The 144,179-nt window shown below is 38.5% G+C and overlaps 2 protein-coding genes and 1 long non-coding RNA gene across 3 annotated transcripts; all 3 read right to left on the bottom strand.

Annotated features, from left to right (window-relative positions):
- Positions 1-13,123: 13,123 nt before the first annotated feature.
- On the bottom strand, positions 13,124-115,841 carry LOC124381581. Its single transcript, XR_006924879.1, has 3 exons — positions 115,744-115,841; positions 99,029-99,080; positions 13,124-13,443 (listed from the first exon to the last, which is right to left on the bottom strand). It is a non-coding gene; the product is annotated as an uncharacterized LOC124381581 (long non-coding RNA).
- A 7,791-nt stretch (positions 115,842-123,632) lies between these two features.
- LOC124381248 (doublesex- and mab-3-related transcription factor A1-like) lies at positions 123,633-124,595 on the bottom strand. The gene has a single exon (XM_046842691.1). It carries the CDS (start codon positions 124,584-124,586, stop codon positions 123,813-123,815), a length of 774 nt encoding a protein of 257 aa, XP_046698647.1. The 5' UTR covers positions 124,587-124,595; the 3' UTR covers positions 123,633-123,812.
- Positions 124,481-127,120, bottom strand: LOC124381249 (doublesex- and mab-3-related transcription factor A2-like). The gene is made up of 2 exons (XM_046842692.1): positions 126,702-127,120; positions 124,481-124,619 (listed from the first exon to the last, which is right to left on the bottom strand). Exons 1-2 carry the CDS (start codon positions 127,063-127,065, stop codon positions 124,594-124,596), a joined length of 390 nt encoding a protein of 129 aa, XP_046698648.1. The 5' UTR covers positions 127,066-127,120; the 3' UTR covers positions 124,481-124,593.
- Positions 127,121-144,179: the final 17,059 nt, after the last annotated feature.

Consider the following 144,179-nt stretch of genomic DNA (forward strand, 5'->3'; position numbering starts at 1 on the left):
TAGAGCACAGAATTCATGGTTCCATCAATAATGGCAAGTCTTCCAGGTCCTGAAGCAGCCTCAGACCATCATGCTACCACCACTGTGTTTGACTGTTCATATGATTGATATGTTACTACACTATTATTGTACCTAATTGTAGGCAGCATTTTAGGGGGAAAAACACAATTCGCACCTTCAGAGAAGTTCCTGTGCTTTCTGACTGCTTTCTCTGACCACACCTGGAAGAGAGCCAACTGACTAAATCAACTTTCTGTGTTTCCAAGGAAAAGGCAGAAGGAATGATAGTATGTAGTTGAGTTTAAAATGACATCTAAAATTAGCAAATGTGATAACATTACCAACATTATCAAGTACATGGGACAAATTGCTATTGGTATTTTTCCCCCCTACATGTTATGAAGGAGAGATTGTGAATTATTTCTCATTTGTTTCGTTTCTCTATAACAAAAATTCCTGTCTTTTCTCGTAGCGATTTCTGCCAGATCAGTAGCTTCAGTATTGATGTTCAGAAATAAGGCCAACTACAAGCAGTGTGACATTTGAACTTAATACTGAGTTATTAGAGCAACAGCTCTGGTAGACAGAGAGAGAGATGAAGAAAGGGGGAACAAATGAGGTTTTGAAAGAAACAATTGTGCGCTCGTTCGCATGTAACCTAGTTAAAACCCTGCCTCGCATGCAGAAGCTTTTCCCTAGAGTGTGTGTTTACTGTATGTTTTCTAGCACAGAAATGTTTCGTCTGACATTTAAGTTGAGAAAGCCACAAAGCTAGCTAGCTCTTCCTACCGGCTCTTTTTTTCATAACCATCCATTAAAAACAACAACAACAAAAAAGATGTACATGGAGCACAAAGTGGAACATAATGAACAGTGTGGTTACATACTCTGGTACATCTACACTGTAATATCAGGAAAACAGAGCATAAAGATGTGGTGTAATATTACCCTGAAAGATTTGCCCCCTTGACCACATCCTTCACATCCTTTTGGGTGGTGTTTTATACTTACACTGAAATGGTATCTTGTGTCAGAGTCCTGTTTTACACACTAGACACGCTTTAATAAGTCGATGGTCAATATTTATGGTCAATATCCCAGGAGAAACTGAGACGGTCCATGAGATGTAGCCATAGCAACAACTGAAAAGGAGCTAAATGAGACGACACTTGATTTGGTGTTTGTTTAGTACAACAATGTCTAATGCAAAACTTACTAATAGCACTTACAAATTGTTTCTTCAGTGCAAAACAGAAGAACCAAAGGTTGGATAATGAATGTCCTGGAAAAAAATGTTTAACAAAGGGGCCTGGGATGTTTTATTATTCTCCAAACTGTTACTTGATATCAAGGCTTAGCTATATTTAACCTTAATGGAAAAATGAAACACAGGCTGTTGGATGCCTTCTGCACTCGTCCCAAAACCAGAGAATATTCCAGCATGCTGCACGGCAGATTCAGTGTTCATAAAGTGTGCACGTGAGCGCATGTGCGCTCGTGTCAGATTGGTCATTAAGAGGGTGGCAGGTGCTTGAAAAATGATACTCCTTTGAATGCAGAGCAGATGGCAACCCATCAGCAAATAGTGTGTGTGTGTGTGATAGAGAGAGATACTACAAAAGAGAAGCTGAATGAATCACACTCCTCTGCTGAGACCCGAGACCCTCCCCAAGCAAACGCACTCTATTTTCTGCCCTTGATACTTTCATCATAACACTTGCATGTGTGTGCGTGTGCGCACATACACATATCTGCAGAGACGTCACACGCGTTTGACCTTGACCCCACACAAATGAAACCCCAAGCTGTTTAAAAATAATAAAAACAGCAGGTTTATAGGAGACAAGATAGCAGAAGAATGTGGCAGGGGTATATGTGTGTGAGAGTGAGAGAGAGAGAGAGAGAGAGAAAAAAACGTTGGGAGTACTTGTGTGCGTGTGCTTGTCCTTGCATGTGTGAGGAACATGAAAGTGTGTGTGTGTGTGTGTGTGTTCTATACCGCATAGCAAAAGAAGGCACCGTTTAAAAAGGTCGAAAGAACGAGAAGATCCACTTGGTACTTTGCCCTTGGGGAAAACAGAAACGGTTGAAGATAAAAGACAGGAAGAGAATAAGAGCTGGAAATAAATAGAATGAAGGATTGAAGACATGGTTAAATCAGAACAATTGAAATATAAAAGTGATTTGTGTGTGTAATTGAGATAAAATGAAAAGCAACACAATGCAAAAACTAAATCAGTTGCTTTGGTTAAAAAATAATTTCTGCGACTCAGACAAGGTCAATGTAACAAAAGGTCAGTCATTTGTTGGTTGGTTAAGGGTGGGCATGACACTATGGACATTACCTGGTGTGCTTCAGAGTAAGAATGCACATTATAAAACACTATCTATTTACACACACATATAAATATATATATATATATATATATATATATATATATATATATATATATATATATATATATATATATATGATTACATTTGGTCCAAAGAATGAACAGTGGACAGGAAACCCAGGGCAGCCAAAAGATCAGGTGCTATTTCCTGTTGTATTCTTATAATCTTCAACCATCTAGTTTAAGTGAACCAGTGGTCACTGAAGACTCAGATTTCTTATTTCTCATTTTAGCTGTAAGAAGTGATTTTTCTGCTGTTGTCCATCTTTCACCAAGGTTCAACACACTGTGCATTCTAAAGTGAGTTTCCGCTCATCATGGTTGTCAACAGTTGTATGAGTTCCTACAGCCTTTAAATCAGACCCTCTGCCCACTCTCATGAAACAAGAGTTTATAAAATGTATTTACATCTGCAGGTTTTCTGATGAATACTTATTCCTGTGTCTGCTGAGCCTCAAACACAAGAATGTCTATCTTCTTGCCATGTTTCCACAAAGCCCAGATTTGGTTTGGATGTCCTATGAATTCAGCCTCTGGGTTGCTTCTCTGTCTCTTACTGTTCCTAGCCTGGAGAACTTGTGTTGTATTAGTGCTGGGTTAGAAACTAAAATCCAACTTCTGAAGCCAGGATTCTTTAATTACTCCTGTTTGGACAGAGGCCCATACAGTGGCCTTTTGTGCGTAATTAACTGCTTGACTGACTCATTAAACTGCAGGCATTAATTCAGAGCTGGTCTTCCCTGCCACATCCATCATCATTGGGAAAAGCAGGGAGTGTGACTGTGTTTATTCTGCGTGAATATGAATGTGAGGCAACCCAAGGTGATAAACCACCAGACTTACTATTAAAATGTACTATATCAAAAACATTGATACATATTTATACAATAAAATATCAAATACATATCTTATAAAGCAGCAGAATGTAGTAGTATGTGCTGCTAAACAGGTTGATCCAATCGTCAGTTCTATTCAGGGCACTAATCCATCGAAAACGCAGATATTTCGCCTCTCTGCCTGCAATTCAATAAAAATAAATAAATAAAACAAATGCAGCAAAATGATTCATTCTTAACTGAAATCCTTCCTGACCCATTGAGATCATTATTTATTTGGCTAATTGATTCTGCAATTAATTAATCTATTTCTCCACAGTGGCCTGAGTAAATAAAGAACAGATGCTAGGACGTAAATTTGTCCAAGACATAACTCATTCTAATGTTCTCCATAATTAAGGTCACAGCTTTTATGCAATGGCTGCTTATACACAAGCTAAAGGATAAAAGGGAAAGGTTTCGGGATCATTGTGGTATACATGAAATCACACAATTCTAAATCACTATGTTTTGAAGACATTTAAGATTACAGTACATCATTTTCCACAATTCTAATTTTGTTGGTTGTATAAGTATTAACATAGCGGTAACATGCTACTCTATGACCACCATGTTCCACTCATGTCAGGCAGAAATCAAACGCTATTTAAATGCTATTTAAGTTCATACATACAATAATACGCTGTGCGATTAACCAATTTCAAATCTGAAATGTGTCTCTAATACATTCACACACAACACCCTTTTACTATAGAGTTTAACAATAAAAAGCGATATGGTAGGCAATTTGGTCATTGTGTTCCAGTGTTGTGTAACCACCATTAGTGAGGTTAATGATCCATGAAGCCTCAGTAGGAACTGTGTGTGTGTGTGTGTGTGTGTGTGTGTGTGTGTTTGTTTGTTTGTTTGTTTGTTTGTGTGTGTGTGTGTTTTCATTAAGAAAGCATCAGCTCTTTAAACTACATCAACCCTAGAGCTATCAGCTAGAAGGAACCTCTATAAAATATCCAGTTTATCTATGTAAACTTCTGTTTACATCAAGCAGAGGTGTAAACGGTACCTGGAACTCATACCTAAGTAAAAGTACAGATATCTTACTGCAAAACTTACTCGATTTCAAGTTAAAAAATGTCAACAATTTCAATAAAGCTTAAGTAAAAGTCTTAAGAGTATATGATTTCAACAGTTCTTGAGTATTTTACTCATACTGAAAGTAGGCTTACATTTGCTGCTTAAAGATGCTCTAGTCCACAAAGACCAAAACACATGTTAATAAAAACTTTCTTTCGGCTTCTCCCGTTAGGGGTCGCCACAGCGGATCCTCCGCACGTTTGATTTGGCACATGTTTTTACGCTGGATGCCCTTCCTAACGCAACCCTCCCCAATTTATCCGGGCTTGGGAACGGCACTAAAAGTGGCTGGGGATGGTTCCCTGACCGGGGATCGAACCCAGGTCGCCGCGGTGAGAGCGCTGCATCTTAACCACTAGACCACCAGGGGACCACCAAAACACATGTTAATAAAAAGGCAAAAACAGTTAATTTGTGAGGTAATAAAAAATCTATTTGAACACCTGAACACTGCACTGAACAAGATCAATACAACAGCCTTTTCAACAATCTCGCTACTTTTGCAGAATAAATAAGCTACCTCAGGTAAAGCTGCAATGCTTATTGCAATTTATTATTATCATTATTGCTTATTGTAATTGGTAATGGTCACTGTCAATTTAAATATAGTGGAGTAAAAAGTACAAATATTGAAACATAAATGTAGTTGAGTAGATAGTAAAAGTTACTTATATCTTAGTAAAACTAGAAAGTAAGTAGCTGAATAATTTGTTATATACATTAAAAAAGTACATTTACTCAAATATTTTTCACCGCTGACATCAGGGTCAAATTTTACAGAGGGAAACTTTCTATTGTTCCAGTCTTTAATGTTCACAAAGTTGCTATTTGTTGCATTTATGCATGTTAGTAAACCAAAGACATAAACTTGTCATGTTAAACAACAGCGAATCTTTTTCTTGGGCAGTTTATTATGAGCTCAAATAGATATAATCATTCCTATTTTTTAGACCCTTGTATATAAATTACAAAAATAGTACATAATTTAAAGATAAATTATTAAGTGTTTGAGAGGCAAAATTGCTGACAGTACATAAATGTCAAAATATTAAAAGAAATAAGTGACTACAGAGAATTAAATAAGTTACAAAGAATGCGAGCAGTGAAATTAGTTTAATAGACGAATGTGCTGCCTGAAGGCACAATTTGTAGGTAAATTAATGGCTGTTTTAAGTTCTTGAGAAAAAACTTTGCTGTGTATCAATTGAAGTGCAGTTTTGTTGCTACATTTTTTTTTTTTTTTTTTTTTTTTTTTTTTTTTATGAATCTTTTCAGAAAGCCAGTGGCTTGCACCCAGCAGCTATGCTAGTTTGTTTAAAAGGCTTGCTAGCTGTGTGACTTTGCTATCTCATTACTGTATACCCTCTAAACTGTGTGTGTGCAGGTGCTTGCGTGTGATGGGGAATGGAGCTATTTAAAGTCCTGTATATGCAAACTAGCCTGAATGAAAAAGATAAAAAAGCACCTGGTTGCAAAAGGAAAAAAGAGAGATTTGGTGTGGATTTTGAATAAGCCTGTTAGTGTGTGAAATAATGATGATTAGAATCCTGAACCTGGATAAAAACTACCTTCAAAAATGGCTGCTGAGGAATTGTTTAAATCAGAGCCTAGGTGGATTAAGCCTGCCTATTTGCTTCAATTTGGTCAAATTTGAGACGCATGCTAACAAGAGAAATTATGGAATCACTGGGTTTCAATGCACAAACAATTTCTTCAGTTATGTGACTTACTTGCAGTATATTGTCACAAAATCACTGGCTCAGCCTAAAATCTTTGGGGTATGTAATGATCCCAAAAGTAACATGATATAATGGTGATTTGATACTTTGATTTGAATTATTTGAAACAGCAAAACTTAATGTAAAATTTTCCACCTTCTTTGTTCTGAATGTTAAAATTGACTAGTTTTAGGAAGCAGGGCTTCTAATGTTTACATGTTTATTCTGCATGTTAATAATTAAAAACGTTATTCATCGTTTTTTTTTTTTTTTTTTACGTTTTTATATTCTCAATAAACAAAAGTAATGTCACACATGCCTTTGGTCATGTGCTGCCTTCATCTGGTGAGGGCCACATAGATTTAAATAACCTGAAAGCTGTTTTTTTTTTTTTTTTTTGTTAAACGAAACTAAACATTAAATTGCTTTATGTGACAGATGTCTATACAAATTAAATAAATTACTAGGAAAAGGGACAAAAGGGATGAGCGTGCATTTACATTTCAGGTCAATGTTTTTCGACCAATAAATGAATAACCGTAAACTTTACCATCACCATTCAGCCAATATTAAGTTTCATGTACCTGATGATGGAAACTGGCGACTCTATATCACCAGTATCTATAGAATGCAACATTTCTTGTGTCTATGAATAATTCATCATGGATTATTAGTTTCATATTATAAATGCCAGTTATTCTTTTTTTAATAGTCATGTAAATTATATTACTGGTTTCAATAATGGCTGATTTAAATATATATATTTAAATGTGTGTCTCTTAAACATGTAAAAATTCTTACACTTATCTGTCAAGCGAAGGTCGTGGAGCTGTGGATGAAGAAGAGGAAGATGAAACAGCATCAATGCATTTCTTGGTGGAAGAAAGAAGATTTAAGAAGACTTATGATGATTCTCAGAGAAAAAAGGCTGGAAAGAGATGGAAGGGAAATATGTCCTAATCATATATTTAGAGAACAATTCTCCATTATTCTGTCATATACAGCCAATATTTTTTGAGTTGCAGGTATTTAATGATGGAAAATAACGACTCTATGTACCAGCTACATTTCACAAAAGAAAGAGTGCCTGGTTTATCTACAAAAGGTCACTTGTGGACACATCTGTATTTGACACTGAACCAACTTTTCCTGTGTCTATTCATCATGGATTATTAGTCTCATAGATTTTAAAATGCACTATATTGCCAAATGTTTGCAGGCACCTCGTTATAAGTATAGTATGAGCTTTTTGAGCATCGCATTCCACATTTAGTCCCAATTTGCTCTTATAAAAACCTCCACTCTTCTGGGAAGATGTTCCACTAGAGTTTGGAGTGTGCTTGTGGACATTTATGTTCATCAGCCACAAGGGTGTTACTAAAGTCAGGTACTGATGTAGGTGAGGTGAGGAGAGCTGGAGTGTAGTCAGCATTCCAGTTCATCACAAAGGTGTTCAGTAGGGCTGAGATCAGAGCTCTATAGCAGGCCACTCAAGATCTTTTTCTCCAAAACATGTACATAATCTTTTCATGGATCTCGCTTTCAGCACAGGTGCACTGCAATGCTGGAACATGTTTGGGTTTTCAAGTTCAGGTAAATGCAAAATTATATTATAACGCATCTAAGACATACTGTAAAATTATATGCCTCCAGCTCTGTGGTAACAGTTTGGTGAAAAAACTCCATCCATCCATCCATCCATCCATCCATCCATCCATCCATCCATCCATCTATCTAATCTGATGTTTATTTAATCTGTTACTTGCCAGGTGCATCTCTTAAACGTGTAAAATTTCACACACTTGTCTAAGCAAAGGTCAAGGAGCTAAAACAAGAAAAGGACAAAAAAGAGAGGTAGTGCTGATGTGAAGAACAGATGAAGAAGAAGATGAACGGCATTGACAAAGCATTCCTTGGTCAGAGGAAGAAGATTTAAGAAGACTTATGAAAATTTTTGAAAGAAAAAGAGAGAGTGTAAGGCTGGATATGAGGATAAAAAGAGATGGAGCGAGTGATGTTCTAATCATACGTTTAGAGCAAAATTCTTGAAAAGCAAACCCCCCATCTTTTTCCAAACACAAACAAGAAAACACCATACACTGAATCCCATTGCATGAAACACCACAGTGCACAACATGAAAACAATGGAAATTAAATGTCAATGTCAATTAAACAAATGTGTAGACTTATTTGAAGGCATACTAGACACTTTATTTAGCATTAACAGAGTACCGCGGTATCAAAAATGCATGTGAAAATGCCACAGTGATGAAGGTCAGATTTTTAACTCGTTTCCCTGAAAGAAAAACAGGTAGCACATTGTCTTAAATTGTGAATATTTGACAAGTTCTATGGTATTTGTTTGAATTCTGTAAATAAAGCACAGGTATTCAATTCCTTTCTTGTTCGCAAAGGTCCACATAAACAAATAACATTATTTAATGTTAAATTATTAGCTTATAGGTACAAATAATTTAGTCACTATGAGACACTTTTAAGAAATCATGGACTCTGAAGTGATTTACAAAATAAAGAAACCACTTTCCCATCATCAATAAACAATTGAAACAAACTTTGGCATTGTGTGCATTTGATTGGAAAAATACATAGAATGTGGCTCTGCTACATGTTTAAGAACACAAAAAATATGTCATTGAACTACAGGATTTTATTTCCATTGGTCTGAAAGACTACTTGAACATAGTGTATACCAATTCATAATCAATGAACATTACTTTCAGATATTGGGACTACAGCACAGTTCTATTTGTCTTCGCACAGTGTTGGGTATAAATAAAAAAAGGGTTACAATTAACCTCACTCTGGTAATTACATACTTTTCTTATTAGATTCACTGTAGCTACTGAAAAATATAAACAACTGAACAATAAGCCCAGAGCTTTTCATTGTTCCGAAAGACAGCACAAAAGATTCTATACACTTTCTTTCCTATGCTTCACCACACAATAAATAAGAAAAAAAAGGAAAGAAAAACCTTCAGAAGAACCTCAGTGAGATTTTTATCCAAAACTACTTTTTGGTTCATTACAAAAATCGCACTCAAGCACCAGAATTTGTTTCCAGTGTCTACAGAGAACTTTCTAAATATACATGAGGTGAAAGCAGAAAAAAAATTATATAATAAGGGATAGGTCAGGGTCTTTAATAAAGAATAAACAGCCAGATGGTCTGAGCAAGACACATGAGTAATGTTCTGCGAAAGCCTGTAACAAATTTTACAGGGAAGGTAATGGAAAAATGTCCATTCCTGGAAACAATGTTCCTTTGCAAAATAACAAATATTAGACATTTATTTTTCACATATGCATCATGGATTTTGATGCATGGCATCCCTGGTTCAAACATGACCTTTACCTTCACTTTAGTAGTTACAGATATAAAAAGTGAAAGGCTCTTAAAATCGAAACGTTTAGCCAGATATCTTGTTGCACAATTGTATAAGGTTTGTCTTTCGATTGAGAGATTGCTGGGTTATATCTTGTGTATGTTTTCCTGATCTCAGTCAATTTGATTTGGTTGAAGGTCAAACAATTAAAAGCCTTATATGTGAGCAATTTCTAAAGCCCATAGGCACAAAAAGCAGTAGGTTTGTAATGTAGCAGTGGTGAAATGATTAGTCAGATGGTTTGGGCTGTTGGACATCCTAGGTTTAAATCTTACCTTTATTTGTTTATTTATAAGGTTGTTAAGCTATTTGTTGTTAAGCAGCTCTGCAGTGGGCTTGTATTTAGCATTATGGGTTCTTATGTAGGGGATCCCTGGTTCAAACTTCATGCTGGTCTGGCAGTGGTTAGAGTGCTGGGTGTTATGTAGACTATCCCTGGTTCAATTCATATATAAAGTTGTACATTTGTAAAGACAGATCCCAATAAGCAATCAGTGGTCTAGTAGGTAGCATAATAGGTTCTAATGTGTATGGTTCCTGGTTCACAGCTTGCCTTTATTTTTGCATAGTTCCTTATACTTGAGCCATTCTTAAGACAAAAGCCCAGTAGGCAAGGGTTGTGCTAGTTATGCAGTGGTCTAGTGGTTAGCATTATGAATTATCATGTAGGAGATTCCTAGTTCAAATCTTGCCTTTAGTTTTCCCTAAGTCCAGTAACCATGGGAATCGCCATCGTTGTAGTGGTGCAATGGTTAGCTTTATGGATTGTGTGTAGGAGATCCATGGTTAAACTCTTTAATTGTATAGGTTTGATAAGTAATTTGTTAAGGCCCATAAGCATGTGGTATGTGGTAGGCAAGGCCTGTATGTGGACTAGTGGTTAGTATTGTGAATTATTTTGTATGTGATCCCAAGATTGAATTGTGCGGTTAATATTCCTTAATATGAGATATGTTTCAAGTCCATGTTCTGGACTTCAATTACAAACCCTTTTCTGCTGTGGAATAGTGGTGAGTGTCGTGTAGGCTGTCCCTGGTTTAAATCTTACCTTGGTTGTAATTTTGTTAAGCCATTTGTTAAGACAGAAGACCAGTAAACAAGGGCAAAGCCAATCCTTCAGTGGTCTAGTGGTTTGATAATGAGTTTTTAGTTGGGTTTCCCTGGTTCAGACCTTGCTTCTAGATTTTGCGCTTCATGAGCCTTTTAATTATGACTAAAGCACAATAAGCAACTTCTACTCTAGTTCTGCATTAGTGTAGTGGTTAGCAGCTTGGTTTTGTATGTTGGGGATCACTGGTTAAAATCTACCCTTTGCTTGAAGTGTATTAATCCATTTTGTGAGCTATTGTTTATGACAAAGGTCCAATAACCAACTGACGTCTGTAGTGGTCTAGTGGGTAACATCATAGGTTCAAATATAAGTAATCCCTGGTTTAAATCTTACCTCTAGTTTTCTTTATGTATTGTAACGGCTAATGTTATGGGTTCTGGTCTAGGTTTTTCCTGGTTTTAACAGATCAGTTCTTTTAAAATATTTGTTAAGACAGAAACGCTGTAAGCAAGAGCAAAGATAATCCTGCAGGTGTTTAGTGGATTGCATAATGGGTCATTTTTTAAGACAAAAGCCACGAAGCAAGAGCTTAGCAAATCCCTGCAGTGGTCTAGTGGTTAGCTTTACAGATTTTTATGTAGAGGATCTGTGAATGAATACTCACCTTTAGTTATAAATTTGTTGTCATTTGTTAAGACAGAAGCCCAATAAGCAGGCGCTAGTTTAGGTCTGCAGAGGCCTAGTGGTTAACATCATGACCTGTTAATGTAGGCGATTCCTGGATCAAAGCTTACCTTTATTTTCCCTTATACCTGTATGTGAGCCATTTTTCAAGACAAAAGCAAGTGCAAATCATGCAGTAGTGTAGTGGTTAGTCTAATAGGATCTGCTGTAGAAAATGTATGGTTTAAATCTTCCTTTTAGTCCATTTTTAAGACAAGAGCCCAAAAAGCAAGCCCCTACATGGTTCTGCATTGGTTTAGTGATTAGTATCATGGGGTAGTATTATTTATTAGTGTATTAGTATAGTGTATAGTATTATTATGTGGTTCATATCTAACTTTTAGTTTTCCTTAATACGTGAGCCATTTTTAAAAACATAAGTCCAATAAGCAAGCAGTTTACTGGCTCTCCAGTGGTGTAGTGGTAAGCATCATGGTTTCCTGATGTAGGAGAGCCCTGTTTCAAAACTTACCTTATATTGAAGTTCTTTTAAGCCATTTCTTAAAACAGAAGCCCAATAAGCATTGGGCTAAAGGTTTGGTTTCTGATGTAGGGTATCCCTGCTGTAAATCCTAACTTAGATTTCTTTAATACTTGAGAAGCCAAATAATCAAGCAGTTGGTTGGTTCTGCAGTGGTCTAGTGTTTAGCATCATAGTCTCTTATGTGGAAGTTTTCTTGTTCAAACCTTACCTCTAGCTTTTCTTGTATGTGAGAATTTTTTTTTAAGACTAAATTACAATAAGCAAAGAATGTAGTTCTGCAGTGGTTCAAGTCCCCACCTGGTTCTGCGTTGGTCTAGTGGTTAGCATTATAGGTTCTTATGTTGGGGTTCCCTGTTTCAAACCTTGCTTTTAGTTTTCTTTCTATGTGAGCCTTTTTTTTAGACCAAAGTCCAATAAGCAGGGGTTGTCTGAGTTCTGCAGTGATTCAGTGGTTAGCATCATGGATTCTGATGTAGACTATCGCTGTTTGAAAATTTACCTCTAGTTTTCCTACATTTGTGAGCCATTTTTCAAGACAAAAGCCTAATAATCAAGAACTTGTCTGGTTCTGCAGTGGTCTAGTGGTTAGCATCATGGGTTTTAATGCAGGTGGGCCATGGTTCAACTCTTGCCTTTAGTTCTCCTTAATATGTGAGCCTTTTTGTAAAAGACAGAAGCCCAATAAGCAAGCCCTTTGCTGGTAGGCTAGAAGTTCGTCCCATGGTTTCTGATGTAAAATATCCCTGATTGGACTCTTACCTCTTGCTTTTGTTGTTCTGCAGTGGTATAATGGTTAGCATCCGGGTTTCTTATGTAAGGGATTTGTGGTTCAAATCTACCCTTTAGTTGTAAAAGATTAATCCATTTTGTTATGACAAAAGTCCAATAAGCAAGGACTTAGCCAGTTCTCTAGTTGCATAGTGGTTAGTTTAATGGTTTCTAATGTAGGGGATCCCTGTTTCAAACCATTCCTTTAGTTGCATTTTTGTTAACAGATTTGTTAAGACAAAAGCCCAAAAAGCAATGGCTGTACAAGACCTGCAGTGGTCTAGTGGTTAGCATCCTGGGTTCTTATGTGTGGGATCCCAGGTTCAAATCATACTTTCAGTTGCATTTTTTGCACTGCAGGCATGCAGTTGTCTAGTGGTTAGCATCATGGCTTTAAAGTAAGGTAATCCCTGGTTGGAATCGAACCACTAGTTCTTATTCCTTATGCATGAGACATTTTTTCAGTCGAAAGGTATCTCATACCTGGTCAAAATCTTGCCTTTACTTTTTTGTTTGTTAAGCCATTTGAGACAAAGATACCAGTATACAAGACCAAAACTCGTTCTAGTGTGGTGTAGTGGTTAGCTTCATGGCCCTTGCTGACTGACATCTCAGGTTCAAATCTAACCGCAACCTTTCTTTTAATTCCTTTGTAATTACAGAAAGAAAAGATAGAAAGCTCTTTAAAACAACATACAGATTGAACAAGAGATCCTGTGGCTCAATTGGATGAGCTTTGCCTCTGGATTGAGAGGTTACTGGTTCAAACCCCAGGCAGGTCTCCAATATATGACTGAAGGTTCTGGATATAGTTGCGTGAAAGGTTCAGGATTCCCAATCAGAGCATGGTGGCTGGTATTGAAGGATGGTGTCGGAGGGTGTAAACCAGACTGGGGGGAGGCAATATCCGGGCGTCTGCCCCCCAAAAATCTGTGGAAACATGTACAGGGGGTTATGCATCAAAAACAAAAAGGTTCCACCGCACTCACTTTTCTTAACACCTCCACCGAACATGGGGACAAGCCAGCTTTGAACCAGCAACCTCAGAGTTTAGAGGCAAGGCTTTTAGCACAAAGCCACCAAGTCCCACACTTTGCAACAAGTCTCGTAGGACTTTTGTCTTTTAAAATGATGCGAACAAAACCAAAATAAAAATTTTAAAAGCACCCCCTAGTGAACTAACACATGAACCAGCTTTTTCATTGTATAACTATTGTCAATTAAAGTCCACAGCAACAGGTGTGCTAAGCTGACTGCTGTGATGGATCACAACCTTTAACTTCTTCCACACAGCACTGAATATCAACACACTTCTACAAAGACTATGCATGCGTGCACACATGTACACACACAAGTTAAATCGTGGTGTCAAGCTCTTACCACAAAGCCACCAATGTTCCACACCAACACATCAGTGTCATAAGACAGCATATATTGTTCACACTGGATTTTCAAAATTTTTTAACTTAACCCTTTCTACACAGGCTGCAATGAGTTTTATCAGTACAGAAACAATTGGACTCAAAACATGCTTAATATCAGCACCAACAAGACTGACCCAGTTTGAGATCTGATAATTGTACAAACAAAGTTTGCATCAGCCCAAAGTGTTGTAACATATTTAACAATAATACAAATAGATTTGAAGGCATGAATAAAGAAATAGAAACCATGCAAAAACTATATAACTATATAAGCCTCTGTCTCAAGAGTTCTCTTTGATTTGAATAAAAAACAGTCCTGTCAAATATGAAGCTGCACTCTACTGTTAATGTCCAGAACATGTTAGGCATGTTTCTTTGCAAAGAAATTGGAAAAAAAAAAAAACATTAATTCATCAACAGAACAGCTAATTTCATTTTTTCTACAGTGGCCAGCAAAGCACTGAACAGAATTAACAAGTTTGAATTGGCAAGCTTGACAAGTTTGATAAAGAATGTCATATTCTAAGACAAGACCTTAGAATACTATAAAAAAAAGTCCTTACAATTACAAGTTCTTATTACAAAGAAAAAGAGCTGAACACTTGACAGAAAATATAAATACAGTTCAAGGAAGCAGTCGATCAGAGTTCATTTTGTAAATGATTGGAAATGAGAATATGTAATCAACTACAGTCCAATCCATTGGTGTATGAAAGTTAATGTCACTGTGCAGTTTGGACTCCGGCAAGACTCGCTATGGCAGCATAACTAAAAGGGAGAACCAGAAGGTAACACAGACATGAGGGATCTCTGGGATAAAAGACGACCCACCACAACACCGTCAACAAACCCGAGTGAACGTGTGAATGTGAGGGGACGACAGCATACAAATATACCACTTCACCAAACACTCTATATCCATGCTCCCTCCAGATCTGAGCCTTTACCTAAGAAAAACCTACTGATAAAAGGCTTGACTAAATAAATAAGTTTTCAACCTCGACTTGAACACTGAGACTGTGTCCGAGTCCCGAACACTGGTTGGAAGGCTGTTCCATAACTGTGTTGCTTTATAAGAGAAAGATCTGCCCCTTGCTGTAGTCTTCATTATTTGAGGAACCAACAGATAGCCAGCACCTTTTGATCTAAGTAGGCGTGGAGGATCATACTGGTACAGAAGTTTACTCAGATACTGCGGTGCGAGACCATTAAGTGCTTTATACGTCAATAGTAATATTTTATAATCAATGCGAGATTTGATTGGGAGCCAGTGTAGACTGATTAAAACATGGGTGATGTGGTCATATTTCCTAGATCTAGTGAAGACTCTTGCTGCTGCATTCTGAACTAACTGAAGCTTATTTATGCACTTACCTGAACACCCAGACAGTAAAGCGTTACAGTAGTCTAATCTAGAAGTAACAAAAGCATGAACTAGTTTTTCTGCATCCTGTAACGACATCATATTTCTAATTTTAGCAATATTTCTAAGGTGAAAGAAGGCGATCCTGGTAATATTATTCACGGACTCACCTCAGTCCTATAAACTTTCCCTTTCACTCTCACAGATACTCTTCTATCACACATTACTCCTGCTATCACTCTTCTCCACCCACTCCACCCTGCCTGCACTCTTTTCTTCACTTCTCTAACACACTATTACTTTGCACTGTTGACCTCACGTACCTAAACTCCTCCACCTTCTCCACCTCTTCTCCCTGCAACTGCACCACTCCACTGCTCTCTCTCTCATTCACACACATGTACTCTGTCTTAGTCCTACTGACTTTCATTCCCCTTTTCTACAGCGTGTACCTCCACCCCTCCAGGCTCTTCTCAAACTGCTTCCTACTTTTGCCACGAATCACAATATCATCTGCAAACATTATAGTCCACTGAGACTCCTGTCTGACCTCGTCCGTCAACCTGTCCATCACCACTGCAAACATGAAAGGGAGTGGACTCGATTCAAAGCTGATCGTTTATGCAGTCCAACCTCCACCTTGAACTTCACTGCTGTCACACTGTCCTCATACATGTCCTGCACCACCCTCACATACTTCTCTGACACACCTGACTTCCTCATACAGTACCACAACTCCTCTCTCAGCAACCTGTCGTACGCTTTCTCTAAATCCACCAACACACAATGCAACTCCTTCTGACCCTCTCTATTGTTCTCCATTAACATTCTCAAAGCAAATATGCCTCTGTGGTGCTCTTCCTTGGCATGAAACCATACTGTTGCTCACAGATGGTCACCTCTTCTCTCAGCCTGGCTTCCACTACTCTTTCCCATAACTTCATGATGTGACTGATCAACTCTATTCCCTTGGAGTTACTGCAGGTCAAGTCAAGTCAAGTTTATTTCTATAGCACTTTTCACAACAGACATTGTCTCAAAGCAGCTTTACAGAAATCAACAGTCAAGGTGAATGGTGTGCATTTATCCCTGATGAGCAAGCCATGGCGACTGTGGCAAGGAAAAACTTCCTTAGATGTAATGAGGAAGAAACCTTGAGAGGAACCAGACTCAAAAGGGGAACCCATCCGCAGGTCTGCACATCTCCCTTATTCTTAAAGATCGGTACAGTGAAACCCCGTTGTACCTATTGTACGAGCAAAAGGAGATACGAGCAAACTCGCTCGCAAAATTTTACCCTGTTTCACGAGCAAATTTAGAAGGCTCAAGCAAACCCACGCTGCCGGTTCCCCCTTTTCGGCGGAGGGTCGCATCAGTCGCTTAGTTAATGACGCTTAGTTCAAGTGATCGGAGGGTGCATTTAAGGAGGAGAGCGTGTGTGTGTGTGCGAGAGACGTGCTGCATGGGGCACTAAGTAGATCGACACAAAAAAACAACAAATAAAAGTGACTCCCATATTCATACGCTCTCCCACAGTAACTTTTTGTAGTTTTATATTTTTATTTCACTAGAAATCTTGAAAAATGTCTCCCAAGAAAACCAGTGATGGTGCTGTGAAAACAATAGTAAATAGAATGACCATGGAAACCGAGGAGGTTACGAGCGTGGTGTGCGTCTTACACTCGCAATCAACCACTACCACATGAGTAAGTGTTAAATTATGTTTATATTATGGTAATTTGCGGTGTATTTGTTTTTAAAAATAGGCTACAAATACTTTTTAAGTGCAGAAATAATCGATCGAATGACATCTCGGAACGGATTAAATCACTTTTACATTCATTCCTATGGGGAAAATTAGTTCGAACATACGAGCAAATGGACACACGAGCAATTTTCAAGAACGAATTATGCTCGTACAACGGGGTTCCACTGTACCAGCACACTCCTTCTCCATTCCTCAGGCATCCTTTCACCTTCAAAAATCTTTTAGAACAAACTGGGTAAAAACTCCACTGCCATCTCTCCTGAACATCTCCATGCTTCTACCAGTATGTCATCTGGTCCAACTCGACTTCCCACTCTTCATCCTCTTAATCGATGCTCTCACATCCTACTTTCTAATCCTATCGACTTCCTGATTCACCATCTCCACACCATCCAACTTTCTCTCTCTCTCATTTTCCTCATTCATCAGCTGCTCAAAATGCTCAAAACACTCTCCTCACTAGTCAACACATTTCCATCTCTATCCTTAATTGCTCTTACTTGTAACACATCGCTCCCAGCTCGGTCCCTCTGCCTGGCCAACCGGTATAAATCCTTTTCTCCTTCCTTAGTGTCCAACTTTTCATACAGCTTCTCATATGCCTTTTCCTTGGCTTTTGCCATCCCAATTCAGTTTTGCCAACCTCTATCTCCTTATGCTTTCCTGCACTTCCATATTCCACCTCTTCTCTGAACCTCACACTACAGTCTTACTCCTTCAGTTTCCACCATCTTTTTCTTCTTCCAGTCTCCTCCTCTTTTTCTTCACCTCCAAAACCAGACCACCATCCAATGCTGTCTAGCTACACTGTCCCCCGCCAACACCTTAGGGTCTCCAATCTCCTTCAGGTTGCATCTCCTACATATAACATAGTCCACCTGTGTGCAACTTCCTCCACTCTTATATGTCACTCTATGCTCCTCCTTCTTCTTAAAATAAGTTTTCACCACTGCCATTTCCACCAAAATCTATGACTATCTGCCCTTCCACATTCCTCTCCCTCCTCATCACCTCTGTTTCCTTCACCTACATGCCCATTAAAGTCTGTTTTAATCACCAATTGTTCATTCCTAGGTACACCTTCTACCACTTTATCTAACTCACTCCAGAATTGTTCCTTCTGCTCCATCTCACAACCCACTTGTGGAGCATAAGCACTGATGACATTTATCATCACCCCTTCAACTTCCAGCTTTACATTCATCACCATATCAGAAACTATCTTCACTTCCACCACTGTACTCTTTATAGAATTACCCCTACACCATTTCTCTTTCCATCCACCCCATAACAGAACAGTTTAAACCCACTTCTAATGTTTCTGGCCTTACTCCCATTTCACCTGGTCTCCTGAACACACATCATGTCTACCTTTCTCCTCTCCATCATATCAGCAACCTCTCTTCCTTTACCAGTCATATTACCAACATTTAAAGTGCCCACCCTAACCTCCACTCTCCTACACTTCTTCTTTCCCTGCTGTCTCTGTAGACGTCTTCCCCCTCTCCTTCTCCTCTTTTGGCCAACAGTAGCCCAATTTCCACCGGTACGCTGTTGACTAACAACACCTGTAGCGGTCATTAATAACCCGGGCTTGACCGATCTGGTATGAAATTCTGATTCATGATCCGCATATTTGATATGAAACATGTTTTACGCTGGATGCCCTTCATAACGCAACCCTCCCTATTTATCCGGGCTTGGGACCAGCACTAAGAGCTAACATTAAAAAAATAAACAACCAAATTCTGATTCACCTGACAGACACAGCCTCAGAAACCTGCCACCACTTTGCCTTTATACACCGAGCAGAACACCTCCAGAAATTAGCCCTTAATAGGGTTTTTTACAGGGTCTCAAATTTAAAATACACATTTTTGCCTTAAAAAGGACTCTTTTAGGTCTTAAATAATTTTAAACAGGTATTCATTTTTTTTTTTTATGTCCATCTGTCTGATGCTCATTAAAATGCTCCCATAGCACTTTAGAATTTTTTTGTTGTTGTTTTCTTGGTATTTTATTTCTTTCTTTCACTAGTTCAAATACAATTCATTGTATTATGACTTCAAATAAGACCAATATGCAACAGCTAATCAGCTTTCTGTTATTAGAGCGAATCTCTCTTAAAATGTACAACAGGCATAAAATGGATTTATAGGAAAGTGCAGGTTAAGTGATACTTGGCTTAAAAAATGTTATTTAGGGGTTAGTTAAGGCTATTTGCTAACAATGTATCACTCTGATTTTCTCATAGAATTTGCAGATTTCATCAGAAATCTTTAAACAAAGAATTAATTGTTGGTGACTTTAATATTCATTTTGATAATTCAATTCAATTAATTTTTATTTGTATAGCGTTTTTAACAATGAACATTGTCTCAAAGCAGCTTTACACAGATAATGTGGTGATTAAAAGTGAATATGTTCTTTATAAGTAAATGTGTCCCTGATAAGCAAGCTGGTGGCGATTGTGGTAAGGAAAAACTCCCCAAGATGGCATAAGGAAGAAACCTTTAGAGGAACCAGATTCAAGAAGGAACCCATCCTCATCTGGATTGCACTGAATGTCCATTAATAGCAGATATACAATGTTGCAGGGTACAGTGATAATGATCAGAGGCTAAAAGTAGTCCTGAGTCAGTGTAGGAGACTGTTGACATTAACTACAGTCCAATCCATTTTCAAAGCGCCCCTTCTTACTCCAGAATTTCAGGGAACCACCCAAGGCGTTGATGAGAAACCGTCCCGAGCTGCACAGAGTGGTACAGGAAGACTCCTTACCAACAGCAGTTGTGTCCATTCTAGATTTAGTATGATTTATTCAAAATGTTATAGGACCCACTCATCGTGGTGGGCACACTCTTTATTTAATATTAACAGTTGGATTTGATATAAAATAATATAGTCATAGTTCCACAGTCTAAAGCTATTTCAAATCATTACCTTATATCTCTTTTAAAATCTGCCTTAGTCATTGAATTAGTACCTTGCCTCGTTACTGTGTTAAGCGCACATTCATATAAACTACTGCAGCGAGTTTTATCGATAATCTTCCAGAGTTGTCGACATTAATTTGATCTCCGTCTGACCCCGCAGTGCTCGACTGGGCTACTGAATGCCTAGAATCAACGTTACATCACACTCTAGATAATGTAGCTCCCCTTAAAACTGAAATGATCAGGAAGAAAAAATTAGCACCATGTTATAAAGATCATCCTTAAAACAGATCACTCGTAAATTCGAACGTAAATGGCGTCAAACTAAATTGACAATATTTTAAATAGCATGGAAAGAGAGCCTCCTAAATTATAGGAAATCTCTTAGTGCTGCCAGATCAGTATATTTCTACACCCTCATAGAAAATAACAAGCATAATCCTAGATATTTTTTTTTTCAGCACGGTAGCAAAATTAACAGGAAATAAAAGCAATGCACTAACATGCATACCATCAATAGGTATTAATGATTTCATGAACTTTTTAAAAACATCAGGCAAGAAATCCAGACGGTTAATATAAATCCAAATTATTTTACAAGTAACCCTGTAGACAGCAGTGTAATTATAGCAGACAATCAATTACAAAGCTTTACTCCTATTCATGAGAATGACAATTTAATTAATTTCCTTATCAAAATCATCAACCTGCATTCTCAATCCCTTGCCTACAAGTTTTCTCAAACAGATAATTCCAGAGGTAATTGAGCCTGTTTTAAAAATAATAAAATCCTTCAAACTGGCAGTTAGCAAACCCCTAATTAAGAAACCTGACCTTGACCCATGTCCGCTGTCCAACTACAGACCAATATCAAATCTCCCCTTTATATCCAAAATTTTAGAAAAGGTTGTAGCACAGCATTTATGCTCACATCTGCTTATGAATAACATTTTTGAAATGTATCAGTCAGAATTTAGGCCTCATAATAGCACAGAGATGGCACTAGTTAATAGGACTGTGGTGAGACCTGCTATATTGTATGGTTTAGAGACAGTGGCTTTGACTAAAAGACAGGAGGTGGAGCTGGAGGTAGCAGAGCTGAAGATGCTGAGATTTTTATTGGGAGTGATGAGGAAGGACAGGATTAGAAAATAGTTTATTCAAGGGACAGCGCATGTAGGACGTTTTGGAGACAAGGTGAGGGAGGAGTGATTAAGATAGTCTGGACATGTGCAGAGGAGGGACATGGGATATTTTAGTAGAAGAATGCTGAGGATGGAGCCACCTGAAAGGAGGAAAAGAGGAAGGCCAAAAAGGAGGTACATGGATGTGTTACCTTCTGGTTCTCCCTTTTAGTTATGCTGCCATAGCGAGTCTTGCCGGAGTCCAAACTGCACAGTGACATTAACTTTCGTACACCAATAGTTACACTTAATAATCCATATCCTTCTCTTCCCGTCACCCTCTCTCTCTCTCTCTCTCTCTCTTTCGGTCGAGTTAAACATGCTCCTGAGGCTCCAGTGACCAGTGTTCCTGCCCTCTCCTCCTTGGATCTTCACACTTCTGTGCAGCTCGGACGGTCTCTTAATTCCGGAGTAGAACGGGTGCTTTGAGGACGGATTGGACTGTAGTTGGTGTCGGCGGTCTGCTGCACTGACTCGGGAGTGCAGTTTGCTTCTGATCATCATCACTGTACCCCACAACATTGTATATCTGCTTCAAATGGACATTTGGTGTAACCCAGATGAGGATGGGTTCCCTCTTGAGTCTGGTTCCTCTCAAGGTTTCTTCCTTATGCCATCTCGGGGAGTTTTTCCTTGCCACAGTTGCTCATCAGGGACAAACATACTTACAAAGAACATATTTATGTTTAATCACCACATTATCTGTGTAAAGCTGCTTTGAGACAATGTTCATTGTTAAAAGCGCTATACAAATAAAAATGAATTGAATTGAATTGAATTGAATGTGGTGAAGGAAGGCATGCAGGTAGTCGGTTTGAAAGAAGCAGATGTAGAAGACAGAGTAGTATGGAGACGGATGATCTGCTGTGGCGACCCCTAATGGGAGCAGCCAAAACAAGAAGATGATCATACTATTCTCCTTGCTAGACTAGAAAATGCTGTTAGAATAAAGGGAGCATCTCTCTTCTGGCTTTGGTCTTGTTTGACTGATCGCTATCAGTTTGTTGATGTACAGTGAATGGTGGGTTCGTCACATTCTCTGAGGTAAAGTTTGGTGTTCCGCAAGGATCTGTTTTAGGCCCACTGCTTTTCTCTTTATATATGCTGCCTCTGGGTAAAATTATACATAAACATGGTATTCGCTTACATTGCTATAGTGATGTTTGTTTTAGCAAATTCAGATGAGAGAGATCAGCTAAAAATGTTGAGGAGTGTGTAAAGGACATTAAACAGTGGATGCTCGATAACTTTCTTCTGCTCAACTTGTATAAGACAGAGGTACTTTTGCTAGGATCACATGCAGATAGAAGTAAACTTTTACTCAGATTACTTGGCAGCAGTCAAAGACCTTGGTGTGATTATTGACTAGTCTTTCCTTTGAAACTCAACATCATATGAATATGTGAATAACAACATCAGGATAGCATTCTTTCACCTTAGAAATATTGCTAAAATTAGAAATATGATGTCATTTCAGGATGCAGAAAAACTAGTTCATGCTTTTTGTTACATCTAGATTAGACTCCTGAGGCACCACATTGACCACTGTTCCTGTCCCTTTTCTCTCCTCGGATCACAGTCTGGCTATGGAGACAGATTATTGTGCGCAGAACTGGAGACTCTACTTCCTCGCTCATTAGCAAATACACAATCATCAAAGACACACATTTTTTACTTATAATGCAAAGTCTATGCGAATTACTTCAGACTGAAAATCTAGACAAACTCTCATATCTTCTGGAAGAGAAGGCAGGCTGTGTTTCACTATCAGCTCAGTACAAGCCCTCCTATCACTCTCATTTACCTTCTCCATGTCTTCCATGTTCATTCTTTTTTTGTCTTATTTGCTTGCAATGTTTTCTTTTTTGTTTAGGTTTCTTATGAATGTTTCAGATTTTTCTTTGCACTGGCAACCTTGTGTTAACATCAAAGTCATGCACAGCAATTCAAATGTTGAATGCACACATTCCTACATAGACACAAAAACAATCTAGGTGTAAAGAAAATGCTGTGTGTTTATGAAGTGTGTGATTGTACGAGGTGGTTTCAAAACTGGCCTCCGCTCACAATAAAATACTTTATTCATCTATGTTTACACACCGTCACCTTCAAAATAGACCCTTCGCACAGCAATAAAGCGCTACCAGCATTCCTGCCACTTCTGGAATATGTACTAAAAGTCTTCTTTTCAAAGCACATCTAGTACTTCTGCGATTCGCACTGGATCTCCACAATGGCGGCAAAATGGCTACCTTTGAACTTCCTCGGGAAGAGGGCGAATTCCACAGGAGCCAAATCTGGTACGGTGGGTGCAAGTGTAAAGTGACATCATGTGGCTTGTTCTCCGACAATCATCATGAACAAGTTAATAAATGTTTTAGACATTTTCAGGGGTTAAGCTTGTTGAAGTTCTTCCTGATCTCTCGTCGTATTCCAGTAATGTTCATCCGCTGAAGACTCTTTGATTGTTTTGTTGCAGCATTACCAAATGTCATGTCAAACGTCTCTTTGGCTTTAGTTTTACTCAGAATTTCACGTTTGTCCTTTGTCCTAACTTGCTGTCTATAATGAAATCGCAAACGTGGTAACACACGTGGTCAGAACAGCAACAGTTAGTCTTGTAAATGTTTGATACCACCTTGTGTGTGTGTGTTTGACCTCCGTCTGTATAGAGTAAAACCAAAGCCACTTTATTATCGAGAGTCCAACAAGCATATTTGGGTTATCAGGAAATGTATATTGTGTGTGTGTGTGTGTGTGTGTGTGTGTGTGTGTGTGTGTGTGTGTGTGTGGTGTTTTTGTGTGTGGTGGTGGAAGGAGGTGGTGCTATTTCAGTGCTGTGGAGGAAGAGACACTGCTAATCAAGAGCCTGTCAAAGAGAAGAGGAACGCACACACACACACATACACACACCTCCAACATAGAGAAGGAGACAAGCTCAGTTATGTATGCATAATAACATAAATAGAACAGAAACATAAACACACACACACACACACACAGACACACACACACAGATAAGCCACTATGTCCAGTTGGACACAATTTTCTGCCAAACACAAAGAGGTCAAAGGTCGAGAGCTTTAAATACACAGTCCACACCCAGAATTGTCATATATCTTAAGCAACACCTTTGTCCTGATCTGTGTCATGGTGGATCATATTTTTTTTTTTTTGGATAGTGTACTCTTTCATTTCAGTGCACTGGCTTATAGTTTAACTCTACACTCAGGTTTATTTCAATATTTTTTCTGACTTTCACTTGAAAACTACACCTGGTTACTGTACATACGCTATATGGACAAAAGCATTGGGACACCTGACATTGCCTGCCATATGTGGTTCTTCTCCAAACTGTTTCTTTGAACAATTGTTAACAACGTCTTTAAATGTGGTATAATAAAATGTTCTACGCATGGCACGGCACCTGTGCACAAAGCCAGCTCCATTAAGATATGGTTTACATTGATTTAAGAAATTGATGAGTGGCCTGCTATAGAGCTCAGATCTCAAACCTACTGAACACCTTTGGGGTGAATTGTGTATGAATCTAGTGGAGCATCATCTCCGAAGAGTGTAGGACATTATAAGAACATATTGGGACTAAATGTGGAATGTGATGCTCAAAAAGCACATACCGTACTTATGACCGGATGTCCCAAACTTTTGGCAATATAGTGTATCAACACTGTACAGTTTTACTGTTACATTGGTCAGCCAAACCTTTAAAACCACTGGCAACCACTGGCACTGGAACATTCAGTATTTTGTTATAGTTGTACCTGTCAATTTGTGGGATCCATTAAACAGCAAATGAAGTCAAATCAAGTTGATGTGTTTGAGGCAAGAAAAATGTGCAAGTGTAAGAATCTGAGTGATTTTAAAAATGGCCAAAATGTGGTGAATGGGACAGAGCATCTCCAAGACAGCAGGCTTGGAAGGGTGTGCATAGTATGCGGGGTTTAATACCTCCCAAAATTAGGCAATAGGAGGATAATCACTGAACTGGCAACAAAGTTGTCAGAAGACTCAAATGACTCAATTAAGGTTAATTTGTCCCGTTTGATCCAGTTTTAACTACTGGAGTACAACTACAGTAACTACTTTTCTTAAAAGGTAAATATGATAGGATGGTGTCAGAACACACAGTGCACAGCAGTGTAAATTGGTCAGAATATTCATGCTGACTTTTAACCACCATTGAAAGCTAGGAGTTTGTCCTTGCCATAGTCACCACCAGCTTGCTCATTCTGAGCAAACTTACAAAGATAACAAACAATCATATTCAATCTTTATTAACGCGTTTTTTGTGTAAAGCTGCTTTAAGACAATGTCCATTGTTAAAAGCGCAATACAAATAAAATAAAAAATTAAAGCACCTGGGAGTATCAGAACAGATCCATTCCCAAATCTCTCATTGATTATAAAATACTACTACTGACATATAAAGCACCTAACAATCTCGCACCGCAGTATCTGAGTGAACTTCTTTACCAGTATGATCCTCCACGCCTACTTAGATCAAAAGGTGCAGGCTATCTGTTGGTTCCTCAAATAACGAAAACTACAGCAGGGGGCAAATCTTTCTCTTATAAAGCCCACAGTTATGGAACAGCCTTCCAATCAGTGTTCAGGACTCAGACACAGTCTTAGTGTTCAAGTCAAGGTTGAAAACACATTTATTTAGTCAAGCCTTTGATCAGTACATTTTTTTCTTAGGTAAAGGCGCAGATCTGGAGGGAACATGGATATAGAATGTTTGGTGAACTGGGATATTTGTATGCTGTCGTCCCCTCACCTTCACACATTCACTCGGGTTCGTTGACGGTGGTGTGGTGGGTCGTATCTTTCCCAGAGATCCCTCATGTCTGTGTTACCTTCTGGTTCTCCCTTGTAGTTATGCTGCCATAGCGAGTCTTGCCAGAGTCCAAACTGCATAGTGACCTTAACTTTTATACAACAATAAGGACACTTAATAATTCATATCCTTTTCTTCCTGTCTACTCTCTCTCTCTCTCTCTCTCTCTCTCTCGGTCGAGTTAAACTTGCTCCTGAGGCTCCAGTGACCACTGTTCCTGCCCTTCTCCCCTCCGTGGATCTTCCCACTTCGTCCAGGCCTGCCTCTGGATAGTGTTCTCTTCGACTGGAGGCCACTCTGTGCAGCTTGGGACGGTTTCTCATCAACACCTTGGGTGGTTCCATGAAATTCCGGAGTAAGAACGGGAGCTTTGAGGATGGATTTGGACTGTAGTTAATGTCAACAGTCTCCTACATTCAGGACTACTTTTTGCTTCTGATCATCATCACTGTACCCCGCAACATTGTATATCTGCTCTAAATGGACATTCGGTGCAACCCAGATCAGGATGGGTTCCCTTTTGCGTCTGGTTCCTCTCAAGGTTTCTTCCTTATGTTTTTCCTTGTCACAGTCGCCACCGGCTTGCTCATCAGGGACAAACTTACTTATAAAGAACATATTTACTTTTAATCACCACATTATCTGTGTAAAGCTGCTTTGAGACAATATTCATTGTTAAAAGCGCTATACAAATAAAAATGAATTGAATTGAATTGAATCCATAAAGCAATGGATGAAGGTGGCTTGGTCTAATGAATCACACTTTGTGAACAGCTAGGCACAAAGCCGGGAAAGAGATGCCAGGACCCATAGGAAGAAAGCAAGCAGGCAGAGGCTGCTGTGATGCTCTAAATGAGGTCCTAGCATTCATGTGGATGTTATGTGATGAGGTTAAATACTTAGGACATAATATAACTGATGACTTGTATGATGATAGGGACATCTACAGACAGCTTCATATGATATATGCATAAGCAAATATGCTGAATAGGAAACTTAATATGAGCTCAAGATCTGTAAAGACTGTACTTTATAGAGCATACAGCAACCCTATGTGTATTGCCCATCTATGGCAGCTTTACAGAAGGAGCAGCATGCAGAAACTTAAGTTAGCATATAATTGGAAACAGGTGTGGGTGATTAGTAGGAGGGAGAGGCTAAGCGAGTGGGCTGAGTGCCAGAGGAAGGCATGGCTGGTGGTTCTCTGACAATAATGATGGATTGAGGCTGTTGCTTGAGGTTCCAAGAAGGAGTAGTGCAAGCCAAATGTTTGCCATTGTTGGTGTGCCAACCTGCTCTGCCGTGTTACATAATCTCATGTACAGGTGTATGTGTAGGTTATCAGATTCTGTAAACAGTATAATTTCAACACTGACAAATGCTGCACTAAGCTCTGTCAGGTTTTTCTACAGTATTAGTTTGTATTGTTTTAGTTTGTATGTAAATATGTGATATTGTGGATTATTGCTCCTCCCCTTTTTTCTTTTGTGATTACTGTTTGTTTGTTAGTTTTTGCTTGGTGTATTGTTTTTATGGACTGTGTGTGTCCTTAAATTAAGGAAAAAGTGAAAAAAATTATAAAGTTAATTTTACATTACATTGTTGCAGACAAAGTACACCAATAACGGCAATGGTATTTCCTCTTTCAGCAGAAGAAAGCACTCTGATATACTGCAAACCTTTTTTAGGATTGAAAAAGAGGTGTTGACTTGAAATTGGAATGACCCCAAATTTCCCAGGTTTTAGTCCGAAAGAACATTTGTAGGATTTGCCGGACAATCGGGCACAATGCATCAAGGCCTGACCTTTTGACAATTTACATGCCTTGAAGGATCTGCTGCTAACAGCTTGTTGTCAGATGTCACAGCACACTTTCAGATGTCTGGTTCATGCCCATGACAACTGAGCCGTTTTGTCAGCACATGGGAGATCTGCACAACGTTGGTCAAATGGTTTTAATGTTATGGCTCCTCAGTGTATACTTAAGTACTAACACACAAGTGTTAACACAACATTAACAGTATACTAAGATTTATAGCAGGATTATGGACATAAACTACCCTTTTAAGCCTTTGCACCTGAACTATGTCACATGAGGACAGACTTGGACTGGGTGGAGTTCTCTTTAATTAGACACCACTCTGTGCAGCTGGGGTTCCACAAAAAGATCAACAGTCTACTACAATTACTCAGGACCACAGGTTGCATTTTAGCACCTTTCGTTGCACAACTCAACAATGATGGAACTGTAATGAATGGCCATTACATGAGGATGGGTTAAGTTTTGAGTCTGGTTCCTTTCAAGGTTTCTTCCTCATGCCATCTCAGAGAGACTTTCTTTGCCACAGTCACGACTGGCTTATACGTTCTTTTATTATTTCAATTCAATTCATTTTTATTTGTATAGCGCTTTTAACAATGAACATTGTCTCAAAGCAGCTTTACACAGATAATGTGGTGATTAAAAGTGAATATGTTCTTTATAAGTAAGTTTGTCCCTGATGAGCGAGCCGGTGGTGATTGTGGCAAGGAAAAAACTCCCCGAGAAGGCATAAGGAAGAAACATTGAGAGGAACCAGACTCAAGAGGGAACCCATCCTCATATTCAATTCAATAGCGCTTTTAACAATCAACATTTTCTCAAAGCAGGTTTACACAGAAAATGTGGTGATTAAAAATGAATAAGATGTTCTTTATAAGTAATTTTGTCCCTGATGAGCAGGCCAGTGACGACTGTGGCAAGGAAAAACTCCCCGAGATGGCATAAGGAAGAAACCTTGAGAGGAACCAGACTCAAGAGGGAACCCATCCTCATCTGGGTTGCACCGAATGTCCATTTGTAGCAGATATACAATGTTGCTGGGTACAGTGTTGATGATCAGAAGCGAACTGTATTCCTGAGTCAGTGTAGGAGACTGTTGACATTAACTACAGTCCAATCCATCTTCAAAGCGCCCGTTCTTACTCCGGAATTTCATGGAACCACCCAAGGCGTTGATGGGAAACCGTCCCAAGCTGCACAGAGTGGCCTCCAGTCGAAGAGAACACTATCCAGAGGCAGGCCGCTCATATTACCGCTTTATTTCTGTAAAGCTACTTTAAGACAATGTCTATCATTGAAAGTGCTCTACAAATAAAAGTGAATTGAATTGGACTGTAATTAATATCAACAGTTTGCTGCAATGGCTCAGGACCACATGTTGCATGAGCACTTCTTCATTTAAGCACTGATCACTGCACAACTTAAAAGGGATGAACCTATAATAAATGGACATTCAGTGCCACCAAGATGAGGATGGGTTCCCTTTTGAGTCTGGTTTCCTCTCAAGGTTTTTTCATCATGCCAACTAAAGGAATAAACTAACAATTACAGTGGGGGAAATAATTATTTGATCCCCTGCTGAGAGTGTAAATTTACCACCTTACAAAGAAAGCAAGTTTAGCATTTTTATAGTAGGTTTATTTTAACAGACAAAGAAAGTAGGTAAAAAAAATCCAGAAAGAATTTATATAATTTATAGATTTAATCTTTGGTCTTGCCCATGGTGGTGGCGAGGTTTGAATGAAAAAGGTTGATTCTGTGACTAGTGTCTTTTATACACATAAGTTAATATTAGGAGTTCTTACTAAAGATACAGGACTAATTTGGGTGTGTGGGAGTCAGAATTCTTGCTGGGTGGTACGAGATTTTACACTTTTTTTTCTCAATCAAATACAAATTAATTTATAACCTTTGCTTAATGTTTTCCTGTAATGGATTTTACTGTTATTCTGTCTCTTTCTGTTAAAATAAACCTACCATAACAATTGTAGACTGTTCATTTCTTTGTAAGGGGGTAAATTTACAAAATCAGCACGGTATAAGGAACAAACTTATAACTTAAACTTAATACAGTTTATAACCGCTTTATATCTGTAAAGCTGCTTTGAGACAAGTTGTCCAGTGTTAAAAGGGCTATTTAAATAAAATTGCAATTATTTGAATTGAGTGTTTGCATGCCTGATTCACCTCCACGATAATTAGCACTTGTGTATAGCCTCAGTGTTCACTGCACTCATTAATGCCATCTTCACATGTTTATTGACCTGTTTAATTGTGATTTATGTTCCACATTGAGGTTATAGTTTGGGTCCCTTTGTCTTTGCATTAATTTTTTATTTTAATTCGTTTGTACGTTTGCGCATAAGTAAAAAAAAGTTCTGCACTTGTATCAACTGCTTCGCCATTCAATAACAGCACTGTACTAAGTACTGTAACAGAACATCCAAAAATATTTGATACAATTGTGTGCCTTAAGCCATGTGGTAACAGTTCGTAAAAGGTCCACATATTGCTGGATGAATCAGGTGTCCCAATACTTGTATCTGTATAGTGTATATATTAAAATAATACTTTCTTTTATGTCAGCACTATACTAACTTTAATTTCATACTGACCTTTCAGGACCATGAACAGCACCACTACACAAGACCATATGCTTCAGCAAGAAGGACTGCATTAGTAGCAAATAAATGCAAGAGCAACCGTTTCCTAAATCAAACAAACCACATTTAGACACTGCTAACCTTCGACCCCAAACAATCTGCTGCACAGATCATCTTGAACGTGAAAACTTGGTAGTTCATCTGTATTTGACTTTTACATTAGTGAGTTGAATTTGGTGCTATTAGTTCAGTTTACTTGACAGTTTCCTGAGTTATTTGTTACTTCAACAAAATAAATTTACATTACAGATGCGTTTTACAAGAAAATAGTAGTAGTATCTAGCTTGAATTTTTATGAGTGTACTGACACTGATGCAACTTCTAGTGAAACAATTCAGAAGCCATATTTGTGGCATTCTGTCATCATCTGATAGACAAACTTTACAAAACGTTATTTATTAGGATCTATTTCCATTTCCTCATCTGTCAGAATTTGTTACCTTTTACTATTTGCTTTTCATAATTTAACTCTGATCGCTAGTAGCTTCGATAACAATGCAACCTAACACTTCTATCAATAAAGCCTGAAGCTGAACAGGAATGTGGAAAGAAGAAAATGAAGACATTGAGAGACCTAAGACGATGAAAAGAGAGTGAACGAGAGGTTAAAAACATAGGAATGAATGCATAAGTGAAAACTGATGAGAGAAATATTGAGAGAACCGAATAAGCAGAGCTGCAGCTGTTGTCATATTTGTACAGTATGAGGCTTGAGGACCTACACACACATATACACACAATCTAACACCTCCTCTGCCCAATTAAAAAGATTTTAATGACACATTTGAGCATTTTGACAATACAAAAAGGACCTTCACATACACACAGACACACACAGTGGTGTATGCAAACATCAAATAAACAGTTATGCACACCAACAAACACTAGTGCTGTTTCAAACACTCAAACACACAATCAATTTAATCATGCAATCATAACAAGTAAACATAACATAAATCAAGTAAACACATGCAGACTTACTAATACATACTAAAACACACAATTATACATACCTGAATATCTGTGTATTTTGGAATTTCTTTAATTCTAATTGGTCAAAACTTTTTTCCAGCTTTAATTCAATGCATGGGTTTATATTAAAGTTCTCAGTTCTAATACATCGTTGTTTCTATAGTAACGGTGTACACACGGACTTTCATGGTGGTAAAAAACTGTGTGAATCATTAAACGATCACTTGTGGATATTTCGCAAAACAAGTATAGACAAAGGTACCATTCTTTATTTTAAAGAGGACTTTGTTTGCATCAGCAGATTGCTGATTAGTGTAAGACACCACTTCAGAGGGGTGCTGTTATTGGAAACTTAGCTTGTTGACACAGTTGATTCGCATAGCTAGCTAACAATGTTCTTGATATCTTTAACATTTAGGGTATGCCTTTCTATAAACATCTACACCCTTGGGTGCAAAGTGAAACACGAAAGTACAGGAGTGGTTAGGGCAGGGTTTAACACTGAAGAACGAGTGTCTTGCATTAAATAGCAGGATTTAGATGAGGCCATCAGATGATTTAACAACACACACATGCTCAGGATATCTGCTACATCTGCTACATCTGACACACTCACACAAATAGATCCACTCCTCAGGCATTGCAATGAAGACACACACACAAACACACACACAAGCCCACACAAATGCTTTATTAGCATGTCTGAGTGTTAATTATAACAGTAGCTGACGGGTAAGCAGAGAAAGTGAGCTGTGCAAAGTCTGCCACTATTTCTCTCTCTATTTCTATTTCCTTTTTTATCTCTCTCTCCCTCTCCTTCCCTCTCTACACGGTTCCCATGTTCATTATTTCCTTTTATTTAACCATCTCTATGACGCACTTCCATGAACTAATCTTACATAACTTGCTAGAAGAGAGAGAAAACAAAAGATACCGAGAGGTCATCAACTGAGAGATATAAGAATAAACGTTTTCTTTCTATTTTGGTATCATAAAGTAATTACAAAGTCATTCAAAACTGCTCAGCAACGCCTGCTTTTAGTCTTGAAGTAAACACTTACAATATATCGGCAAAAGTATTGGGTCACCTGGTCAGAAGTATGGTATGTGATTTTTGAACATTGCATTCCACAATTAGTCCCAATTTGCTCTTATAATTCCCTTCACTCTTCTGGGAAGATGTTCCACTAGATTTAGGAGTGTGTTTATTGATATTTGTGTTCATCAGCCACAAGGGTGTTACGAATGCAGGTGCTGATGTAGGTGAGAAGACCTGGGGTTCACTCAGCGTTCCAATTCATCGTAAAGGTGTTCATCTAGGATGAAATCAGAGCTCAATAGCAGGCCACTTCCTCTCCAAAGCATGTAATCCATATTTTCTTGTGCACAGGGACATTGCCATGCTGAAACAGGTTTGGGTTTCCAAGTTCATGAATGCAAAATTTTATTATAGCTCATCTAAAGACGTCCTGTACATTTGAGTGTCTCCAGTTCTGTGGTAACAGTTTGGAAAAGAGCCACATAGAGCAGGAAAGGTCAGGTGACCCAATACGTTTGGAAATATAGTGCATATTGTCTTGACTGCCACACCTAGTGCACTACACTCCAGCTGATATCAGAACACATCCCTAAAGATGGCAACCGAGGGGATGTGAAGACGCGAAGTTGACAAAGGGCACGTTAAAACAGTATTAAAGTGTTCAAGCTGTAAAACATCAAAATCGCAGCATCATTTCCGTGCAGTAAGCGGCAACAGACGCCCTACTGGGAACCTCAATATGAACAGATTCTTGGCCTCACACTCACACACACACAGAGCAGCACTCACTCACTCTCTCGCTCTGTGATGCTGCCTGTCAGAGGAAGAAAAAGGCTCCAGCACTTTGCCTAACACAAACGAAATCGCAGATGGTTTGACTCTTCGCTGGGAGGCAAAAGACCAGGGTGCTGTTTACTGATAGAGAGGTGTGATGGAGACACACACATGCACACACAAAATAATGTATGCTAAGAACGGACTCACACACACACACACACACATTAAAATCCTGACATTTTGTAAAACACAAAAATTCTGTCCGATGTAACCACATGTTTTGGTGAGTGTGTAAGCAAAACGTTACATAACAGGCCACCAAAACCTGCCAAATATTGTGTAGTTCTCTCTCATTTACTCCATAAGACTTTGTGTTTTCTTTTACATACTGGATAACCAAGGTGTGTGGATGTTGTTTACCTGAAGATGAGATGGCACGAGGAAATGCACTAATTGACAGAAACAAGTCATAGGTGCCGGGAAATGTTCTGCTGGGAAACCATGAGTTCTGGCATTTGTATGTATGTTACTTTGACAAGTCCCACCTACACAATCAGTGTTGCACTCCATGTACACCCCTTCAAGGTGACGGTATTTCTTAATGTCACTGGCCTCTTTGCTACTTGATAAGTCATAGCTGTTTTTGGCGGTGCAAAGGAGGTACCTACTGTACCCATCAGCTGCATTCAATGTTATGGCTGATTGGTGTACACTATATGGACAGTACTGGGACACCTGACCTTTACTGCTATATGTGCTTCTTTTCCAAAATGTTACAATAAAACAGGAAGCATTGTGGCTTGAAAAGGCACACAATTGTATAGGATTTCTTTGGATATAATAAAATTTTGTGTTCACTTGAACTTGAAAACCCAAACCTGTTCCAACATGGCAATGCCCCGTGGTGAGAATTATTAAAGCAAATTTGGACTAAATGTGGAATGTGATGCTCAAAAATCACATACTATAACTTATGACCAGGTGTCCGCAAACTTTTGCCAATGGAGTGTGTATGCCTGCAGGAGAGATGATCTTTCACAAAGAAAAAGGTTTGATTTGCAAAAACATTGTATATTGACATTAAAAGTGTACAAACATGCTCACAGGTGTGTATCATGCTCATGTTAATCAAGGCCTAATTAGTGGTATTGTCCTCTCACCATAGGGATTGTTTTGACAATGATCAAGACCGGTACGTTTTGTGCCGTGCGTCTCCTCGCCACTAATTACACTAAACTGCCAAAGCATATAAAAAATAAAAACAAGATGACACACACACACACACACACACACACACACAACAACAACTCTAAACCCATACGGGATTTGTGGAGGGGGCGCTGTTGAGCCGTGTGACATAGCTTCCTGTTTGTGATTTGTTTGCTGTGAATTTTGTGTTTGTGTGTAAAATTTGTACAGTTTTCAATCTCTCTTTCCTTAAATAATATTGAATTATCATTTTGATTTTCTGTATTCGTTGATTCTCTTCTTGGTGTCATAGAAATAAATTTAAGTCTTCTATTTTTTTTTTTTTTTTGGAAGGGCACTTTTTTCCCTGTTTTAAAGCACTAGTAATAATCTTATCTGTGAGTAGTGCAAGTTAATTGGGGCCTTGACAAAGAGGATTCACTCTTCGTCCATTCCTGTGTTTAGGGGCACCAGCACCACAGGTTAGATGTATACTGGGATACTGTATACTGTATATGGTATATACAGTTATATACACCAGCTCCGTGTAAATAGCAGATGAGGCAGTGTCACAGCTAAAATCAAGTCTAGTCAGTCAATTCTATTAATTATTTTTAATAGATCCCCAGGGCCCTACTTTGATTTTCTCATAAAATGTACAGATTTAATCACAAATTTAGCTACTACTTTAGACAAAGCATTAATTGTTGCTGACTTTAATATACATTTTTGATAATCAGGAAGACTCCTTAAGAGCAGCAGTTGTGTTAATTCTAGATTCAGTAGGAATTATTCAAAATGTTATAGGACCCACTCATAGTGGTGGAAACACTCTTGATTTAATATTAATATTTGGATTTGATATAAAATATATAATCATAATTCCACAGTCTGAAGCTATTTCAGATCATACATTTTTTTCAGCTTTTTCAGCTTTTCTCTTCTAAAATCTGCCTCAGTCATTGCATTAATACCTCACCACGTTACTGTGTAAAGCGTACATTCACTTCAACTACTGCAGGGAGTTTTATCGATAATCTTTCAGAGTTGTCGACATTAATTAGCTCTCCATCTGACCCCACAGAGCTCGACTGGGCTACTGAATGTCTAAAATCAACGTTCCATCACACTCTAGATGATGTAGCTCCCCTTAAAACCAAAATGATCAGGAAGAAAAAATTAGCACCGTGCTATAATGATCATACGCGCACCTTAAAACAGACCACTCGGAAATTAGAACGTAAATGGCGTCAAACCAATTTCACAGTATTTCAAATAGCATGAAAAGAGAGCCTCCTAAATGATAGAGAATCTCTTAGTGCCGCTAGATCAGCATATTTCTCTAGTCTTATAGAAAATAACAAGCATAATCCTAGATTTTTTATCAGTACAGTAGCAAAATTTACACACACATCTGTATTACCAAAATAGGGTCTAACAAATGTTATAAAATTTTTCTTTTTATTTAATTTTATTTAATCAAATACATTTGTGTCAATTTAATTGAATAATCAATTAAATAAATATAATAAGTGTAATGCATTAATTTAATTTGATCTATTTTATTTGATTTAATATTATTTCAGATATGATTTAACCTAGCAGGCATTTTATTTTATATTGTTTTAAAAATGTAAACTGCTCAAATGTTAATAATAGTAAAATGCATCAAACAAAACAAACAATTTTCTGTTTTGCATTTCTTCCCCCTAACCATACCGAAATTGTACTGAACTTTGACTTAAATATCGAGGTACGGTACGAACCATGAATTTTGTGCACCAATACACCCATAATAGGTAGTCATGATTTCATGAACTTTTTCAATAATAAAATACCAGGCGAAAAATCCAGAGTATTAATATGAATACAAACAATTTTATAAATAACCTGTAGAAAGCACTGTAATTATACCAGATAATCAAATACGAAGTTTTACTCGTATTTAAGACTTTATTTCATTTATTTCAGGATTTCATGGTGTTCCACAAGTATGTGTTTTAGGCCCACTGCTTTTCCATTGCTATGCTGATTATACACAGTTGTATGTTTCAGCAAAGTTAGATGAGAAAGACCAGCTTAACAATGTTGTGGAGTGTGTAAGGAATATTAGACTATGGATGCTTGATAACTTACATAGCATCTCTGGATAGTCTTTTCATCTCATTGTGAACAGCAGTCAAAGACATGGTGTGATTATTGACGCTAGTCTTCCCTTTGGGGCTCATGTAAATAACATTACCAGGATAGCCTTCTTTTACCTTAGAAATATTGCTTATTACAAATATAATGTTGTTACAAGATGCAGAAATAAGTGTTTGTTTTTGTTACACCTAAATTAGACTACTGTAACGCTTTACTGTCTGTGTGTTTAAGTAAGTGCATAAATAAGATTCAGTTAGTCCAGAATGCAGCAGCAAAAATCCTTATTATCCTTAAAAAATATGACCACATCACCCCTGTTTTAATCAGTCTACACTGGCTCCCAATTATATCTCGCATTGATTATAAAATACTACTAGTGACGTTTAAAGCACTTAATGGTCCAACGCCGCAGTATCTGAGGGAACTTCTGTACAAATATGATCCTCCACGCCAACTTAGATCAAAAGGTGCAGGCTATTTGTTGGTACCTCTAATAATAAAGACTACAGCAGGGGACAGATCTTTTTTTCTTAAAGTAATGAAAGCGCCTTCTAGTCAGTGTTCGGGACTCAGACACAGTCTCAGTGTCGAGGCTCAAAATATTTATTTAGTCAAGTCTTTTATCAGTAAACTTTTCTTAGGTAAAGGAGCAGATCTGGAGGATCATGGATATAGCGTGTTTGGTGAACTGGTATATTTGTATGCTGTTGTCTCCTCACTTTTATGCGTTCACTCAGGTTTGTTGTTAGTGGTGTGCTGGGCTGTCTCTTATCCCAGAGATCCCTCATGTATGTGTTACCTTCTGGCTCTTCCTTTTTTGCAGTGGTGGGCTGTGTATTTGGTACCTGGTACCTTGGTACACGTAGCAATTATAGAAAGCATCAATACCATATACAAACACAATATAACAACACGTGGCATTACAGAGAGAGAGAGGCAATTTACATATGGAGGGTAAATACTATTTTACTAAAGCAAGAAACCCAGTTTCCTACAACCTACTATGACCGCAACTGTACCACCTACATCATCTGGAGCAGTTCAGAATTAATATTTGTCTAATAACATGACAAAAACATTCAAATGTAAATAAAATAAAGTCTACTCACTAGAGATGCATACTCATAATTTGCACCACTCCAGTAATACCGCTTAAATTCACTGGTCTGGAAGTGGAGAACAAACCCTTTCTCGAGCCGAGACAAGGTAGCTAGCTTCGGGGTTGCCTGACCTCCTCTCAGGATGTCTAGCTTTTCTTCAAAACAGATTTTTAAGTATGTCCGAGACCAAATATCTTACTCCATAGGCATTAAAAAGTCAAATTTAGATGTATTTATGTGTGCAGCGCTCTACAGACATGTTTTGCCAGTTGAACCTGGTCCTGACCGCCCGCCACTGCCTTTTAGTTATGCTGCCATAGTAAATCTTGCCCAGGTCCCCTACTGCACAGTGTCCTTAAATTTATACAACAATAAGGATACTTATTAATCCATATCCTTCTCTCCCTGTCACCCCTCTTCTCTCTCTTGGGTCAAGTTAAACATGCTCCTGAGGTACCAGTGACCACTGTTCCTGTCCCTCTCCTCTCCTTGGATCTGCCCGTTTCATCCTGGCCTGCCTTGGAGGATGAGGAACATCATCCATATTTATGATGTGGTGCGGCCCGATTCACTGTGAGCGCAGCGATTTAAAATAAAGAATGTCTTCGGTTCACCTTAACCCGTTCGGCAATTTCATCGGTCTAATGATATGGGGCTCAGTTTTGGCGGCATGAAGCTTGTGAAACAAGTAAAAAAAAACAGGAAAAATCCATAAATTATCCGCTTGATTGTTTAAGCCGCGGGGTTCAAAGAGTGGGAAAAAAATAGCCCAGAATAGTCCGGAAAATACAGTACTCTTATGTCTCTCAATTTTCTTCATAAAGTGAATAAAATAACTGGAATGTCAGTATACTGTATTTGATAACACTTGGTCAGTCTGTTATGGGAAAAATACTGAATGTGATGGACTATGAGATAGATAGATAGATAGTAGATAGATAGATAGATAGATAGATAGATAGATAGATAGATAGATAGATAGATAGATAGATAGATAGATAGATAGATAGATAGATAGATAGATAGATAGATAGATAGATAGATATGAAGCAGCCACTGCAGTACTATCCATTGGAAAAAAAATATGATGCTATGCAATTCAATATGATACAGATTGTTCGCTTTCATTTCAGACAGACAGCAAATAATCTCTTTAGGTAAATCAATTTACTCAAGTGCCTTTTGACTTCTAATGCATGGCCCTTTCACAAACAGGCTTTTGTAGTGCAAAAAAAAGAAAAGAGATTACATAAAACCAGACATTCTTTTCCTTTGCTGTCTCCAGGAAGATGCAGCTCTACCTCTGCCATGTTAATCTATTTTCTTTGTGACTCTTAGGAAAGTAGTTTTTTCAAATCTTTGCAAATTTATTAAAAATAAAAAAATAACAAGAAAATCACATGTACATACAGTAAGTATTCACAGTTCTTTCCCATGACACCCTCGATTGAAGTCCAGCTGTGGTAAATTTAGTTGATTGGACTTGACTTAAAAAGGAACACACCTGTCTATACGAGGTGCCTCAGTTAATAGTGTATGTCAGAGCACAAACCAAGCCATGAATTCCAAGGAATTGTCAGTACGACCAAACCGAGCAATAAGGGAATTAGGGTCTTAATCAAGGAGGTAACCAAGAACCCGATTGTCACTCTGGAAATGCTCCAGCAAAAGGAGAGAGAGAGGAGAACCTTCCTGAAGAACAACCATCTCTGCAGAGTCTACCAATCAGACCTGTATGGTATAGTAGACAGACAGAAGCCACTCCTTAGTAAAAGGCACATGACAGCCTCTTTGGCATCATGTCTGGAGGAAACCAAGAACCACTCATCACCTGGCCAATACAAAAGATGAATGTAGCAATTTACAGAGACATCCTTGATGAAAACCTGCTCCAGAGTGCTCTGGACCTCAGACTGGGGTGATGGTTCATCTTCCAACAGGACAACTACCCTCAGCACACAGCCAAGATAACAAAGGTGTGGCTACAGGACAAGTCTGTGAATGTCTTAGAGTGGCCGAGCCAGAGCCCAGTCATGGACATCTCTGGACAGATCTGAAAATGGCTGTGCACCAACTCTCTCCAATCCAACCTGATTGACCTCGAGATGTTCTGCAGAACAAGAAGATTGGGAGAAACTGCCCAAAAATATGTGTGCCAAGGTTGTAGCATCAAACTTAAAAAGTTGTGGGTGTAACTGGTGCCAAAGATGCTTCAACAAAGTATTGAGCGAAGGCAGGGAAAACTTATTTTCATGTGATTTTCTTTTGTTTTTTTCTTGTTAATAAATCTCCACGATTTCAAACAAACTTCATTTATGTTGTCATTATGGGGTATTGTTTATAGAATTGGATTAATATGGAATAAGGCTGCAACTTAACAAAATGGAGGAAAGTGAAGTGATTCTAATCTTAGAATGTTTACTTCAAAAAGTAACCATAACAAAAGGTATCCACAGTTTCACAAAATAGCAAAAAAAGAGCACATCAATTTAGTTAAAGGGTACATAAACTTACACTTAAAGAACATCTTATTTATTCATTCTTTATCACCACATTATCTGTGTAAAGCTGCTTTCAGACAATGTTTATTGTTAAAAGCTCTATACAAATAAAAATGAATTGAATTGAACATACAGACAGTTTCGGCCCCACAATCTCATGTTAATCTTGAGTGCCTATAGAGTAGTATTGCATCTCTCCAAAGAGTCTTTATTTTGATCAGATTTTTAAAAGAAAAAGACACAGCTTTATGCTTCTCTCTGAAAACTGAACGCGTGCCATGGGAGGAGCTAAAGAGTCCCGAGCACGCACAGCTTATGCGTAGTCGATTGTACGCAAGCTGTGACATTGCTATAAACAAAAAAGTTTATATTTGTAAATGAACTATGGCTACTAATCCGATACAGCTGTTTATATTTAATCCAGAATCGTGAAGTAAAGTAGCCGTGGAACCTTGATAGCAAAACATGGGGCAGTATAAACCCTTCTATAGTGAACACAAGCAGAATTTCCAGCAAACAATCTAGCAGCTCGTTTTAAGTGTTTACAACAATGGTGTTAAATATTTTCCACAATAGGACACTGCGGGTTCAGGTTTTTATTTCAACCAAGCAAGTCCACACTAAACTCTACCTGTTTAAATCTAAAGATTTTCATTTTTAATGATTATTAGGTGTGGCCCTTCATTGGTTGGAATGAAAACCTGCACCCACACTGGACCTTTGTGAAAAGAATTTGGGAAAAAAAAGAGGGAAGCAACAAAAAATATGCAGGTTAAGAAAAAGGCAAATAAATCAGAAGGAAGAAGTGCAAAAAGGTTATGGTGTAGGAGACATTGAGAAAGAGAAAGAAAGAAAGAAAGAAAGAAAAACTGGAAAAGAAGAAATGTAGTTCTTATCTCCCAGTGTGTAAAATGCTTGACTCGCATGCAAGTTTATCACTTGCACCTCTACCAAACATTTACACCTCTACCAAACATTGCAATACATCTGTACATTAAACACACTGTTTGCCTTTACACATTATAGCTATATTTATACAGTACTGTTATCCTGTCATTTCCTGTCCTCTCAGCTCCTCCTCCATGCTAAAGCAAGCAGCATGAGCCCCCAATGTGCCTCTGTCAAATAGTGTTTTCTAAATTCAAGGCCACTCAAAAAAGGTCATTATTATTATTATAAAATATATAAGTGTTTGTAAGCGACATTTTTATGAGAATTATCATTTGTTAAATCATTGATTTGTATGATAAGGCGCTACCTAAATCTGCCCATATAGACAAGCAGTCACTGCATCACATGCAAGAAACAAGCAAAATAGGAAATAATGAGAAAAATACGCTGCAATTTCAAAGCAATATTGGGAAACAAAGACAACAGGTAAGACAGAAAGTATTAGTGTTACAACCAAACACACACCTCTTTGTTTCTGCTTTGTGTCTAACAGCTTTGACATTAACAGAAATTGATCATTGCTTCATTTGTCTCTCTTCTGTTTGTTTGAACACACACTGTGATGTCTGTAACCCTAGTTCAATTAGCCAGGAACTCTGTCTTTCTCTCTCTCTCTCTCTCTCTCTCTCTCACACACACACACACACACACACACACACACACACACGCACTATTCCCTGCACTGGTACCACGCTGGCGAAGAATCAATCACCAAGGATCCCGTTGCCCCGGCAACAGTGTGTTCCATCACCGTGGAGTAAGTGGTGAATGATTGCGCGTGTAAGTCATTGGAACGAACGAGTGTGAGGAAACAAGGGAGGTTTTTTTATTATTATTCCCTTCGTCCCTTCCCTCCTTGCTCACCCTGCCTGTGAGTTAATTAAACCAACCGGCACAAAATACATTTGAATAAGGAAAGACAGAAAACACACACACAGACTAATCTAATTCCCACACCAGAGAGGCAGAGCGAGAGCAAGGAGAGAGAGAGAGAGAGAGAGAGAGAGAGAGAGAGAGAGAGAGAGAGAGAGAGAGAGGCAGAAAGAGACAGAGATACACAAAGAGAGAGAGAACATAAAGATGGAAAGGAATTAGACAAAAAGATGGAAGGTGGGGGGAAAAGCAAAATAAAGTAGTACAGGAAAAGACAAAAACAGATATGACAAGGAAGAAGTGAAAGAAGAGAAACAATGGAAAAAGCATTGATGTAGGAATATACAGGAAGAAATAAACGAGTGAAAAATAAACAAAAAGGGAGAAAAGAAAGAAAGAAAGAAAATCCGGAGATTAAAAGCATCACAACATAAATCTATCAAATGTAGAAAGGGGAAAAAAAGGAACAGTTATAGTGTAGAACACAACAGTCAACAATCTGTGTGTGTGTGTGTGTGTGTGTGTTTGTGGCTTTGTGTATAGTGATACCCCTCTCCACCCAATTCTCCCAAACAATATCCATTATCAACACGATGCATTTACATCATGCTGGTGTTTTACTTTTCCTCGTACATTTACGGAATAATTGAATGTACGTTTATGGAATAATTGAACACGTCTGAGTGTTTAATATTTCATGTTTTATCTTTGAGGCTGATTTGGGATTTAGGGAGTTTTGCTGAGCTCCCGCACAGGCTGGGCCACGTTCCAAATCAACATTACTTTCTCTGTGCCCTGGAGTGCGCACTCACAGCTGTCAGGCACGCAGGAGCCAATTTCAGTCAGATTCATGTTGAACACATCGAACTAACTGGCCTTGGCGAGGGCGTGGGACAAGACGTGTTTGTGTGTGTGTGTGTGTGTGTGTGGTTTTTTTTCTTTTTTTTTTTTTTGGTGGGGGGTGTTTCATGGAAACATGGTGTTGAGTAATCTGTCTGCAGGGGACTGGGGCTTCATCAAAAGAACTGTGATGTCCCGACTGACACTGCGGAGGAAGAAGAACACTTCAGGCAAAGAGTATTTTTATTCCAACGCGTGCAGGGAAACGTCAGGCTCCAGTTCTGCTCGTCTCATGTGGAGGACACGGGGGTTTCAAATAATCATGTGGAACACAGCGAGCACGAAGATGTGTGTATACACTGCTCCTGTAGACATCCAGATCAATGTGGTGTCATTACTGGAATTAGGGAACTACTTGAATAAGTAGACAAAGGAGCAAAGAGCAAACAAGATAAGGAGAAAGATGGCGAGCCACAAGACCTAAAGATGCAAGGAAAGCAGATTAACACAAAACCAAAGAGAGAAGAATGAGAAATATATAAATATATAAAACAAAAAAAGACAAATGAAACAAAAGAGGAAAAAAAGCATTATGAACATGAAAATGAAAGAGAGAAGAAAAGGTGCAGCACAGTGAAATTCTTTCTTCGCAAATCCCAGAATGTTAGGAAGCTTGGGTCGAAGCTTGGGTCAAGAGTATCAGCCATGATACTGCACGGAGCACGGAGGGTTAAGGGCCTTGCTCAAGGGCCCAAGAGGGGCAGCTTGGCAATACATAGGCTTGAACCCTTGACCATATCCCAGAAGGTTAACTATTGAGCTACCACCTCAAAGAGAGTGGATGAAATAAAACCAGAGGAAAATGAATGGGAAAAAGAATGAATATAAAACAAAGCAGAAGAAAGAAAACAACTAATGTGTAGAGAGAATGAAAAGTAGTACTACTACTATTGTAGGGTTTAAAGGCCCACAAGGCAACAATGAGCCAAGACATTAACCTACATAAACCCTTAACATGAACCTACATAAATATTTATTTGATTAGGTATCTGATCATATCACTTCATATTTATAAGTATGGCAGAGTTACTTGCTCTTCTGCCAATCACAGCAACACAGTAACCAATCAGGGGCATCCGTGAGCTCATGTCATTTCATTTTCATCTTGGGGTCGCAAAGTCTCCATAACAACCATCAGATGATATCTTCATGCCAACCAGCTGTTTGGAAAGCATGCAAGGAAAAAGCCTTTTCTTACCTTTAATTACGAACGTACTGTAAATGTCTGGAGTTTGCTAAGCGGTACTGGGACTTCAACTGGGATCATGTGCTTTGGTCAGATGAGACTTAAATAGAGCTTTTTGGCAACAAAAACTCTAAGTGAGTCTGGCATATAACAAAAGATAAGTATGCGGAAAGCACCTCATGGCCACTGTGAAGTATGGTGGAGGATCTGTGATGCTGTGGGCCTGTTTCTCTTCCAAAGTCCCTGGAAACCTTGTTAGGGTGCATGGCATAATGAACTCTTTGAAATACCAGGACATTTCAAATCAAAACCTGATGGCCTATGTCAGAGAGCTGAAAATGGGTCGTCATTAGGTCTTTTAGCAGGATAATGACCCAAAACGTAGCGAAATTTACACAAAAATGGTTCAGCAGACACAAAATCAAGCTCCTCCAATGGCCATCTCAGTCTTAAGTCCTCAACCCAATTGAAAACCTGTGGAGTGAGCTGAAGAGGAGAGTGCATAAGAGAGGAGCCAGGACTCTAGATGATCTAGAAAGAATCTGCAAAGAGAAATGGTCCCTCACTCTGTATTCTCCAGTCTTGTAAAATGTTATAAGAGGAGATTGCCTGCAGTCTTGTTGACAAAAGGGGGTTGTACAAAGTATTAACATCAGGTGTGCCAATAATTGTGGCACACATGATTTCATGTAAATTGTGGTTCTATATTGTTTAAAAAAAAAAGGATTGTATTAGAAACCTAAGAACACATATCATTATAAAATAATAATAATAACAATAATTGTGGAGGGTGCTGCAAGAAGCGCCTGAAAATACATTTTAAAAAAGCACAAAAACAAAAATGAGACTATAAAAGATACCATGCTCAGCATTCCTTTCATAAATACCTCAGAACCCAAAGGAGGCCGCAGTTTATTATTTCTGTGATGAGTAGAGCATCATGGGAATTGAAGTATGCCGAGAAGTGACATAAACTCATTTTTGTAGTCTTTAAAAGAGCACAGAAGGTGCTCGTAATCCTAAAACGTTTAGGTTGAACATCTGCCCAGCAGTTTGCTCTACAACTCCACTGGGGTCCCTCACCCCGTTTTCTTTACTCTCTCTCTTTTTCTGCATCACTCCAATTAAAAGTTAGAAACATCCAGATGGTGAAAAATGCACCACAAGCTCTTTTTTTCACCCTGCTATCCTCCGGATGGCTGGTGGAAAAATGGAGGAGTTGAAGCAGAACAGCTCAATCCAATGCTCTGCGAAACAGACACACTCGCTCAGCTTGTCCTTCTACAATGTCGTGCTGCCAGAAAACTCCCTGAAGCTCCCTAATTATAGTTCTGAAGATGTCAGCAATGTTGGTCCACTTTCGGAGCGATTTGCTAAGAGAGGCGCAGCGACTCGATGAATGCTGAGGAAGGCTTTTATAAACTTACACACTTTAGCTGTGGAGAAATGTGAATGTTCACTGGATTTCATTTAGCAACTATTCAGCCGAAGAAAGACATGAAACACAAATACAGAAATGGGGCAAAAGGCAAAAAAAAAAAAAAAGAAAAATCCAGCAAGCTTTTAGAATCACTAACAAAGCTGAAGGCAATAAGAAACAATGAAAACCAGAAAACAAGGAAAATAGAGACCTCTGAAATTAAACAACAAGGAAACTGGGACACTCTAGAAACTAGAGAACTAATGCATAAAGTATCTACAGCAAATATGGGACAAGAATTATAGGTAACTAAGTAACAAGGGGACTAGGAAACAAAGAATCCAAAGAGCTATAAAAACAGCAACAATCAAACCAAAAAACAACAACAAAGTGACTAAGGAACAGTGCCATAACACTAGCAATAAAAGTTATATAATATACAAGAAACAGTGGGAAATAAAGGACAACAAATAATCTACATGTAACCTACGAAATAAGAAAACTAGGGAACATAAAATATAAAAACAGACAGACAGACAGACAGACAGACAGACAGACAGACAGACAGACAGACAGACAGACAGACAGACAGACAGACAGACAGATAGATAGATAGATAGATAGATAGATAGATAGATAGATAGATCTAAAGTTCATGTAAAATCTTAAATAGTGTAACATTTATAAAGTTAAGTTTCAGTGTAACATGAAATATAAAACCAGACACACACACAGACAGACAGACAGACAGACAGACAGACAGACAGTATGAATGTGTTTTGGCACAGTCAATTTTTAAAGATGAAAGACATAGACATGAAATCATAGATTTGTCCTAGCAATGCTAATAATGCAGTGCATGCTTCTGACAAGCGAATAAGCTTGAGAAACAATGGGACAAAAATATACAACTCGACACAACCCATTTGCCTGTATACCATAATGTAGCTGACAAACATAATACGCTCATTATTTCTTTTCACTTTGTAGAGCCGAAAATGGCTAATTATCACACATTTTTGGCTTATCCACTTAGCCATTGTTGGTGCCACTAGCGGCGGCGGCATCATGAGTAGTCACCTTGTTGTTCACGCTTTCAGGCCCCGGATCACGCGAACACCCTAATGAGAGCGACACGCGCCAGTAGCTCGTTTTAAATTTTAATTAGCAACTCTCTAACGCTAGCCCTTGATCTGTTTCAGCTGGTTAGCATCCAGCCTTCGCTCTGCAGACAGGCTGGATCGGAAAAGAGAGAGCGACTAACTAAAAAAACTGAGCGCTCTTAGGAGACTATGCTGGTGCCAAGGAAGAGCCTCGCTTTCACTGCTGGTCTCTTGGTTCTCTTTGGGATAACAAGCAAAACGTTTTTTTGGGTTTTTTTCTAGCTTTATGTCTTGGTGAATAATTCAACAGTCCCCTTTTTAATCTGCCAAAGGACTCTGGAGATAAATAAAAAAGAAAAACGGAGAGGCTACATTTCGCGTTATTTTTGACAATCTGTCTAAGTCGGCGCTTAGATACAGTAGCAGATACTGTCAAGAAATAAATAAATAAAGCATGCAGTCAGCTTTATGCCAGAAAGGAATTGGTATCTTCCCATTGCTTTATTTCTATGCAGCGTGTGGAGGCGTTCAGCAGCTCTCGATTCTCCGGCACCTTCCGCCGACCCTTTGATAAGTGCCAAAACGACGTTCTGTAGCAGGACAGAGGTGATAATAGAGAAGCTAATGGTCTTTAAGAGAGTGCTCTCTGCTACAGCGGGCATCGGTGACGTGTTTTTTTTCCCCCAGAGAATGGTGGGAGCGCATGAAACCCATAGATGTGACATTTTTCATATTGCCGAAAAGAGCTCTTCACCCTCAAAACGCACCTTGTGGCGGCTTGTCCTCCTACTCGAGGACTGTTATTACATGACAAGGAGCGCTTGTTTCTGGCAGGCTCTGCTCCCCAGCAGTAAGTGAGGAGACAGATCATTGTGAAGCAGCCTGACAGCACTCCAGATCTGAGCAAACTTATACTGCAGTCTGTAAGCATTTGGGCAGTGACAGTATTTTTGTCGTTCAGCTCACCGCCCTTACTCATTGGTTTCAATTGTGCAGATTTAGATTTGAAATGACTGGACCATACAGTACTCTTTTATTCTTAAATCTGCCACTTACAATAGGACTGAACACAATATCACATGTTAAATGAAAACCCCACCTTGAAACACATTATATATGATGTGTGTTTATGCAGATGCAGGCTTACGTGACACAAGATTATCACCGCTACACAATAATGCACTGTCCCTATATCAGGTGATATTTACTCTGATTATAATAAAATCAGACGTGCCAACCGTTACACATTTCGCAAAGCAACTTAACATTTGTGCATGCTAGTAGGAGTTGCAGTTATCACTCAAAAATACAACAGTAGACCAGTTTTCCCATTAAAGAAAGCAGATGAGTAAATCAATGGCAATCACACTAATATTATTACAATAATACCATTAGCACCATTTCGAGGTGAAGGCTAAGTAGGCGGTCGGGGGTGCCAGTGAGCCAGTGGGTGTGCCAGTGAGCGCCCCCTGTCTGCCACAGCCCTCACCCCCATGCCCCCACCCCAAAAGTATTATCAATATTATCCTCATTCTTCTTCTTCTTCTTTTTCTTATTATTATTATTAATAAGTAGTAGTATTTTCTTGTTATTTTTCTATATTGACATATGATGATTACTTGCGATTATAGAGGGTGGCAGGAAACCATGCTTAACATATGCTCAAATATGCAAAGGAACCAAACTCAAAACAGAACCCTTCCACATCAGGGTGGCACTGATTGTCCATTCATTATAGATCCATCATTATTGAGTGCTTAAATGCAAAACTGTTTATGCAACCTGTGGTCCTGAACCATTGTAGAAGACTGTTGGTATTAATTACAGTCCAAATCCATCCTCAAAGTTCTTGAGTTGCTCAGCAACTCCATGGATCTTTAGGCTGTTGAGCTGAAACAATTTTCTAGCTGCACAGAGTGCTCTCGAGTTGAAAAATGTTTTAATAAAATTTTTCATGAAATGTATCTCTGTATGACTGACTAAGTCAGTGTAGAGTTACCATCAGTTAAGTGATCATTTATCGGTGACAATTTGGTCAAAAATTTCCCCCTCAAAAATGACAGAAAAGATTTATCGAAAAAGATAAAACATTCCTGGGACAAAATGTCCAATTTAACATTTTACAAGTGTTTAAAATAATTATAAAGTGAGACCTCATTATACCGTAATTTGTTCTTCTTTACCACTCAGGACACATTCAGACAGTTTAAATAGTTAAAAATCAATGCCCATGCAGACATTGGACAGTCAATTTATAAAGGATTATACTGGAAAAAAAAAATTACTTGAATGTTTACTGCATATTACTATACAGGTAAATTTACTATCTATCTGAGATCTCTGCCAATAAGCAGTTCCTCATTAAATGATACCCTTTCCTACTCTCTTAAACCTGAAAGTCATGCAAATGTTTGTCAGCTGATCTGAAAATGCAGTTTCAAATCACAAGCAGGAAAAAAATCATTATCACACAAGCATACTTATATCAGCTGTGGTAGGTTTTCAAACTGACAAAAAAAACTCATAGTTTTGTGTTTCTTGTTTTTTTTTTTCTGTATTATGCAGGCTTATTCTGGTCTCTCAGGATTTACATACATCAGTGAGGACGGCACAGATAATGACTGATGGATGTAAAGCTCAAAAATTAAAGAAGAAAGGTACATCCATCCATCACTGTGCACTTTAAATGAAAAACCTTTCCGCAGCACAAATGCTAAAGCCTTCTACGTCTTCAACACAGAGGAGATAAGATGTTAAATAATTGACTTAAATGGCTGGAGCTGATTTAGTAAAATATCCATCCAGGCAACGCCACTACATTATGAATCGCTAAGTCGTGCGAAATGCACTGAGCGGATTAGTGAAAGAAATAATGGAAAAAGTATAATGTTTTAAATAGCTTAGGGCGAACAAAATGAAATTTAAAGATTTAGGCTTTCTTTCAACTTCAATTTGTACTCAGGGTGACTGACTTTGCAGAAATGTATAGTATAAGATTTCCTATTTAGCACACCTAATACAAGCCAGCTAATCAGCTAATGCCTTCCTTTTGCTGAATCTCTCATACAAGGTTCCTCAAACGTTTTTAGAAAGATTTTATAAAAGGGAATGTTTCCCACCCAAAGCACCCTAAGAATTGTTCTTTTTGCTGATTCTTATTTAATACATTTCCTCAAAAGTTCTTCAAGTGGTTATTAAAATAAAGGATACTTTCAGTTACCTTTACCGTTTACCGTTATTTCGGAGGGCTGAATAAAAACATGATTCCATAACTATTAACCACTCAATTCAATTCATTTTTATTTGAATGTCTCAAACAGTGGTGAACAAACTACACAAACCATGTACTTGAGTAAAAGTACAAAAAAAGTACAAAGGTATTTGCCTTCAAATGCCTACTTAAGTATCCAAAGTACTGTACTATGATTTATTATGGCTATAATGTTCCTATTATCATTTTTGTCACAAGACTTTTGCTTTAATCAACTCAGTTTATGTAAAAAGATTCTACTGTTACTGTTAGCACACCAATATATTAATAGAAAATTAATGAGTCAAACACTGATTGATATCTATTAAAAATTTCATGAGCCCAAAATTTTCTTTTCAACTATTTGTTCAAATAAGGCTGGTGTTGTGGCAAGTTTGAGTCAGGCGTTTCTTCCATCATTTATTCCGCTCAAAATGTACTGCTTGATGTTGAACTGATGCTGAACTGTATGTTTGTGATAAGTAGATACCAAGCAGCAGTCAAAACAAGGTCATATATAAAAAGGACGACAAATGTAGTTGAGTAAAGATTTTGAATGTACATTTTTAAATGTAGTGTAGATAAAATTATAGTTTTCCCAAATAAAAATACTTTAGTAAAGTACAGATACATGAAAGAGCTACTTAAGTATTTTTCTTCTTTCGGCTTCTCCCAGTAGGGATTGCCACAGCGGATCACCCGTCTCCATACCCCTGCTGGTCACAAAGCAGGTTTACATAGATTAAGAGGTTATAACAATATACATTTGTTTCTTACAATTGCAAGTTTGTCCCTAATAAGCGAGACAGTGGTGACTGTGGAGAGGAAAAATGCTCTGAGATGGCATGAGGAAGAAACCCTGAGAGGAACCAGTCTCAAAGGGGAAGTTCTGGGTAGCACCAAATGTCTATTCATTTAAAAAAAAACTTTCAGTAAGTCTTTCTGTTGCTAAAGCATTCTTATACAAGGTTCTTCGAGGGATCTTTAGAGGACATAATTATCTTAAGATCTTCTTTTCAGAATCCTAAAACAGAAAGGCTTTTCTATCTCTTAATCACACAAACCTGAGTTTTTGTTTCTAAAGCTACATAAACTAGAAAATCTGTGAAACTGACCTGACTAATCTAGAAATAACTACAAAAAGGTAAAATGGTCGAAGAACAAAATGATAAAATTTCCAACAGTAAAGTAAAAACCTATAAGCTTAATTAAACTAAATAATTGAATAGTACACCTAAGTAGACAGACACCTTTTAGTTTATCTAAAAAGTCTTTCATGTCTAAATAGGCTTATGTAAAACAAGATCTTAAAACGTTGTAATGCTGAGGTTTGCCTGCGAATATGTCAAAACAGTATTTTAACAGCGAGCTTTAGTCTGACACTTTGCAATTTTATTTACAAAATTGAGATAAGAATGAAGAGGTAAGAGAACAAGAAACCCAACACTTTCTACTGCCAGGTAGCCGACATTATAAAATGTTTCTGGAAACGCATAAAGACAAAGAAGTAAAAAAAGTTTGACTCACCATCAGTACTTACTGCTGAATAATGGCTACAAAAGTTCAATTATTCTCTGAAAAGATGTGATACATCTGCGTTCGTACAGCGGGATGGACGGCTTTGTGCTGGAATGAATACCTTAGTTTGAGATATAATTTGGGCGCTGAAAGGGAAAGAAAATTGCTTTCTTCTGGAAAATTACAATACCTTTTTTAACAAATCTATCTGTCAAGCTTGGCGATGTGTGTGTGTGTGTGTGTGTGTGTGTGTGTGTGTGTGTGTGTGTGAAAGAAACAGGATCATTATTCAATCTTTTTATAATTAAAAACTGCCATAAAATACAGAACATGAGACAAAGAGACCTGGGTGCCACTACAGGATACTTTTAATGACAAGTGTGTATGTATGTAAAAAAATGTATGCAAAAAAATGTATGTAAAAAATATTATTCATATGAGAATATAACTGTTTTTAAATAATTTGTTGAGAAAACAGAAAATAAGGGAAGTGAGTGAGAATCAGGGAATCGTAAAAAATCACATAATTGTTATGTGAAAGTACATCAACTGTAAAAAGTATTTTTGGTTTTTTTTTTTTAAAAAAATAGATGAAATTAATAAATCTAAAATGCTAAAATCTTTTCATTTCTATACTTTATGCTGTCCTTTGTGTGTGTGTGTGTGTGTGTGTGTGTGTGTGTGTGTGTGTGTGTAAGGACTGTCTCTGAAGTGCTGCATCATAATCTAGTCACATTTTTCATCCATTATTTAGAATAAAATAAATAAAAATGCTTCTGCAGCAAAAAGCAAGTGTCATTGTGAAGCAGCAAAAGAGGCATGGTGACTATCAATGTCATTAAGGGAGGCGTGGCCTCGGTGACTATCAATCAATGTAAGAAAGGCATGGCCTTCATGACTTAATCACAGTAAGAGAGGCGTGGCCTCTGTGACTATCGGTCTCACTAAGTATGACTGGATAAAAAAGCATGACATGTTCCTTATTATATTAAAAAGTGATTTTTATTTTTAAATTGTTGCAGTATAAGAGAAATACAACGCTGTCATAGGACAATAATCCACTTCAGGGTGGTACCAGGAACAACGCTTCACACATAGTCTGCATCACACCAAGCTGTTATAGATAGTTATTTTCCTAAAGCAGCACTGCCCATTTGCATTTTCATTTATACAACAGAGCAGCTATGAAGTTAGGGGCTTTGCTCAAGGGCCCAGGAGTGGCAGCTTGGTGTGGCTAGGATTTGAGCTCAAAACCATCGAAGACCAATGCCATGGATGGGCAGAAGCGAGAATGAGAGAGAAATTACTCAAAGTTTAATGGTGTTTAAATGTTTAATTATCATTGGTTGCTTGTGAATGGTGCAGATTGTCCCTTTATGAATTATTGGCTAGTCTTAAGTGGACATTTTATTTTTTTAAGAACCCCATATTACTATGGAATAGTCCATCTGCAAAAAGTATGTTTATTGGCATCCATAGGAAAAAAAACACATCGATTGCATACAAGCCATCTGTCACAAGGACACACACACACACACACACACACACACACACACACACACACACACACACACACACACTCCAATCACAGCAGACGGGCAGTTTGGACAGGTCCTAAACACGAAACAAATTGCTCACTCCGTTTTAATTCGGCTGGTTTGTCAGGGCTGCTCTAAATCTTGTGTGTGTGTCTGACAGCAAGTATCCTGAGTTTCATGTTGCCCATAAATATACCTGCTTATGTGTAAGAACCCAATGGGGTATTTTAGGTTAATAGTAAACTGTACCTGCCACTGTGTCTGGGCCTCTTTGTCCTTGTTGGAGAAATAAATATGAGGAAATCTGTCTTGTCCATAAGATTTACTACATTATATTCTATCTATACATATAGGATGGACTTTTAACAAGCTGTTTTATAGCTGCTAGAGCAGGAACAGGAACTCACTTGGTTTGTGGATGATACACAACATTTATTATAAATGTATTATAACAAAGCAGTTATTTTTTATTTTAATAGACAAATGTACTATTAACAATGTAAATAAAGGGCCTTGTGTTTTTTATAGAAATAAAATATGCAGTCAATAAAATAATCGAACTTTTACATTCTTGCACATGTTGATTTTTTGCCTTATAAGTTAAATAATCGATGTCTTTAAACAGGAAGTAATGTGGATTTGGGAAAACTGTTACTTTTTTTTTTATAGAATCATTTTGCTTTCAAAAATAATGTGTTAATAATGTGCAACAGTGAATTGACAAATCGGAACTGAGCTTCTCACAGATTTGGGGGGGTTGAAAGCAATCAGTCGGTGAACGTTCAGCAGGAAAAAGTGCAAAGAGGCAGCTGTAGAAAATAACAAAGATATTTGACAGTCAAACGCTGGTATCCTGTGTATGTGTGTGCTCTTGACATTTTCTTCAATTTTTCTCTCTCTTTCTGTCGAAATCCTTTTCTCGCCCCCCTCCCCCTTGGCCCACAGAGGAACATTAAGCCAGAAGGAAACCAAATTCAAAAGCATTTATAAATTGCCAAGCCGATTTCTTTTCCCCCGTTCATAATTATCATCAAACAAACTTTATATTGCATACAGCAAGAGAGACTTTATCAGCTGCATACAGGCTTAATCAAAATAAACGGGTGAAAGCGCATGGGGATGTACAAGCGGCAGAACATATTTACATCAGCGAGAGAGCGAGAGAGAAAGAGAGAGAAAGAGCACTGTGAATTGTTAGACTTCGCCTTAATTCAAGCATTTGCTAAACGGTATGAAATTTTCTATGCTTTTTTCGTGCGAAGTTTACCACGTTAAAAACATACAGTTTGACAGCACACGCGGAAATAAATCAAACATTCCACAAAATCACAATCTAAAAATCCCTGATGGGTTCAAACTTTTCACACAGAAAATTATACTGAATTCTGATTGGTGCAGGGATCGTACAAGAAAACATTTGATTGGACAAAGGTTTTTTGTTGGCCTTTTGTTGTTTTTTTTTGCCCAACCTTTGTAGCAATATAACTGTAGTAACATCGGAAGACTGATTTGAGGTTTAATGCAATGCCTGTCAAAAAAAGAATCACCTAGTTTTTAATCATTTTTAAGAGACACATGCATGATGCTTTTGTTTACAGGCAACAAACCAGATAATTTACAGTGTCAAGTTTTACATTGACCTTTAGGAGGCCTTCAGTTGTCTCCTAACTGAAACAATCCACCTCCTAATACCATCATTATGACACCACGGCTGTAAAGTCCATTGATATGATATAGAAACGGAGTATAACACAGCGCTGCATCACAGATAGGAATCTCATACAGTGAGAATAAATGCCATTACTAAAGCAAGAAACCTAATTAACATAATTCAACAGCTCTCCTTTCACTGCAGCCACAGCTCCAACACCCACATACATAATCTCTAGCAAAAGCATTGATATTTACCTCATAATATGAACCTGGATTTTCTGTGCATATTTGTGCATTTTTTCCGTGCATTACTGTTTTCCTGGGGATTTGAAATCAAGGCAAATTGTGTGATTTTGTGCAAATCTTATTGGAAAATAAAAACAAAAGTATAATTGGTTTATGAAAAGCTTAACAACTGTAGTGAACTCTTTTGACTGACCTTTCCTCATGATGTCCAGTTTTTGTAAATGTTTTGTAAAAGTTTATCTCCAACCAAATCAATTTATTTTCCTCTGTCAGTCGTTGTGGACTAATGTAACAGCTAATAAATCCACATGAATGTATTTGAGCTTGTGCAATTTGCTATCTCTAACTAGTGTGCGTTCTCTGACTAGCCAATCAAGGAAGTAAAAATTCAGAGGTGTTAAGCCTGATAGACAGCCCCGGAGTCACCAAATTGCAGTCTGATTGGTTAAAGCAACAACAAAATGGAGTTTTATGTAGAATAAGTCTATAGTGCTCACATTGCTAGCATTATGGCAATTCATGATATGTATATGGCAAAATATGATGAGAGAAATGCTATGAAATTAAGAGTTTAGGCCAAAAGAAAACGGCCTTGCTGGCCCTGATGGTCCACCACTGGTCTAACAAAGACAGAAAGGGGAGGCCAAAATGTACCAAGAAGACAAGCACCAAGTTTATTTGTATAGCGCTTTTCACAACAGACATTGTCTCAAAGCAGCCACCACCACAGAGTGTCTAGACTTTACAGGCACTTAACCAGTCCTTAGATTACAGCATAGCTTGATTACAGTGACAAACGTTATGTACCAATGTCAAATCCACTGTTACTAGAAGGCTCACAGAAATTCCTGAAAGAAACCATACCAGAAGGCAACAAATAAAGCCTAAAGTGGAAAAGAATTGGACAGTGAATGCCTGGGTTCAGAAGGAATGTTGTCTCATTTCACTGTGTACTGCGTTGGCTATATATTGTTGAAATGACAATAAAAGCTTCTCGACTTGACTTGACTTGGAATGCCTGAGTACAATTTTTTGTAGAATTTTTTGGTTCTAAAAGAAGAACTTATGTAAGAGGGAGAACATTACATAATCCAGCAAATGGTCAGCTGGAGTTTATACAATTGTATAGTACGTCCCTTCACTTAACTAGAAGATCTAAACCTGTTTCAGCATGACAACGCTTCCATGCACAAATACAGCTCCATGAGTATATGATGTGAATGAAAGATCTTTAGTGACCTGCTATAGAGCTCTGACTTTAACCCCATTGAACATCTTTGGGATAAATTGGAACACTGACTGCACCCCAGGCCTCCTCACCTCACCTACATCCGTACCTGACCAATGTGCATGAATCTCCACAAGCACAGTCCACAATGTTTAGTATTTCTTAGTATACAAAAGATTCTATACCCCTTATATGGTTTATTAAACATCAAGAATAATTATGAATTGAATCCGTTAAAAAACTGCTTAAAAATTAAGCAGAAGGGAATAACTGGCTATAAATATCCAAACTGCGTTTGAAAATGTGCTTCAGAACCGTATTGTGGTAGAAGAAAGAATAAATACTCATTTTTGGAACATTTAAAAAAAAAGCCATTGGGGGCAGACTGTGCAAGAGCATGCAAGAGTGTGCAAGTGCGTGTGTGTTCCCAGCTGACCTGTGTCAGTGTTTCCCCATATTTCATCGCTGACATGTCGGTAATAGGTTTGGGTCACGAAAAAGCCCTGTGCTGCTGAAGAGAGAAACCAAAGCAAACCAACTAGAATATAGAAGGTTTTGGGCTTTTTTTTTATTTTGTTTTTAATTTCCAGTGTACCTAATATGACCTGAATCTCAATATTTTCACATAGGTTTTCTCTGACGTCACAAAAATGCCAAATAGTGATGTCAAAAATGCCAAATATATGTCAAATATATTTGACATATATTTAAGAGCAAGAAGCTCAGGGTGTTTAAAAGCCTTATATGACCAAACATATATGAGCACACTTCCTAATTATTGAGTTTACATGTTCCAGTCACAGACAGTGCAAACAGGAGGGATCAAAACGTTTCGAGACTTGCTCAATAACACGAAGGTACTTTATTTATCTACGTTTACACACCATCACCTTCAAAATAGTCCTCTTGCACAGCGACTCCAGCCAAATCTGTAATGTTCTGGAAATCTCCTTTTCGAAGAAAGTCAAGCACCTTCTGCGTTTTGCACTGGATCTCTGCAATAGTTTCAAAACAGCGATCTTTGAGCTGGATCTTCATCTTAAGGAAGAAGGTGAAGTTCGCAGGAGACAAATCTGGCAAGTAGGGTGGGTGGGTGTTCTTCCACTCTTGAAGCGTGCATGTTCATTGCAGTATCTGCGTATCTCAAGCGTGTCATTTGAAACGTCTCTGCAGCAGATTTGGCCCAGTTTTACACAGAATTTCACGATTACGTGAACTGCTAACTTGCTAACTTGCTGTTCATGATGAAATCGCAGATGTTAGCACCGTTAGACTCTGAACTTTTCGATACCACCTCCTACATAGCATTCTCCATAAACAATCACTGGCATTAGAATGGATCACACTTGGCATCACAGTGGCATTAAGTACTTATGACAAGGTCACAGGATACCACCTATAAAACTTCTGCCCTGCTAAATCTGCTCAAATGGTGAAATGGAAGCATCTACAAGCAACCGTAATGACGAAATAGTAGACTATGCAAACTTATGAGGCATTTCAAACTGCCTCTGGATTCATTATCATTGTCATAAAATGGTTCTGCATAGCCTAGCAGTGGCACACAAGCCTAAGATTATGTGCAATGCTAAGCATTGGCTAGAATGGCTAAAACCCTCTGCCACTGGACTCAGGGGGAATGAAAAGCCAGGAAGTCTGATGAATAATTCTGTGTTTGTCAAGGGCAAATAGTACTTTATATAATAAAATAGAACTTTGAGGATGGATTTGGACTGTAATTAATCTCAACAGTCTGACACAATGGCTCAGGACCACAGATTGTTTTTTACTGTAATGAATAGACATTCTGTACCATTCAGATGAGAATGGAGTTTCCTTTTGAGTCTGGTTCCTCATAAGGATTCTTCCTGGAGCAATCTAAGGGAGTTTCTCGTTGCCACAGTCACCACTGGCTCTCTCATTAGGGACAAACGTACAATAATAAAGAACAATCCATCTCTGTAAAGCTGCGTTGAGACACTGTATGTTGTAAAAAAAGCTCTATACAAGTAAAGACGAATTGAATTGAATTGAAGTCTGGTGGAGGAGGGATCTGTGGCTTGCGTGTCAGGTTTAAAAAAAAAAATTATTTAATGTTAATGCAACAGATTGCAAAAAAATGTAAACAATTTTATGCTTGCAATTGTGTGGCAACAGCTTGGGGAAGGCCTGTTTCTCTCCCATCATGACAGTACCCCTTGTGCAAGAAAACAACTAGTTTGGTGTGACCTACAGAGCCCTGATCTCCTGGCCTCAACTGTAATAAAAAATGTTTTTAGATGAATCGTGACATTGGTTGTGAGCCAAGCCTTTTCATCAATCAGTGTCTAACCTTACTAATGCTCTTTTGACTCCATAGGTAAAAACAGACTTTCATAAAGTACCTTAGTAGAGGTTGTTACACTCCAAAAAGTACCTTAGTGGAGTTTTTAGAGCCTAAATGAGCCTTAATATTGATGCCTATCATGTTGGACTGGGATGCTAATAGGTCCGATGGTCAGGAGTCTGCATACTTTTGGACATCTAATGAATATTATAATTTTTAGCAGAAATTATGCTTATTTAATGAGGGAAAGTAAATCATAAATGAAAGAATAAAAAACTTCATTCACTAAACCAATGACCCATTAAATGAGAGCGAAGGGAAGTTCTTTAGGACTTTTAAAAACATGCACAGACCATTTAAACACGAACAAATGAAATGGAATTAAATGATACCAGTTCCTTTACCCTTAGTGACTTGTTAAAAAATGCTGAATCATTTGTGAACAAGATAAGGAAAGAGAAATAGAGAAAGAAAGAGAAAAAGAGAGATTACAGTGACACTTCTAAAATGGCAGAACTGGGTCGCATCTGTTAAACGGAAAAGGATAAAGCAGAAAACATAGAGGAAAAGTCAGAGAGAGAAAGAAAGAGAATGAGAAAGATAGAGAGATTCCGGATTCCTGAACAGAGTGCGGTTGTGCGGTTTTGCTCAAAAGACTGAAACGAAGTCACTCAGCTGGCTGTTGATAGATTTAGGGTGAATTGTTTTATTCTGTTCATATTAAAGCAACTTTTATTCATTTTGAGTGAGGCAGTAAAAATGTGGAGCTCAGATTTGGGTGGGTTTATTTAAAGGGAAGTGTGTTTTTTTGTTCTGATTGGCCAGGCAGAGGGGCCGAGCTGGATAGGATGTGCCGCAAGTTAGAGCAATCAAGGATGGAGATGGAAGTCAGTTGACTAGTGAGGAGAGTGTGTTAAAAAAGATGGAGGGAGTATTTTGAGCATCTGTAAATGAGGAAAATGAGAGAAAAGCAGGAAGTGGATATGTTTAGTAAGGAGGATGTGAGAGCAGCGATTAAGAGGATGAAGAGCGGGATGTCCGTTGGACCAGATGACATACCAGTAGGAGCATGAAGATGTTTAGGAGAGATAGAAGTGGAGTTTTTAGCCAGATTGTTCAACATCAATTTGGAAGGTGAGAGGATGCCTGAGGAATGGAGAAGGGGTGTGCTAGTACTGTTTTTTAAGAATAAGGGAGCTGTGCAGACCTGCAGTAACTACAGTGGAATTAAGTTGATCAGCCAGAACATGAAGTTATGGGAAAGAGTAGTGGAAGTCAGGCTGAGAGAAGAGGTGACCATATGTGAGCAACAGTATGGTTTCATGCCGAAAAAAAGAGCACCACAGACACATTATTCGCATTGAGGATGTTGATGAAGAAGTATAGAGAAGTTCAGAATGAGTTGCATTGTGTGTTTGTGGATTTAGAGAACTGACAGAGTGCCAAGAGAGGTGTTGCAGTATTGTATGAGGAAGTCAGGTGTGTCAGAGAAGTATATGAGGGTAGAAAGGCAGTAGAAGTAATATAGAGTACATGTGTGTGAATGAGAGGGAGGGCAGTGGAGTGGTGCGGTTTCAGGGAGAAGAGGTGGAGAAGGTGGAGGAGTTCAGGTACCTGGGGTCAACAGTGCAAAGTAATGTAGAGTGTGTTAGAGAAGTGAAGAAAAGAGTGCAGCCAGGGTGGAGTGCGTGGAGAAGAGTGGCAGGAGTGATTTGTGATAGAAGGGTATCTGCGAGAGTGAAAGGGAAAGTTTATAGGACTGTGGTGAGACCTGCGATGTCGTATAGATTGGAGACAGTGGCATTGAGTAAAATACAGGAGGTGGAGCTGGAGGTAGCAGAGCTGAAGATGCTGAGATTTTCATTGGGAGTGATGAGGATGGACAGGATTAGAAATTAGTTTATGGGAGGGACAGCGCATGTAGGACGTTTTTTGGGACAAAGTAAAAGAGGCCCAATTGAGATAGTTTGGACATGTGCAGAGGAGGGACATGGGGTACATCAGTAGGAGAATGCTGAGGATGGAGCCACCAGGAAGGAGGACAAGAGGAAGAACAAGGAGGCAGTTTATTGATGTGGTGTAGGAAGACATGCAGGTAGTTGGTTTGAAAGAGGCAGATGTAGATGACAAAGTAGTGTGGAGACGGATGATCCGCTGTCAAAACCCCTAATGGAGCAGCCGAAAGAAGAAGAAGAAGAAAAAGAAGAAGAAGAATTTAAAGGGCAGTGTGTCTCTGACTCTTGAGAATAAAACAACAGTTTTTGCAACTGTTCATTTATTTAGGAAATCAAACTGGGTGAATCTTTTTCATTTCTGTTCAGAGTAACTGTCATATTTCAGCTTTATTAATCCAGAAGCATTCAAGGAAGAGAGAGAGAGAGAGAGAGAGAGAGAGAGAGAGAGAGAGAGAGAGAGAGAGAAGCCCAGATCCCTGAATAGAAAGAGCAGTTAAATGGCTGTGTCTTACTCTAGAGACTGAAACTGAGGTAATGCGTTTCATAAAATATTAAATAAAGCCCCCTCAGCTTTGAATAAAAGCAGTGGCAGATCTTGCTAAACAATCCTGACATCACAGGCATAGCACTTTCTGGAAAGTACACATACACACAGAGAGCCAGCATGGAACAAGTTTTAAATCCTAAAGCCTGATGCACACATACATGCTTTCAAAGACACAATGAAGCACATGCTGGGCCACAAAGTCCATGAAATACACACAGATTCACACAGCCAGACTAGACACTCAGTCTGTCTCTAAGGTGTGTCCTTAGTTTTTGATGCTATATTGCATCATTCTGACCCAGAATCCCTGACTATATTAGCCAGCTCTTGGTTTACTGGCCATTTTATAGAGCTGCAATGCACCTCATGGACTGAACCCACTCCAGGACAGAGGTTTACCACAAGAGGGAGCCTTAATGAGGATGTATGACATTTCTGACAGAATAAGTTTGTCATTCACATTTCCAATTCTTTGTAAGAATATGCAAACAGCTGTCAAACTGTAAATTTAACGCTCTTTAACCTTTTAGCCTTCAGCGCTGAGCCCGCGCGGCCGATATCCCATTGTTTGGAGGTGTTAATGTTTAACAATAGATGAAATAAAAAGGGACAAGGGTAAAAATTAAAAAACTAAAAATCACTCTAAAGGTCTAAGCCTCAAACATCGATTTTAGATCACGTTTTTTTAATGAAAAAACTTTAAAGAATGTATTTGCTGAATTTGTGTAAGTAGTACACACCAACAACATGCATAAAAAAATGCAGTTCCCAATTGCAATTTTGTCCCTTTATTTCCGCCACGAATGTCACTGCGGATGGGGGAGACCCGCCGCCTCTCAGACAGCCCAGCATCGAGATGTCGTTCTCACCTGCATGAAGGAGCTGGGGTTTAAGACTGAACGCCGGAAAGAGTGTGCTTTCTCCACGGCAGAGAACCACCTTTCTGGGCGTAGTGTGGGACTCAACCATGTTGCGGGCATGATTGTCTCCCGCCCGGATCAAAGCAATCCTGACTGCAGGAGTTTAAGAGAAGGCCAGTCACTCACTGTGAAGCAGTTCCAGAGGCTGCTGGGTCTCATGGCAGCCAATGTGATTCCACTTGGCCTCCTCCATAAGAACTCCCCCCAGTGGTGGCTCTGGGTTCTCCCAAAAGGGCAGTCCACACCGTACCATCAAGGCTACGTCTGTATGCCTTTCCCCCGATCGCGCTGCTCTCAAGAGTTCTGGAGAGAGTTCGCCGGGAAGGAGCCCGTCTCCTCCTGGTAGCACCTCGTTGGCCGGGCAGACCATGGTTCGCGGACCTGGTGTCCCTCCTCGAGGGCCCTTCTTGGGAAATTCCTCCCAGGAGGGATCTTCTCTCTAAAGCGGGGAAACCCTGGTTCACCCCCGCCCAGAGTTATGCAAGCTATGTCTGTGGCCCCTAAGGGGGCAGAGTTTTTAGCGGCTAGTCTCTCTACTGAGGTAGTGGAGACCATCCTCCAATCCAGAGCTTCCTACCCGAGGAGGTTGTATGCCACGAGGTGGCATCTGTTCACTACGTGGTGTGAGCACCGCCAGCTGGACCCAGTTACCTGCCTGGTTGATTCAGTTATGGAGTTTCTGCAGGAACAGTTTGCCACAGGGTTGGCTCCTCCAACTCTGAAGGTTACGTGTTCGCTATCACGGCTTATATTACCCCTTATATTACCTTATATTATCGCTGGGTAGGCACCCTCTTGTGACAGGTTTCCTCCTCGGCGCCCGGAGGCTGAGGCCCGGGACACAACACAGAGCAGCTGTTTGTCTGCAATGGCCCTAACATGAAGGGATTTCCTGCCAATAAACAGACTCTCAGTAGGTGGGTAGTGGATGCTATTTTATCGTCTTATGAGTCCTCTGGTCTCCCCACTCTGCTTAGGGTTAAGGCTCACTCCACTCAGAGTGTAGCTGCCTCTACGGCCTGGTCCGCTAGAGTCCCACTCCAGGACATCTGCGACGCTGCGGGCTGGTCCACCCTGCTGTCCTTCGTCAGGTTTTATGACCTCGACCTTAGAGCCAGTCTGGGCTCCTCTGTTCTACCTGCTGGGTGTGATGCTCTCACACACTAGGCAGGGTCTGGTCAATGTGGCCTGATTGGACACTCGATGCAGCTTGAGTTCCCAAATGAGGAACGTTTTTAGGTTATGTATGTAACCCTAGGGAACAGAGGGAACAGGACGCTGCTTCCCCGGGCCACACTCCCTGAATCTCTGATTCTCTTTTGCAGAAGCTAATGTCGCTACCACAGTGCAGCCATTTTGTAGCTCCTGGTTGTCATAATGTCACCCGCCGATGATGTCACCCGCCGATGACGTCATGACTTGCCTATTGGCCGGATTTCACACGTAGTTCAGAGCGTGGACAACGCGAGGCGTTCCCAAAGCGTTGCGATGCAGCGTCTCCTTCCCTCTGGGAACTAGGGTTACATACGTAACATAGAGACGAATTATCCTAAAGGGACAGGACTAATTTTAGTCAGTGGGAGGATCAAATACTTAATTCACGTGCTCAAATACAAATTAATTTATAATCTTTCTTAATTGTTTATTTATGGATTTGTTATGTATTATCTCTCTCTGTTAAAATAAACCTACCATAAAAATTATAGGCTGTTCATTTTACTCTCCAAAAGCATAAAACACGTTGAAGAACGTTTTAGGAAAGGAAGACCAGAAGCTACCTCTGCTGCAGAGGATAGGTTTATTGGAATTACCAGCCTCAGAAACTGCCATGTCTCAAAATTCAAGTGGCAGTATCAACAACCACTGTGCAGAGAAGACTGCATCAGGTCTTCATGATAGAATTGCAGCAAAGCAACCTTCAGAAGAACAACATGCAGAAAAAATTGCTTGGGTGAAGAAACACAAGAAATAAACATTAGATTAGTGGAAAACTGTCCTTTGTTCTGATGAGTACACATGAGATTTTTGGTTATGTTGGTGACAGTCAAAATTTAGGGCACAGTTAACCATCATGACTACCAAAGCATTTTGCAGCAACATGCCATCCCATCTGGTTTGTAATTAGTTTTACTATAATTTGATTTCCAACATTACAATGACAACAAACATACCTCTAAGATATGTAAGAGCTATTTGTTCAAGAATGAGACTGATGAAGTGCTGCATCAAATGACCTAGCCTCCACAATCCCTCGATGTAAATCTAGTAGAAATGGTTTAGAATTAATTTGAATGGAGAGTGAAAAGCTGCTTACAAGCTCTCAACATTTCTGGGAACTCCTCAGGATTGTTGGAAATCCATTCCAGGTGACTACTTCATGAGTCTGACTGAGAGAATGGCAAGAGTGCACAAAGCTGGATATGAAAATATAAAACATATATGGGTTATTTAATATGCTTTTGTTTAATACATGATTCTATACATGTCCTTTAATAATTTCAATGCACAATGTTGAAAAAAAACCTGTTGTGTCCATACTTTTGACTGGTACTTGACTGGTGTGTGTGTGTGTGTGTTTTATATATATATATATATATATATATATATATAAAGTTTTCTGACAGTTTTTATGTCCTGAAGTGAAGCTGAAACATCATTAAGCCTTTGGGAACTCTATAACGATTCTTCATTTGCTTCTGCTGTGATACGTATATAAACCCCAACCATGAAGGTGTTCAAGGTCAGTTGCAATCATGGGAAAGACAAAGGAGCTTTCACAAAAGCTGAGAGGAGATTATTTCATCACATCTGAAAGCCCTTGGGTTTAAGAAGATTTCCAAAAGATTTAACATTCCAAGAGACACCATTGGGAGCATTATAAGGAAGTTTAAAACTTATGGAACAGCTGCAAACCTGCCTGGCCATGGAAGAAAGCTCACAATTTCATCAAGGGCCCTTAGCAACTTAGTCAGGACAGCTAAGAAAAAACCCTGTGTGCCTGCAAGACAGCTACAGGATGACATGATGAAGGCTGGTACAAGTGCTTTAGTGGCAACTATAAGACGTGCACTGAATAATCAAGGACTTCATGGCCGGACCCCAAGACGCACTCCACACTTGACCTCAAGGAACATCAGGAGTCGACTAGAATATGCCAAGAGGAATTTGGATAAAACTACAGAGATCTGGGAGACAGTTATATAGGACTGATGAAACAAAACTGGAACTTTTTGGACATACCAGCAGTATGTCTGGCGTGCAAAAGGTCAGGCTTATGACCAGAAGAATACCATCCCCACGGTCAAGCACGGAAGTGAGTCAATAATGATGTGGGGCTGTTTTTTTGTGGCAGGATTGATTGTGTACCTGGCATCATGGATTTCCAAAAATACCAGGTCATTTCGAAGAAGAACGTGATGCCTTCTGTTGACAAATTAAACCTTGGTGATCAATGGATCTTCCAGTAAGACAATGATCCCAAGCACACCTCCAAATCAACCGAAGCTTGGTTGGGGAAAAGATGCTGGAGTGTCCTGAGGTGGCCTTCTCAGTTACCAGATTTAAATCCAATTGAAAATCTTTGGTGGGATTTGAAGAAGGCAGTTGCAGCACGGAAGCCGTCAAACATTACTGAGTTAGAGGCTTTTGCACGTAAAGAATGGGCAAAGATTCCAATCGAGAGGGCGCTCCACAAGGTACTGAAGCTGGGGGTTAAATAATACTGCACATGCTCATGTGTTACAAGACTTACAATTTTCATTTAAACTTCAAAGTTAAGTCAACTTCTGTTGTCAAAATAACTCAAATATGTATCAATAAATATTTAAATATTGTTTGTTATTTCACGAGTTTTTTTTTACCATTTATTTTCATCTTTCATCAACATCACTGTATTGTCTATTGAGGTGAGGGGGTTGAATATTTCTGATTGCAAGTATATATATATATATATATATATATATATATATATATATATATATATATATATATATATTTATTTATTTATTTATTTATATAGTGGCGACGGAACCAACAACCCACACACACAGAAAGGCAAGCGCTCCAAAAACAACTGTCAGACGATGTTGTGGAAAGTAATGACCCCATAATGAAGTTGTTACCCAGTAATGAAACACCTCTTACAGACGAACATCCAGCAGCAGGTGGTCACACAAGAACCCCCAAAAGGGATCCATGCGGCGACAAAAGAACTGCTCGAGCTGTGGAAAAAGACAAGAGCAAGATACCGCCCCCGCCCCAGCCCGGCCCAAGATGCACAATGCCTATCAACAAAAATGTGGGCAGTGGATGACCCAGAGATGTTTCTGCACATGTTTGAGTTCAGCGTGATGCACGAGGGCTGGGCAAAACGCAGATGGGCACAACTGCGTTACCTCCTAACTGATAAATCTCCTTACCTCAATGGGGATGCCCAACTCGTATACTACAGCATCTCTGTCAAAACAGCTGTGAACTATAATGTCCTTAAGGAAGAAATTCTTGAACGTTTTGGTTTATCACCAAGAAACAAAACCAGAATCATGCTAAGGGCTCAAATAAAAGACTTACTACAGACCACAAAAAGGCCAAAGAAAAGCAGCCATGGAAATAAATGAGAGGGTAGCGATGGATAAATTTATAAGGGCACTACCCCTCAAGAAATGAAAGGCCGTAGTAATGCAAGACCCCAAAAGCCCCAAAGAGGTAGTATAAGCGCTTGAGTGACATTCAGTCACACTCAGAACAACTACTTAGACGACAAGAGTGGAACAGTGGAAGGCAAAGACAAAATGCCAACAAAACTAATCTCAGGTCTTCATCACCTATAGACGAACCCATAGAATGAATTTAGATGGCAAGAACACTGTAGGCACTGCTAGACTCAGGTAGCAGTATTACACTGGCCAGAGCCTCGATCATAACTCGCGATGACAACAAGGACTATACCAGTAGCATGTGTGCATGGAGACATAAGGGAAGTGCCCACCGCCAGGGTCCAGGTGGCAACCAACAAAGGTGAGTGGCCATTGGTAATAGGTTTGATACCTGACCTACCTGTACCCTTACTCATAGGCAGGGAATGGCCAGGGTTCCATACCCAATAACCCACCACCCAGAGGTTTGACAGGAAAAAGGGACACCAGGAACAACCATGCCAGAGAATGAAACAGACCTGTCTGGCACTGATGGCTCACAAGGATGACACAGAGGACACGGGAGTGGAGGGTGAGTCACTTTGGAAAGCTTTACTCAAACTCAGTTTTCTGAGCACCGATCATGTGAAGCGCACATGCAAGAGACACAAGCCGAACAACAGAGTACATATAACCGCCCAGCCCAGTCAAGAGAATTCAGGCAAAGAGATCAGGTTCTGCTCCTGGTTCCAAGTACAACCTGCAAGTACCTAGCTCGCTGTACACAATCCTAGTGAAAGACAGTCTAAGAGAGCAAACACCCAAATATACCATATGAACCTGTTAAAAAAGTGGATTTAGACAAAACCCTGTCGTGTCAGCATTCTGCACCACACCCACACAACGACAGGTTATAACTGAGTTAGTGGATCAATTCCTGGACGTTTTCTCATCAGCATCAGATCTGACTTACCTAGTACAACAGGAAATAAAGACACCACTGGGGACGGTGGTGGGCCAGCGTCCCTACAGGGTCCGGGAAGCCTGTTGAATATTCGAGCAGTCAGCCAGCCCATAGCCGTAGTGCCAAAGCCAGACGGAGTCTCAGGTATATATATATATATATATATATATATATATATATATATATATATATATATATATATATATATATATATACATATACCTGTTTAGCGCATTGTATGTTCATGATTTTTTGAATTTTTGATTTGGGTATAGGCATTAAAAAATACACAATAAGATACTAATCTAAAATTAATCAACAACCAACCTAAAAAAAAATTCTATATATATATATATATATATATATATATATATATATATATATATATATATATATATATATACACACATTTTTATAACCCACTAATGGCTTTAGTTGTACTCATTATCACACCAAAAATGGTTTATTCTAGCCTTCTTATACAATCACATGATATAACCACAGATCATAACCGGTCTAAAGCAAGTTTTAGAGCAGCCAATAATAAATTAAACATGCATTACTGATAATTTAATCTTTAATTAATAATACACAAGAATATAAAATAAAATGAAAAAAGAAAAGCATATTTATAGCATAATGATGTTTCTAATACACACTCCTTGTCTTTCTAGTGTGGTTCCTGTCCTCCTTCACTTTTTTGTTTTTTTAACTTCTTAACTTCATTGGTTTTGGTGACATTTAAATCTAAACGTGCACACACACACGCACACACACACACACACACACACACACACACACACACACACACACACACACACACACATACAAAGACATTGTAGGTCTAGGCTCCACCCAACTGTGGTGAGTCTCTTACCTATTTCTTTTGGTGTTTGATGTTATATTGCATCATTCTGCCCTAAATTCCGCAGTGTGCCTTTTCAAAGCCCAAAATATCTTAAAATTAGGCATCTTGAAAGTTCAAAATGCACAATAATGCTATTAGGGTCACTTAAAAATATCACCAACAAGCCTGCTTTCTTCATAATTTTTATAAGCATTATAAAACAAAAACAAACAAAAAAAAGCCCACAAGCCTAGTGTTCTGGTGGGTCTCTGATGATCTAATGTTTGAAGGATTCTTAAGTCTGACTAATTTTAAGATCAATGCTGTAAGACGTGACCATAGATGGTTGTTCAACAATTTAAAGACCTGAAAATACATTCTAACCCACACAAATATTTCTAGGTCAAATCAATGTTTTTTAAAAGCCTCAGTGTCTGAATTTAACCTTGGTCGTATGAATCCTTGCAGACGTTCAAAAATATAAAGAAGTGAGAAATGTTTTAATGTGGGTTCTTTTAAAGATGTTTTAAAGATCTCCAAGCTTAAAAACTATATTTTCACATTTTCAAAATGTATATACGTATGTTTAGGTGTAATTTTAAATTTAAGTCAAATTTTTTTTATTGAAGGTACCAATAAATATGATTCATATATTTTCCAAAACAGTGTACGTGATATTTCCTTGAGCCCTTCTACTACAAACAGCATATTAATTATTGCTAGTGTTCATTATTTAGCTTACATGAATCACAACAACAAGCATTAATTAATAATTAGTGTGTTAATGACTTTTTTAAACACTGCCTGATGTTTCAACACTGAAGTTTGTTGTTTGTTCACAAATCTGGCACTTCATGTCTGGGCCCAAACTGTGGCTTCTGGGCATATTTATAACACACACACACATAAACACACACACACACACACCCCAACATGATAAAAATAACACGCTAATACTACCATGAGCAGACGTAACACATGCCTGCTGTACCAGAGGAAACTTTTAATAATTCATACTCCCTATTTAACTTGCAAATCTTCTATTAATAACCTTTGATGGTGGGCTTGTTACTAAGAGAGAGAAAGAAAAAGGATGGGGGAAAAGGAGGGAGAGGGAGAGGTTATAAAATCTTTGAAAATAAAAAAATATATGATGAAGGGAAATATACAGCAGCATTAAGGCACAGAAATAAAGTCTGTATAGTTCAGAATGAAACAAACCAACAAAAGATGAGTGTTATTTTTTACACGTATAGAAATTAGCAGGACTGGCTGGGGAATGAAAACTTTCTCACACAGAATCGAAAGGAGAGAAGGGAAATTTAAAGCGTTGTCTTGCTCCCAAACCTAATTTATTTTATAACCTCATATAATTTAAATGAACTGTATAACAATATAAAGGGCGACGCTCACACTGAACCTGGATGGCCAAGAAAAGGTCATTCCTGATTTCATCACAGAGAGAAAGAGAGAGAGAGAGAGAGAGAGAGAGAGAGAGAGAGAGAGAGAGAGAGAGAGAGAGAGAGAGAGAGAGAGAGAGAGAGAGAGACATAAATATAGGAAGAATGAGATGAAAGAAGAAAGGAGAAAAAGAAAAGAAAAGGCAGAGAAACCGAGCCAGATAGCAGAGAGAGACACTGAGGAAAAAAAAACCACAGTGATAGACAGTGAGTCAGGCCAGAGCAAAAAAAGACACACAGACAGAGAGATATACTAAGCCAGACAGAACAACCAAGAAGAGAATGTAAGACTTACAGTTAAAACTCATAGAGACAAGCACAGAGGCACCATATGAGATGGAAAGAGAGACAGAGACTGACATGGAAAGTGAAAGATGAGAAAGAGAGCAAGACAAAGACCTAATATCAGAGATAAAGCTACAGCGAGGAACACAGGAAAGAAAACAGAAAATGAGAGGATTAGGTAGGAGATCTGCTAGGTACCAAGAGACAAAGAGAGAGAGACAGAGCGAGAGAGAGAAAGAGAGAGAGAGAGAGAGAGAGAGAGAGAGAGAGAGAGAGAGAGAGAGAGAGAGAGAGAGAGAGAGGAGTTGCTGATTTTAAATTATCAAGTGTTCTAAAAATACCTGGGTTGACTCATAACACTCAACACACCACCATCTGAAAGGGTGGTGTTCGGGTGTGACACACACACACACACACACACACACACACACACACACACACACATTTTTTGTCGTTTGCAGGTATAATGTGGTTATAATCTGGTTAATGCCTGGAAAAAAAACTAAACATTTTTTTTTTTACTGTAACAAAATGCAAATTCAGCACAGATTCACGGGACGTGAAGAAAAGGTCAGTGCAATGCAGGTGTGTAATTAGCATCATGTTTAAACTGCTGAATTATTTGAACAAAAAAAAAAAAAAAAAAGGGTTTCCTTGAATTTCCCATTTAAATAGTCCCCTTGCACAGCAATACAGCGCCCCCAGCGTTCCTGCACTTTCTGGAAAGTATTCTGGAAGTCTTCTTTTCAAAGCGTGTTAAGCACCTTCTGCATTTACCGCTGGATCTCCGCAATGGTATCAAACTGGTGACCTTTGAATTGGATCTTCATCTTTGGGAAGAAGGTAAAGTCAGCAGCAGCCAAATCCGGTGAGTAGGGTGGGTGCGTAAGTAAGATCATGTTGTACAACTCAACAGTGAGGAGAGCTCAGTGACAGGGTGTGCATGTGTTCAGAATAGCGGACATGGTAATGCACATGGTAAGAATAGCACTAGTTGCACAGTTCCCGATGTACACAGGACGATATCTTTTGGCACAGACTTATGAAGGTCGGTGGCCCCTTTGACCGTGCATGCAGCCTTCTGCTGCCGTCTTAAAGATTTTTATAACATCATTTCACAGTACTGTACATATAGCCTACTCTACTTACGACCAAATTGTGTTACGACCGGTCTGTCAGAACCAATCGTGGTCGTAAGTCGACGACTACCTGTAAAGCGATTTACAGGCACAAGGTTGGAAGCAAACTCTCACGTGGTTCATCCGCCGTAGACTATTAGAGCACACTGAGGCAAAATGCGCAAGACAGAGTAAAATAGTTGAGTGCTACAGAAATTACTTCATTATTAAAGAAAGGATCATACAACACAACAAAACCTTGGCCTGTTTCTTATAAGATATCGTTTCAGTTGATGTTCTATGCTCTGAAAATTTCCTTGTTCCTGTTCATTATTTACAAAAAAAGTCAAATGGAAGTAAAAAACGTAATGTTTTAACGAAGGGTGAGTGGGACTGAAAAATCAGTCTCATGCAGGTCGCTAATACAAAATATTAAACTGGTGTATTCAGTCAGCATCACAGGCTTTTCGCTATCATTTAAACATGATGTGAAGCCATGCCATGGTAATACTTTTTCGGTACAAACAATGAAAAAGTACCATGAGGAGGTGGTGGATTAGTGCTTTTAAGGCTTCGGATCTGAAGGTCATGAGTTCAAATCACAGGTACACCAAGCTGCCACTCCTGGGCCCCTGAGCAAGGCCCTTTACTCCATAGCTGCTCAAGTGTATAAATAAGATCAATCAAGTCGCTCTGGATATAGGCGTCTGCCAAAATGCTGTAAATGCTGTAAATGCCAAAGCGAAAGGTTATGATTCATTCACTTTCTCAGAACTTTTTAGAATTAATTTTGCCACCTAGATTTGTTCGCTCGAAATTATTTTTAATATCTCCTGTGTGGCACAACAGGAAAGCTAATATCAGGAGACTGCAAATTCAAGCCCACACACTGCTTCAGTCATCTGGGGCCAGAAACTGATAGTTGTGGTTTTTGGAGAGGGGGTGGTCAATCACATTGCCACTAGCCAATCATGGGTATTACGAAAAGTTCATGTATGCAGAAGAAAGCCGACAGCACTTTCCTCCATGTGTATTGCACCGCCCTGTGACATGAAAAAAATGCAGCTGTCTGATGTGGTGTGTCTTGCAGTGAGCACATATTAACCCTTACATCATTAAATATAGATAAAAACTGTGCTCTGCAGAATTATTCTTAGTACCACAGTAACACTTAAGGGTTGCTTGGACCTTAGAGATAACTGTTTAGAGCTATATGATGATTAGAGGTCGACAGTTTCATAGGTTTTGACGATTAATCGACACCGATAGTTCATTGCTGGAACTATCACCGAAAATCCGGTAGTTTTTCCGGGTTACAGTACGAGAGTGGCCTCTACAGGTGTACCACCGACACCACATGCCGCTTCTTTTTTCATTCGTTTTGGATGTAACTGATTTTATTTATTTGGAGTGTTGCTTTTTGTTTTACTTCAAATGACTTTTATCTTTCTTAATACTTATTTATATAATTAATATATTAATATTTATTTTGTTTAAAAAAATGATTCAGTACTGTTATTTTATTTTAGATTCTTTTTTGTAATAAAGTCTTTTTTTTGTTTTGTTTTTTAATCCACTATACATTTTCAATTGTTTTTTTATTGGTTATTAGCAAGTACGATCCAACCTAGCTATCAGTATCAGTAAAAGCCACTATCAGCTGACCTCTAATGATGATGATGATAATGATTAGTAGTAGTGGTATTATAATCATACCGAACATCACTTTGATAAATAGTTATTGTGATATTAAATTCAGCACATGCCTAATATCCAACCCTGAGGCTGTGAACCCAAGGACGTTCATATCTTATTGTTTGCACAAGCAGATAGATTGAATGCCTACCTCACAGATAATTATACTTCAGCACTGATGCCTAGATTATAGCTCTCGAGCTCATTTGGCGTGTAAGGGCTTGTATATAAGTCTCTCTCTCTCTCTCTCTCTCTCTCTCTCTCTCTCTCTCTCTCTCTCTCTCTTATTCACACACACACACACACACACACACACACACACACACACACACACACACACACACTCTCTCTCTTTTACTCTCTCTCACACACACTCACAAATACATAGCCCAAGGGGGTGACATTTATTAATTAAATATGGTGTTGTGCTGCAGGACATCATCTCATCTGACTGTCTCCAGACTCTGATAATTACATTGGCATTTAGCTTGAAGATAAGCTGACCTTACTGGCCCTCCTGAGAGAGAGAGAGAGAGAGAGAGAGAGAGAGAGAGAGAGAGAGAGAGAGAGAGAGAGATCGAGAGAGAGAAAGGGACAGAGAGATAGAGAGATATTTTCTTTTGTTGCTATCTCTTTCTATCAATATGTATACACAGTACACACGGGAGTCCATAAGTATTTGGATAGTAACCGGTTACATGATTTTCCTTCTGTACACCATTGTAGTGGAGAAGAATTTAAAAAGAAGCAATTACAAAAGAAAAGGTACAAAAAGGTGACAAAAAATGCCTGCACTGGTGAGCTTGTCAACAGCAGTACAGAAGTGCAATGCAAGCGAAGGATCGCAGAAGTCTTTCCTTCCGGTTATGTCATGAATTAGTCTTTAACATTTAGCCTACAATCAAAATACTTTTAATTAGTGAAAACAAGAAGGTGTGTTTAGGGTTTTTTTTCAGGTTACTGTTCAGCTACCTAGCTAGTCAGAATTTGGCAGGTAGTTCATCCTACAGGTAGTCCCTGAGTTACGATTGGTTCGACCTATGATTTTTCGATCTTACGATGATAATTACAATCATTTGTTAAGTTATTAATAAATTACAGTATACTACCCCATACTGATCACCATTTTTAAGACTCCTAGGTAGGCTAGGCCATGTCTTGACTTAAAATATTTTCAAGTTTTGATGGGGTCATCGGAACGCCTCTCTATCCTAAGTCAGGGACTACCTGCACTTTTCTTTTAATATGCAAAACTATATTATGTATGCATACTTATTTTGGTAACCACTATAACTACTAATTTATTTTATTCAGGGAAATGAATATGTTATAAGTAGGAATTATGCATATTTGCTTAACAGTATCAAATTCAGGCACATGAGACAGAACTAAACAAAACAATAACAACATTACTAGAAATGGACAGAGCTTAATTTTTTTTATACTCTATGTATCAAGGTGGCAAGTGCTAACGAAACTTAAAGTGTTTTAGTATTAAAAGTGTTGAATTGGCTAAAAATTGCAGAAGATGGTGACGCAGGCTTATATGCATATGTGCGGTGGTATCAAAATATTTCGAGACTAGTGCCACACAGATCCGTTCGCTCTCTCCTAATGTCCTCCCTCAGATGCCTTAAAACCTGGCAATAGAACCCCCTGGGGACGAATTCTCGATGCACAATGCCACAATGTGGACCTGCCTCGCCCTTTTCGGTTGTGAAGATGATGTGTAGACTGTTGTTTTGTCTTAGGGTCGTACCCGTACACCCATGTTTTATCGCCAATAATGATCCTCAACATGAAGGACAGGCCATCCACGACACGCTGTCAGAGTTATTCTGGATTGTTCACCGACGATAATCATGCACAAGTTGTTAAATAGTTTCGGCATTTTCACAGGTTGAGCTCCTTGAGGGTCTTCCTGATCTCTCTTCATCTTCCAGTGATGTTTTTCTGATTTTGAAGTGCATGTACCACTCTAAACACCTTAAACCACTCAATGCAGCATCGCCATAATCTTGCTTTGTCAAATGTCTCTGGGGCATATTTACCCAGTTTCACACAGAAATTCACATTTGATCTGTCCATAATAAATAAATAAAAATAAAGTTGCACAGTTCCCACAGTTTTATTATGACGTTTGGTGCTCCCTGTGACTACACATCCAGCTCTGATGTGTTAGTGTTTGAAAGTGTACTGAGAAAGGAGGCTTGAAGAAAGGTAACAGCCATTTAGAATGAAAAAAAAAAAAGGATCTGTGGTTTCACTAAGGAAAAAAAAAAAATCTTTCTGCTTGTTTTTGTTGATGGATCTAACTGTGGATTTCAGTTTGCCCTAATCTCCCAGCATGAATTTCAAACCCAGCCTTGTTTAAGCTTCGAACGTTCACACTGCACTGTTTTCACTGTGGTATTTTCTCCTCAGGAAAGGCATTGTGGGAAAAGGTCATTTATGAGATTGTGGTTCACTATTTACTACACAAAACACTGTGGCATAAAAACTCTTTGCTAATGAAAAGGTAAAGGTCAGCAGAGAAAATGTGCTTGCCTATAGTACATATACACACAAACACACACACACACATGCTCACAAACAAAACTCTGAGTATTAAACTTTAAATAATAACTACCTGGCCATTTTTAATACAGTGGTGTAGGAGTCAGTTTGTGATTTCCTTGCAGTGTAAGACACAGCAAGGTCGAGCTGGTCAGTGACAGCACAGCACAATAATGGCAAGTATAAATTAACAGAAATAATGAAAAGCTGAAAAATATCCAATACAAAACTCAAAAACAGTTAAGTGATTTATTATTTCGTTTTTTTTTTTCTAAGAAAATTAAAAATACACGAGCTGATCTGGTAAACTAGAGACTTGGTAAAGTAATCTAAACTAAAATGTGACAGAAACTGAAATATCCCCAAGGCTCTGGACTGTGCCTCAAGGCATTGTGGGACACTGGAGCTGTTTTGTGTCAGGCTCGATGATTTCTGTGACACATGATGGCTGGAAATTTTGCTTTCCCTCACTCTGCCAGCTCACATACACGACCCATGTAATCCATGGAATTGAAATCCTGCATGGTATCTCTCTGGTTGAAAAGTATACAACAGAAGGGGGGGATGAGGGACAATACAAGGTTCACAGGTATATCTGACAAATACTAGCTACTCTCTGAAATGTTCTCCATGTTTCTAGGCTATGATGTAAAGTGGCTAGATGGAAGCTCTTTCTCACAATACACCCAGCCTTAACTTAATGACTCCAAATCATGTGGCAAAATTTGTTATGGTCTGATTAGACCAATTCCAAATATCATAACGATGTCATAATTTTAAAAGATATCAACAAAAGCCACCATAACTATGGTGAGGCATGGTGGTGGTAGCGTTAAGGATTCTTTTCCTTATCCAGAACTAGAGCATTTATCAAAGTGTAGTGAAACATGAATAGCTACAAATACCAGTCAGTTTTTAGTGCAAAACCCTCAGGTATCTGCTAGTAAGCAGAAAGGAATTTCACCTTCTGCCTTGACAATGGCCTATCATTCACTCAAATCTATAAAGGAATGGCTTAACCAAAAGATGATTTATGTTTTTGAATGGCCTAGCCAAAGCCCAGAACTGAATCCAACTTAAAATATGTGGGGTGAAATGAAGCAATTTGATGCCTTCAAAATGTTTTGTGAAAGAAACAGTGGAAAAACCTTGGCAAAATCAAGATACGCCACGCCAATACACTGTTACCAAACAATATTGAGTAAGATTTTTATATGCTCTAATTTCACAGTGAGAGTGGAAAAAGTTCTGATATATTGTATTTGATCTCAGTTTCACTCTTTTTTGTTGTTGTTGTTTTTTTACATCACATAAAGCTGGCATTTTAAGACGTGTCAACTTTTTAAATTCATTTTAGAAACGTTATGTTGTGGGTTTTTTCTCCCCAGGAAAGGCATTGTGGGGAAAGGTCATTTATGAGATTATGGTTCACTATTTACTACACAAAACACTGTGGCACAAAAACTCTGCTAATGAAAAGGTAAAGGTCAGCAGAGAAAATGTGTTTGCCTAGAGTACATATAGGTACACACACATACAGTACACACACAAACACAAAATAATAACTCAAATGTCTGCTCTGAGAAGAATTTATGATGTGAAATGCCACTGTGGTGCTGGTGTTATCTAAGCAAGCCACAACCACACACACACAAAAACACAACACACACACACACACACACACCTAAGCTTAGCTGTACCTAGACGACTGGTTAGATAAGAGAAAGGTCTGAAAGCCAGTGTGGGGAAAAAAGCCAGCCTGTCACCATCAAAACACACAAACACACACACAGTCATAGCTGCTACATTTTACCTCAATACAGTGTCTCTGGATTTTTATTTCAACACTCACTCATACTAATTTTCTATATACTATACAGTATTATAATCATATTGATCATTATATTATATTTTAATTCTATACACAATAACTTAAATGACTTTTATATAAAAATATATAAAATGGTGGGCTATGCATTTAACACTTAGACTTGCAATGGTGTCCCACCTAAATCAACCCACCTCTTAACACCATCGTTATGATTCCACGGCAATAGGAACCATCAATATTATACAGAAACTCAGGATAACAGTGCGCTGCATCACAGACAGGTCTCTCATGATGAAAGAATGAATTTCAAAATGATTAAAGCAAGAAACCCACTCAACACAATTCAACAAGTCTCCTTTCATCATCAGTAGAAGCATCAATATTAACTTTATAACATGACCCTGTGTTTTCCATGCATTTTTCCACGAATTACGGGTTTCCTGGGGATTAGAAAAGAAGGTAAATTGTTTTTGTGCAAATTCTATAAGAAAGAAAATAAAAAGTATAAATGGTTTATAAAAAAGCTTAACAACTCTAGTTTAGTGTTTTGGTTTTAAAAGTCCATCTTGTAAATGTCCTTGTAAGTGGATTTTCGACCAAATCAATTTCTTCTACTCTGTCAGCCTTTGTGGATTAAATAAACATCTATTAAATCCACATGAATATATTGGAGCTTGTGCAGTTTGCTGCACATGCGGTTTGCGAGCTCTGACTAGTGTGTGCTCTGACCATCCAATCAAAGGAAAAATTCAGACGACATTGGATGCCTACCTGATGGCACCAGTGACTTAAACTCAAAATCTGATTGGGTAAAGCATCAGCTTTATTTTCATGTATTTTATGCTAGCAAGTGCCTGCAGTGTTCGTTTATTAAGGCCTCACGTCAAATGCCTTTGCCCCCGTCAACACATGATGTGATGGCTGAAATCTGATTGGATAAAAACTCCAAATAGACACTCTTTGTTGCAGTGTACCAGAGAGAAATGCTTTGAAATGAAGACAATAAACTATTGGGAATCATTTAATACTTATTGATTGACAGAAATGTATGAAAACATAAGTCAGCTATTCTGAGCTTGCCAGTGATCTAATCATTATATTTAAAATAAACATATTCAATGCTTATAATATTTTAAGTCAAGTCAAGTCAAGTTTATTTCTATAGCGCTTTTCACAACAGACATTGTCTCAAAGCAGCTTTACAGAAATCAACAGTCAAGGTGAATGGTGTGCATTTATCCCTGATGAGCAGCCATGGTGACTGTGGCAAGGAAAAACTCCCTGAGATGGCATGAGCAAAAAACCTTGAGAGGAACCAGACTCAAAAGGGGAACCCATCCTCATCTGGGTGACACCAAATGTCCGTTCATTACATTTTATTGCCGTTAAGGTGTGCGATTAAATGCAACAAATTAAAACTCAACACAATGCAAAGATCAATGGGTTTGTGTTTAAAGATAGATGGATAGATTACAGTGGCCAAAAAGTGCAAAACACATTAACAAATCTGAAAACAAAATAACAAATGCAAAACCAACATAACAAATCCAAAAACAAAATAACAAATTCAAAAACAAAATAATAAATCAGAAAACAAATTAACAAATTAGAAAACATTAACAATTCCAAAAACAAAAAGGTAGGTATAGTTTGTGAATGGAAACTTACAGATCATTGGACAAGACACCTGTCATTCAAGATATACAGGTGAATGACAGGTGTCTCGTCCAATGATCTGTAAGTTTCCATTCACAAACTATACCTACCTTTTCTGGTTTGTCAGACTTGTCATTGTGTTTTCGGGATTTGTTAATGTGTTTTTGAATTGGTTATTTTGTTTTTGAATTTGTTATTTTGTATTCGGATTTTTTAGTGTTTTCTAATTTATTAATTTGTTTTTGGATTTGTTAATTTGTTTTTGGATTTGTTAATGTGTTTTGCACTTCTTGGCCACCATAATAGATAGATATATCACTTTATTCATCCCAGAGGGAAATTCAAATATTAGTAATACTAGTAAGTTTTCCCACATTTATATAAGATTTGGACTTATGCTAACTTGCATTTAAATGTTTTATTTCTTGGAGCCTGAGGGATTTTTTTTAACTGATGGGGATGAACTGCTTTTTGTTAGCTGTTATATTATGACATTACTGTCATAATATATACAGGTAACGTATCAAAAAAATTATCTAACCTAAGAAAATAATGTGTGTTTTAATAGTATATTAGACATGTTCTCCTAATAGACTCTGGAGCCATGGTCAAGGTGTCTAACCTGACATGTGACTTTAGTAACTGGATAATCCTGAGGGATTTAAACTCTGCCTGAAGGCATTGTGAGATGCCAAAGCAATTGTGGGTCAGTCTCCATCATTTATATAAGAACTGCATATGGGGGGTGATTTGCTGTCTTTCACTCTCACTCTCACTCTGATATTTCTTGATCTGAGAAGCTTCTGTCCTTTTCATTTACAGTCAGAGAACGTTGATGTCACAACCACCTTGTTGTAAGTTGTAATAGTTAATATTCTTTATTTTTATTATTTACTTACAATTATAAGGAAAATACATAACATGAATATGTAATACGAAAATATGTCAAAGATTTAATTTTGCCTTTAAAAAAATGTGCTAAACCTTATTTGAAAAAAAATCATTTAGGTTTGGATACTTAAAGAACTAATCTTTAAAAAAAAAAAAGATTAATCTTACCTAATGCGCCTTTAAAACATTTTGATGAAGACCTGATTTTTGAGTAATTCCTGATGGACTAAACAGAAAACGCTTGAAATTAACCAGGCAGTGTGTACGTAATCACGATCTGCTCTGTAGCACTGTACAAATGTTCCGTAAATGTTTACACAGGTGTCTGTACGAACACTCAAGCGCAAAACAAATGTCAAAACAACGCTACTGCTTAATTAACGCTACCCATCCATTCACTCCTCGGGTTTTTGTTTCCATGGTGCTGCTGAAAAAATGACAAAATACTAAAGATTTCTGTTTACAAAACACGCAACCATCAAAGATATTCGTTTCACCAGTTGACACCTCAGCTCGGATTGTCAGTTTCATCGTTACTGTGGATTGAATGATGTTTTGACAGTAATTACATTTCTCCGCAGGTAAAATGAGCTGGATTTGTTAGCAGAGGTGGAAAGTAATAAATGACATTTACTCGCTTTGCTGTAATTGAGTAGTGTTTTAAGTACTTTTTAAAGTGGTTTTAAAATTTTCTTTTACTTAAGTACATTTTGTTGAAGTATTGTACTTAACTACATTTTAAATCATAAATCCATTACTGAGTAAAAAACAAATGCGCTAAACACACAAGAAAAGAAGATGGAGACGAACAAGACAGACGCCCATGATGCAGACCCAGCTGAAAGTGCAACGGCGTAGAATTTTTATGAAACAGATAATATGTAGGTGACCACTTTGAATTCAAATGCAAGAAATGCAATAGCTTTATTGTACAGTGTAAGCTATGCTTGCTCAAAGCAACTGAACTGGAAGATTATAAAAACTTGGCATCAAACCTGCACAAGCATGTTAAGGTAAGTTAATAATAACATACCTTAAGTTAACATAGTTGTTTGTAACATTGCTAATGTTGGTTAGCACTAAGAATATGAAATGAATGAAAAGTGTTATATTTTAGAGTAGATCTGATGATGTTGCATTAGATTTGAGAATTACCGTATAACCAATCACACACTTATGTTGAGAATGCAGTGTCCAATCAAACCAATTTGATTCAATGATGCATGCACTCACTTTCTGAATTCTGAATCTGCAATTGCTCACATTTTTATAAATGACATTAGAACAGTTCATTTTTTTTTTTAAGTGCATAACTCACATTAGATTCAAGTCATGGACTGTGGTGATTTTTGTTGTTGTTGTTGTTGTTACTGCACTTTTATTTGTAAAGGTGTTTCTTCAATTAAAAACAACTACCGTAATTCCCGGACTATTAAGCCCAAATATAAGCCGCACCCACTGAATTTTACAAATATTTTTATTTTGAACATAAATAAGCCGCACCTGTCTATAAGTGTCTACACTAATGTACTTTACACAGGCTTTAACGAAAGACACGTTACACATGGTGTAACGGGTGAAATATGTTGCGCTTTCTTTAGGAGCATAGCGGTATTTTGGGAATAGCATGCCACTGCATTTTTTCCGGTATTACTGCATGTGTGCAAGACGTGGATTATGTCATTATTTTCTGATGCTGAAGTTATTTGACTAACCATTGACGCTGTTGCCAAGAAACATAAAAAAGCACGAGTTTTGGAAACCTGTCTGTGTTTATATGATTTCTGTTGCAACTGGAGTTAGCGAGCTCTCCCTTCACCCTGACTCAACGCGTTACAATGGCTTGTATCTAAACAGTAGCCTACCAAGAAAGTCATTGTTCACTGTCTTCCTCCTTCCTTTCACAATAATAAAGCCAAAAGCCACTGAGCGACATAACAATTGACCAATAAAATTTCCGAACGGAAACGAAAAAACGCACCTCACCTGTGTTCTGAGCTGCACGGCTTCGGGAGAAAAACTTTCACCAGTGTTGATTTTTAAACGCACGCCGATGCCAAAAGAGAAACTTCCAAGAGAAATAGTTGTGAAAGAAAGGAGGAAGACAGTAAACAATGACTTACTTGGTCGGCTACTGTTTAGATACAAGCCGTTGTAGCGCGTTGAGTCAAGGTGAAGGGAGAGCTCACTAACTCCAGTTGCAAATGAAATCATATAAGCACAAACTTGACTTGGCAACAGCGTTATGGGTTAGTCAAAGAAACCTAGAAATGAGCATCAGAAAATAATGAGCAAATAATCCTCAGTCGCACACTCACACACGCAGTAATACCGGAAGAATGCAGTGACGTGCTGTTCCCAAAATGCCGCTCTGCTCCTAAAGGAGCCACAACATATTTCACCCGTTACACCGTGTAACAGACACTCTCTTTCGGTAAAGCCTGTGTAAAGTTCATTAGTTTCAGTGTACACTTATACACAGGTGCGGCTTATTTATATTAAAAATAAAAATATTTGTAAAATTCAGTGGGTGCGGTTTATATAAAAAAAAAAAGTAACTCAGTAATTGTTTACTCTAACTACATTTCAAATGAGTTACTATTTACTTGTACTATAATAGATTTTTAGACTGGTAAATTTACATGTACTTAAGTAAAAATTAATTGACGTCTTTTTATTGAGTCGAATATTTTATTACTCTTCCCACCTCTGTCTGTTAACAGGTAAAGAGGATAAAGTAGTAAACAGCTCCAGAAAGATTAATCTCTCTTTTAAGAAGGAGGTGTGGCCCCTCTGAAGCGGGTGTGGCCTCTGTGTGTGTGCGTGTGTGTGTGTGCGTGTGTGTGTGTGTGTGTGTGTGTGTGTGTGTGTGTGTGTGTTACTCCGAATGAATTTGGTGTGGCCTCAGTTGCTGTTGGTCCAAATAAAGGAGGTATGGCTTACGGAGTCACTAAGAGATTTCAAAGTAACTATGGCAAACATTCTAAATCTGCAGAAATGCATTCTTTAAATACAGATTAGTCCATAGATTAAAGATAATAGTGAAGAGTTTGACAAGAGAACTGGATGGAATAGAAAAGTACAGAGATTTACACAGAAGATTATCCATTGCTTGCTACATTATTCTTTTAGCTCCAGTGCAAAACCTCTGGAAAGATATTAAACATTCAGAGCAATGCTTCTACACAAAAAGGCCTTGCATGACATGTTCACTGGGTTGCAATAAAACTCCTCTTTCTCTTTCTCTCTCTCTCTCTCTCTCTCTCTCTCTCTCTCTCTCTCTCTCTCTCTCTCACACACACACACACACACATACACAGAGTAGGTGGGTCAAGGAGAAAGCCATAAGAGCAGACAAACACACTACTGACAGTTCCATTACTCTCTCAAAACATCCACTTTATCCTCCCATCTTTTCCATTACCAAGCCAAGGATGGAAGGGTGTCTGAACAACAGGAGTGGAGGAGATGAGGCCATCTGAAGTTAGGAGTCCATCCTTGACACACACCGACACAAAAAGAACCGTGAATGCTGGAAAAGCTCGTGTCAAGTATGATTGGAAAAAAGGTGTGGGAACTGATCTCAGAAGACCTTCTGGGTTATATAACGCACAAAGAAAGACATTGCAGTGCAGTCAAGGGAATGGTGAAACAGAAAGTTGGAGAAGTGAGAAAGTGATCTATATAATTAATCTACAGCTTAAAAAGCATTGGCTTGTCATTAAAACATACACAGTCAGTTGTATCTCCATATTCATTATTGTTATGCTCAACATTTTGTTACAAGGGTCCCAGAAGCCTAAAGGACTACAGTGGTCCCCCGGTTATCGAACGGCTCTGCTATCGAACATTCCGGTTAGCGAATGGTTTTCCGAACGAAATTTCGATCCGGTGAACGAACAAAGTTCCAGTTATCGAACGCCACCCACGCTGCCCAACCCAGCGCGAGGGGAAGAAACTGCTTCTTGTAAAGTTGTTAATTTATACTTTTACCGAGCCAACACAAAATACCCGCAGAGATCGGGATAATCCGGCAAAAGGCAGTCCATAAATAATATCCACGGTGCTTTACGGAGGAAGCCCGATTGCGATGAGCTCAATGTGGGCGGAGCACGCATGAGCGAAGGAACAGGGCATTCCCTGAAGCACCATGACAGCCACCGTAGGGGCATGGTAGGGGGATTCCTGACTATTAATACGGCTAAAAACAGGAACAAATGGTTAATTATTGGGTATTGGTGGAGTTTGGGAACGGATTAATTGGTTTTCCATTATTTCTTATGGGATAATTAGGTCCGGTTTTCGAACATATCGGATTTCGAACGGTTTTAAGGGACGAATTAAGTTTGATAACCGGGGGACCACTGTACAAGGCTAATATAGCTAACAAGTAAGAAAGGTTTATAGCTAGCGTCATACGATATCATCACACACTTCATTTGAATCTTGTCGCGTTGTTTAGAATCGCTTATATGGCTTATGTCACATAGCTTGATATCACATTAGCATTAAGTGGGAGGTCCAAAGTAGGGATGCGCAGTATTGGAAAAATACTGGTATATATTATATTTTAAATGGTAGATCATAATTATGATGAATTCTGTATTTCATACACTGCTGTTCTGAAATTCACCTGTAGTGCTTTCCAAATTACGGTGAAACCTTAAAAGACACACATGCATTAATTAAATCATTAATATTAATTAATTAACTAAATGTTCCTGGTAGGTTTTTTGTTACATTTTGAGACCTTTTGTTTGCACTGAAAAGATAAATGAATATATCTGAATATATACAGTATATTGAATATATTTTCATTGTATTACTTTAGTTTTATATATATATATATATATAATATTTTCCAACATCGAAATGTAACAATGTTCACTGTATCTGTTTTTGTTACAGTTTTTATACAAAGGTATTAAGATTAGAATAAATATATTTTTTTTAGAATTTTTTTTTTAATTCATTTGTTTTTTTAGGCTGGTTATTTGTCACTTATGGTATCGATTTAGTATCGATACCAAGGTATTACATTCTGGTATCGTAACGAAGCCACAATTATGGAAGAGTTGTGGTGGAAAAATAAATTCTAATGATAAAAGAGTTCCAGTGTGACTTATAGATGCATCCTTCACTTGTCGACACGATGCAAAACTGGCAGCGAAAAACATCCATTACTTGTTAGTGGGATTAGCTTTATTTCTCCAAAAAAAAACTCCAAGAAAACACACTTCATACTTGGAAAAAATTAACCAGTGAACTAAAATTCCATAGAATTAAACTGGGACACGATGTGGGTCACAATGCGTGTAGTCTATGGAATACCAAAAGGCTCAAATGAATCTTTTTAAATTTGTATATACAACGTGGTATCTAAAAGTTTAAAATCTAGTTTTGTAACATGCCAACAAATGGTAGCACAAGGCTGCATGCACAGTCACAGGAAGCACCATCAGTGTGTCCTGTATACATCTGGAGCTGTGCAACTGATGCTGTTCTGACCCAGTATGCATGTGCGAGCTCTCCTCACATGCAAGTTTCTCACCAGGAACCACATGATCTCACTTCCGCACACGGTCTACTTGGCAGATTTCACCCTCTTCCCAAAGATGAAGATCCAGCTCAAAGGTCACCATTTTGACACCATTGTGGAGATTCAGCACAAATAGTAGAAAATGCTTGAAACGCTTTTAATAGAAGACTTCCAGGATACATTCTAATAGTAATGCTGGGAAAGCTGTATTGCTTTGGTACGGGACTATTTTAAGGGTGAAAGTGTGGAAATGTAGATCAATAAAGTACTTTCTTGAAAACAGAGCTAATCTTAATAATTTCTGATACCACATCTTAGTACTCATATACTTACTCATATAAGGTTACTGCAATTAAAAAAAAAAAATATATATATATATATATATATATATATATATATATATATATATATATATATATATATATATATATATATATATAGGCAGGACAATATGAGGTACTTGTCTGAACCATACATGCAATTTTGCAATAATTTAATAAATAAGTATAACAACTTGCAGACAAAAATCCATTTTAGAAGTTAAATGTTCATGTATGTTAAAGAATGTTGTTATCTAAATAATCAGTAAAAAAATTGACTAAAATGACATTTTCTATGTGATCAGCGATGTGCCAGAGAGAGAGAGAGAGAGAGAGAGAGAGAGAGAGAGAGAGAGAGAGAGAGAGAGAGAGAGAGAGAGGAGATTACATCACTATTCTCCCATTTCTGAGTCAAGTCACAACATGACAAAGCAATCAACTGGCCAAGGACACACAATTAGTAAAACCACTAAAACTACACACCAATCTGTGTGTGTAACAGTGCGACACTCCTTTAAAGAGTGAGAGATCAGCATATCAATGTTTCAGCTTTCAGGGCTGCTTGTCAAGGCAGAGAAAAAAAAAGAGAGAGAGAGAGAGAGAGAGAGAGAGAGAGAGAGAGAGAGAGAGAGAGAGACAGAGACAGAGACAGAGAGAGAGAGTAAATGTGACACTTTTTCCATTGTACCATCATTGTAATCTACAGCCCCCTATTGGTAAGCACTGGAAGTAACACACTTACAAACCTAGACTGAGAGAGAAAGGGAGAGAGAGAAAATATAGCTGTCTAGAATGTATAAATTGTTTACAGAATGTTATCTGATGACGTATATCCCCATTACAAAATATAAGGACTTTATAATTAAGCAAATTATGATTAGCATAAAACGTCTCTAGGTTACGTATGTAATCCTAGTTCCCCAAGGGAACGAGACGCTGCGTTGAAATGCTTTTGGGAACGCCCCTGCGTTGTCCACGCTCTGAACCACTTGTGAAATCTGGCTAAAAGGCAAGATGTGACGTCATCGGCAGACGTCGTCGCGTAAGCCAGGAAGCTACAAAATGGCTGTGCGGTGGTAGCGACATTAGCTTCTCCAAATAGAGCTAAAGCGCCGCAGGAATGCAGGGAGTGTGGCACGGAGATGCAGCATCTCGTTCCCTCGGGGAGCAAGGGTTACATACGTAACCTAGAGACGTTCCCCATTCGGGAACTTCGAGCTGCGTCAAAACACTTTGGGAACGAGTGTCCAATCACGCCACACTGACCAGACCCTGCCAAATATGTGAGGGCCTCGTCACCTGCACGCAAGACAGAGGAGCCCAGAGTGACTCTTAGGTCAAGGCCATAAAACCCAACAAAGGTCAGCGGGGTGGACCAGCCCGCAGTGTCGCAAATGTCCTGGAGTGACACTCTAGCAGACCAGGCTATAGAGGCCACCACACTCCAGTGGAGTGAGCCCTGATGCTGAGCGGAGCGGGTAGACCAGAGGAAGCTGAAGGATTGCATTCACTACCCACCTGCTTAACGGCTGCTTATTGGCCATCCTATTAGGATGATAGCAGATGAACAGCTGCTCCAACGTCCTTCATGGACTCGTCCTGTGGAGGTAAGTGTCCAGTGCTCGCACAGGACACAGTCGGTCCTGTTTCTCCTAGGCGGGGGGCTAGAAATAGAGGATGGCAGAATGCCTGTAGCACGACAGGTCATGTGAAAGCCGTAGGCACCTTAGGTACGTACCCAGGTTTCGTAAACAGAAACACTCTGGCCATGCCAGGGGCAAATTCCAAGCGGGACGGGGCCACGGACAGATCCTGCAGATCTCTGATCCTCTTCAGGGAGGAAATTGCCAAGAGAAAGGCGGTCTTGACCAACAGGTACCTAAGGGCCACTTCGGCCAAGGGCTCGAAGGGGGGCTCAGATGGAGCCGCCAACACAACTGCCAAGTCCCAGATAGGCACTCTGGGTCACGTCCCGGGCCTCAGCCTCCAGGCGCCGCAGAGAAAACGTGTCATCAGAGGGTGCCTACCCAGCGACTGCCCTGCAGGGGGGGTGATAAATGCCACGATGGCAGACACATAAACCTTCAGGGTTGAAGGGGTTAACCCTGTGGCAAACTGATCCTGTAAAAACTCCAGAACTGAGCCAATCGGGCAGTTAACTGGGTCTAAGTCATGGTGCTCACACCATAACGTGAACAGCTGCCACCATGTGGTGTATGACCTTCTCATGGAGTGAGCTCTGGAACAGAGTAGGCCACTACGAACTGTGCCTCCTCAGGGGCCACAGCCACAGCTTCCACAACTTCGGGCGGGAGTGAACCAGGGTGAGTGAACCATGGATTGCCCGACCATCTAGGTGCTACCAGGAGGAGACGGACAACTTCCCGGCAAACTTTCTCCAGAACTCCTGAGAGCAGTACAATTGGGGGGAAGGCGTACAGGAGTAGCCTCTGCCATGACTGTACCATGGCATCCAGCCCTATCGGGGCTGGGTGAGAGAGAGAGAACCTGAGTGGACAATGCGAAGTCTCCCAGGTTGCTAATCCACCCGGGCTCAGTAGAACCTCTGCCATACCTGCTCCACCACCTCGGGGTGGAGTCTCCATTCCCCAGGCCTTGGCCATTGTCTTTTCAACAGGGTTTCTGCTCTGCAATTCAACCGTCCCGGGATATAAATGGCTCTCAATGAGAGGAGTTTGTCGTGGGACCATTAGAGGACCTCTCGCGCCAACTTGTACAAGTGGCTCTTTGAGAGTGAGCATCCTTAACCCGAGCCTCATAAGTAAACGGTTTAAGAAGCGGAGATCTAGAATGGGACACAACCCGCTATCCTTCTCCAGAACAACGAAGTATGGGCTGTAGTAGCCTGACTCTCTGACCGGGGGGGGGACCACCTCGATGGCCCGCTTCCATAGAAGAGTACACACCTCCTGTTCCAGGACTAAAGCCTGCTCGGGTGACACATCCCGTTAAACCAGGGGGGAGAAGATGCAAACTGAATCGCGTAGCACTTCTCTACAGAACACAGGACCCACCAAAAGACTTCTGGCAGCCCTCCCAGACTGACAGAAAGTTCCACAGGGAAACCAACCCTTCTGGGCTGGCCTCTGACCCACTCAGAGTGGCTGGAGCAGTGTTTTGCAGCCGATGACACATCCTGAGGAAGCTGCGCCCTGAAACACATCCCCTGGCAGGGCTAGCAGACAGTCCTCCTGAACCCGAACGGCCAGAGCAGCGTACTGCGGCCATTCAAGCCTCCTGAGAGGTGGCAGGTCTCCCCTATCTGCAACGAACTTTCGGGCGGAAATAAATTGAGTAAACCACTGGAGGGAGGCTGCGCCCTGAAACACATCCTGTGGCAGTGCTGACAAACTGGCCTTCCGGTGGTGCCGAGGAGGGACGGGCACCATGGCATGAGGTGTACACCGCCCTCCAAGACCTAAGCCATCAGGACTTATGCACCATGGCCCGTTTATTAGAGGCGAGGATGATCCTCAGGTTGGCCAGCCCCTCCTTGGGCCTAGAGTGTCGTCAGGGGCCAGAACCGGGTGGCAACACTCTCTTTCCGGGCTACACAGTGCCAGGCCGAGGCTGCCACTGAACAGCCCCACTGGAGCGGCGGGGAAGTACCACTGAAACGCCGCCGCAGTCTCCTAAACCCGCCAGCAATCACCTTTACCTACAGCGTCACCAGATCCACGTCGGCAGATCCACGTAGCCCTACCTACTAGAGCCAAAGTGACTCTTTGTAGGCAAACTGAAGCCTTCAGCGATTCAACACTTAGGGAGAGATAGCTAGCTAGCGCCTCTTCCACACGCGGCATCGTCCCTTAGCCGCACTACTTAGCCCAAACCACATTCGCTCACAGCGAGGAACGTTGGGAAAAGCACGTGCACGTGGTCTCCCAGGACCCGGACACCTCGGTGTGCAGGTCAGGGAAGGCGCTGAGGCTGTGACACGGGGCACAAGAAACGCTAAGCCAGCTCACTGGGTGCACGCTGCTTCTGCTCCTCAAACGGTCAAGCTAGCTCGAGCTTGGACATGGCCGTGTCACGACCTCAAGAAGCTGTGAGGAGTCCGTGGGCACGCTAGCGTCCATCATCCCTTCCTCCTCAGAGGGAGAGACATGTAACGCCATGCTGCGCATACCAGGAGAAGAAGCAGCCGCCAGGCATGCTTCCCTGAAAGAGCAGGCGCTCGACCCGGCAGGGAAGGCTGGAGAGGACTCGTCCGACTCCACGCATTCTGCCAGATCGGCCTCCAAGCCACACGACCACTGGCGCTGCTAGCCTCGGCAAAGCTGGACCGAAAGCTGGATTGAGCCGTGAGGGAGAGCGCTCCCCGAGGAGAGAAAATTCTCCCACCTTGGAGGAAGAAATACGGAGCACCGCGTTACATGCACTGGGAGGAGAAACCGCCAAACGAGCACTCTCACCGTGGAACGGGCGCTCGGCCAGCAGCCGGGAGCACATAGCCACATGGTTAAAATGCTAATAGCCGATTCCCTTGAGAGCTGACTAAGCATGCTCCTAAGCTAAGCAAACAACACATCAGCTGCGTGTATCCCCCCGAAATAAAGCAGGGCAAGCAGGAACACGCAGACAGAATTCTGCCTGCATGTAAGCTCATGACTGCACAGATAACACACACAAAGCGCTTACCTGAACGAGCAGAAACTAATGTCGCTAACACCACATAGCCATTTTGTAGCTTTCTGGTTTACGTGATGTCGCCTGCAGATGACGTCACGTCTTGCCTATTGGCCAGATTTCACATGTGGTTCAGAGTGTGGACAACGCAGGGGCGTTCCCAAAGCGTTTCGAAGCAGCTTGAAGTTCCCAAACAATAACATGCAAACAGTAATGCTGGTTAAGAAAATTCTACATCCTATGCAGTAAATTGTAAATTAAAAAGAAAATGTACATTTGGTGTTTGATGTTTTTGCCAGCGAATGCTGGAGAATGTTGTTTCATTATTGAATAATAATAAATGTAGCATTTGATATTGGTGTTATGGTTATTGTTGAAGTGTGTTGCTATTTTCATGGAAGATCTGAGGGTTTTGGTGGAGAATATTTGTGTTTGTGGGGTTTTGATGAAAAATGTTGTTGTGCACTCGGGTATTGCTTGAGATTGTTTGTGTGTACTGGGGTTTTGATTGAGAATTTTGATGTTTGTTGGGGTTTTAATGGAGTATGTTGGAGTGAGTTGGTATTTTCATGGAAAATGTGAGGGGTTTGATGGAGAATTTTGGTGTGTGCTGGAGTTTTATTAAATAACTTTGGTATCTTTTAAAGGAGGATATTGGAGCTTTGTTGTTTTGGTGTTTAATGTAATGTTGAGAAAGCTGGCATGTCTTGGTAAATAATGATAACCAATAAATCTATCAATATGTGTTTTGGTGTATGATGGTGAATTTTGGCTTCTTGGCCTGTAAAGAATGTTCATATGTAAATTAAGACTGCTGGTGTGTGTTAATGTTTGATGAAAAATGCTGGCGGGTGCTAGTATTGGAAGGAGAATGCTAGTGTTTTTTTGGAGAATGTGGTTTGGAATAGTATTTTATGAAGAATGCTGGTGGTTAATGGATAATGCTGGTGTGTTGGTAGAGAATACGTTTCTGATGGAGAATGTTAGTGGAATGTTGGCTGATAGTAAAAGCTGTAGTGTTTTGAAGCTTTATTGAGAATGATGATGTTTGTTGAGGTTTGATGAAGAAATATTGGTGTGTGTTAGTGAATTCTGTTTTGTTTTAAAGCCCAAAAAGGCTGTAATATTGGGATATTCATCATATTGAATAAATGCTGGTTTTATAGACCATCCGCAAACCAAGAAAAATATAACCGCAGGAGCTCATACTGTAATGCAAATCGAATACTTGGCTAGAGCGTGGCTCAGGTGACAGAGAAGAATGTTTCCTGTAACTTCCTGTGTGAAACCTTACTGCTCTTGTATTAACTTAGGCATTCAAGTGGAAACTGAATTTATCATAGATATCACAAAAGAGAAAAGCACATAAACCCAGAGTGTGAACAAGGCTGAGAAAGTAAAAGAAAAAGGTTAAACAAAGACAGATTATTGGAAAGAAAGTAAGAGACAGACACACAAACACAGAATGATTTAGAATGATGTCATTAGAATGCATTTCAGCAGTCAATATCACGATACAGACTGTAGAAAATATCTACACACACGTGAAGATGTTCTGGCCTGAGCTTATATTATATAAATGCAGTGCAAGGATTGGTGTACTGTACTGCTGATCATTAGAAAATGCCTGGGGTCACTGATGAAAAGTGAGTGTTGTATGCTAAAAAATAGCAAAAATGGCAATCAGCTCCTATTATCAAGGCTTGGATTTATCCCATGCCATCAGATCAGAAAGAATGATGGGAGAATATAGTTGAATGCTCAACAAGAAACATCAGGAATATTGATACATTTTCAAGAACCAGAGCTGATAGTCATAGTTCCTGCACATCAGAGGTGGGAAGTAACGGAGTACAAATACTTCGTTACTGTACTTAAGTAGATTTTTTCGGTATCAGTATTTTACTCCACTATTTATTTTTCGGACAACTTTTTACTTTTACTCATTACATTTTTACACAAATATCTGTACTTTTTACTTCTTACATTTTCAAAACCGGCTCGTTACTTTTGTTTTAATTCATTGATTTGGTGAAATATATATTTTTTATTTTCACTGCGCGCGTTGATTTCAGCTGAACAACCGATTATTGTTACTGCGCGTCTTTTTCAATCCGCTGGTGTATAAAGTCCTGACTCTCACTCTTTACGAAGATAAGAATCAGCAGGCAGAAGGCAGTAAGAAGTTTGGGGTTAATGTGGATGAGACAGAGGGAGTCAGTGATGTAAACATGACTGAGATCAGACACATTCCTGATCATCATCATCTTTTCTCTGCTTGTGTTCTATATGTGGATCTTCAGTCTGGATACATTCATTAGGTAACAACATTTTAAATTAGTTTTGTATTAATATATATATATATATATATATATATATATATATATATATATATATATATATATATATATATATATATATATATATATTTGGCTGTCAAAATTCAAATTATTGTAAACGGCACTAGATGGTATTAACACGCTATTAATTCAGCGCGCATTTCTGTTTTTACCATTTTTATAAAAAAGGATAAATACATAAATAAATAACTAAATATAAAAGAGGCGAAATTAAAACCTTCAGCACAACATACACTTATTCCCGACGTCCTTTCTTTACTTAGATATAAAATAAATAAATAAACTTTACCGAAAAAAAAATTTGAATCAGTAAACTTTTGTTTTATTTTTGCGCCAAGTCTCAAATCAAACACCAAATCCGCCATGTTTTACACAATTGTTTTGTGGGTTTTTCCCTCATAATGGAGACACGGGCTTAAATTATTGTCTTTATTAATCGTACAGATAAAAACAATACATCATTCAAATCTGTAAAATGTCTATGATTATATATATAAAAGCTTTTTCACTTGACTTGAAGAGGTGCACTTTCTTCGGTATCACCTCATTAGCTGTCCGTGTGGAAACATAGCAAAGGCTCTTAATAATGTCCACACGTCTCTGCACTGTTATAGCCTTTATATTTAATCACTGTACATATGCTTACATACATATCACATGCTGTACATATGATACACATTTATCTGCACTATTTGCATGATTGCTACTTTTTGCACTCTGGTAGATGCCAAACTGCATTTCGTTGCTGTGTACCCGTACTATGCAATGACAATCTATCTATCTATCTATCTATCTATCTATCTATCTATCTATCTATCTATCTATCTATCTATCTATCTATCTATCTATCTATCTATCTATCTATCTATCTATCTATCTATCTATCTATCTATCTATCTAATCTATCTAAACTATCCTATCTATCAAATATTAATATGATGTGAGGTCCAGTTAACAGCTAAAACAGGTAGAAGTAATAACTACTTTTTACTTAAGTACATGTCAGAGCCAAGACTTCTTTACTTTCACTTAAGTGAAAAGGTATAATCAGTACTTCAACTTTTACCCGAGTATTTTAAAACATGAGTCTCTGTACTTCTACTTAAGTAATGGATGTGTGTACTTCTGCCACCTCTGCTGCACATGAGGACTTTTTTGTGACTGGAAACTATTTGAGCTGAGCTTTTTGACTGACAAGCTTTTCCAGAAAAGCTACCTTACTCATAATCTTTCACAAAACCCGATTACACTAACAAAACACTTCTGTTTCTACAAGAGTGCATTTTGTGCGTATTTCTCAATATTAACATCATGCTTGGTCCTTAACTTGTTGCTGTGTTTTTGCCGTCTGCTAAAATGATGGCGGGTTTGTGTAATTTCTGTTGTTCTTCATCACTGTCCTGATGCCTGTGGTGCAGTAGGAATGTGTAACAAGATCTCTTTCTTGAGAGTTTGGCTGCTCGAAGGACTCTTGATCCTCGAAGGAAATTGACCATCTGTAATTAACAAAGTGTTCAACTCAACAAATGTCATTCCATGCTAACCAGAGCTTCATAATGAAGTACATTTTGTCAGGATTGATGGTGGATGCAATTGATTTCCTCAGTCATATGGCAAATGTCAAACATACAGGCCTATGGTTTTATCGCAAATACAAAAATACATCAATAAAGGTTTGTGGCACCCAGCTTTGTGAAAATACCATGAATGCAAGAACACCACACAGACTATGAGGCATTATTCTTTCTAGTTCAGAATGTGCACTGAGCAGCACCATTTTTAAACATAGGCAAACTAGACAGTCGCCGATGGGTGCATCCAGCTGGGGGTGCCATTGAACCCTCGCCTATTTATATTATTTACCTGTTTTTCTGCTGAAGTTTTATACACAGTATATGTTTACATACTTGAATACAATTTTGCAATGATTATTAAATTAAGGTTTATTAAATCAAAGAAGGCTGCAAATTATTTGTATGGGGTGGAAGTGGAGCATTGTGGTGGTAGGGCGGAGTCATGGGGGGGCAATAGGAATCTCAACTAGGGTACTAGAAACGGCCCTTGCACTGAGATTCATGCAGCCCATGAGTGACCATCAGGTGATTACATAAAGTGAAACACAGCCCAGATTTGATCTCCATAGGGTTGGCATTTTTAAACTGGACATAATGACACACATAAAACAACAGCTGCAGTAATTGAGAAGGAAAGTGTCAAATAGTGTAAAATCAACGTATAAAATGACATACATTTGCAGATAACAAAGCCATAAATGTAGTTTTTCTCTTTTCCTTTTTATTCTCTTTCTTTTTCAGTCGAACTACAGGGGTACAAGGGTTTTCTGTTAACCACGCTTAAGAAAGAATCTGCCACTTAAACGTTTTGAAAACACTAATGCTTTTTAATGCAATTTTTATTTGAATAGTCTTGACTTTTTTTGTAGGCAAATACTGTATGAAAAATTCATGACAGGTGTTGGAATGTTTCAATCTTATTTGAAAGGTCATTGTGACTTATACATTGTGTGCCATAAAGGTCAGAAAAAGATATGACTATGAAATTGCCTAATTACACAAGCATGTACTTGAGTAAAAGCAGAGATACAGTAGGTAAAATATGACTCCAGCAAAAGTAAAAGAGCTTTCTTTAAACATTCACTTGTAAAAGTACAAAAGTATTTGCCTTTTGATATACTTTAGTATCCAAAGTACTATGATTTATTATGGCTATTATGTTCCTATTATCATTTTTGTCACGAGACTTAATCCACTCAGTTTATGTGAAAAGACTCAAAAGTTACTCTTAGCACAACAATCTATTGAAAGAATGATATTAATGAGTCAAACACTGATTGATATCTATTACAATTATCATGAGCCTAAAATCTTCTTTTCAACTACTTAAAAAAAATTGCACAAATAAGGACACGGGTGTTGTGGCATGTGAGAGTCAGGAGTTATATCCATCATTCATTACTCTCAAAATGTTCTGCTTGCTTTTGAACTGATGCTGAACTGTACGTCATCGTCACCATCAAGCGGCAATAAATGCCATCATGCAGCATTCGTAACAAGTTTAAAACAGAGCCCGTGCTCTACCCTGATTGGTAGCTTGCTACGTGTTTGACCAGTTACGTTTTTATCCACTGAAAAGGAACGACTGATTTTGCAATATGTAGTTGAGTAAAAAGTATGAGATTTAAGTTTAAAATGTAATGAAGTTAAAGTAAAATTCTCCGTAAATGGACATACTTCAGTAAAGTACAGATATGCAAAAAAGCTATTTAAATACAGTAACAAATTACATTTACTTCATTACTGTTCACCACTGTAATTACCAAGCCTATGGCAAACTTGAACAGGACATATGACTTGTGGCATGACATGACATACTGTCATATATTATAACATCTGTCCTAAAATGTAAATTTTGTGCTGCTTTTGTATCCATCTTGTGATAATGAAAATGCCAGTCATGTGCTAAATGACTCAAATCCAATGCAAGATGCTGTAAATGTTCGCAGCTGTTTGGCAGATAACGAGAGTGGAGATTTATTGGAATTTCTCAGTGTTGCACTTTTCCCCCTAATGCATGCTTCATGTTATCAGTTCAGCACTTTTTCCCCTGCCTTTTCTATATGTAGAGCTGTGCTATCTCCAGCGCTGCTGCATCTGCTCGTTGAGACCATTAACGTTGATGCTTATGTAAATTGCTCGTTAACCGCAATCACTGGCGACCGGTACAAAATGCTGAGCTTGATCATCGGTTCTTTTGATTACGGCTAAGTGTGTATTTGCATGCTCATGCATATTCATATGTTTGGCATGTTCAGCATGTTAAAAAAAAAAAAAAGAAGAAGAAGAAAAAACCTCATTGCAATTCATTGCCGTTAGGCTCTTTGTTCTCAACGGTTGACAAAAGTCGTTATTAGTGCACCGTTACGGGTGTTCGCTTTTCCATTAGGATTATGATGAACTGCAGGGTAAGCCATTGCTTAAGAAGCATTAGACACAATCCAGTGGGTGAGAATCATTCTAAATAAAATAACATTACTGGAATTTGACATGGCAGATAAAATGCCTATTCACACACTCTCTCTCTTTTACACACACACACACACACACACACACACACACACACACACACACACACACACACCTACATTAACTACAGAATTAAAGCACACATTTTTATCATTGTAATTCCTGAAGGAACTATGCTTTGGACATCTGAAGGCAGTTCATAAATTCACATCATAGGACTACTAAGCTGCCACTGCCAGGCCCTTGACCAAGGCCCTTAAACCCACAACTGGTTAAGTACATGAATGAGATTAGTCGCAATCGATAAAAACGCCAAATTTCATAAATGTAATGTAAATCTAAAGATACAGTTTGAGATGATCACATCTAACATCAGAATGAGGACAATCTCACTGATTTTGTCTGTGGCATGGTTGTTTCTTGACTATAAAGTCTATACAGTGTAAGAAATTACAGCCTGCTTTAACCAATATTCCACTCCAATATACAGTATATCAGAATGAGCTTACCCAAAAAATGGCTTGAATACCACAAAAAAGAGTTATGAAGTTTTGTTTCGGAATTGACAGAATAATCCAATTGGCAAATAATCCCTTAATAAATCTTAGTATGGTAGTGGCAGTGGGATATTAAAGACCATCTCTGACCAAAGGTGTATGTGACCATGAGTACCATTTAACATAATATTCTAAATTTATGTGTCCAATCTTTTCCACAAAAAGCCAGTGTGGGTGCTGGTTTTCATTCCAACCAACCAAGTCCACACCAAATTCTGTTGAAATCGAATTATTTTCTTTTTAGTGACTACTGGGTGTTCCCCTTGATTGGTTGGAATGAAAATCTGGACCCACACCTGCCCTTTGTGGAAAAGTTTGGACACCCCTTCTCTAACCCAACCTGTTGGGTAGACCATGCCTGTAACAATACAAAGCAAAGGTGTACAAAGACCAGGCATTACCCAATCCTGGACCGTCGAGCAGTAACATTAACTTCTTCAGCAACTTAAGCTACAGTAGCTCATCTGTTGGATCGGACCAGACGGGCCAGTCTTTGCGACCCACGTGCATCAATGGGCCTTGGCAGCCCATGACCCTGTCGCCGGTTCAACTCAACATAGCTCAACTCAACTCAAGATCTACTGTCATTCTTACACATACAGAGTACACAAAATAACAAAATGTCATTATTAACTGGCCAAGGTGACTATACTGTAAACAGTAACAGTAAACATCAGACATAAATAAAGAGTAAACAATAAACATAGCACAGTCAAGGTGCGATAAATATGAGATGTGATAAATGTAAGGTTGAAATGTAACACCACGGTTTATCACTGTTCCTTCCTTGGACCACTTTTGATAGATACTGACCACTGCAGACCGGGAACATACCACAAAAGCTGAAGTTTTGGAGATGTTTGGGGGCCTTCTTGGGAGCCAGCTTTAAAAGAGGCTTCCTTTTGGGATGATGGCCATGCAAACCGACGTGTTGCAGTGTGCGGCGTTTGGTCTGTGCATTGACGAGCGGAATGCTTCGACCTCTAAAGCAATGCTGCAGCACTCATGCATTTGTTTTTTGAAGCAGCTTCTGCACCACCAGGGACTCAAGCTCTTTGATCGAATCTTGGATCTTCTTATAGCTTTGGCCATCTTTGTGGAGAGCAACAAATCAAATTCTCAAATCCTCAGAGAGTTCTTTGTTATGAGGTGCCATGTTGAAAATCCAGTGGTCAGCATGAAGCATTGTACTCAAAGCACCAAATTTAAACTACTCTAATACAAGATATACAAATTTGTATGGTCCTGTCAAACAGACAGAAAATATGAACATAATGAATAGGACATTTGGCTTTGCACGTTTACACGACGTACACCTGTTATCACTTAGTGTGTACTCACTTTTGTTGCCAGCTATTTAGACAATAATGTTTAATTACTTTCAAAGGACAGTAAAATGTAACATGTATGATGTAATATAAGACTGATCTCATATCTGTAACATCTTTTCCCCTGAAACCTTCTTTTTTTTGCACTCACAGAGACTTTCTTAGGGTGTGTGACACAGTTAAAAGTGGAACAGATGGTCTTGTTCTCTTGTGCGCACACACACACACACACACACACACAGCTTTAAGCAATACCATTTGTCTAAACTGTGCTTGTCACACTCTGAATCCAAATGGAGGTGTTATGTATTTTAGCTGAGAACACAAGCAGAATCTCAATGAAAATATCTCTCTCTCTCTCTCTCTCTCTCTCTCTCTCTCTTGCCTTCTTATTCAAGCTTTCTTATTCAGAGGAGCTATCGCTTACCTTTTTCTCTGTGATGGATGACACTCGGGCTTCCTTCATCCACTTCTGTTATCTGCAACGCAGAAAAAAAATGCATCTTTATGAAATGTATTATTGCAATTGCACCAGTCATATTATATATCAAATAGCTACACTGATTCATTCAATGGTATTTTATAATATCATTCTGGTGTGTGAAAAAGATGTGGCCTGTTGACCTATCAGTTCATTTTTAATGCAGAGACGTGGTATCTGTCTCAATAATAACTTATGATCAACAGGGCAATAGTGCTATGTCAGATTTTATTGGTAACGATTTCCATTTTTTTATATATATATTTTTTTTTACTGCAGCTTCCACAACATCCTAATCCTAATAGAAATGCATAGGGCATAGGGCTAATAGTATTTCTTAGTCAGTCAAATATGAATTTTATACTATATTAAAATAAATATTAACATTTCAAATATATTTAGTGAAATACATACAGGTATCATTTTATTTCCAAATCAAAGTCTTGTCTATATCAGACTCAGAATCTAATATTTGCTCCTTTAGTCAAAGACAGTTGGAAAAAAAGATGCAATGACAAAGAAAGGAAGCCCTAGAATGAGATTAAGTCTAGACCTTTTTTTAAACCTAATTTAAATGTTTATATCCTGCTGTCTGGGAAGATTGCACCATAATACAACATGACAAGAGATGCAGAGAAATGCAATTTGAATAGATCGTAATTTCCAACAGGGGAATTAAGTAATGCAATGCAACTAGTGAATAAAAAGCTTCAGGTTTCTTTTCAGAAACAAATGTATTAAAGAAATGTTGGAGGAATATCTGTCTGTGTGTGTGTGTGCGCGCGATTGCATGTATGCACACTTTTGGAAGAGCAAGATTGGTCAGAAGGTTGCACAGCAAATCACATAAATGCTTCACATCACCTTATTAAATTGTGTAAGTGTTGAATGATATGATGAACATTTTAATAAAGGGAAGTTTATTTGGAATGTATGGAAGGAGTCTCTAATGTCAGGGCTTTGTTGCTGTAATCACAATCACTGCAACTTAATTGCAGTCTAACTGCGTGTGGGGTTTGTTTCATATAAATATCAAAAGAGTTAATAAAAAATAAATAAATTGAATGGAACAAATGTTTGTATCCGCTATAAGTAAAGCTACAATTCAAGTCAGTTGTTTTTAATGTCATTTTATCCACATGCAGTTGGTGAAGTACACCATAAAAAGCAACAGCGTTCCTTTAGAACCAAGGTGCTACATAAGGCAACATACATTTAGACAACGCAACACAAAACAACCAAGAGATAATCAGCCCTACACACAGTACTACAAAAAGTCCAAATGCGTGCAGACAACATTTGTTAAAACAACAAGGCACAGTGAATTAACGTGCAAGCACCATTTGCCATACGGAATGGCTGCTGCTAAAATGCCTGATTTGTTAAATAATATATCAAATAATATTTTATAATATTTTATAAAAATGAAATAAAATACATCGAATCAATGCAATACAGTGGTCCCCGGAACTCGCAGGGGTTACGTTCTAAGACCCCCTGCGAGTTCCGAAAATCCGCATATTTTGGATGCACCCCCGCAGCCCCTATGGAATTCATCTACACATTACGTTACTTTAATACAATAATGAAATTTTGGACATTTTTTGTGAAAACAGTTTAAAATGTATTCCTAACTTTTCTAAACATTTGGATAATCCGCAACTTGCTGTTAGTTAGGTTTGCAAATGAGAACCTGCATAGTTTCTGGGCCGCGAGTTCCAAACCATAAATTATGGGGGGTTGACTGTGCACTTTTTTATTATATTATTTCAATTGAGTAATCGATTACATTTTCACAAATTTAATTGATTCAATAAAATTAAATAAATGAAATAATTATATTGAATAGTTTACATATGTTAAAACCAATTTGGGTTATACAGATTTATTCCTTTCTTGCTTCATTTATTCACTCCCTCGATATACAGAATTGTCAGGATTTTCTCCTATTAAGGCAAAAGAATCCATACCACCATACTGTCATTTAAACGGTGGAAAGGAAGTAGCAAGACAACATTTCAGTTTAACAATAGACAAACCATATTTCCAGAAAGCAGTGAGTAGCCACAGTGACACTACGGTAACTCTAGTTTCTTTTTTTTCATACCCCTGGAATTGCTGTGTATGTTTTCAAAGTTAATAATAATTAAACAAGAAAAAAGAAAAAAAAACAGTACCACTGTGCTCAAAGTGCAAGGTGAAGACTAAATCAACTTGTGGTCCACCACTTAATACGTTTGTGAGGGAACTCAGAGTGTAACTATGTTCCACATGTGATCAGAATGCTCTGAATGTATAATATTATTATCTTATAACAGCATGCACCAAGTGTTTTATTTCTTTTCTTGAATGACAATATAATATTTTATCCAATGTATTGCTATATGCTCTCTCTGTCTCTCTGTCTCTGTCTCTCTCTCTCTCTCTCTCTCTCTCCCCTGTTCCTTTCTCTTTTGCTTGCTTTTCTCTCCACCTTTAAATTTTGTCTCTTCTTTCCTTCTCTCTCTCACTCTCCCTTCTTTTCTCTCCTTCTGTTGGTTTAAACATTACTAATTCCAGGCAGCCAATTCAGTTTTCTAAACCCAGAGGTAAAATTTGCACAAAAACCCCAATGAAAAGGCACACACTCTACTAGAACAACCTCCTGAGCCTGAATGTAAAAAGGCCTATAAATCGTCTTTTGACTGTAAAAAGGGGATGAGCGATAGGAGAAAAAAGATTCTTGGCTTTAACAAACGATGCTGGGAGCGGGAAGGCTGCTGGAGGCGGGTGAACTTCCTCGCTTACGCCCCGTTCTGAGCCCATGAATCAAAATCGAGCTGCTAAAGATTTCAGGGATAATGGAGAAAACAACCTGCTCTCGAGTTTGATAAATTAACGAAGGCACGACACCATACAATTCGGGTGACATAATGGAACGGGCTCGGTGATATGTTCGTGTCAGTATAAATAGGCAGAGTCTCCGGAGCTGGAATGCATAACGCAACATGATCGAGGGTTCATTATTGAGAAAGAACCGAACAAATGCGCTCAAATCTTGCGGTCACGTATATCAACTAAAAGCCCTGATTTCCACCAGGAAGGATCACAGACGTTAAGAGAATGCAAGAAAAAATTCTTTTAAAACTGTGGAAAACGTAGCAACACCATGAAGAAATGTTCACAAAACAAAGATCATGGTAAAAACAGGCTTAGTGATTCTGCCCATTTATGTGAGGTTACACGTAAAATTTATCATTTTATGGAAAACAGTTGAAAGTTTTATCGCATGAAACTCTACAAGACCTAATGGGAATAAAATGACATGGTTGGAGAAATAAGAATAAAAAACTTAAGCAATATTATTCAAAGATCTATTTACTGGATTTATAGTGTGTCATAGGTAAATGTTTTATCCTAGTTGATTTTGTTTTCCTTAAAAGCAGCTCTGATTGCAGCTTCAGATTGTATCTATATCGAGGTGCTTATTTTAATAACTTATCATTCTAACACATGCTCTTAGTATAATAAACCAAATTGCAAATACGTGTTATTCAGTAAGAAGACTGTGATCTATGAGAGGAAAAAGAGAGTCTGAGAAATAAACAATTGTTCATATTTGTTATAATGTTAAAGATATTTGAAACTAACTTGTTTCACACATTTTACAGAAAGGAACATTATTTCTAACCAATTATTGCAGTATAAGAGGAATAAAGCACTACAGGGTAGTAACAGTAAGTCTTAATTGCATTAGGCTGCACTTCATCCTACTATCATTTTTATAATAAAAATGAGTATTTCCTTACTGCACCAACATGAATGTAGAAGGATACTATCCACATCTGGTCTTTGTAACTCAGCTAGATGTTTAGCCTACAGTGAAAAAGCTTCAATGCTACTTCAATTTATTTATTTTTAACATTTAACTAAGATATTTATAAGTAATTTAACATTGCTTTTTCATCACTGTCAATATATTAGCTAGCATTAGCACGATTTTACACGTATTTCTTAGCGCGTCCCTATTTGAATGGACATTCGGCGACAGATGAGGACGGTTTTCCCTTTAGAATCTGGTTCCTCTCAAGGTTTCTTCCTCATGCCATCTCAGGGAGTTTTTCCTTCCCACAGTCACCACTGGTTCACTCATTGAATAAATGTAATAAAATAAATAAAATGATAAGGAACAAACTTGCAGGCGCTAAACTTATTCAACTTTATTATTGCTTTAAATCTGCAAAACTGCTTTTAAACAACATCCATTGTTAAATGTGAGCTACAAATAAAAATAAATTGAATTAATATTTAAAAATTCAAGCTTAAAATTACATGGACCAATTTATTTTATTTTTTTGGAAATGACATTCGTCAATAGAGAAAGACAATTCCATATTCTTAAACATTTTCATTTCTATTGAATACATTTGTATATTTAAAGATTTTATTTTGAGAGTTTTACATGCTTATATATATATTTTTTTCTAGTGTACAGCCCTGCACCCAAAGAGGTGACAGAGATGAGGAGGAGGAGGAGAGCAGGAATTGCCTGAAAAGGCAATCAGGCGCAGACAAAGAGAGAAAGATGCTAAAATTCAAGCTGCAATCAGTGGCCTTTGTACTCTCAGCTAAGCCTGATGACGGTGGCTCTCAACATTGCACACACACATTGAATACAAAAAAAAATCTCTTCCTCTGCCTCGTTTTGGCTTTTTTTGGAGTGCGGGTTAAAGTGGCAGCAGTTGGGAAAAGAAGATCCACGTGACTTGACATGACATGTCTAATTACACTGCTTTCACTCTGAACCAGGATGATTTAGGAAGAGGATAATCACCAAACTAAATCTAGGGGTTGGGTAGAGTCACGGCTACCGCACTATAAACTCGACTGAGGAGGACCCAGATGTGACCTTTTTAGATGATTAACATTATCTTTTATCCTTTTCTTGGCTTTGGATCAGGGATGCTGGTTCCTGCATAAGAAATAATGTTTTTTTTTTTTCAGTTTTCAAAAGAAGAACGCTTTCAAATACTAGAGACCACGTCTCACAAAAAATGCATAATTTGTTTAGTTTCTATGTAGTTAAACTGATTCGAAATAAAGCAACAGCACTATGAGCTTATGGCTTATGCAAATTAGATAAAGCAATTAATCCAAACAATTTGCACGATTGATTCCTCTAACAACATTTTATGTTGGGTCATAAAACATGTCCCTACCTGCAATTAGTTCCTGTGACTCAGAAACAAATAAGCAACATACAGTCGTGTCCATGCATATTTGGACAATAGCTATTTCTGTAAATTTGCTTCGGTACACCATCACAATGGATTTGATATGCAGCAATCACATTGTGCCTGGTGCTGATAATTTCGGCTTTAATTTCAATGGGTTTAACAGAAATACTAAATTACTAATTTACAGCCATTATTACATAGTACCTAGGCCCAAAAGTTATCAAACACAATAACAGTCAAAAATATTAGGATAAATCTTTATATTTAGTCTGACTATGCACCGATCAGGCATAACATTATGACCACTGACAGGTGAAGTGAATAACACTGATTATCTCGTCATCATGGCTGTGATAGAGAAGTAAAGAAAAGAGTGCAGGCAGGGTAGAGGGGGAGGAGAAGAGTGGCAGGAGTGATTTGTGATAGAAGAGTATCTGCAAGAGTGAAAGGGAAAGTTTATAGGACTGTGGTGAGACAAGCGATGTTGTATTGTTTAGAGACAGTGGCATTGAGTAAAAGACAGGAAGTGGTGCTGGAGGTAGCAGAGTTAAAGATGTTGAGATTTTGGTTGGGAGTGACGAGGATGGACAGGACTAGAAATTAGTTTATTAGAGGGACAGCGCATGTAGGACATTTTGGAGACAATGTTAGAGAGCCGCGATTGAGATGGTTTGGAAATGTGCAGAGGAGGGACATGGGGTATATCGGTAGGAGAATGCTGAGGATGGAGCCACCAGGAAGGAGGAAAAGAGGAAGGCCAAGAAGGAGGTTTATGGATGTGGTGAGGGAACACATGCAGGTAGTTGGTCTGAAAGAAGCAGATGTAGAGGACAGACAGTTATAAAGATGGATGATCTGCTGTAGCAACCCCTAATGGGAGAAGCCGAAAGAAGAAGATCTCTTCATCATGGCACCTGTTCGTGGGTGGGATATATTAGGCAGCAAGTGAACATTTTGTGCTCAAATTTGATGTGTTAATAGCGAGTGAGTGATTTGAGCGAGTTTCACAAGGGCCATGTCTAGACGACTGGGTCAGAGCATCTCGAGCAACTGCAGCTCTTGTGGGATGTTCCCAGTCTGCAATGGTCAGTATCTATCAAAAGTGGTCCAAGAAATAAACAGTGGTGAACCAGCGACAAGTGATGTCAATCGACACAAGTAATGTGGCTAGCTAATGTGAATGCAGGGTAACGCTACATAAAGCTGGGGAAAAAGCCCTAGTGTGGTGGGTATAATCCTTTCTTTATTTTTGAATTCTCACAATGTAGCATTTTGAGAAGGAGTCTTCAGTGTCAAAGTTTCGTCAGAGGTAAAACCGTAACTTTTACAACACAAGTATTTCTTCGGAATGGAGACTAATGGAGATAAGGCTTTTTTTCTGTTTAACATAAAAAATACTGGAAACACTTGTTTCATGATTAACCTACAATATTAAATGTGACTTTAACTATCAACCTTGTGTATTTCAATTACAAATTTTACAAATGACATGAAGTGATATCAATTATTAAATGTTAACATGAATGATTTTCCCTTGAAAAGCTGCTGACAAATGTTTCTAGCACTAGCATAATTGTGACAGACTTTAACCTAGTAAGAGTTAAGTTTTAATTAGTTGTCATTAAACAAACAAAATTTTTCCATGAATAAAAATAAAATACCGTATTGAAAGGGATGTCAGTATACCATGGGTGTTTAAATATGCCCTCAGTGAGCAATCATTCGGTTATGCTAATTATACACACACACACACACACACACACACACACACACACACACACATGCACACACACAAAAACATAAAAGTCTGTTTCTTTCTCAGATAAAAAACCAATGCAATTCCAGTCAAAGCACAAACTCCATTAGGATATTCGCATCACGTTTTTCACTCGCAGAAATAAGCTACGGTGTTTTACGCCTCTGCTTCTTAGTCGGTACCTTTGGTGCATTTTAATTACGCGAGCAAAATTAAAATTCACGCAGTGGCTTATCAGGCAGCAGCACCAAACAATAACAATAAAAAATGGCTCATAAAGTGCAGTCGATTTATTGAGCAGCCGATTTGATGGCTCCTGCAAGACTTTAAGTTACTAATCAACATTCAATCTTCTCTGTTTGTGAGAGTGTATATATATATATATATATATATATATATATATATATATATATATATATATATATATATATATATATATATATATATAATTATGTGTGTGTGTGTGTGTGGAAGGAGTGCTTCTGCAAGTACTACTTAACTCAGGTTCTCAGGACTATAAAAGTTAAGGAACTTTAGTTTGGGTTTAACTTCAGCTTTATAAAATAAAATCATAAAATATACCAGTGTACCGTGTGATAGCGAACGTCCATGCTGTCATTGTGCTTGTTGCCATAGAGACTGATTTCTCGTTTTATTTCACTACTTGCAAATCACTTCGCTCAATAGACGAATGTAAAAGCAGAGGATAATTGTGGGGCTTTTGAAAATACAGCTAGATTTTTAGATCTCATCGCTAATCAGTCATTGATTTCAGAACTGATCGATACATCAAGTGTTCAGTTTAGTAACTTCATCACCTGAGAGCAGCTACTGTTCCTCCAATCATATTGATGAACTACCTTTATGATTAGAGGGTTTAAATCTACAGTGACTGCAAATTTCCAACTCTGCAAACTTACAATTAAATTACATTTCTATCTATTTATCATTTCATTGGTTTCCTTTTTTGCTGATGTTGTATCATTCAAACCAGGGTAAGACAATCTAGGTAGCACAGCCATGAACTAGGAATGAGCAAAGTAACAAAAATCATTGGACGAGACACCTGTCAGTGAAGATATACAGGCGAATGACAGGTGTCTCGTTCAAATGCTCGGTAAGTTTCCATTCACAAACTATACCTACCTTTTTCGGTTTGTCTGACTTGTTGTGTTTTCGGATTTGTTCATTTGTTTTTGAATTTGTTCATTTTTGATTCTGAAAAACGCACTACAAATAAAACTGAATTGAATTGACTACTTAATTATACAATTTTTCTTTTATATTTGTCTTAATTTAAGAACAATTTCCCTTCTCATAATGTTTTAGTTTTCATAATGTCTAGTTTTCTTCACTAGCCTCTCTTTTTTTTAACTTAATATGACTATGAATCTATCATGTTTTAAGATACACCACATAGACTTCTACACGTTCACCTCTATGCTGCAAAGCACTTATAATGGATACTCCATCCTACTAAACACTAAATGAACATCTCTTCACAGAAAACAGTTAGACATCTGTTCATGTGGAGCATCCACCACATAAGTCACTTTTTCACATATTCTGTTTGCGTGTGAGATGGATGTGTCCGAGCCTCCTTCAGTTTCTGAGGGCTCACAGAATCTGCTAGATGAATCTATTATGTCACATCCTAAAGCCTGGAGAGACACAGTGACACTGTTAAATGTGTAAACCTTTTGTAGTCACTATGTCTTAAGCAGCTTTGTTTGATACTTCTTAAACTTCCTTTGAAAAAGTCCAGCGATTGTTTGTGCTCTGTGCAACTATTTGCTTTCAAATATTTACTATGGGTGTGTTTCAGTCCGCTTTCTATGCACACTTGATTGTGAATGAATATACACTACACACAAAGTATAAAATTATTAATATAAAAGTTTAATTTTACCTTTGATAATATTATGATCCGCTGTGGCGACCCCGAAGAGGCGCAGCTGAAAGAACAACTACACCAGTAACACGCTGTTTACATTTGGACCAGAAAAAAAATGCTAATTGGGATTTTAGAGGCAAATGTTTCAGTGCACTTTAAAGACTTAGCAGTTTGAGATGCACGCTATATTTGTAGCTGTAAGTCTGTTAAAATTCGATTTAAAAGTCGATTTGAACATTTGCTTGTCATGAACTGCAAGGTAAAAAATGCTAACACAGCACTCATTAGCAAAATGTTAGCAAAATCATTGTAACTACATGATACAATCTACAGTGGTGGATGAAGTACATAACCCATGTACTGTACTATAAAAGTAGAGATACAGTAGCTAAAATATTACTCCAGGTAAAGTAAAAGTACAAAAATATTTGCCTTCAAATGTACTTAAGTATCCAAAGTACTATGATTTATTATGGCTATAACGTTCCTATTATCATTTTTGTAAGACTCTTGCTTAATTAACTCAGCTTATGTAAAAAATACTCAAATGTTACTGTTAGCACACCAATCTATTAATAGAATCATATCAAATAGTCAAACACTGATTGATATCTATTCAAATGATCATGAGCCCAAAACCTGTTGCTGTTGAACTAACGCTGAACTGTATGTTGGTGATACGTAGATACTACCAAGTGGCAATAAATACCAGTTCTCTACCCTGATTGGTGGATTGCTGTGTGTTTGACCAGTTAAGTTTTTATCCGCTCATAAATAAAAAAGAATGACTGATTTTGCAAAATGTAGTTGAAAAAAAAGCAAGATATTTGAATTTAAAACATGGTAAACTTAAAGAAAAAAGTCTCCCCAAATGGATAATCTTCAGGAAAGTACAGATAAAAAGCTATTTAAGTGTCCATCACTGATAATCTATAATAATAAACTTTCAATAATCAATAATATTGGCAGTACAGCTACACTATGCATCTGTATAAATCAAATTTAAAAACCTAATAGAAAGCTTCTGAAAAAACGGAAATTATTAAGTGTTACTATTAATATAGTGTTCATTCAGTCAAACAAGATTGTGTGCATTCACATTCACGTTAATTTGATTGTTTAATATCATAAACCTTTTTGCATCCGTATTAAGCAAATGTGGTGTTGCTGTAAACAGATTGCTACAGTGTAAACAGAGTATGTAAATATGAATTAGAGTAAATACCTGGCAGTGTAATTAAATAATAGCTATGTACAAATACTCAGACACAAAATACAGATCTATTAGAACATTACAACTCTCCTTATATTAGGACACAGAGGTTTATTTTTTTTCTTAAGGTTATATACAGTGAACTAGATCATCTCAAAAATGGCACAATGTTAGCAGGTGCAGCAGTGACAGCTCTGAATAGAAACGTATCACTGAGTCCATCTGGATATTAGCATTTTAAACAGTGCATCTCCTGCAAACAGGGTAATAAAAATAGGTTATCTATTGAAGAAATAGGCCAAGAATATGTAAGAATCCGAAGCCGCATGAAACCAAGAGGCTTTTTTTTATGAGTGTTGAGGGATCTGATTTTCAGTTATAAATCGCTTCCATCAAACCGCATGGCTGCAATGACAAACAACTACAGAGAGTTATGGTCTACATTCCCCATCTGCTGGCACCATTATTGAAAAAAGCCAACCTGCTTGTGTTTGCGAGGGTGTGGGGGTGTGTGTGTGTGTAGGTATGCCGCCTTCCATTCCAATTTCCCAAGGAGAATTTACCCATAATGCAATGATGTATTCCATCAGCACGACTTCGGCTGAGCATGACTGCCTTTCTAGGGCAGAAGCAGGAAAGAAAAAAAAAAAACGCAGCCCAAATTCGCCTATTGAAGAGATTAATAAGACTCAATTTCAGATATCCAGACGACTTCTCTCATTCTCAGTCTGCTCTGTTTTTACTTTTGCATTCTCCTGCAACTCTTTTGTCCTTTAAACACTTTCAGGGACAAATACTGTAGTTGAAATAAAACCTTTAAATGTTCTCCCTTGTCACGTTTGTGCAGCCGTCATTTTTACAACTATACTGTATAAAATAGATAAATATTTATTTCACAATAGGTTTTTGTCAATGCAATTAAATATGCTTAAAAAAAATATTTTTATAGTTTAATGATCGTTTCTAGTAAAAATTTAAGGGGCAGTTTTGGATTTAAACTGGCAACGTCCCATGTGACTAGAGACCAAGCCAAAGAAAATAGTACTCTCCAGCTTTCTGTTCTGTTTGACTGGTCAAGACTTTGAGCTCATAAGGTTCAAATGAAACTAAACAACCGCATCAAATTCCACCTCTAAAAAGTAGCGCAAAAACTCATTCTACAAATAGATCAATATAGATGCACTGTCTTAGAAATCATAATGCTCTAGTGAAGAACAGACTCTGGAGAACACTATGTAATCTGAGACCTGTTCAGTCGATCAGAGTGACACTTCTAGGACGATGGGTGGGGTCAAAGGTCGTCCCGCCTCACAGTCTGATTCTGTCAACCATGCTGAAGTGGAGGAGAGTGTGGCAACAGCAGGACAAGCCCCTAGAGCACTGAGCTGAGTTAACGCTAACAGGTGTGTGTGTGTGTGTATATATATGTGTGTCCTGAAAAAACCTTAAGAAATAGTTTTTTTATGTTTTGCAGTTGTTCAAGTTTGCTTAAGTGTTATATTCTCTCTCTCTCTCTCTCTCTCTTTCTCTTTCTCTCTCTCTCTCTCTATATATATATATATATAAACCCAGCCATTAGGGTTGAACAAGCCAGTGCACTCTTAGTCCCAGGCCCGGATAAATGTGGAGGGTTGCGTTAGTAAGGGCATCCACCGTAAAACGTGCCATCACGAATTACATTTTCATACCAGATCGGCCCGGGTTACCAACGACCGCCACAGATATTGTTAGCCAACAGGGTACCGGTGGAAATTGTGCTACTGTTGGCTGAACGAGAAGAAGAAGAGGAGGAAGACCTTTTCAGAGACGGCAAGGAAAGGAGAAGTGTAGGAGAGTGGAGATTACAGTGGGCACTTTAAATGTTGGTATCTGATATGATGGAGAGGAGAAAGGTAGATATGTTGTGTGTTCAGGAGACCAAGTGGAAAGAGAGTAAGGCCAGGAACATTGGAGGTGGGTTTAAACTGTTCTTTCATGGTGTGGCTGGATAGAGAAATAGTGTAGGGGTGATTCTGAAGGAAGAGTACATTAAGGGTGTAGTGGCGGTGAAGAGAGTTTCTGATAGAGTAATGAACGTTAAGCTGGAAGTTGAAGGGGTGATGAAGAATGTCATCAGTGCTTATGCTCCACAAGTTGGTAATGAGATGGAAGAGAAAGAAAAATTTTGGAGTGAGTTAGACAAAGTGGTAGAAGGTGTACCTAGAAAAGAACAATTGGTGTTTGGGGCAGACTTGGGCATAATGGGCATGTTGATGAAGGGAACAGAGGTGATGAGGAGGTGATGGGTAGGTATGGCCTTAAAGAGAGGAATGTGGAAGGGCAGATGGTGGTAGATTTTGCTAAAAGGATGGAAATGGCAGTGGTGAACATTTAAGAAGAAGGAGAATCATAGGGTGACATATAAGAGTGGAGGAAGGTGCACACAGGTGGAGTATGTTCTATGTAGGAGATGCAACCTGAAGGAGATTGGAGACTGTAAGGTGTTGGCTGGGGACAGTGTAGCTAGACAGCATTGGATGGCGGTCTGTAGGATGGCTTGGAGTTGAAGAAGAAGAGGAGGAGAGTGAGGACTGAAAGAAGAATAAGATGGTGGAAACTGAAGGAGGAAGAGTGTAGTGTGAGGTTCAGTGAAGAGGTCAGACAGGGGCTCGGTGGTGGTGAAGAGGTGCGGGATGATTAGGCAACTAATACAGAAGTGATAAGGGAGACAGCTAGAAAGGTACTTGGTGTGACATCTGAAAATAGAAAGGAAGACAAAGAGACATGGTGGTGTAATGAGGAAGTGCATTAGAGCATAAGGAGAAAGAGGTTGGCAAAACAAAATTGGGACTTACAGAGTGATGAGAAAAGTAGGCAGGAGTACAAGGAGATGTGGCAGCAGGTGAAGAGGGATGTGGCAACAGCTAAGAAAAGACATATGAGGAGCTTTATGTGAAGTTGGGCACTAAGGAAGGAGAAAAGGATTTGTACTGATTGGCCAGTCAGAGGGACTGATCTGAGAAGGATGTGCTGTAAGTTAGAGCAATAACGGACGCAGTAGGAAATGTGTTGACTAGTGAGGAGAGTGTGTTAAGAAGGTGAGGGAATATTTTGAGCAGCTGATGAATGAGGAAATGAGAGAGAGAAGGTTGGATTGTGTGAAGCAGGAAGTGGATAGGATTAGTAAGGAGGAAGTGAGAACAGCAATTAGGACAATGAAGAGTGGAAAGTCGGTTGGCCCAGATGACATACCAGTAGAAGCATGGAGATGTTTAGTGGAGTGGAGTTTTTAACAAGATTGTTTAACAAGATTCCAGAAGGTGAGAGTATGCCTGAGGAATTGAGATAGAGTGTGCTGGTACAGATTTTTTTTTAAATAAGGGAGATGTGCAGACCTGCAGTAACTACAGGGGAATAAAGTTGATCAGTCACACCATGAAGTTATAAGAAAGAGTATTGGCAGCCTTTGTGGAATGCTTAGTGGAATGCTTTGAGAATGTTGATGGAGAAGTATAGAGAAGGTCAGAAGGAGTTGCATTGTGTTTATGGATTTAGAGAAGGCATACGACAGAGTGCCGAGTGAGGAGTTGTGGTATTGAATGAGGAAGTCAGGTCAGAGAAGTGTGTGAGGGTGGTGCAGAACATGTATGAGGACAGTGTGAAAGCAGTAAAGTGTGCAGTAGGAACGACAGACTGGTTCAAGGTGAAGGTTGGACTGCATTAAGGATCTGCTCTGAGCCGTTTCCTGTTTACACTGGTGATGGACAGATTAATGGATGAGGTCAGGCAGGAGTCTCCGTGGACTATGATGTTTGCGGATGATATTGTGATTTGTGGTGAGAGTAAAGAGCAGGTTGAGAAGAGCCTGGAGAGGTGGAGGTACGCACTGAAGAGAAGGGGAATGAAAGTCAGTAGGAGTAAGACAGAGTGCATGTGTGTGAATGAGTGGGAGGGCAGTGGAAAGGTGGGGTTGCAGGGAGAAGAGGTGGAGAAGGTGGAGGAGTTCAGGTACCTGGGATCAACAGTGCAAATTATTGTAAAGTGTGTTAGAGAAGTGAAGAAAAGAGTTCAGGCAGGGTGGAGTGGGTGGAAAGGAGTGATAGCAGGAGTGATTTGTGATAGAAGGGTATCTGCAAGCGTGAAAGGGAATGTATAGGACTGTGGTGAGACCTGCGATGTTGTGTGGTTTAGAGACAGTGGCAATGACTAAAAGACAGAAGGCAGAGCTGGAGATGGCAGATCTGAAGATGTTGAGATTTTTATTGGGAGTGACGAGGATGGACAAAATTAGAAACGAGTTCACTTTGGTCATGTTAAAAGGAGGGACATGGGGTATATCGGTAGATAAATGCTGAGGATGGAGTCGCCAGGAAGGAGGAAAAGAGGAAGGCTAAGGTGGAGGTTTATGGATGTGGTGAGGGAAGACATGCAGGTATTTGGTTTGAAAGAGGCAGATGTAGAGGACAGAGTAGTGTGGAGAAGGATGATCCGCTGTAGCAACCCCTAACGGAAGCAGCCGAAAGAAGTAGGACATACAACCATCAGGCATAACATTATGACCATCTGCCTAATATTGTGTTGGTTCCCCTTTTGCTGCCAATACAGTCCCAACCAGTTGAGCATTAACAGCATTAACTTCTTCAGCACTTACAGTAGCTACAGGAGCTCGTCTGTTAAATCGGACCATACGAGCCAGCCTTGGCTCCACACGTGTATCAATGAACCTTGGCCGCCCATGACCATGTCGCCGGTTCAGCACTGTTCCTTCCATGGACCACTTTTGATAGATACTGAACACTGCAGACCGGGAACATCCCACAAATGCTGCAGTCGTCTAGCCTTCAAAATTTGTCCCTTATCAAACTTGATAAAATTAAAGCGTGCCCATTTTTCCTGCTTCCAACACATCAAAATTGAGGACAAAATTTTCACTTGGTGCCTAATATATCCCAGGTGCCATGATGAAGAGATAATCAGTGTTATATACATACAAACATTCATATAGAGTGGTGCAAAAAGAACAGGTTTTTGAAATTGGTAGTAGTTGGGAAGGGGGAGTTCATTGACCACCACCCCACACCACCTGTGAGTAGTTCAGGGGGTAAGGTTTTAGTAGCCATTGTGCAGTGGGATGAGGAGCATCGCATTTTTTGCCGTCAAGCAGTTTTTAGAAATAACGATTCCAGTGTTACTGTCCAACATTTCAGCAATGTCCTTAAGCCCCCACGTTCACCAGATTGCTCTGTCTGCGATTTCTAACTTTAAGGTTACCTCAAATCAAAAGGTCTATGTTCAAAAACCTTAAACAGTAGACAAGCTGAAAGCTACCATTCACGAAGAAATGCAACTGTGCCAAAAGAAATGTTGGTAAGTGCGATGCAGCTATACATATATCGTTTATTGGTATAGCTGTATTTTATTCTTATTATAGTTTGCAGGTTCTATATATAATAAACCATTTTATATGCTAAAATGCCTTCTATTTATGCAGTTGTGATTAAAAGACTATCTGTATATTCTGCACATCAGTGTTAAATGCCTTTGTGCAGAAAACAATTCACCTAATGTTTTCCTACTTTTGCTTACCTACAATGAAAGGTCTCAAAAATCTTACATCCCTGACCTGCGCATAGATAGCCATAGGCTCAGATTACCACAGGAATTTGATCTTGAACATAAAAATTTTAATCTTTGCCCTTCAAAGCAATTTAATCTTTGGCCTTTATCATTTCTGTATCACATAACTTTGATTTGATGCAAGTACGAGTGAACTTTTCATCCCCTATTCAAATAAAATGCAATCTGAAGTTTGCACAAAGTCACATTCTTTTATAACTACGGTATCAAACTGGACAGCAGGCACAATCTAGTTTTTTGGGGGGGCTGTATTTAGGTTGTTGAATGGTACCGTTACAGTACCAGTTACAAAAAATACAGTACCGTTTCTTTGATCATCTCCATTTTCTCAGTGCAAAAAAGCCTATTAGAAAGTCCAGGCCAGCTATATTCATTATAATACCAATCATCATCATAATCATCATCATCATGATTGTGTATACTTTCCAGCCAGTATGTACACTAAAGATTATCTCGAATAGGTCAAGGGTATAAAATTTGAAACACAAATCTGTCTTGTGCTCTATCCATTTTCTGACTGGCAGTTTCACTGGTAGCCATACATCTCTCTCTCTCTCTCTCTCTCTCTCTCTCTCCATCCTTCATTACATGTATTTCCCTCCAGTTATCTAATGCAAGTGTAATTCTGTGTCCATGTCTCAGCAGGTCCAAATCCAGCTGTGCAAAGCTTCAATATAGACACGGGTTTCATAATAAACGGCTGTGGAGACACACTGCCCCCTGCTGGACGGCCGAGCTACAACTACATGTCTTGCCACTGGGCGTTTAACAAATAAAATATATATGTATATAAATTAATAGACAGATTTAGGTATACACGCGTCGGATATAGCGAAAATAATTACGACTATTCACCTAAAATAATATATCAGGTATCAGTCTGTCTGCAGTGGGAATGCAGGTCATCTTCAACCGAGTTCACTTCCTGTTTATTGTTTATTTACCGATTTCTCACGTGTATCTTACCTGAATTCGTGTAGGGCTGGGGCAGGAACCTTATTTTTTTGTCTTCATTTCACCAATAGAATTGCTCTAAATGAATGTGTACAGCAACCTCTTTTTTCCTGGCAAACACACCTGATTCAAGTAATTACCTTATTAGCAAGAGTCTGTTTAATTCAGTTTTATTTGCAGACATTGTCTCAAAGCAGCTTTACAGAAAAGGGTTATAAAGTTGAAATGCATACATTTACTGTCTATAAATGTTTTCCTTATAATTGTATTTATCCCTGAGTGATCCAGTGGTGACTGTGGCAAGCAAACACTCCCTGACATGGTATAGGGAAGAAACATTGAGATGAACCAAACTCAAACTGGAACTTAATGGATCTTTAGACTATTCATGTGGAACCATCCACAGCTGGTCTCTAGTTGAAGAAAACCCCATCCAGATCGATCGATCGATCTATCTATCTATCTATCTATCTATCTATCTATCTATCTATCTATCTAGTGTTTTTCACAGTGTATGTTGATATACATTCGCTTACCATTCATACCACTGCACCTACAATGGTCAGCCATCACATTAAACCAAATGGCAATACTGTGTAGGTCCATTTTGTGCTGCCAAAACATCTCTTAACCGACCGGCTTTGACTCCACAAGGTGTGACCTCTGAAGGTGTGATGTGGTATTCGGTGGCAAGATATTGACAGCTGCCTGTAAGTTGTGAGAAGGGGCCAATCAAGAACAATGGTTTCTCATCACAACTTTGCCCAAAACGTCATAGATAGATAGATAGATAGATAGATAGATAGATAGATAGATAGATAGATAGATAGATAGATAGATAGATAGATATGGTTGAAATGACAATAAAGCTTCTTGACTTGACTTGACACTGCCTCCATCGACTGACCATCTTCACATAATGCATCCTTGTGCTATTTCTCTTCCAGGTGTTCTGACATTTCTATCATAGCCAGCATTAACCTTTTTAGCAATTTGTTCTACAATAGCTCTTCTGTGAGATTAGACCAGACGACCTAGCTTTCACTATACCCATTCATCAATTATCCTGTTGCCTGTATATACTAACACCTCAGTGTGGAGACACCCCAAAACTCCTGCCGTTCTGGACAGGCTTTAAGTCTAGCCATCACAATTTTGTCCTTGTCATAGTGGCTCACGTTATTTGTTCTGCTTCCAACACATAAATTTCAATGCCTAATATATCTCAACCCTTGACAGGTTGTCACTGTAACGAGATAATCAATGTTATTCACTTCACCTGACAATGGTTTTTATGGTGCAGCTGATTGGTATAATTGCTCATTATGACTGACTTGCTGTACAAGTGTACAAATTACAAGTGAACAAAGTATGAATCATTTCAAAGCAATTCAAAGTCCATGACAATAAAACCAGCCTTGGGGAGAAGTGGCCTCATTCTGTTTTACTTCTCTGTGCGCATTTGAGACATAGATCTGTTATTTTCGAGAGGGGTGTGCACACACTAACCAATCTCACAGACTCACAATTATAACACAATTCATTTATCTAGAAATAGTTTTAAAGTTGGAAATTGATGATGACGAATAAAACACTTACACTGACCAGGCATAACATTATGACTTTATAACATAATGACTGGTAAAGTGAATAACATTGATTATCTCTTCATCATGGCACCTGTTAGATGGTGGTATATGTTAGTCAGTAAGTGAACATTGTGTCCTCAAAGTTGATGTGTGAGAAGCAGGAGAAATGGGCAAGCATCTGCAACAGTGGTGAACCGGCGACACGGTCATGGGCAGCCAAGGCACACTGATGCATGTGGGGAGTGAATGCTGGATCATGTGGTCCGGTTCAACAGACGAGCTCCTGTAGCTCAAATTGCTGAAGAAGTTAATGCTGTTAATGCTCGACAGGTCAGAACTGTTTTAGCAGCAAAAGAGAAACCAACACAGTATTAGGCAGGTGGTCATAATGTGATTAGATTAGATTAGATTAGATTAGATTAGATTAGATTAGATTAGATTCAACTTTATTGTCATTGTGCAAGGTACATGTACAGAGCCAATGAAATGCAGTTATGCTGAAGTGCATAGATGGTATGGTATGCCTGAAAGGTGTAAGTGCATGCTTATTGGTGTTTTATTCTTAGATGTCAGATAATATAATAAATATATGAACATGTTGATATAGTATTAAATGTCCGGATAATAAATGTTCAGTGTTTGCGCTGAATGCTACAGCATTCCCGAGTGCTCAGTTTAACTTAGTGATACATGACATCCACACTGGAATAAAAAAAATATATTCTAGGAATGCAGTAACAGCATACCTTAGTGCTCTGAGCTTAGAAATTCTAAGATGCCTAACGGCCAGTGGATGCTAGAAGGATTTGACATTGGCTAGCACAGTTATGCTAGCTTCCATTCACATTAGCATATGGCTGAAGTGTCCTTTTGTCACCTACAATTGACAGAAAAGGCCATTAGTCAGCAACTTCTGTGTGTGTGTGCGTGTGTGTGTGTGTTGATCAATACACAAAAAAAAAAAAACAGCATCATGACATTGGTGCCCTGCACTCATTAGACGCTTGAGTGCAGCTATTAGGAAAGCAATACAGAGACAGCTTAAACACAGGTCAATAACCTCCACGGAAACATGCTGAGCTGAGATATCCCAGGGCATGCACGCACAACAAACAAACACACACACACACACACACACACACACAGCAAAAAGCAGATTTTCTTGTTAACTGCAACCTTTAAAAGTCAGATTCTATTGAATTCCATTAGGCTACAGACGTGTCCAATAGCCTGATTCTGTGTCCCCTTTGAACAAGTAAACACACACACACACACACACACACACACACACACGAATTCACTGTTATGTGCGAATGACAGTCCTGAATAGTATTTGAATAGAATAACAGACAATATACCTCTACTAGGGATGGTAACATTCACCAGTGTATCAGTGTAAAAGTTGTGATGTGATGAATCGATTTGAAAAAGTGTGTATCAGACACAAGTTGGCATTTGTATTATGCATTGTTTATTATTAACATATTTGCATTGGTAAAAAACTTTGTATTTAAATATTATGATTAGTACATGCACTATACTTTTATTATTTAGAAAGTGACCAATAATTTGTGACCAATTAGGAAATCAGATTCAGAAAAAAAACATTTCTTTCGTAATAATTTTTTTTTATTTATTAGTTTGTTTGTTATATCCACAAATCTTTTCTGCCGAATGGAAAATATATGTGGTTCCAGCAGAGGGCGCTGCTTCCTTACATTTCGATGTGACATCAACATACACTGCCTGTCCAAAAAAAAAAAAGTCACACGCTAATATTTTGTTGGACCGCCTTTAGCTTTGATTACGGCACGATTTCGCCGTGGCATCGTTTCGATAAGCTTCTGCAATGTCACAACATTTATTTCCGTCCAGAGCTGCAGTAATTTTTCAAAAAGGTCTTGTATTGATGATGGTAGAGTCGGACCGCTGCACAAAGTCTTCTCCAGCACATCCCAAAGATTCTCAATGGGGTTCAGGTCTAGACTCTGTGGTGGCCAATCCATGTGTGAAAATGTTTTGTGCTCTCTGAACCACTCTTTCACAATTTGAGCCCGATGAATCCTGGCATTGTCATCTTGGAATATGCCTGTGCCATCAGGGAAGAAAAAAAATTCATTGGTGGAATAACCTTGTCATCCAGTATATTCAGGTGTCCTCATTCTTTGGGCACATAACATTGCTGAACCTGACCAACTGCAGCAACCCCAGATCATAGCACTGCCCCCACAGGCTTGTACGGTAGGCACATAGCCTGATGGGTACATCAGTATATCCACCACTCTCTTGACCCTGATGAGCCCATCACTCTGGAACAGGGTAAAACTGGACTCATCAGACCACATGACCTTCCTCTATTGCTCCAGAGTCAAATTGTAGCTTTTTTTTCCCCGATTAGCTTCACTGATAATTGGTTGTCTTAAAGCTACACTGCTGTTTATATATGTTCAATATTTTTTTCTGACCACATTTCTTCCTTGAAGATGATGGTTCCCCACAATGGATCCAGTTTAATAATGTGTTGGACAGTTCTTAACCCAATTTTAGTAGTTCAGCAATCTCCAGATGTTTTCTTTGCTTGATGATGCCAATAATTTGACCTTTCTGAAACAGATTAACATTTTTCGCCATGACCACAGGGTGTGTCTTCCGACATGGTTGTTTAAGAAATGAGAGGCTACTCACTGCATCGTTTAGGGTTAAATAACATGTTGCCAGCTGAAACATAATCACCCATGCAGTAATTATCCAATGGGAGGTTCTTACCTTTTTGCTTATTTAAATCCAGCTGGTGACTTTTTTTTGGACGGGCAGTGTATAATGAGTACATTTTACGTTTTAGTGTTTTAGTATAAAGTTTATCTGTTCCTTAAAGCACAGTATGATAACATCATGAATTTTAAATAATAAATAATATTTCTTAAAATGATTTTATAGGCCTGAAAATACAATTTGTTTGATTAAAAATGGGAAGACAAGTCTCTGATTTCCAGATCATCAGCGCTGCACCTCAAGTCACCAGGCTGTAAAGCTACTCAAGTTTGCAGATGGCATCACCTTCATTGGGCTTATCTCTGATGGGGATAAGTCTACCTGTAGGTTGGAAATTAGTTATCTGGTAGACTGACACCTTCAGAGCAGTGGAGACGGTGATAGGCTTCATGAAGAAACCAGCCTCACTGTGTGACTCTGCTTTTGACACTCTTTCTGCTTCCTGTGTACCATCATCTCAGTTCCTCAAGTGGGAGCAGAACATCAGCTCTCTAAAAAAAAAGCACACTAGAGGTTGTACCTCAAGTCACAGCTGAAACCGTTCAACCTACCAAAATTAGTGATGGTGCTTCTACACCTCATCATTGAGTCCATACTTACCTCGTCCATCATAATCTGGTACACTGCTGCCACTGCTAAAGACAAAGGCAAAGTGCAGTGTGTCTTCCACTCTGTTAAGAAGGTGATTGGCTGCAATCTGCCACCTCTACAGGACCTGTATGCTTCCAGGACCCTGAAGACACTATGATTGTGCATCAGGACCAAAACACAAAAAAATTTAAAACAGCTGAAAACAGTTTTGTTTCATCTAAATCAACAATACCACCATCCACCTCTGATCTGCCTCAAGAAACACAAATAGTAAACTTAATGTCTCTACCGTTATTTATTACTTTATTAATATCTTAGTTTACAAATTTTTTATACATATTTTTATATTTTTATAGCATCAGCACAGCAGGTCTTGTCTTCCAATGCACGGGAAGCTACAGCAAATCTCCGGGAACCTAAGGGGGGGGAGCACTTATTTATGTGAGACAACCTTTCCCCAAATAAGTTGAAATACTGTTCCACCATGAATAATGATCATTTGAAAGTCTGCTTGAGGCTGGCTATCACTAGCTTCTGTCCAGACTATGCAACACTGGCTGACTCTATTCAGTGCAAGTCATCAGAATAAGGTAGTGACCATAAATTGTACTATATATATATATATATATCTCGACTAGGCCTAACATTATGGCCACCTGCCTGTCTTGACTCATCGAGCATTAACAGCATTAACTTCTTCAGCAATTTAAGCTACAGGATCTCGTCTGTTGGATCGGACCACATGGGACAGTTTTCGTTCCCTATGTACATCAATGAGTCTTGGCCGCCACACATCCGGTCACCGGTTCACCTCTTCCTTGCTTGGACCACTTTTAATAGATACTGACTACTGCAGACCAGGAACATCCCACAAGAGCTGCAGTTTTAGAGATGCTCTGACTCTGTCGTCTAGACATCACAATTTGGCCCTCGTCAAACTCACTAAAATGTAACGCCCATTTTTTTCTGTTTTTAACATGTCAACTTTGAGGACAAAATGTTCACTTGCTGCCTAATACACTGGAGATCAAAATTAGAGAACAATTTATAAACAATTGAACAATAATAAAATAATGTAATCTTCACTACTCAACAGTTGAAGGGGTTTTTGTCCTGTCTATACCATGCTTCCACAGCACCTTTTACACAAAATAACTAAGGCATTTAAAAAAAAAAAAACTTTATTTTGCAGAAAACACACTGATCAAAATTAGAGAACAACAATGACTGTATCATGGAAAAAGATTACAACAAAATTTTCTGAATGTTACAACAGTCAGCAATTAGTAGGAAGTGTACAGGCCTCTGCTCTGAATGACTTCAGCACATCTGCGGCCACAGGACAGCACTAGTCTCTCACACTGCTCTGGTGTGATTTTGGTCCACTCTTCTTCCAGTCTCCTCCACAGTTCGGTGACTGTAGTGGGTTTCTTGGCCATAACTTTGTCACCAAGGATTTTCCAGAGGTTCTCTATTGGGTTGAAATCAGGACTCTGGGCAGGCCATGTCATTATTTCAATGTTTTCAGTTTCAAGGAACTGCTTTACCCGTTTTGCTGTGTGACATGGAGCGTTGTCCTGCATGAACACTGCGGGCTGATTGGGTGATGAACGCAGGGAAGGAACCATATGTTGTTGAAGAAGGTTCTGATAAACATTTGCATTCACTCTGCCATGTAGCTGTATAAGAGGCCCAACTTCTGTTGCAGAAAACATGCCCCAAACCACGACACTTCCTCTTCCAATTTCACTGACTTCTTTACACACTTTGGGTTTAGTCTTTCTCCAGTTTGTCGCCAAACATAATGTTTCCCATCGGACCCAAATAAATTAAACTTGCTTTCATGACTGAAGTGAACTTTGGACCAGTTCTCCTCTGTCCACACAACATGCTCCTCAGCAAAGCTTAGTCTAGCCTTTTGATTCTTTCTGCTAATGAGAGGTTTGGTGACTGCAGAGCGGGCTTTCAGTTCAAATGCTCTTAAACGTCGAGACACTGTATGACGAGACAGATCCTTACCCTGTTCAGCGCTGAACTGATGAGCAATTCCAGCTGCAGTGTGGAAACGATTGCCCATTGAGATCCTCCGCAGTATCCGGTCCTCCCTTGTATTTGTCTTCCGTGGACGACCAGCCTTCTTGGCGTACTTGAATGAGTTTGTGATGATGTAAAGATTCAATACTCTTGAAATCACAGATTTGGAACAGCCAACTTGTCTTGCTATGGCTGATAGGGTCATCCCTTTGGCCTTCATCTGGACAACCTGCTGCCGGAGGCTTTCAGTCACTTTAGAACGGCCCACCATCTTGCAGAGTCAGTGAAACTGGAAGTTAGGCTGCCAGTTAAATAGGGGTTGACAGATAATCAAGGAAATTAGCACCAGGTACCAGATTAAGACCAATAACTGGGAGGTATCTGAAAGTATTCTCTAATTTTGATCAGTGTGTTTTGTGCAAAATAATGTTTTTATTTTGTGGAAAAGGTGTTCTGGTAGCATGGTATAGACAGGACAAAAACTCCTTCAACTGTTGAGCAGTGAAGATGACCATTTCAGAATTGTTTAATTGTTTATAAATTGTTCTTTAATTTTGATCTCCAGTGTACATCCCACCCATTAACAACAGATGCCATGATGAAGAGATAATCAGTGTTATTTACTTACCAGTCATAATGTTACAATGTCATAATGTTATACCTGGAAGATGTGTGTGTGTGTATAATTTAATGAGAGTAGATAATTTTGACTTGTCCATTATAAAAGTAGCTATACATACATCCCACAGTTTACAAGTATACATACATACATACCGAGATTGGTTTCCCATTGAAGTCTTGACATTTTCCATTAAAGTTGTATATCTTTTTTTTTTTTTTTTAGGTGAATGTAATGATGTAAAGGTGGAAAAAGAAAATCCTGAACACTACAGATATAAACACACAATTCTGCTGTTGAAATTTTTCTCCAAGTTGAGGGTTTATTTAAAAAATGTGAAAATATAGGCTACTCTAAAAAATAAAGCTAGAAAATATAACCAGGTACAAAAATAGAATGCTTCTGACATTTCAAGGCAAAGGGGTTTAAGGCTACAAAACTGGAGGCATAAAAAATTGCAGCACACAGTCATTACATTAAAATACAAAGTTAACAGTATTAATCACTTCCGCTGTCCTGAGTAGAGAGACACGGTGCTGAGTGTCTTTGTTCTGGTAGGCCAAATCCCGGATCATGGTAGGAAACGAATAATCGACGGGTGAATGCAGAGGCACTGCAGGGAGCAGTCCAGATGTCAGGTACGGAGAGATAAAACTCGGCAATGTGCTTCCGGAACCGGAATAAGCAACACGCAGTGGATTGAACCCAAAACAAGGACCGAGGCCGTAGAAGCCATCATTTCCTAAAGGTTTTACACCAGCGGAGGACTGCAGTGGGGAAAAGGCAGACTTTGATGTGGGAAGGTGGAGTGTGTGAGGCTTCTGTGCTGCCACAATGTTCTCTGTTAACGAACTGTCTGATTCGTCTGCATATCGTCCCTCTTTAGAAGTGAGCAGCAGCTCGATGGTCTTTACAATGTCACCCGTGCATGCGCTCAGAGCCGATTCCAGCACATCCGGCTTCACTTGAGGGAAGATTTTCATCAGCACCTGGGCAGGCTCGCGCTCTCTCGCCGAGGAAACTGGCCTTGCCATGTCTCCACATGTTTCGACTTTGGGTTTATCCGACTCACTTCCCGACTCCAGATCTGAAGAGGAGAGAGATCGTGGGCTAGTAGTGCGGTCAGAGAGCTCGTCAAACCTGGGAGACTGGTTTCCACCTAGCTGAAGTGGCTCTGTGGGACTGACCTCTGGGTCCAGGTCAATCTTTGCCACTGGAGACGTCACAGGGCAAACGTGAGAGCCGACCATGAAGCCGTTAAACATGTATTTTTAAATGTTCTCCTGCAAACAAACAAGCAAACAAATGAATCAATACATTACAAGATTACATTACAAATGTAACACAACATTATAAAGTAAAGTAGCATAGGCTTGCAGTGGAATACAAAACAAGGAAATTAATCAATTAAAAAGACCGCTATATGAAAAACCAAAAACATTATACAATATAACAGAAGAATAAAGATCAATAGAAAATATGTCAGAAAATGTAGTAATATTATTAAATGGAATGTATATTAAAAAAAAGATTACAAAAATTAGAATAGAAAAAAAAATTATTATATATATATATATATATATATATATATATATATATATATATATATATATATATATATATATATATATATATATATATATATATATATAGAATCAATTTAGCACATATAATGGACACTTATGGCTTAAATATAATCACCGGTTTGGTTTAAGACACATTGTGACTGGTTTAGCCCATTTCTTCATTGCTGTGCTTGTGAATAGTTTCCAGAATCACGAGATGGAAAAGCTGGATTTTCAGAAAGCTCAGCTACTGATGTGATGTCAGAATTTCATCACAGTGAAAACATTTTCTGTACTAATTAACACTGCCTCACTCTGATTAGAAATATGGTTTATTGCTCCATTACAAAGCCCTTTTGTGTGTTACCACTTTTACATCCACGTCACAGGTGTACACGTGAGTGAGTATTTTGATGATTTTGACATTTTTTATTTCTGATTTTCTCACATGCAGTACGTTCAGGTCAGAATTACAGCTTAGGGTAACAACTGGCATAAAATATATTTTATTAAATAGACATTATCATGGACATCAGGAACCATATCAATTTGAGGATACAGTCGCCTTTATGATCTAGATTACAATTGAAAGTTTACAGACGTCTTTATATCTGTGGTTTGGTGTTATAATGTAAAAATTAAAAGCTTTACACATGTTTATCATTATTATTATTTAAAATAAATAAAACAAAAAATAATGATAAACATGCGTAAAGCTTTTAATTTATGATTCATGTGTAACGCTTTTGAATTAATGATTCAATGAATTTAATTTAAAAAATTGAGACATTGCTAAAAAATTATTGAAGTAACGAAACTACACAACTGATAATCATCATCATTTAAGATTATTATGATTTTAGTTATGATGATCATGGGCATAAATTTCATTTAACAGTAGGGGGGGGGGGGGGGGACAATAAATATAAAACTTCATGAGCAATTTTTGAAGGGGACACAAATAACACAGTCAAATTATACTTATAAAGACACGGTGTCCCCACAGTGAAAAACTTTGCTTTTATCATTATTATTGTAGCATGGAGACTGCGTTATTATGGTTATTTTAACAAGGTTTTTCTCAGGTTCAATGACAAAGCAAAACAAGGAATTTAAAAAAAAAGTTTACATTTTTATTTAAAATTAAGACACTTAAGAACAAAATAGAAATTGATTATAAAAATACACTGGGGTCAGTTCAGATGTAGCACAGTGATCATTTATTAAATGTACAGATAAACAATATGCTCATTGTGTGTTAATATTAAATTAACATTATGCCAAGTCGCCCCAAATAAAACACTGCATGGGAAACGGCTTTGGTGTGTTAGTGTCAGTGCACTATGCTACAAGCTACTGTAAACAAGCTAACGTTCACTAGATAAGTCATATTTTAATCGCTAATAGAGCAGATTCATGGAAAATTACATCATTAATCAGCATTTTTGCCGCAACTAATTTATGAATGAGTCTGCATCAACTACATTAAAGAGAATCGCTTTATTTAAAGTGAATAAAATACCCTAGTTAATGGAGTTGAATAATAATTGGGCCGCAGACACACACCTGACTCGTGTGTGTAGAGTAGGTGTGATGAACTGGGAACGCAGGCAGTGGGTCAAACCACTGTGAGGAAGGAGGGGGGGAACTCAACTGTTTCTAAATGCAATTATTTAGGTATGCATACATATTTCACAATAGAGAGTGCGATATTTAAAAAATAAATAAATAAAATGTCCCCTCCATCCCCCCCGGGATTTACGCCCATGATGACGATTATATTGATGATGATGGACATACCGTTCTTCCTGTGCTCGGTGGTGAAGGCGGGGTGTAACCCCGGCGTGTTGGCACCTCTGTCCATGAGGCTCGACCCCGTGTAGAGGATCTGCATCTGTCGCGCTTCGCTTTCCTCGTGCGCTTGCTGTCGCCGAAGAGCCACCTGCGCCGCCATAACCCTCTGGCGCTCGGCGATGAGAGCGCACTTGGCGCATGCGCAGTCCCTCCAGCGGCAGAAGCGCTTGTGGCCCTTGAGCGCCGACACCACGCCGTGATTCCGGCAGCGCGCGCACTTCGGGCTCCGCGCGGGGTACTGCGCACGTTCCAGGAGGCGCGGCGCGCGCAGCAACAGGGGCGCGTGCAGCGTGGGGAGGGCGCCGTCCATGTCGTCCTGAATGTGTGTGAGAGTGAGTGAGTGATTGAGTGTGAACTGAGACGGAGGTTTTTAAATCCTCAGACACACACACACGCCCCTTTTAAATAAAGGCTCAGGTTCCGCCAATGAGGTTCACCCCAAACTCTCATTGTTTAACCGAGAAGCTTTGCCAAGTAACTACAAACGGACACACACACACACACACCCACACCCACATTGATGTTTTAAAAAAGTTTTCTATTTTTTCATTATACAAATTCTTTTCTTATAGTTTCTATACTTGAGTGTTACATGTATAACCACATACATTTACAATTTTCCAAGAAAACGCTTTATACTAACTACATTTTTATTTCAGTTCAGCATCCATTCAAGTTATTAACTGTAGCACAAAACCCTGAATCTTGTCAGTTCATCATCTGCGATAATCATCTCGTGCTACACAAGATAATAGTGCTATAAGTATTTGTGCATCTGAAAACTGCTAATCCACCAGACTACAGCGTTGAGGAGGTGTTAAAGTTTACTTTCCTAGACGTCTAGTTTACATCAGGTTTACCTACCAAGAAGTTTGGTTTACATCTGGTTTACATTCTAAAACATCTGGTTTACATCTGGTTTACCATCCTAGATATCTGGTTTACTTATGAAGACGTCTAATTTACATCTGATTTACCTTCCTATATGTCTGGTTTAAGTCTGGTTTACCTTCCAAGGCATCTAGTTTGCATACAGTATGGTTAATCTTCCAATACGTCTAGTTTACATCCAATTTACCTTCCTAGATGTCTGGTTTATATCTGGTTTCACTTCTAGAATCTCTGGTTTACATCTTGCTTACCTTCCTAGATGTCTGGTTTACATTTGGTTTATAATTTAAGATATCTGTTTTACATCTTGTTTACCTTCCTAGACATCTAATTTACATCTGACTTACTTTTCAAGGCATCTGGTTTACATCTGGCTTACTTTTCAAGAAATCAGGTTTACCTTCCAAGACATTTGGTTTACATCTTGTTTTACATTCCAAGTCATCTAGTTTACATCTGGTAATCCTCCAAGATGGTTTACATCTGATTTACCTTCATGTACATCTGGTTGACATGTGGTGCACCTTCCTAGATGTCTATTTTACATCTGGTTTACCTTCCAAGATGTCTAGTTTACACCTTGTTTACCTTCATAGACATCTTGTTTACATCTGGTTTACCTTTAAAGACGTCGAGATTACAACTGGTTTACCTGTCTGGTATATATCTGGTTTACCTTCCAAGACATCTGGTTTACAGCATGTCTGCCTTCCAAGATGTCTGGTTTACAATTGGTTTACCTTTGAAGACATCTAGTTTACATCTGGTTTACTTTCCATGGTGTCTTGGTTACATTTAGTTTACCTTCCTAGAAATCATGAAGTCTTATCGGATTTGAAAACAAAAGCAGATTAGACTAGCATTGAATTTAGTTACTCACATTACCTGACTGTGCAGCAAGTTCTGTAACATGGTCTGTCCATTATAGAGGTTGTTTAGTGTGTGTGTGTGTGTGTGTGTGTGTGTGTGTGTGTGTGTGTGTGTGTGTGTGTATTTTCTTGTCCAGGCACAGCAGCAGCATTAATTGTCATCACTAAGGCATCGAGTTGTCCTGTAGCATAATGAATCCATCCAGCCCTCTGACCGTCCTCCATTGTTCTTCTTCAAGTGGCTCACGTTTTTCTTTTGTTCCCAAACAATTCAATTCCCATCAGGCTCCAACTGTACACACACACACACAGACACACACCTGCTGAACACCTTTACTTACACACACACACACACACACACACACACACACACACACACACACACAAGCACTCTCTTTTTAAAGAGAATACATTGTTTGCTTTGTGTTGTCTTTGTCAAAAGCTACAAATTGTGGTGAAGATTAAAGAAACAATAGAGACTATCAGGACTGACAAGAATGACGACACAAAAAACAAACATTTCGAACAAAGGAAAAGCAGTTTGCAGGTACAGAAGTGAAAACTTTGTTTTGTTATTGTTTGAATTAAATAACAACTCATACCAAGGTGCTGCCGAATTCTCAAATCTGATTAGTCAGTAAAAGGTTTAGATTTATGTATTAATTCAAATTGTTCTAGGTTTTTTCTTGTTTCTGGACACTTAATCTCAATCTGACACTTGTCTGTAATTTTTCTGGGGGGGTGAAGTTGTCATCAAGGGCATGTTTACTTACCATTAAATTTCACATTTTGGTTAAAAGAATTGGGACGTCTGACATTTCTGTAGCTGCCATGCTGGTCTTCCCCAAACTGTAAAAAAAAAAATTATAGGATCTTTTGGATGCAGTAGAAGTAATATTCCCTTTACTTAAAATGCAAGACTTAAATCTAATCCAGCAAATAAGGACTACACATAGAATAGGATGTTCAAAATGCACATACAAATCTTATTGTCAGGTGTCCACAAATCTTTGTCCATAAAGTGCATTTGTATGGAGGCTCCAGTGAGCACTTTTTCACATTAGTTCCACAGCACTAAATGTAACTTTAAATGGATAAAAAGAACAATATGTTGTGTATGAATGAATAGAAAACCTGCTTTGATATAATAGGAATAAAATCTCATAACATGCTGTTTATAGCATGAGACAATTTTTTTATAATGGATTCCATCACATCATGCCATCATTGATTAATTTCCTTTAATAGCATGCCCCCGTCATCCTGTATTTTGCAATAAAACATGTTGATTAAATTTTCTGGACTCACTGGTAATGTATGCATGTAGAAATAAATTGGGTGCTCTTTTATTTTATTTGCATTTTTAGACTATCGAAATGCAAATGCTTTTAATGCATTTGCTATTTAAAAATAAGAAGGATTATGATCTTGATGATGATGGACAGCCTTTATTTTCCTGGTTTGATATGAAACACACATAGAAGGAATTTCAGAATTATAGCGATAGAATTTAGCGACACTGCCAAAGCGTGCAAATCACACAAGACTGAGTTTAAGACCATCCAAATGGCAGGAACCGTATGAGGATTAGTGAGATTGTGCAGAGATGCAGCTATCTCTTTTTTTTTGTGGGTGTGTGTGTGTGTGTGTATGGGAAAGAGAGAGAATAAGTGAGTGTTATCTGTTCATCCCCCACCTGCTTTCTGAAGGATTTGTAAAGAGCTCATCCACAGATGCAGTGATCAACATGCCTGTGTACACGTGTATGTGTGTGTGTGTGTGTGTGTGTATACATATGTGTGAGAGTGTTATCAGTCCATCCCTCACCTGCTTTCTTATCACACACACTGCTCAGACTCGTATCTGGATTCCTTTTGTTTAATTGCACAAGCTTGGTCAAGAAGTACCACTATAACAGCCAAATCCTGTGTGTATGTGTGTATGTTTTCTTTAAAAGATCATAATCTCATTTGTGGGTTTAAGAAAACACACACACACACATACACACACGGTGGCCAGCATCCCTCAGATGTGGGAAATCTTGGTGTTGATGCACAAGTTTATCATCATGCAAACTTTATGTCTAAATCCTCACACACATAAGAGTTCAAATGGTGAGAATGTTGTTGCAAGGCAGCTGCTTAAATATAGATGCTGAGTATAAGCTAATAACTATGACTGATAGTTTATCCAACTAGGACATACTGTATACAGTTTCAATTAAAGTTCACAATGAGCCTCAGATTCAGACTGAAAATGTGATCTCAAGAGACTTTGTTGACACGGCATGGATGGTGGTGCCGCACTGCTGATTTCTGAGATTTTCACACAAAACAGTCTCTAGAGTTTTCACAGAATGGTGCATTAAAAGAATTCAGTAAGCAACAGATCTGCAGACAGAATAAAGGCTTTTTTTATGGTCAGACTCTTTCAAGCTGGCAAAAAGGCTACAGTAACTCATCAAGTATGATCACATTTCACAACCATGCTAAGCACAAGATCTCAGCATCTCAGAAAGCATAACCTCGAGGTGATGTGAATGAGCTTAAACAGCAGAAGATCAGGAATCCAGAGGCACAGGCTTATGCAAACTGGACAGAATTAGAAGGAAATTTTCATCTGAGCAGTTATCTGTCTCGTGACTTGAAGACTGAACAAAGAAGGAGAAAAGTCAGGCAGGAAAGTGCCGTTCAGAGCTGCTGGTATCTAAGTAACGACAGTAAATAACCAGATTAAAAGCACGTTATTCCTTAAATGAAATAAAGTTGTAATTGCTCACTCACTTCCTATAAAAGACCACACCCACCACCATGTTTCACTTAATTAATTCAACACCTTCTGACCAATTAGACTCAGAGATTTTACTATAGCTCTGTCGTGTTATTAGACATCAAATAGCTTTTTCAGTGATGTCGAATTTTTGTTCCCAAATAAAAAATAGCATAATAAGCCACTGTTTAAATGAATAGTTTGTGGTGCACTCATTCAATTTTGAAAGATTTTATAACACATTAGAATAATTGATTCTAGATAATGATTGATATAGTAAATACATACATGCTACTGATGAAAAGAAGTTTTTAATCTCAAAAAGGTTGTTCAGTTGTATGTATATGCGTGTGTACGTATGTGCGTGTGTATGTGTGTACATGCATGTGCAGGTGTGTGAACATGCACGTCACAGTAAGTGATATTTGTCATACTGCGATTGGATCAGTGTCAAATTAGTGTGTAGTGAAATATTGTGTGTGAGAGATAACATGCCTTATCAGGAAAGGATGGCTGATGTCTTATCTCAGACACACACACACACACACACACACACACACACACACACACACACACATACACTGCTTCTGACCATGTATAGTCTTGTCAGACCTTTTAATGCATGAAAGCAATAAAACAACCACCACGTGTGTGCTTGAGAAAGAGAGACTTGCTACTTCTAGGAGGAAGAGTGTGTGAGTGTGTGTGTGTGTGTGTGTGTGTGTGTGTGTGTGTGTGTGTGTGTGTGTGTAGTCAGCGAAGCAGAGTGAGGCAAAGTGAGGGGCCCTTATGGAGGTCTATCTCTCCACTGGACCACCAGAAAAGTACTGAAAAAGGGAGTAGGGGGAATAATAGACACGTCAATATGTCAAAGCGTATACTTCATCAGAAAGAGATTTCTCTGTAACGATGGTGATAAAGACTTCAAACGAGACACAATTTTGTGCAGGATAATAACACTTTTTACGGTCTTATGACTCCTAAAGTGAAGAACTATATAGTTTATATATAGTGACATTTAAAACAACCTAATGATGGCCTATCATCTTCAGTACTAGTTGAAGTACAAATATCCTGCTTAAATAGTAAAAAAGTAAAATTTAGATTTCAATTTAAGGGAAAATAAGTTGATTTTGAATGTCCTCAAAAATCAAAAGGAATAGTACTGTTTGTTGAGAATTACGTTATATGGAGAAATGTACTGGATACCTGACTTTTCCAGCTATATGAAGAAGAATTCAATTTTCCCTTCATTTGAAATAAGAGACTCAAACCTTTTCCTGCATGACAATGAAACTGTGCACAAAGCCAGCTCCATGAAGATACGCTTTACATAGGTTGAGTGGAAGAATTTGAGTGGTCTTCTATAGGGCTCTGATCTCAACCCTATTGAACACCTTTGGGATGAATTGGAACACTGACTGCACCCCAGGCCTCCTCACCTACATCAATACCTGACTTTACTAACACCCTTGTGTCAGAATGATGAAAGAATCTCCACAAACACACTCCAAAAAAAGAAGAGTGGAGGGTATTATAGCAGCAAATGGGAACTAAATGTGGAATAAGATGTAAAAATACATTACCAATCTTATGGTCAGGTGTCCATAAATGTTTATTTTTACTGACACACAATGAGAGTACACACTCTGTGGAAACTCTCAACTCTGTTAAGATTCATGGGATTCTGCTTGTGGTCAAATGAGGGAGATTTTTTTTTTCTGAAATGTAGTGGGGCGTAAAATGTTATTTATTAATATGTAGTGAAGTGAAAGTATCTCATAATGTAAATACAAATTATATAAAAATGGAAATATTTGAAAAATGTCCAGTAACAATGTAAAATACTTCCTTAGTCTTTAACAATGCCTTTTGTAATCAATTTTTACATATTGCTATAGCTGCAGTATTCTCTTTTCAATTAACATTATCTTTGAAAATGGATAGCTGTAAGCAGATGTTCTGAAATCTGTGTTAGATGTTATAGCATTACAGCTCAAAACCTTTTCAGTGTCCACTGTTCTTTGCTCTGTTGTGGGTCAGGGATTTTTTCAAGAAGCCCTGTTGAGTTTCAAATGCTTGCTAAACATCGCTAATGGGCTTGCTAGGGAAGTTACACTTAGCAGAAGTATGTTAGTCTGCATGATCCAATGACCATCCATGACCCGTTACTCATGACCCTTAACCTATAGCCCTTTATGTCTGTGCCTAAGTGCTAATATGACAGCTTGCCATGTGCAAGCAGTTTCACAAGGAAAACATGACCAAGAAAGCTACTCGTCAATATTTGGAAAGGTTTCAGGGATGTTGTTTTAAAGGAATTAGTTAGAATAAGGAGCGGGTGTGTGAGGTAGTAAACATGGTTAGTAATGACAAGGGTTGTAGAAATAATGCAAAGTGCTAAAAGGTACCACTGACCAGTGATCCTGTCCTTTTCTTATTTTCAGTTCTGCACGATTATTCCAGACACCCGATCTCTGAATGGAGTTCTCATCAATTGGAGAGCACTCTGTGTAGCTGGGAATGGTTCCACCTCAACAGTCTAAAGATCCATGAAATTACTGAGCAACTCAAAGAACTTTGAGGATGGATTTGGATTACAATCAATATCAACAGGCTTCTACAATGGACCAGGACTACAGGTTCCATGAACAGTTTTGCATTTAATCACCTATCACTGTGCACCTCAACAATGATGGAACTGTAATGACTTTCGGTGAGACACAGATGAGGACGAGTTCCGTTTAGATTTTGGTTTATCTCAATGTTTTTTTCCTTATGCCATCTCAGAGGGTTTCTCAACTTCTATATTCTTTTATACAACCTTATAATCACTTCTCTGTAAAGCTGCTTCAACACTATCAATTTTTATCAAGTTTTTGATAAACTTTATTTTTTTTTTTTATTAAGTTTTTTGGTTTAATAGGGAAATTCAGTCATGAATTCAGTCAAATACAGATAAAGTATGTATATATATATATATATATATATATATATATATATATATATATATATATATATATATATAACATTAAAACATAACCAGTTAAGTGAATAACACTGATTACCTCTTTCTCATGGCACCTGTTAGTGGGTGGGATGAATTAGGCAGCAAGTAAATTATGCAGCATTTTGTCCTCAAAGTTGACGTGTTAGAAGCAGGAAAAAATAGGCAAAGGATTTGAGCGAATTTCACAAAGGCCAAATAGTGATGGCTAGATGACTGGGTAAGAGCATCTTTCTGGTCTCTCTCTCTCTCTCTCTCTCTCTCTCTCTCTCTCTCTTTCTATATATATATATATATATATATATATATATATATATATATATATATATATATATATATATATATATATATATATATATAACATTAAAACATAACCAGTTAAGTGAATAACACTGATTACCTCTTTCTCATGGCACCTGTTAGTGGGTGGGATGAATTAGGCAGCAAGTAAATTATGCAGCATTTTGTCCTCAAAGTTGACGTGTTAGAAGCAGGAAAAAATAGGCAAAGGATTTGAGCGAATTTCACAAAGGCCAAATAGTGATGGCTAGATGACTGGGTAAGAGCATCTTTCTGGTCTCTCTCTCTCTCTCTCTCTCTCTCTCTCTCTCTCTTTCTATATATATATATATATATATATATATATATATATATATATATATATATATATATATATATATATATATATTTGAAATTAAAATTATATGAATATAATAAGTGCATATAATTATTCATTCTTTGTGTATATATATATACTTTACAATATTAGAAATTTCTTCTGAATATTAGGGATTTGGTTTTATATTACTATAGTGGCGTAATGAGTAAAAGAGAGTAAGAAAGGAAGCGAAAGTTGAAAGATAAGATTTTGAAGTGGCAAACAGATGATCATATCATTTAAGGATCATTAAAGAAGCGAATATTTGCTAGCAATTGCTGAGTCGCTTCAGTTCTGGGTTCTGGGAATCTGTCATCTGTGTGTGTGTGTGTGTGTGTGTGTGTGTGTGTGTGTGTGTGTGTGTGTGTGTGTGTGTGTGTGTTTAATGGCGTCAGTGCTGTTTGCAAGGTTCGGGTTGAAAAATTGACCTGTCATTCCTGAGAACACCTAAAAGTGTGTGTGTGTGTGTGTGTGTGTGTGTGTGTGTGTGTGTGTGTGTGTGTGTGTGTGTGTGTGTGTGTGTGAGTGTAGGTTAACCTTTGTAAAACATGTTCATAAACCCATGGAGTAGACTATGTGTTTTAAAAAAGTGCTAATCTTTGAAAGATTGTTTAGTGTGATGAATGATAAATTCCTTTCCTCTCTAGCCTTGCCAGGTGAAAATATACACGAAACATCGTCCTTTTTTGTTATTTCAATGATAACACAGAAGCTTTTCTTCTGTTTTGGAAACGCTCTCAGTTAGAGAAAACCTGAGAGTGAAGGAAACATTGTGAAATGGTAACAGTGACGCATAGAAGAAGTTGTGACCGTTATGGATAGAAGTAGGTAGGAGGGAAAAAAGGAAAACAATGAGATAAAGTGAGAGAGAGACAGACAGAAAGAACATAAGTGTCCTATCAGATGTGAGAAAAAGAGACATCAGCATGTTTCATCTCTCTATCGCGGCTTTGGTGTTATGGGAAAAAGACTCGTTCTCGCTCATAGACAATAACAGTTTGGTGCCTGATAGGGAGGTGTAACGATCAGACACATATGGCTAAGATTAGACTAATCACACTTAGTAGGATTGGGAGAGATAAAAGCAAAAGAGTGTGGTGTTATGCCTAGACAAGCAAAAGAGTTTATCCAAGAAAAAAAAAATTATAATAAAATGAAACACAAAATGTTAGCATATATTAATGGACAAGGCAGTTAGAATTTATTCAGATGTGAAGGTAAACAGTAAATGTCAGCATACAACAGTAAAGTGCCTTCTATGTCATAATAAATGTACTCTTTTTGTGATAATAAGTCTAACAAAAATAAGGTTGTTTTGTTTCATGCAAGGCCTATTAAGTTTTGATTATGTTTGGTCTGACAATTGCTTTTCAGTCCTGTATCATAATTGCAAGGGTCAAAAATTTGACATGGTTAAACCATAAGTGTTGACACAAAAATTTCAAACTTTTCAAGAAAAGCAAAGCAAAAATCTAGTCCTTTTTTTAAAGATAGTTGCCTATTAAAGACTGAGATGTGTCTGTCAGGTGTGCACAATGCGAAACTGGTGCCTGCTAGATGTTAGCTACAGAATATTCAGTGTAAGGTCTACTGCTGTTAACTACAAGATAGTGGCCTCGTGTTCTCGTGCATTAGAAACTTGATGTGTCATGCAAAATAAAGGTAAACAATAGCACAATATGAGTCAACAATATCTCGTCGTAGAATCTTGTCTCAACGTCTTGTATGCTTATCTAAATCATTATTTAGTGTTAAAACTAATGGTTTGACTGTTATAGTCAGTGTTACCACAACTATAACAAATTGAGCTCAATAACAATTAAAACTAGCACTTTATTCTAGCATTTTTTCCACTGTAGTTTTATGTCTATTTTTGAAAAAAAAAAACAAGTGTTTAGGCTGATGGTATCCAAAGTCTCTGCAACCTAATAACCCAGTGTTGGTTCATTCACTGATAAAGACTCAAAGCACTTTTGTATGTCGCTCTGGATAAGGGCATCTGATAAATGTAAATGTGAGAAAGTTTTGAAAAGAAACAGGATCTGACTGGTTAAAGTTGTACCGGCATGAAACCACTAAGCTTTACAATTTGAACTGGAAAGCAAATGAATTGAGATGTTTTGTCTTAGATGCGCCATATAGTGGAGGCTTTAAATCCTCCATATTTACATAAAATAAAAGTATATGGACCAAATATATATTTCCACCCTTAGCTTCATAAATCTAGTGCAAAACTAAAGTAGTATTACTAGTAGTATTTCATAATAAACATGGATTAGTTCTGTATTTACATTTACTGTTTGGTGACCATCGTGTACACTTCAGTTTCAATTCCCTTATTAACATAATAGATTTGGTTTGTGTGCTCATGATCTCAAGATTTATAACTCCCCCAAAATCCCCCCAAGCACCCACCCACCCCCCATCTGCAGTGTGTTTAAAGTGACAAACAAATGATGAAACAGACAGAATAGATAAATGAACAAACCTCCAGTCTATTCACTGCTAAAGACTCTACTGTGATGATGGTGTATAGATAAAACACTACAAATGAACTGTGAGGCCACATGAAGGCCTGTTTTATGTCTTTCCTCTTCTCTTCTCTCTCTCTCCCTCCTTGTATCTTTCTTTTTCTTTCCCTCCTTTCGACTAGTCACAACAAAAAACATGACGCTTCTGATGGTAACTGTGCAACCAAGCCTGAATAGAAGCCAAAATCCCAAATTAAACAAAACGAAACCTGTATGTGGGTACATGTTTTATTTCATCGCTGCACTAAAACAGCCCTAGAAAATCTAAACATCTTGAATCAGTGGTGGATATTGACAGAGTAAATGTAAATCGTTACTGTACTCTGCTTTTTTATCTAGCATCACATGTCAATATCGTATTTATTTATTTATTTATTTATTTTAATTAAAATTACTATTAAAACTATTATTTGTGCAACCTGCTGCTGCTGTAACACAATAATTTCCCTCACAGGATCAATAAAGTATGTCTAAGTTTGAGTCCAAGTCCAAGTAGTTTTTTTGCGTATCTGTAATTAACTAGTAATTAGTATTTTATTTATTATTAATTAGTATTTTCATTTGGGGAGACTTTTATTTTACCATCACTTCATTTCAAAGTCAAATATCTTACTTTTTAAATCGACTGCATTGTGCGAAATCATTTTTTATTTATGAGTGGATAAAAACTGGTCAAACACGCAGCAAGCCAATAATCAAGGTAGAGCGTGTGCTCTGATTTAAACTTGCTTTGATTGGCACTTGATGGTATCTAACAAGAAAAAAATAAATAAATAAAGGAAAATAAAATTATATTTAAGAAAACTTTCAGAATCTGCTATTCCGATTTGACAACGCCGCAAACAGAGGGATAAGAAGAAGAATGCCTGGCAGGCATGCATTGTGGGACTCTTCTTGACTTGCGAATAATCGACTTACGAACACTTTTCCGGTCCCTATCTATTTCGTAAGTCAGGGGCTACCTGTACATGGTTTGTGTACAGTACGCCATTGAAACGTCTCAAATCCACCAAGAACGCTACACAAATTGCAAATAACCAGTAGCCCACGTATAAATCTCAACCAAAATCACGTGTGAATAGTTTTTAGAATATTTGTTAGTCTAGTTTAGAATCTGTGCTCTGTAGTCTTTACCTTAGAATGTAGCTTGCTGACTACAGAGACATCTAAATATTAACTGGTGGGTTATAACTGGAGAAAGTTCGATATTAAAATTATGAAGAAGGAATGTTATAGGATGGGGGTGAGACTGAAAGAGAGAGAAGGTTGTCACAGTTTGGCTTTACTGAAGGGCAGGATTAACAGGTTAATTTGGCATTTAACACACTCAAGTGTCTCCTTTCCTTCAAAACCTGTGGGAATCCAACACACACACACACACACACACACACACATGCACAAATCAGGCTTGTGTTAACACACAATAGTTTAACTCTCAAACTAACAATATACTATTACAACCTAAACTTATTGTAATCCGATGAAATGACGAGGGGCCGTTGTGACACGTTTTTGGCTCCTTATTTATTCTGGTGCAGGAAATGCTAAGAATCAAAGGGTGTCGTATTGAGCACCGCCTTAACACATTCCGAAGTGCCTGTATGCTCCTTAGACCACAACTTTATTTGGCTGGAGTGACCCCATGGAGGTCATGCCAGAGTCAGCCAGGGCTTAAAGGTCACCTAATGACAGAGCGGGGAACTGAAGGTGAAAGCAACAAAAGAGAGATTAGGGTTCCTCTGAAGTTAAGCGAACATGATGTTGTAAAGCATGAGGGTATTTTTTTGTGTGGTTTAATTGGGAGGTTGTGTAGCACTGATGCGCATCTGATTGACTTTAACACACCTCTCTGTAGCAGACACAAAATCCACTGCAAAAAGTTTTTAGACATTTGGTCAATAAACCGATAAGAGGAATCAGGAAACACTAGACCATAGTTTTATATTTTTGTTTTCCATTCACAGAACCTCCTTTTCTCTGCCTCTTAATTACAAAGCTCTTGTTGATTACAAAAACGAGGAACTGTTTAGAGTTTGTGTACTGTACAGTGTCCACATTGTTTTTATCGGGTTCTGTTTCAGCTTCTTGTTCTTCAGTTTCATTCCACATTCTGTCCAGTCCTCCTAGGATAGGCTTTGGGTCCTCATCAGTATAATGTGCCAATTGAAAATGAATACACATTTTTTGGGGTCTTACACACACACCAACTTTCTCTGTCATGTCCTCCATTTAGACCATAATGTCATCCTGCATTTTCTGTATTTCCTGATCTGCCAGGCTGATCCTTTGTAGTCAACTTGATAGTATTTTTGACCCTACATCTGCTGTCCTGAGGATTTACAATCCAGTGCTATATATATATATGGTGCTTCTACCATACAAGTAATTAATTTGGTTGTTCTAACATATTATGAAGAAAGTGCATTAGTATAAACAGCTGGAAGCATTGTCAGAGTTGCTGGTATAGAAAACCAATACCTTTAGACCAATACCTTTAGACCAATCAGGATTAAGAATTCAGTAGACCTCTACATCTAACAGTTTTAACACACAATGCTTTTTTTAACGCTGTGGCTCATTATTTAGATCTGTAGCACCTCAAGAGCTGCCACCCGAATGCCCCCGATTTAGCCTCTTTTTGTCTCACTTGTATGAATAGCAGACAAAAACTCGTCTAGTTTTCCCCTTTGATTACGATTCCGTTTTGACGTAGCACAGAAATCTCACAACAGAGTTGTTCTTGGCATGCTGGGTTCACCTTTCGGTGAGAAAAACACCCACTGTGTGCTCAGAGAGGTGGCTTTGTCCCGTTAGGAATACTAGTTTCCTACAGCTAGCAGGGAGTGTTTGCCCTCTTGTCCTGTACCCTTCAGGGGTCCCGTCATTTCCTCTGTCCGCCAAGAGAAAAGGGGAAAGCCTGAAAGGAAGTGCTTCCAAAATTGTAAGTTCTGCTGTTGAAATGAGTGTTTACATTACCTGGAGAAAAGAGTTCGATAGACAGATAGAGAAAGATGGACTGTTATTCAGTGAAAGCCTGCTGTGATAATAATAATGAAGTTGCTTAGGGAAAAATCGACACACTTGTTTGATGTTACAGAAATTGCCAAGTGAGAGTGTGTGATGGCATTATAGCAAGGTCAAGTGTCATCATAAACAATGATTGGATAGTAAGTTAGGATTGGATAGTTATTTTCTTATATTTAAAGGTGCACTAATTGAAATAAATAATTGTTTAAAATAAACAGAGAACTTTACACATGTACAAGAAACAAAGTTATAAGATTTCATACTTCCTGTATATCTTGAATAACAGGTGTCTCGTCCAATGACTGGTATATGTGCAGCTAACGCATTTTTAGAAATCACTCTCAAACAGCAGAGTAGCAGTCTATCCGAGTGCAAAAAGCTCAATTAAGAGAGGAAGAGGTCCTTCAGATTTACCGAATAATCCTCTTTGTTCTATTGTCTTCTATTGTCTATACACTCGTTCTCTTAAGAGGATTTCCACACGTTTGTCCCACGCGCTTATCACTGCTCTTTACAAACGCACTTTGAGAATGAAAAGCTGATAAAACAAATCCCAAAGCATGTTATTATATATATATATATATATATATATATATATATATATATATATATATATATATATATATATATATATATATATATTTTTTTATTTGCTTGCAAAACACAGTCAAAAGATCTACTGCAAACAGTGGCATGTTACCAATGTATGTAATATTTGTATGGATTGAAATATGTGGGATTATTAAACACACCAAATTAGAGCAAAAAAAAAATTCAAAAGTAAGCAATATTATCTGCTAAAAGTATGAAAAAGAATAATGAATGTTTTACAATTTTTCAGGATATTATAACCATATATTACAAGCTACAAAGCTGCATAACTGGAAAGGAAATGAGTGTGTTCTACACAGTATTCTTATTTTTACAATTTGATTTTGTTCATGTAAATCACTGTACTTCAAATTCAAGCAAATTCCCTTATGCTCTTTCTTTCACACAGAAGTGTTAATCTACAGGTTTTGCACCGTGTCAGAAGCTGTCATCACCGCTGTTTAATCCTCATCGCTCTTCCTGGTTTCCGGGAATCCGATCTGCTTAAAAAGTACATAAGGTTTAGTAATAAGAGCAAGCTTAGTGTAATGACCCGTGAACAACAATGCTTCTATGGATCTTTAAATAAGTGAGACTTTTTCTGGCACAGGGTCAATATTCGGTCAGTATTAAATCAGAAACGGGAGGAGGATGAAGGAACACTACACCATGGATTACAATATTGTTTACACACTTCAGATTCCATTTACCACTGTAATGTTAACCCCTTTTCTATGTACGTTAGATATTTTTGAAACGAGAATATCATTTTCTAGCCTTAGACTTCGACAACTCTAAGCATACCTATAACTGGATAATATAAAATTATTACATTTGCGTATGACTTACTGAGCTGTGATGGTAGTAGTACCTCTAACTATCACAATATGCTGCTTCAATTTCTTTCCTATATCAGCAGGGTCCAAATATTTTTACTTACGAGGTGGAATCAAAAAGTTTGAAGACTAATAGTGCAATTCTGACCATGTGCATCAGCACGTCTGGGATTTTATCATGTACATGCAAGTTAGAACAAAGAGAAAATGTGGAATTCTGTGTGAAACTGATGCTGGTATGAGTAGTTTTCCTTAGTGAACCTCACTGGAAGATGACGAGACATCAGGAAGACCTTCAACAAGTTCAATCTGCGAAAATGTCAAAACTCAAGCATGATGATCGTCGGAAAACAATTCACATGGTCTCAATTCCAAACCCACCCTACTTGCCAGATTTGGCTCCTGCAGACTTCGCCCTCTTCCCGAAGATGAAGATCCAGCTTGCCGTTTTGACACCATTGTGGAGATCCAGTGCGAATCGCAGAACGTGCTTGACACGCTTAGAAAAGAGTAATTTACATATTTGTTTATATTTTTTTTATTTGTGTCCTTTCATAATGCATATTATAATTTCAAGCAATAAATGTGCATGGAGACATATTTTCCAGCCATATGTGCTTCTTCTCTAAACAGTTACCACAAAGTTGGGGGTTCTATAGGACATCTTTGGATGTAGTAGCATTTAATTTTCCCTTCACTTGACTTGGAGACCCAAACCTGTTCCAGCATGACAATACCCCTGTATACAAAGCCAGCTCCATGAAAAGATGCTTTACATGGATTGGAGTGAAACATCTCGAGTGCCCTGGTGTGGAGCTCTGATTTCAACCCTACTGAACACCATTGGGATGAATTGGAACACTGGTCTCCTCACCACCCCATGTCTCCTCGCCCTACATCAGTACCTGACTTTACTAACACCCTTGTGGCCGAATTAGCACAAATATATTGATTTTTTATTTATTGTGAACACTTTCCAATGATGCTTTAAGGAGAAGTAGAAACCTAAAGGGGAACCTAAAGCTGTAAGGAAACATGACAAACAGGCAATTAAAGAATAAAAAAAAAAAGCAAGCCCCAAATGGTAACTTATTAAGCTTGTAATGGTCATTACAATTGGACATCAACTATTGGTTACAAAATTAAACAAATTCACTCATGAGAGCTCCTGTATCACCATTTGCTGCTTTCCTTTATTTTTTTGGGAAAAAAAAGCTAGAAACAGGGAGATTTCCTTATAGTCCTCTTGTAAGTCAAATCACATTAATGATTTACATTTTTCGATGTAAAATTCACAAACATTTTGACAGAAATATTCAATTCTATGAGCAGTTATTATTTAGTTATCTGCCAGACTTAATGTGGTCTATCAAGAGACTAAAAACAAGCTCATAAAGGAAACAGGACTGATTAAGCAGGGAGAGATCACTCTATTTGTTTAATGATTGATTTTTCTGAACAATTATTTCTTGTTTAGACATTCAAATCTTAACAAAGGGAGAGGAATAATTTAGCCCTGTTTTTTTTTTTTTTTTTTTTTCTTAGCATATATTTCCTTTAAAGACATATCACAAAATGCGTTCTGTCTTATCAGTGGCCCAACCAGTAATTTATAAGAAAACATTTATGTCTGTTTCCAGTCATGGCATCTGATTATCAGTGAGATAAAGAGTGAATTGGGTGGATTTTAAAGCATACAGAAAGATTGAAACTTGCACAATCCAAACATACAACATTATGGGAAAATATAACGGTATTTATACGTTTGGAGTTTCTTGCAAGCAGTAATTTTATGATTTAGTGATTTAGTTTTTTCATACATTTTCTTAGCTTATCTAAGAAAATGCTAAGAAAATGTTTGGAAAAAATAAATCACTGCTTGGTTATCCATATCTATCTCTCGTTCACGCTCTCATTCTCTCTCTCTCTCTTCCCAGTTCAGCTTACCCTTCTCAATTTTATTTCCACTACAATCTCCGGTGTACATCTCAAGCTTGTCTCAGGCTGTCTCTGGGTTTCATGTTATCACAGATAAAGCGAGTGTACACAGTGTTAATCAGATCAGAGTTCATCAGTGTTAACCACCATAGTGACGATGCTGTGCTCTTGCGCACATTACGCCTCATGCTACTCGCATCCCAGATATTCAGATTTAATCTTTCTCATACCTAGTGACTAAAAGCAGCACAGATCTTCCAATCTCTCTCTTTGTTTCCTGGATTTTAATATTCACTTTTCCTGTAAA

Source organism: Silurus meridionalis, chromosome 28 (genome assembly GCF_014805685.1).
Source record: "Silurus meridionalis isolate SWU-2019-XX chromosome 28, ASM1480568v1, whole genome shotgun sequence".
NCBI lineage: Eukaryota > Metazoa > Chordata > Actinopteri > Siluriformes > Siluridae > Silurus > Silurus meridionalis.

Bases quoted from the DNA above. Each gene is read 5' to 3' on its own strand.
- LOC124381249 (XM_046842692.1), bottom strand. From the start codon at position 127,065: ATGGACGGCGCCCTCCCCACGCTGCACGCGCCCCTGTTGCTGCGCGCG. The intron at 124,620-126,701 runs GTATGTCCATCA...GTTTGTTTGCAG, and splicing joins CACCGAGCACAGGAAGAACG to GAGAACATTTAAAAATACAT.
- LOC124381248 (XM_046842691.1), bottom strand. From the start codon at position 124,586: ATGGTCGGCTCTCACGTTTGCCCTGTGACGTCTCCAGTGGCAAAGATT.